This window comes from Bidens hawaiensis, unplaced genomic scaffold, assembly GCF_021521415.1.
Source record: "Bidens hawaiensis isolate Kalapana, Puna unplaced genomic scaffold, B.hawaiensis_p1.1 tig00009540_1, whole genome shotgun sequence".
Lineage (NCBI taxonomy): Eukaryota > Viridiplantae > Streptophyta > Magnoliopsida > Asterales > Asteraceae > Bidens > Bidens hawaiensis.
Genome location: NW_027491708.1, coordinates 55,618 through 182,043, shown reverse-complemented (window position 1 = coordinate 182,043; position 126,426 = coordinate 55,618). Strand labels below are relative to the sequence as shown.

Sequence of the window (126,426 nt, the reverse complement as noted above, 5' to 3'; positions counted from 1 at the left end):
ACGTCTGCGCAAAGGCTAAACTCGCAACTCACCTTGAAGAGAGACGTCTGCGCAGAAACCAACTGGATCCGCAGGACCCACCATGCTCAGAGACGTGACGTCCTTACGCGCAGTACGCAAGTTGTTCCCGCAGGAAAAGCCTCCCAATGGTCGACGTACTCCGCCTGTTCCCGCAGCAACGGATACTAGCCATCAGGGAAGGCTACCCGCGCAGCAAGGCTACACGCACAAGGCACTTAACTCTTAAATAATTCAGTAATGTCACCTGAAGAAGGAGTGAGCAAGCCGGGAATACTCCCGCCCAAAGCCGGGAATACTCCCGCCCAAAGCCGGGAATACTCCCGCCCAAATGAGCCAGTCCGTACGCTACTGGAGGATCTTTTGTACTGTACCTGACGAGGTATGGACAAAAGATCTGACCAAAGCTGCGACAGCTCACTGACAACAGTACAACGAGCAGCATGCTCTATTACTTAATGTCACTATAAGCCGCTGCCTACTCACCAACCTGTCGTAGCACGTGCATAGCCTGCAGTTGGTGGAAAAAGAATAGTACACAGCCGGCCTGGTCACTATCAGCCGCTGCCTACCCACCAACCATCAGCATGGCACGTGCGTAGCCCACAGTTGGTAGAACAGGAATACTATTCAGCCGGCTGTACCTGCTTGGAAACCTACCTTCGGCTACAAATACTCCAACACCTTGGAATGGTATGGACACATTATCTTATATCTCCATATATTATCTGATATCTGCTCTAGTCATTCTCTTAATATACACATATTCAGAGCAATCTAGTCTGATTCTCACGCCGGAGGGTGGTCACAAGGAGGTACCCCCCCTTCTCAGTGACGAGCTCACGGTGTCTGTTTTGCAGGTCATCAGAAGAACAACCATCTTTGCCGGACCTAACCCTCGTGGGAAACATCTATTTAACCCCCAGATTATCCGTAATCTACCCGGGGTCGATTAGTGTTTCTTCATTGGCGCCATCCCTGCATAAAAGCTAGAACTTGAATCTTTTTCAGTTTTTTTCAAAACTTCTGGAAAGATGGTTAACGTTACTCCGGTCCCAAGGCCAGCGAGTGACCAAGACACCCCGGTAATCACAACCCCAGCTACTGGGAGGAACACCGGCGAGTACACAAATTTTACGAACACTACCCCGGTTACTCAAGCCGGGGCAAGTGCAGTAAATTTTACGAACACTACCCCGGTTACCCAAGCCAGGGCAAGTGCAGTAAACAATCATCCCCTGGGATTCATTGATACCCAGGTGGAAAGACAACAGACGAGGCTCCCCCGCCAAACACTTGAACAAGTTAAAGCGTGGGCGAAAGCACGTCAGAAGGAATTCCAAGCTGAGTTGGACGAACGCTTACGTTCCATCCAACAGGCTGACGAATTTGGAAGCACTCAACAGCTCAACATGAGTAGTGAGTGCGAGTACTCGTAGGAATCCGACACCGACGCAAACCCTCGCCATAGGGCGAAAGGGAAGCGTAAGGAAACGGACTTCCAACCGAGAAGGAATTTCGGAGTCACCTTCAAACCAAGGAACGCGGGGGGAAACCCACACGACTTCTCCATAACCTTTAGACCAACTGCTGTAAATGCGGGAACATCCAAGTTTGCAAGGGACATTGCGGAAGCAATCGCTCCGAGAAGTGCCAAACAGATGTCCAACATCGGCACCTATGATGGTATATCTGACCCAGATGATCATTTGAACAGATTCATAGCGGGGGCAACCGTCTGCAACTGGACGGAACCCACGTGGTGTTATATGTTCCAGATGACGCTGGTTGGAGCAGCCAGAGCGTGGTTTGACCGTCTACCGGTCCGCCACATCTACGATTGGGCAGACTTCCAACAGAAGTTCAGCCAACACTTCAGTCAACAAAGAAAGTACACTGAAGAACAATGGACGATCCTCAACTGCATCCGAGAGGAAGATGAATCTTTGCTAGACTTCATCACTCGCTTCAACTCAAAGAAGCTGAGTCTGGGCGCTATTAGCGAAGATCTTGTTCGCGCTGCTTTCATACAGGGCGCGAAAGATCCAGAGCTCATCCGCACCTTAACGGGTAAAGACGGCATGCCATCCACATGGGGGTGCCATCATGACAGCAGCTAAACGCTTCGCGGAAACGGAAAAGCAACTAGGTAGAGATCTTCCCCAAAGCACAAACCTCTACACCCAGAAAACAAGAGAAAACAACGTCCTTACCGCCCGACTAAACAAAAAGAGGAAGCTGGGAATTTGGCAGTCAAGGGTAAACTTTGACACCTCATCCGGCTCGCACCCTCGGTTAGGCGGAAAGGACAACATGCAGTCGTCGAACCGGAACTCCAGATGGACGCCACTCACCAAAAGCGTCACCGAGATATTCGCCACTGAGAGGCTTCCATGGCCAGAGGCTCCAATTATCCGACAGCGTCCAAACGCTGATCAAAGCAAATTCTGTGACTTCCACAGGACAAGAGGCCACAACACTGAGAGGCTCCTAGGGCTAGAGGCTCCATTTGTCAGAGATGGGACGCTCACGCACCTCGTGGCGTAATGAACGCTGAGCAGGCTAATTCGTGTTGAACCCCAGTTGGGAAAAACGAATGAAGCTGCAGCTTCAATGTTGGAGACTATATATTGCGTAAACAACGAGATTCCGAACCAAGTGCATATCGGCTCGAAAGGCTCGATGGACACTCCATCCCAAGAACATGGAAGGGAGCTCAATTACACAGGCTGCATGTAGATCAATTCCAAACTTGTAAAGAAAAGGCCCAGAGCCACTTCTAATGGAAATGATTCTCCTTGTCACATTGACGCTGATGATCTTACATTTATACTTGTAAACTTTCCACACTGATATGCCGGTATTCACCGCATAAATAAGTGGAGAAGTAAGTCGTTGCGTGTGGGACGGCGGCAAAACCCGCATAAACACAAAAAACCGGCAAGCCTTCACGCAGGTCAGTTATAGGTAAAGTTTGGTCATCCCACTAAATGAAAGTGCCGGTCTTATACGCACAATCATGATAGAGGAAACTGAACACTAACCTATTGACAAACCGCGCGTCGAACGGTTAACTTATTCAAAACACTGATATGCTGGTATTCACCGCATAAGTGGAGACGTCGTTACGTGTGGACGGCGGCAAAACCGCATAAACACAAAAAACGGCAAACCTTCACGCATGTCAGTTATAGGTAAGTTTGGTCATCCCACTAAATGAAAGTGACGGTCCTACCCGCACAATCATGATAGAGGAAACTGAACACTAACCTATTGACAACCGCGCGTCGAACGGTTAACTTATTCAAAACACTGATATCCTGGTATTCACCGCATAAGTGGAGACGTCGTTGCGTGTGGACGGCGGCAAAACCCGCATAAACACAAAAAACGGCAAACCTTCACGCAGGTCAGTTATAGGTAAAGTTTGGTCATCCCACTAAATGAAAGTGACGGTCCTACCCGCACAATCATGATAGAGGAAACTGAACGTTAACCTATTAACAACCGCGCGTCGAACGGTTAACCTATACAAAACACTTGGAAAATTGCTAAGTTAAACTATAGTATGCACGAGCGAATCATATATTGTTTATGCGGCAAAACAAGTGCCAAATTAAGCTATAATATGCATGAGCAATTCATAACGTTTATAAAGCAAGTCATCCAGTGAAATTGGCGGTTCTACCCGCACAAACATTTATATTTCATAAAAAATTCAAGCATTACAAGAATGGCCGGGTATCTACCCGCCTACAGAAATATAAATCTATCCTAACGGTGGGAAGGGATCTCAAGGTTCAAACTTCAGGACCACTACCTCCAAACCCACTTGTACCCGCACCATCAGTTGGCTGTGGCGGTTCAAGGAAAGTCTTGAGGATAGTTAGCCCATCATCAGCAGCAGCAATCTCGTTCACCTTCTCTACCACCGGATGCGGGAAGGCAGCATACTGGTTCACTGCTTGGTCATAAGCAGCTTCAGTATCCACATCGTATAGAGGGAAGTTGGAAGGCGGGATGCCCTTCTCAACAAACCCTAGACCAAGCAGGAAGCCAGCCTTTTCCCCATCCTCATGAAAAGCGTTGAGGGCTGCGCTCATGGCATCGTCATAAGATGTATTCGTGAAGACTCGATGCACAACCTACAACAAGAAAAAATACAAGTATCAAAACCTTTTCTAAGTACAAAGAAAAGCGTAAAGACGTTATGAAGCTAAGCTTACCTGCGACAACGCTTCTCGTAGAAGTCATTCCTTGGTAAACAGAGCCTCCTGGAGGGCAGCTTAAGCTTGGTTACGGGCGCGTTCGGCTTCACTTTTGTTAAGGTTGGCAAGCAACACTTCCTTAGCAGCAGCCTCTTCAACGCCCTTTAGCTTACGCTCAGTATGGTCAAGCATACCCCTCTGGTTCAAGATCTCTTGAAGCTTCTTGGCGTCTTCCATGGCCAAGGCGTCATGAGCCTGCTGGAGCCTCTCTAGTTTGGCTTTGAGCTCCTCATTCTCGGCGCACAGAGGCTCTTCAACATCTTCAGCCTTGGTGGCCCTCTCGGTTGCGTTCCGCGCAGTTTCCTTAGCCAACCGAAGCTGTTCGTTAACAGCTTGGGTAGCCCTGGAACGGGCCTCGAGACGGGCCTGAACTTCAACCTCAAGGGCCTTGAAGGCCTTCTCCTTCTCCGCAGCAACGGCGGAGAGTCTCCTGTTCTCCTCCTGGATAGCCCGCGCCTGAGCTACTTCTTGGATACGAGCCGCCTTTAACTTGTCATTTTCACGACAAAGCAGCTCGACGCGCGGGCTGCATCCGGGCAAGGAGAATTCGAAGCTCGTTTGTCAGCCTACCCTCCTGGTAGCCTGACATAGCTTCTCCCAGTGCACCACTGGGGGCCGCGTGACGCGCCCACTCGACGCAGTCCACAGCCGTCCGAAGGGTTGTTCCCCGGCGGATGTTCCACCGCGGAACATACACCTCATTCGAATCCGACACTGCAAAAACAAAAAGCAGTTAGGAAAAGATGATATAAAAAAAATTAGGCCAAAATAACCCTACGCACCTGTAGGGTCGACAACAGGCCGGTAGCCGCCAAACCCATCACCCGAACCTAAGGGATATCCATCCAAGAGGTCAGGCAGATGGGAAGGAGGCAGGGATTGGCTAGAAGCCCCAACGCTGAACATACCTGCTGAACCGGCCGGGGACGAGGTAGTCGTCGGTGCCGGAGGCACGGTTGAAGCCGCCGCGGGTAGAAACCATCGGTGGTGAACTCACTGGAGGTGAACTCACAACCGTGGCCGCCGCTGCGGAGGAACCCGCAGAAAAACTCACCGCCGGCTCAGTGAAGGACTCAGTGAATATGGCACTGACAGTCGGCGGAGACGACGTCACAGTTGGAACAGTTGCCTCAACGGGATGAGCAACTGAACCAACACTTGAAACAGGCGCAGCCGCCTGGGTCGTCGCCTCGGGTAGGTTGACAAACCTACCGTCATGGGTCCAGAAACGCTCCTCCCCGCTCCACTCTGGAATGCGGTAGCATCCACGCCTGCACGAAGACAAGATATATAAGTATAATGGCGGAAAGATATACAGTTAAAGCAAATGAAGTTTATACTTACGAGTCCTCTTGAGCTTGAAGGTGCGAACAGGCGGGGACGAACCCGATGGAGCCGGCCTCTTCGCGCCGGTCACCGTCGTTGTACTGGGCTGCCCGGAGGTGACAGCTGTCTCAACCTCCGGAACAGTGGTCTCACCACCACCAGGGTTCCCCGCCGCCTCCTCGCTCTCGGTCTCTGAGTCAGACCGGTCCCCTGATCGGCGGTGGAGGCAACCTTCGCCTTCCCCTTCGCGCCAGCCGCCTTCTTCTTCCTCACGAAGAAAGGACCATCTGCGGATTCCTCATCAGAAGATGACAAAATTAGAGGAATTCCAGCAGAGGTTTGAGCATTGAGAGGGCGAGGGTTAAATAATCTTTTACCTGGCCGCGTGGCGCTCAGTATCTCGTGGCCTGGCGGGTAGGCCTCCACAAACCGATCCGCCGTCTGCTCAAGGATGGGCAACTCGTTCTCATCAAGAGCACGAGTACCCAGCCGAGCGGGACCACCAGCCTCCCGCGGATGCAGGAGCGATTGTAAGTCATTCCCCTCTGAAACAAAAAGAGAAACAGTTAGAAGAAAAACCCTAAATCAGCAAAAGGATGTGAATCATACCGTAAGGGATAGAGTTCAAACCGTATTCGAGGACGATGGGAATCTGTGGCGCCTCCGCCCCAGCATCCTTCCACACCCGGCTCATCCCGAGCATCACCATCCCGGACTCCGCAAAGCGGTAAACCGGAGACTGGACCCGGGAAATCTTGGAGAACCATTCCGCCTCCTGGTAGTTGGAGGCGTGAAGGTTCGGGAGAGCTCTCCCGTTCTTGAACGTCATCGCTATGGGGACGACGCGAGCGGAGATATAGAAGAACTCCCGCTTCCAAGACCGAAGACTGCGCTCGGTAGCGCAGATCTTCAAACCTTTGATCCGAGTGACCAAGGTATACCACCCCTGGATGCACCTCCAGGAATAGAAGGTCATCAGGCGGTCGACATGGGGCTCCACGCCCAGAATAAGGCACACCCATTCAAAATGGCGAATCTTGGCGATCGCCATTGGGTGTACCTCCGTCAGATGTACACCGTGTCTCTCCAAAACACGGTACACAAACTTCGTCAATGGGAACCTGAGATTCCCATAGACGAAGAATGCGGCATACACCCCTATCTTGCCCTTGGGGGCATCGTACACCGTCTGATGAGGCTTAGGAAACTCAGGCTCGAAAGGCTCGAGCATGAACTTCCTAACAATGTACTGGTACAGGTCGACGGTAAGAGCACACTGGCACTCACCAGCAGTACTCTTATCGTCCTTATCAGAAGTAGACGACGGATTCTCGGCATACACGTCAGACTCCTCGGCGGTAGCCTCAAGATCATGAACGGGAGACATGTTTTGGATGTGAAGAACGATTTCAGGAGAATGCTCGACGGAAAGGTTAGAGTATTCGCCGGAAATCGTTTAGAAGAAGAGTGAAGTGAAGGTGTGGATTAAGATGCACCCTCTCCCCCTTTTTATACTCATCGCAATGAATGCGATGAATTTAATGCGGAAGAGAGAGGAAAACGCTGGTGCAATGAAACTATGACACGTGGAAAAAGCAAGCTGGCAACAGTTGTTGACAGGACGCGCGTCGTAAACTTCGCGGTCATGCGCCCGAAAACTCGCGCCCACGCACCTGAAAAAGCGTCTGGATTGACCATATACTGTCACGTCGCCATAACTTCCTGCACGTCCCGAAACTGTCAGAAGAAACCGTCGGACTACGCAACCGTCCCTTCAACAGTTTTGACCGTTCTTATCTTTTCACCAACTCTTAGAATTTCAAAAAGATTCAAAAATATTCAAAAAAGATTCAAAAGTAAGCGAGACTATACCCCTTACCTTGGCAACCAACTAACTATAAGACAGGTGCGAGTACAGTGTTAAGGCAAAACCCTTCACATACTTAGCACCTGCAGGGAATTGAAGCCAAGAATACCTCGGCAACCAAATTACTATAAGACGGGTGCGGGTACAGTGTCAAGGCAAAACCCTTCACATACTTAGCACTCGCAGGGAATTGAAGCCAGGAATACCTTGGAAGTAAAGTAACTATAAGACGAGTGCGGGTACAGTGTCAAGGCGAAACCCTTCACATACTTAGCACTCCGCAGGGAATTGAAACCAAGAAGGATCTTTTGGGCCGTGCTTGCGGAAACGGGAATAACATCCCCGCATAGCGGGAACGTCGAGAATTAGATTGTTTGAAGCTCCAAGATGGAATTGGTTGTTTTAACATAATTGATCACTATGTTCAAAACTACCAAAACCTCATGGAGAATCTACACAAGTGGAACTCAACGCTCCTGACTTGTGAGGAGGTTACAGACCTACCCGCATCATACCCAAAGATCAAGCAGAAAAGTCGGGAATTTCTGCACGTGACATTAGGACTTCCGCGGGAATAATCCCCATGGAAAACCTTAAAACTAAACCCTTTTAAAAACCCTTTGCTTAAGTCCAAAAGTTCACCTCACTTAACAATTCATGAGAAGAACATTGGACTGGGGGGACTTGAAGAGGTAGGTCCCAGCAGAGCCCAGTTAGACCCGCAAGACTCACCTCAAAGAGGGACGTCTGCGCAGTTGAACCCGCAAGACTCACCTTCAACAGGGACGTCTGCGCAAAGGCTAAACTCGCAACTCACCTTGAAGAGACGTCTGCGCAGAAACCAACTGGATCCGCAGGACCCACCATGCTCAGAGACGTGACGTCCTTACGCGCAGTACGCAAGCTGTTCCCGCAGGAAAAGCCTCCCAATGGTCGACGTACTCCGCCTGTTCCCGCAGCAACGGATACTAGCCATCAGGGAAGGCTACCCGCGCAGCAAGGCTACACGCACAAGGCACTTAACTCTTAAATAATTCAGTAATGTCACCTGAAGAAGGAGTGAGCAAGCCGGGAATACTCCCGCCCAAAGCCGGGAAAACTCCCGCCCAAATGAGCCAGTCCGTACGCTACTGGAGGATCTTTTGTACTGTACCTGACGAGGTATGGACAAAAGATCTGACCAAAGCTGCGACAGCTCACTGACAATAGTACAACGAGCAGCATGCTCTATTACTTAATGTCACTATCAGCCGCTGCCTACTCACCAACCTGTCGTAGCACGTGCATAGCCTGCAGTTGGTGGAAAAGGAATAGTACACAGCCGGCCTGGTCACTATCAGCCGCTGCCTACCCACCAACCATCAGCATGGCACGTGCGTAGCCCACAGTTGGTAGAACAGGAATACTATTCAGCCGGCTGTACCTGCTTGGAAACCTACCTTCGGCTATAAATACTCCAACACCTTGGAATGGTATGGACACATTATCTTATATCTCCATATATTATCTGATATCTGCTCTAGTCATTCTCTTAATATACACATATTCAGAGCAATCTAGTCTGATTCTCACGCCGGAGGGTGGTCACAAGGAGGTACCACCCCCCCCCCCCCCCCCTTCTCAGTGACGATTTGCAGGTCATCAGAAGAACAACCATCTTTGCCGGACCTAACCCTCGTGGGAAACATCTATTTAACCCCCAGATTATCCGTAATCTACCCGGGGTCGATTAGTGTTTCTTCACCTAACCAACCCGTTTTGGGCCGTCAGCCGCCTGACCGTTTTGTCCTCTTAGTTATGGATCCTCATGGACTGTTGGAGTTAACTGTTTATACAAGTTTTAGCGTTGTTCGTGTAATGAGATAATAGTTATATTTAGTACAGGGGTTGTATATGTCCAAACCAAAGTGGTAAACTGTAATACGTATGTTTGTGATGTTTTGTGAAGCGTCACGTCTATAACATTGATCGGTATATATATATAACTGATGGTCGTGTAACATTTACGGGCAACAACCCTAATAGAAAATTTCTTTGTTTTATTCTTGTTCTAATTTTGATTCTTGATTTAATGAAGATTGATATCAATGATCCATGAAAATAAAGTGTTCATGGTCGACCCGACTCTAAACGTTTTAACTGCAATCAAACAGTTACCTGACACGCATCACCTATTTTGCCACCACAAGCTGGAAAGTATAGAATTTACCTTATGGTCATTTGGAGGGGTGCTTTTTGATGGACCTGATGAACTACTCGGTTAAAGGGGTCACATATCGTAGTTGCAGATTTATTAAAAAAAATGTATTTTGAAAGGGTGCATGCTGGTTATAGAGTTGATACCAAAAACAAGTATATATTACTTTTTCTTATCACTCTTGCAGCGTATATACCTCTGATGAACCAATTTTACACTTCTGATGAACTACTCGGTTAGATGTAACGGTATCCATATGTGGACAATGAAGCAGGAGAAATGGGTGTTACATTAATTGTTGGATTAATTATCCACTATTTCATCCAGACCCGTGGCTTAATATTGTAATGGTGTCGGTTGTTGGAACAATGCCGGGTAGTACATATATTGCTAATGGAGGGAAACGGTTGTTTGTTTACACCCTGAAAGAACTTGATTGGGATGATCCATGTGAAGCTGAAGCAGGTACACGAATGCACCGAAACAGCATGCTTTCGATCCGTGGTATCAACCCAAGTGCTTATTAATAGTCGATTAATACTAACAAAAAAAATTTTGGGTTTTCTGTTTCTTAGCATCTGCAATCATCAGTTATTCTACAACATATAATTACACTGAATTTTGTTTTCAGTCAACCCTTGGAGAAATGTGTGGGCGGATTAACTGCCTACAAATTCGTATTCGTTTACTGTTTATTGTTAAAACTGATCTAAATTAGCCGTATCTTTTTATTCCCAGCTTTTAATTCTTTTGATGCAAATCAATGGTTTTAAAAATAAAAATAAAAATAAATGATTCAAACTGGCTAAATAAAACAATTTTAGACTGATAAACATGCCCATCCTAGCCAATGTAATCTAAAGCAAATTTACAGGAAAATATGAAAGCATAGTCACGACCCAAATCAAAATCATCATAAGGTACATAACAAACAGAAAACTATAGTCACGACCCAAATGCCTCACAAATAATCATCTCCGATATAAAACACTCTTCGTCCAAACATAACAAAACAATAATGAAGACGTCTTATGATATCACATGAAATGCCAAACAAACATAACACCATATCAACGTCTTTGATTGTGTGTTATGACAGGATCATCCTGCAATTCATTCAAGCATGTTCAATATCTACACCTTGTTTACATAACATAAAATTTAAAAACACAATAATAATAACAACAACAACAATAACAAGAACAATAATAATAACAATAATAATTTTTAATAATAATAATGAGGATGAGGATGATGATGAAGCTATATACCTTATTTTCCTTGTTTACACCATGAAATTGTCTTCCAGCTTCAATTGCCTCCCTGTTAGATGACAGAAAACATATTTATTCCATCATTAAGAAACCCAATATTGTTTTGTGACTATTTTAAGTAATTCTAGTGTAGGTAAATAGATACAAACTTCTTATATTAGGCTAAGATGATTTGTACATTGATTTATGCCCTAACACAACCAAACACGAATCCATCCTCAAAATTAAGACCGGGAAAAAGATCATACATGCTAACATGCTTAATCAGTTCAGTCTTCCGTAACCCGTTAATTTGTTCAGTCTTCATGATTTGAAATGACGAGTCAAGGGCAGTCACTGTCCATGGTTTGTTTGATATTTAAACCAGTTTTTACACATGAAGACTTAAATATTAATTTTTGATAAAGTTGTTAAACTTACAAGCAAAACATCAAATGTTGTATACAAAGTACTCAACGGAGTATTAGAAGTTTCATGAATTATTACTATAACTTTTCATGTAATACGTAATTTCGGTATAACTAAGTATTTAAAGATTGATAAATCATATTGTTTTCACTATTCAACGTACCGTGTTACATGGATTTCTATCCTAGTTATATAAATGTTTTTTTCATAAAACCTAAAATTTTTGAAATAGGAAGAACTCTTAGGATAAAATGGAGTTTAGGAGAGAGAAAAGTTGTATTAGAAAAATAGGAGATTCGTCATTTGAAATGGCGGATGTCAACAAACAAGTAGGCCCTGTCAGATCTTGCTGTCAGATCTTGTCTGGTGAGGTGGACGACAACCAGGTGTTCCGCCATTTCAAACGGCGGATCACGAATAAAATATTCGTGATCCGTCATTTGAAATGGCGGATGTCAACTTTGGTGATCCGCCAGTTTGACTGGCAGTTCACAATTTCCAAAGTAGGCTACCCCTATATGTAAAAGTGAATTTTGATGGGCATTCGCCATTTGAAATTGAAGATGTCATCTTGACATCCACCATTTCAATTGACGGATGTGAATAGTGATGTCTGACTAATTTAAACACACTAGTCACTTTTTTCTTTATATTATTAACTTTTTTCTTTTTATTATTTACTTATTTTCTAATATATAATAACCTTTTTAACCTTATTTAACAAATAAAAATTGTATATAACAAATAACATTTTTAAAACACATTTTGTCTTTTTATTATTTATTAGTTTTCTAAATATTATTATTTTTTAAAAAATTACAAAATTTAATATTATAAAGATTTTTTAATAAAAACACCATGTTATGAACATCTGTCATTTGAAATGAAAGATGTCATCTTGACATCTGTCATTTCAAATGGCGGATGTGAATAGTGTACTTTCAGACTGATTTGACAACACACTATCTTTTTCTTTTTATACTTATTTTCCTAAATTAACAAATAAAAAGTTAATATTAACAAATATTTTTTTCTTAAAATCACTTAGTATAAATAATTTAAACATACAAAGACAAGATGTTATCTTTTAATATTAAATTTAGATGTCAAGATGACGTTCTTAAAAATCACCTAGTATTTTTTTCTTAATCTTTTTAATATTAAATTTTGTAATTTTTTAAATAATGATATTTAGAAAGCTAATAAATAATAAAAAGACAAAACGTATTTTAAAAATATTAATTGTTAAATACATTTTTTATTTGTTAAGGTTATTTAGAAAAGTTTATTATATATTAGAGAATAAGTAAATAATAAAAAGAGAAAAGTTAATAATATAAAGAAAAAAGTGACTAGTGTGGTCAAATCAGTCAGACATTACTATTCACAACCGCCAATTGAAATGGCGGATGCCAAGATGACATCTTCCATTTCAAATGACGAATGTCCATCAAAATTCACTTTTACACGTAGGGGTAGCCTACTTTGGAAATTGTGAACTGTCTGTTAAACTAGCGGATCACCAAAGTTGACATCCGCCATTTCAAATGACGAATCGCGAATATTTTATTCATGATCCGCCATTTGAAATGACGGAACACCTGGTTGTCGTCCACCTCACTAGACATCTGGCAGGGCCTACTTGTTTGTTGACATCCGCCATTTCATTCAAATGGCGGATCTCCTACTTTTCTAATACAAATTTTATCTCTCCTAAAATCTATTTTATCCTATGAGTTCTTCCTATTTCAAAAAATTTTTCAAAACCTACATAATGATTTCGTATTAATTGTCGGAAATTTTGTAACCAGTAACCAAAACCAAAATAAAGTGGTATTAAAGGGTCTGTAGCCTAATGATAACAATGTGGAAGTTGACGGTTCGGGTCCTATAGCGGATGATTGTGTAGATTTTGTAAGTAAAATCAATGAGTGTGTGTTAGACGTTTTTAAAAAATTGCATCAATAATTATAAGATTCTGGTTTGTTACGTTATTTTGTCATTACAAGAATCAACCAAGTTTAAATAGAATACAAAAGTATGGAGCGTAACACAATCAAAGGTAATGGGAAAGAAATATGAGTTAATAATTGGTAAAATACTTTCCCACAATATAATCATAGAGATAAATCTAGAATTTGGTTAATTAAGCTAGGTAGTTATTAGGCTTGCGGACTAAGTTTCTCATAATTTGGTAACTTTGTCGCTTGCTTGAACCCTACGTCAATGGATATATCCATTAATATCGTCACCATCAATCATTAAACTCTACCTTTCATTCAACCTTCAAAAATATATAGTGGCTGGTATTCAGTTTCCTCCAGACGTTATATACGAAATCTTGTCAAGATTGCCGATCAAATCTTTAGCTCGTTTCCGGTGTGTATGCAAGTCATGGCTCAAATACATCAACCATCCTTACCTCCAAACCATTCATGTCACCGAAGAGCCCACACCTTTCCTAGGCATTTCATCTCGTGATACGAAGAATCTAAGCAAAATCAGTCTTTTGCGAGTAGACCAAGGTTCTATGACTGTGAAAAAGGACCCCGATTACGATTTCTGTTGTCCATGACTTTAGGCTCATGCAACGGGCTAATCCTGGTCTGTTTTAACAAAGGACCCGGTGATCCTGACACCTTTGTTCTTCAACTTATCAACCCGCTTACTAAACAACGTGACAGTTTGCCACCCATCGAGAATAGGACTACTCGTGCGCACGGGTTCCATTCAGGAGCAACAGCAGGGATCGCTTTTGATGATTCCACCAACACTTTAACTACGGTGTGTGTTATTCTTAAACAACCAGATTGGCCACACGATTCCTTTGATGTGCGTCAAGGAAAACTATGCACCATGGTTCATCGCTCGGGGATGACCTCATGGCGAAAGGTGGCCCAAAACCCTGCTTGTCCCATAGGCGGTGAAGGTGTATTTGCTCATGGACGTTTGCATTGGCTGGCTAGTCGTAAATTCTTCCGGCCGCCAAGAAAAATAGCATGGTTTGATGTCAAGGTCGAGGAATTCGGTCTAATAGATTTCCCAGATCTCTCCGAAATGTCGCCTGAGTTTCACTTTTATGTGCTGTTGGTTGACCTAAACGGTGAGCTTGGATTTGCATGTGATAGGCATAACGGTTTCCATCTGTGGATATTAAAGCAGGAAAAATGGGTGTTTCATTGTTTCATTAATTATCAGTTAGCTTTGACAGACCTAGGCCTATGGTATGAAGATGTAATGGTGTCGGGTTGTTGGAACAATGCCGGGGACATATTGCTGATCGTGGACGATTGCCATGAAGGGAAACACTTGTTTGTTTACACCCTGAAAACTGGTGATTTGAAAGGGTTTGTATGGGATGATCCGTCTGAAGCTAAAGCAGATGTCCAAACAGATGTCCGAATGTCCCGAAGCAGCATGTTTTCCATCCGTGGTATCAACACAAGTGCTTATTAACATTTGATTAATAACTATTATATAAATAAAACTTTTGTCTTCTGTTTCTGTTTCTTAGCATCTGAAATCATCAGTTTTTCTGCAAACATTGAATTTTTAGCTGTACCTTCTTATTTCCAGCTCTAATTCTTTTTATGCAAATCAATAGTTATGAGATAAAAAAATCATTAAAACCAGTTAAATGAAACCTTTTTAGACTGTTAATAACCTACCGGTTTAATCTAAAAACAAATCAACAGAAAAAACTGGAAAGAGCATGGTACACAAATCAAAACCATTATAATGTACATAACAAACACAAAACTAAAGTCACGACCCAAACGCCTCACAAATAATCATCTCCGACATAAAACGCTCTTCATCCAAACATAACAGAACAAACATGAAGACGTCTTATGATTGTCTATGCGTGTGTTATGACTGGATCTTCCTGAAAAACATCCAAACATGTTCAATATCTAAACCTCATTTACGTAACTTAAAATTTAGAAAATAAGAACATTATAATAGTAATGAAGCTAAATACCTTATTTTCCTTGTTTACACCATGAAATTGTCTTCCAGCTTCAACTGCTTCCCTGTTAGATAACAAAAAACAATTTTATTCTCTCACGACGTAAAGAAACCCGAAATAGTTTTGCAACTTGTTATAGCAATTCTAGTGTGTCGTGTAAGAGGTGATTAGAGCATTGCCTGAAAGCATGTACGAGTTCCATATTTTCCGGGTCAAGCTTAACTCCCTCATAAAATGCATTTGCTGCTTCATCAAATTTCTGCAACAAACGCAAAGCTGAACCCTCTCGATACCAAGCTTTTTGCCAGTTGGGTCTCAATTCCCTACACGCTTGTGCATCAGTTAATGCGCGATCAGCTTGCCCGAGTCGCATCCAACAGAGACTCCGGTTTGAAAACAATGTAGCCTCACTCGGGTCAAAATCAATTGCCTGTTTCATGGCCAGCATTAAAATATTATATTTTAAAATCAATTTAACTTGCTTTTAATTGTCATGGAAAACTAGAATTAAATCGACACACAAGAAACAAAATGCACAAGAATGCAGACCTGAGTATAAGCATCAATAGCCGCCATGTATTCCTTCCGCTTGAAAGCATCATCTGCTCTTGATTTTGCTTCAGCAGCTTTTTTCTTTGCCTCCGCTGTCACCTGAAAAACATGATGAACGCGTTACTGTCAAAACGAAACAAGCTTCTTAATGTTGCAAGCTTAGATTTATTTACATTAAACTAGCCTGTAAACTAACCGAGCAAACACAAACATGGTATGTTCGTTCATTTAACTTTATCCAAATTGAACACTAATAATTAAACAAACGAAGTTTTCTTGTTTGTGTTCGCTTGTTAAAAAGATGTGCTATAGTGTTCGTTTATGTTCGTTTGTTAATTAATAGTGCAAACGAACAGTTCACGAACGTAAACGAACACAAACTAGCAAGCATAATTGAACCTATATAGATAAACAAAACCGAGTGAAGTGTGGACACCAATTATTAATAAAACTATAATAAATTGTAACAGGCCTACAAATTTTAAATGAATATATGAAAAAACTAAACCTAATGAAAATAATTGAACGAAACAAATGTTCATAAATTAGCATAAATGAACAAACGAGATATGTGTTCATGTTCATTTGTTTTAACTAAATGAAAAAAAATTGTTCATAATAAATTCAATTCTACACTAGTCTGCCCAACTTCCAATTGAAACTTAAAATCTAAAAAGTAACTAATTTCATATAGAAACACAAGCATAAAACAATCTTTTTCGCTAAATAAAAAAGTCAAAATGGTACCTTAGGCGTTTCTTTGGTTGAAATGGTAGCATCACTTAGCGAGTTGGTTACAATATCTCTTGTATTTCTTTCTGCTTCCTGAAAAAATTACCTCAAAATATGATCAAAGCCCACCACATAAATACATAATGCCACTTGATACATGCTAAAAACATAAATAGATTCGAGTGTGTACCTGTTCTTTGGCACCTTCAGATTGCATATGGTTGATTATACCATCAACTGTCCAATCTTTAACAGATTCCACTTGATATGATAACGATAAAAGCATCTCGACAGCACCCCGGTTACCTCTAGCAGCTGCAACTTGTACGGGCTTGAAACCATCCTAAAATAACAAAATACGTAAGTGAGATGAGTTTTTTTAATAAATGGGAGCCACAAATATCATGACAAACAAATTTTAACCTCATCAGCCATATTGGGATCAGCACCAGCTTTTAGCAAGCACGCGATCAATTCTGAGTTACCAATATCAGCAGCAATATGCAGTGGTGTTGCTCCACCGGCAATAATATTCACTTTAGCGCCTGCCTGTGATTTAGTACACATAAGTATTAATATTCAACAGACACCGCATCTTGAGATATGAATATATGATACATGATTATAATTCTAAAATTCAAATGCTTAGAAAGAAGCACTCGTCTATATAGATTGAGTAATAGACACATATATATTCCAAAAAAGATAAATAAATAATTAGTTTACCTGAATTAACAGATCTAAACATTGGAGTGAGCCAGCAGCTACAGCTGACAGCAAAGGAGTAATGTCATCATCAGTTTCAATATTAGGCTGCAAAACAATTACCACAGTTTAATAACATATAATTACACATGTACATACATATATGCAATACATGCAACAAGATATTCAATTAACATATACATCTATTAAAACACATCAAAATTTCAAAAGAATATAATATCAAGAAACATAAAAAACAGTCGATAATAAAGTCTTACATCAGCCTTGTGTTTTAGTAGAAGCTTTAAAGTTTCTTGCTGCCCGTGACCAGCAGCCCAAATCAACGGGGTGCCAGACTCACTTTGAGAATTAACATCAACACCACACGAGATCAATAACTCCATCAACTCAATATGTCCTGCTCACATAAACTCATTTAGATTAACAATTATATACAAAAAGATGATAATAAACTAAAGGTCTAAAGCAGCTCACCGATTCCAGCAACATGATGCAAAGCTGTAGCTCCTAATTCACTTGATAACGAAGGATTAGCACCATGTTCAATGAGGTATTTAGCAGTGGATGTATGCCCTTGTCTTGCAGCATGAATAAGAGGTGTCTCACCTAAAACAACTCAAATATTTCAATAACTATAATACTTTACTACATTGTGTCACATTTAATTAACAAAAATACAAAATTAGTGAATTACTATCCTCATCTTTGGTATTAACATCAAGCTTCAATTCCTCAAGCAAATACTTGCAGACCTCAATCTGGCCTTCTCGTGCAGCAAAATGCAAAGCTCCACGTTTATTTGCATCCTTAATATTCGCCACAGTTTGTGATAGTCCTTTTCCATCATCCAACTGTGCAGCTACACCTATCAATTTCACAATAACCGTACAATTAAATTGAAAACAAAAACTGGATCAAATTCATTACTTTTGGCCAAAATAAGCAAAACCGAAACCGAACCGCCCTAGCAACTACACATATCAAGTTGTTCAGCATGACCAAACAAGCATAAATAAATCACAACTAATTGATTCAATTTGATAAGACAGTTGATTGTAGAATTGAAATCATACTCTTTAAGAAGTCAAGGTTTCCGGTAACTGCAGCGTTGAGGAACTGTTGAACTTTCTCTCTTACTGAAATTGAAATTGGAAGATCATCGATTAGCTGTATGTATAAAATAAAAACATAAAGATAGAATTAGAATGAACCTGCAAGAGCCTCAGAAGCATCTGGAGCCATGTCGTATATTATATGTATGATTATGATAGATACAACAACTAAACTACAAGTGTTTTTGCGATTTGGGTTGGTGGTTTCCTTAAACCCTAATCACACGGGCCTTTCGTGGGTTTTATATTTATTTATATCTTGTCAACCTTAATAAGACCCACCCAAAACACGGATTATTATTACAAAAAAAATTATGAACTAATAATGTTTATTAACATTTTAACACAAACCAAGCTACATCTGGATAATGGGTAAGCGAGCAACAAGTTATGTCGTTGATCCCTTTTGAATCACAAAGCCTATTCTACTAAATATCAATCCTTGATTTCTCGGACTCTGCAAGTCACTGTGGATCACCTTCAGCACCCGCTTCAAAAAGCGACCGCCTCGGGAGCTAGGGATCCAAATGTGTCAAAGGCAAATGGAAGGAATTAACACGTGCTGATTCTCCAAACACGCTACTCCATGCTTAGCAAATTTATAAAATCATCATTTTTTTTTATTTTAAAACTAAAGATAAGTGTTTTACATGATTTCTTATATTCCATATATTTTTATATAAAAGGTAAATATAAGTTGGTTTCAAGTGAAAATTGTTTCCTAGTTAATAATATCAATAACAATGTCCTCAACAAAGATCTCAGATTTTAAGGTGATACGAGAATATGAGATCGTTGGATTTTCTTTGAATTGGAAATAGGTCTAAGTTTAAAGCTTTGGGTTGGGAAGATTCATGTAATTTTTATTTTTTTAGTTTTTCTCTCTTGTATCTTTTTTTAGCATCCCATTCATGGCTAGTTCAGTCGTGTTTAATGAAATTTACCTTTAAAAAAATATATTTAATTTTAATACTCTAATTTAATAATCTATTCATCTCATAAATTCTTAACCCATAATCATACAGTTTGTTATCAAATCCAATAAATTATCTTACTTTTAATTTTGTAAAGCTAGAAAACTCATCTAAATATCTAATCATCTTGGGCTTGGGGCCGACTTTTAGGTCTGGGCTTATATTGACCATTTGGGCAAACTTGAAATCATCTTGAATTCTTGATAGACTTGGGCCGTAAGCTTGCAAAATCATAAAGAAAGCAGATTCAGAGACACTAGACATCTTCTTGAAAGTGTGAGTTTTACTATTTAAATAAATGGGAATTTTACAAAGTGTTCGGAATATTCGTTAGTTATAGAGCTTCTCTGAATACATATCTTGTCGCAACTTACACCCAACTGATATAGATTGTTGATTATGTGTAACTACTTTTAAATAAGTCATCTTGTGTACTTATCTTATTTGGACCTGGCTTTGTAACTTGATTGTTAGGTATCAAATAATAGTAGATCGGGTTAGTTCAAATATGTACTAAACAAACTGATGAATGAGAGAGGTATCAATGATTTGAGTACTTCTTCTCCTCTGGGTTCTGGTTCTTCTCCTAATCTTCGATCACTCTAATTTGATACGTAACATTGATGCATACGTGTTAACAACAATATCATGAAGACAATGTGTTGAAAACTATAGTAAGCTAGTGTTGTAAACACATGGTACTTGTATAGCATGAAGTAATTATTGCCGTGGGAAGAGGAGAAAATATATAGTATGCATTTGTGGTAGTCTGAGTACAAGGATGCCATGTAGACACATCAATATTAGTGTGTTGTCACTTGTACTTACATTTTACAATTCTTATATGATAGGCTTATAGGACATATATACTTGTGACCAAGATGGTTGTCTTCTACCATGACTAGTAAACATTGATATACATATGCCCATAAAAATTAACTTTATACAAAATAAATAATAATAAAATTAAAAAGAGAAAAATCTATATCCCTAAAACATACATGTACTTACAATGACATGTAACGCCTGAATTATTCTACTTGATCGACTTACAAAATGAAGTTTTACGGGTTGGGTGACCCTAATCTTTTGTAATTATTTGTTCATGTTCCTGTTGGAATTTGGAGTAACAGAACGTCGCCGCCTGAGGGGTGCGTTCTGTGACTTGTCGTCAGTGGTCAAATGGTATGAACCGTTGCAACTCCTTCCTCAACGGTATCTGCAAAGGAAATGCATACAGTATGTTATATATTTGTGTAAAACGATGAAAGTAGAATAATATGAAGTACCTTTTTAGGTTCAAACTTTGGTGGCGGTCCTTCACGGTAAAAACTTGGAACAGGATGTGCTTTAACAACCATACTCTTTCTGAGCTCCCTTATAGCTGCTTCTTCCTCTTCCTACCATAATAACATTTTCATGAAAAATAATATTATTTATTCAAGTTAAAACAAGTATAGCAGACTGTAAGTATTTAAATACATTTTAATACGAAGTATTTTAACCCGTTAGATATATATTTTACAAAATAGTCATTTGGCCCGTCAAAGTCAAATCTAATCAGAATCGAACTGTTTGAAGTCAAATCTGACCAAAGTTGACTTACCTTGGTTCTCAATTCAGATTCCAACTTTTCTGCCTCCAAAGCTTGGTGTTTTTGCTCTAACTTCATTTGGAACTAGGAAACAAGGTGTAAGCATATAACGTAGTTATTTATATGATCCATATCCACGCGAAGCGTGGGTTACTAAAATGTTGTGTAATCTTTTTTGCTATCATTTATTTCGAAATTTAAAATTAATATTATTGTATTTATTGTACTTTTATGAAGTCTACTAATGATAAATGTATTATTTTGACCTTTTAAAAGTGCAGTTGATATGAGTTTACAAGATAGTTTCTAGGGGAATTTGTAACATTATGCAGACTCAGATAGGAAACCACCTCCTTACGTTTCTCGGCCCGTTCTGCACTTCTAAACGAGGGAGCTACGCCAACCGTTACTCCCGGTAGATTTCTTGATGTCTGCACAAAATATATTAGAAGACAATACAAACAAGCTTAACATTAATAATCTTTTTAATAATGACATTAACTGTCACTTTGTTATTAGAAGCTAGCACATTTTTGAATATTTCATAACTGGTAGAATGAATAGATTTATTTACAACTATTAATTACCATCACGGGTTTACCTGTGACGTCTTATCCTCGTCCGAGTCATTTCCCATTATCTGCAGTAAAAAAAAAGTAGAATCAAAATAATCTTCTAGATTAATTTGTAATGTTTTACTGTTGTTTTAACCTTGTTAAAAAGATTTGAAAACCTATACTTAAAAACAAATTCTAGATTACTAGTAAACTATAACAATCTTTTACTAACATTTGTGATATGACCCTGAAGAAACGTGGATCGACTCACTGGTAGACGATCAACCTTCCTCGGGTATGAGTATGCTATTTCACCGATGGTTCTCCGGAGTATGAATTCTTCCGCCTACAAAACGAGCAACACCGTGAACTTACCCCTCAGAAAGGGACAGAGGGGTCCTCTTTGGGGTAACCCTCCAGTGTGAGAATAAGAGATTGTAGGAGAAGATAATAATCTGAGAGTGAGTAAGGAATTGGAATGTATTTTCTTGCTTACCTCCCCTTGTGGAGGTGGTGTGGTATTTATAGTGTTAGGGTTTCCAATGATTGGGCTCAGATCCCATTAGGGCCTTTTTGGCCTTCTCCTATTGCTTTGCGCCACGTGTCCTTAGGACACCTGGTGCTTTTTCATTGATTATTCTCTGACCCAGGTATTTCACCTGACCCATGTGCAATCACGTGGTAGCACATGGGTTTTGCTGAGTTGTCCACCTTTCATTGGCAGCTGTTAACATCAGCATATTCTTATTCCTTAAAGGATACCTTCTGGAAGGTTGTCTGACGAGCACAATCAAGGTTGTCCTTATCCTGATTTGGATAAGGACGATGTTGATTATGTGCATGTGTGATATGCGCCTATCCTGAGGATGCGCGAGGTCTTCTCTTTATTCTCACGCGCAGATGTTTCATGCGCAGATGTGATATGCGCAAGAATATGTAATATGCGCCACGCGCAGATGCGCCATGCGCAGATGTGATATGCGTGAGCATATATGATGCGTGAGCATGTGATATGCGCCACGCGCAGATGTGATATGCGTGAGCATATATGGTGCGTGAGCATGTGATACGCGTGAGCATATGTGATGCGTGAGCATATGTGATATGCGTGAGCATATGTGATGTGCGCCATGCGCATAGGTTTTGGCTTTGTGCCTTCATGATATCTTGATTTCAAGCCTCTTGTCTATATCTTGTGGGTTGACCCGCCCCGCTCGATGTTAAGGCGGGTACATACCTCTTCAAGCCCCCCCAGTCTAATGTGTGTCTTGTCTCGCGCGAGCGAGGTAAGATAGATATTAGACTTAATAGTTCTCTTTTAATAGGGTTTGTCTTTTCCTTTTTTATTTCTCATCGTTGCGCGAAATTCTATCCTTTTGGTTGAAATGAATCGTCCATGTACGTGGTTGGTTGGTGCTGACATGCGTCAGAGATGGAGACACGTGTCAGACTTTTCGTGTGCTCGAGGTGCTACAGTTGCCTTTCATGTCCCCTCACACAGTGTCAGGAACACGTGTCGCGCTCGTGTTGGCCTGCACCTGCGAGTGGGGGCGCGTGAACTCTGATCAGTACCTGTTTCGTTCCCTTTCATGTCCCCTCACACAGTGTCAGGAACACGTGTCGCGCTCGCGTTGGCCTGCACCTGCGAGTGGGGGCGCGTGAACTCTGATCAGTACCTGTTTCTCTCTCTCCTGGGCCTATAAAAGCAAGCATTTTGAGTTATTATTCTTCATCTTCATTGTTATTTCAGAGTTTTTTCTTTCCTTCCATTTTTATTCCGATTAAGGGCCTGTCTTTTGCTTCCAGATTTCCGTTCTTGAAGTAACCTCTGTTTGATTCACAGTTGTATGTCTGATAACCCAGACACCACAATCTCCCCCAGCAAACGCCGTGTAAAATCATTAGTCATGTCCACTTTGAAGAAGACCGGCAAGGGAAAACGGGCTGCCGAGGCCTCGTCGGAGGAGGTGGGGAAGGGCAAGACAGTGAAGAGGTGGGATGAGATTCCCTGCAAATTGAGACAGTCTGATTTCGACAGTCTCATCGCCTCTCAGGGTTTTCTCCCTGAGTACGGCTGTCTGCTCCCGGCGGCCGGGCAAACGGCGGCAGATCCGCCCACCGGCTATATCTCCTTATACTGCCATTTTTTCACTCACTGCAACCTTCGTCTCCCGATGACAAGGTTTATGGGTGCGCTGCTTCAATTTCATGGGATTCACATATCCTAAGTCCATCCTTTTGGACTTGTGCGCATGACTCATTTTGAGTTCATGTGCAAAGCTCAGCGCGAGGAGCCCACCCCTCGGCGCTTTCAATATTTTTATAAGCCAAAAATCCAAGATTCTTGGTTCTCATTTGTTCCTCGCAGTCAGAAGGTCAAGTGCTGCACTGTTTCCTTCAAAAGCCTTCATGACTGGTCTGAGAAATTTTTTTATATTAAGGCTGGTGTGATTTCCATCCGCATGACCATGCGCGCGATCACTTCTGCGCCCGCGGATGTGAATGTTCTTAAGAACCCAACTGGCGCATGGGTTAATAAGTTGACTGCTGAACCATCCCCCGCCAAGAATATTTGCGAGGAGGCGCTGGTGGGGGTTGGTATGAGCAGGAGGTGGACCGACAGCGCGACTGAGCCTGTTATCCAAGTTGATGGCTTATGTGAGTTATTAGCTCATTGCATTATTTCTGCGCGAATATAATTCGTTTTGCTGATATCATTTGTCTTGTTTTATGCAGTAAGCAAGGAGTACGTCCACGCCGCCTGTGATGAGCATATGGAGGGTGGCTCTGTCGCGCTGGGCGCTGGGGAAGTTGGCTTCCCCGATCGCTTCGATGATATGTTCATCCCTGTTGATTTGGGATTTTGCTTTGACAGCGATGCGCCTGGTAGGCCTTTGTACTTATGCTTATGCCTTTAGAATACCAAATTTGGTTAACATTTCTGTTGCGCGTATTGTAGATGCGCTCGAGAACTATGAGCTGGAGGTCGCGGAAGAAGAGGTGGAGGAGGAAGTTGAGGTGCCACAACTCAAGCGTAAAGCTAAAGGGAAAACTGGCGCAGGGGCCAGTAAAAAACAGAAGAAAAATGATGCCCCTGTTGCTCAGGATCCTCCTACTCAAGCGAAGGGACTTGAGAAAACCAAGGGGTTTACCTCCAAGTTTTCCTTGTCTTCTTTGCCTCAAGGTGTGGGCAGTCCTCCTGTCCACACGAGGTATGGTGCCGCCACCTCCTCTCTTCGCGCGGCGGAAAAGGGAAGCGGCGCTGCGCCTGCTGTTTCCTCTTCTCCAACAGGTATACTTTGTTTATACTTTATGGTTTTATGAGCGTGATTCCGATAGAGTTATTAATGAATCTTTGCTCACTCAAATGTTTGTAGAGCCGGCGACCTTGGTGGATCAACCTCGGGCGCAACAAGGTACCGAGGCTGCGCCGAAGGTTGCTTTGAAGTCCCGTGTTTTACCCTCGAAAAGGGGGAAAATGGACTTCATGGCGATGTTTAACTCGCGAACGGCGGTGCGCCAAGGTATATATTGCGCTTTTATTTTCTGACTTTTTTCTTTTAGATCAAGTCATGAATCATTTCTCTTTGTTGGTTTTTTCATAGGAATTATAGCTGGCACACAAGCTGCTGGCGCCGGCGCCAGCGCCGTTGGTTCTGCTCCTGCAAGCACTGAATCTCCCCTCATTGGGATTACTAAGGAGCAGGAGACAGTTTTACGCGCTGATCTAGCGGCGTCGAGACCTCCCTCACCTCCTCCTGCGCGCAGCCCTCCTCGCGAGACTGGTTTTGATTTTTCCAAGTCGCAGGAGAAAAGACCTGTTACAGAGGATGATGAGGAGGTCAATTTTGAAGACTCCGATGGTGGCCGCGCAAGCCCTGTAGCGCCACGAGATTTCGTGGCGCAGCCTTCTCGTGGGGCTGGCGCTGACTTTTCTGCTTGCTCTCCGCAGGTATAAGTTCGTTTTGCTCCGCTGCGCGGACTTCCATATTAGTGTTTAGATGACTAGAACGTTGCTTTGTGTTTGCAGGAAGTCGATCACATATACCGCCCGAGATGGAATATTACTGAGGATAGCTCATTTCAGTCCATGGGTGTGTGTGAAGACTTCTGGGCTCACTCTGTGCCTCCAGCTGAAAGGAGGTTTCAGGAGGACCGCGCTCGCGTGGACTTGCTCAATGACCATCTTTTTGCTGGGTCTGCGTTCTTTGCTGCCTCCCAAGAGCTTCGCTATGATTATGTAAAGGTGCGTGATGCTCTTGCGGAGGCCAAGAAAGAGGCTAAGGTATCTGCTTGAAATCTTTCTGACGCTCGAGAGAGAGCTGAGAAACTCCAAGCAGAACTCAGCGAGAACCGAGCAAGTGCCAACGCTGCCTTCGTGAAGCGCGGGCATGAGCTGCAGGCTGCGCGGGAGAAGCTGCAGGCAGCAGAGGCGGATGCGGCCAAGTACGCGCGGCGAGTGCGCGATTTGGAGCTAGATGCAGAGGCGCGTGATCAAACTCTTGTGCAGCCTATCACTGACAAATCTTTATTAGAGAGTGAGGTTGCGCGCCTGAAGAAAGAGCTTGAGGCCGCGCGGGCAGAGAAGGATGAAGCCCTGGCGACGGCAGCGTCTGGCCAAGAAGAGCTCGATGCTGCGCGAGCGGAAAGGAATGAGGCCTTGGCGGCAGCAGCGTTCGACAGAGAAGAGCTAAAACAGACCAAGGAAACTGTTGAGTTGTTAAACTCTCAGATTCCTGCTCTTGAGACGTCTGTTTCTTCCCTCGCGCAGGATCGCCAATGGCTAGTCTCACAGGGTATGACTCGTTGCGCTTATGCGATGAAATACTCAGACGAGTTTCAGACCCTTGTGATGGATTGCAACGCTGCCTCGCGCTTGGTGGGTCGAGCTGAAGGGTTTAAGGATGGCTGTGAATATAGCATGCTGAAGAAGAACCCATCCGACTACTCTTATCAGCTCGACATCGTCTGCGCTGACATGGCCGAGGTGGGGGAGAAGTATTTGAATACTCTCATTCCCATCCTTGAGCAGGTATTTTAACCTTAATGAGTTTACCTTGACTTATTTTCCTAGTCTTTTTGTACTCATACTTTTCCTTATGATTTGCAGATAGCCTCGCTTGCTGATCAGCCCGATCTCGGCGCTCTAAAGAAATTACTTGACGAGTGTGAAGGGGCTGGTGGCGGCGATGATGGCGCGGGCAATGCTGCCTCTGCTAGCGGCTCTGGCGTGGCCAAAGGACCCGCTCCTGACACTATTGTGATAGAAGACGACTCCATTCAAGACGAACAGCTTGACTATGGCAAGTTTGGAGATGACGAGGAGCGGGCTGCGCCAGATGCTGAGGGAGGTAATGATGAGGGCGATGAAGAGGCTGACGTTGATATAGAGACTTGAGAAGCCCTTCATGTTTTTTTTTTTTAATTTGTAGTTTGTATCTCATCATTTTGTAAATTTGTAAACTTCTATGTTTTGGAATGAAATTTTGTTTTTCCCTTATTCGCATCTTGCGCATTCCCCATTCATCTCTTTATATTGCATGTTTGCTTGTTGAATATAAGATATGCTTGCACGTTGAAATTTGAACATGGTTGTAAGGAAATTATTTTACTTAATCCTTGTCATATTTTAAGTGATTTTGCAATATTCTGACTATGCTGACACGTGCCTTGGCGTTTCATTATTCCTCTTTTGCGCGACGTTATCGCGCATTTATTATAGGGAATTATGAGTTTTTTTAGCCTTTACGTGTCAGTATGTATTACTCTGATATCCATTACAATTCCATGCGCGATCTCGACCTGAGACCTTAACAACTATGTTTTGGCATGTGCTTTGCCTTAGTTGTGCTTAGGTATTTTTATGGTCTAGCTGCGCAGCATGTAGGATGGATGTTGTGAGTGATTTGAGCTAAGGCTCGTATTATTGGGCTAAGGCCCTGAGCTAAGGCTCATATTATTGGGCTAAGGCCCTAACGTTTTAGAGTTAAAACTCGTTAACGCGTTTGAGCTTGAAGCTCGCGCATGTATGTTTTACTTCGTTTTATTTTTAGTTTTGATGTCAATACAATGTTGTCATATTGCTCAAAATTAATAAAGGGAAGTGTGAAACATGTATGCAAAAGGTAATAGAACACACATTAAGAGAAAATAGCGCTTATCATTATTCATAATGGCTTAAAAAGCCTTGATTACAAACTTGACAATTTTTACATGAAACATTTTCTAAGCTGTGCTGCGTTCCATGCGCGCGGGATCTTCTTTCCATTCAAATCTTTTAAAGTGTATGCGCCTTTTCCCAATTCTTCCGAGACTTGATAAGGTCCCTCCCAGTTGGGGGACATTTTTCCCGGAGGTATTGCGCGGCTAGCTTCATTGTTCCGAAGGACAAAATCGTTCTTCTTGAAGTGGCATTCTTTCACGCGTTGATTGTAATATTTTTCTAGTTTTTTCTTGTATTTGGCTTCACTGATGATAGCCGCCTCTCTGCGCCCTTCAAGTAAGTTGAAATCCAACCTCCTTTCGCGCTCGTTATCAATCTTACTCATCATGAGCACTCTATGGGATGGGCATCCAATTTCTGCTGGAATCATAGCCTCCGTTTCATAGGTTAGGCTGAATGGGGATTCGCCATTGCTGGTTTTGCTTAATGTCCTGTGCGCCCACAGGACATTAGGTAGCTCCTCGACCCATGAATGGGATTCTCCCTCCAACCTTTTCTTCAGCCCATTCAGCAAGCTTTGGTTCGCGCGCTCCACTTGGCCATTCCCCTGAGGGTGGTATACTGAAGTGAAGATTTGGTTGATGCGCAATTCCTTGAGCCAACTGGATATCTTCCTGTCGGTGAATTGTTTGCCATTGTCGCTCACAATTTCCATGGGCAGGCCAAAACGGCATATGATGTGGCTCCAAATAAATTGCTTCATCGCATCGGCTGTGATTTTTGCTAGTGGCTTGGCTTCAACCCATTTTGTGAAATAGTCTACTGCCACTACCAAAAATTTTACTCGCCCTTGCGCTTGCGGTAAGGGACCCACAATATCGATTGCCCATTTGTGGAAAGGCCATGCGGAGGTCACCGGAATCAAGTTGTTCTTTGGCCGCATGGTGTTTGGCGCATAGCTCTGACACGCTTTGCATTTTTGGATCTCTTTTAACGCGTCCAAGTACATGCCTGGCCAATAGTAACCTGCGCTCATTGCCTTGGTAACCACCATGCGCGGGCCAGCATGTATTCCACAGATTCCTTCGTGTATCTCTCTGATCACATAGCTTGCTTCCTCAACATCTAGGCATTTCATGAGCGGTCCAAGATAAGAGCGTCGATATAGCGTACCATCAAGCAGTTCGCAGTTCTGCGACTTGTGTCTTATCTTCCTCGCCTGTGCGCGATCGTCCGGTATCTTTCCCTCCTTCAAGAATTCCATTAATGGAGTTATCCATGATGAAGGTGTTGTATGAATTACAAGGACAGACTTCGCTCCCACCGACGGGTTGCTCATTACTTCCACCCTGACATCTTTGCCAAAGTGATCGAAGCTGGTTGATGCCATCTTACTCAGCGCGTCGGCAGACTTGTTTTCACTACGCGGAATATGTATGATTCTGAAGAAGTCAAATTGCTCGATGAGTTTTCTCGCCTGCTCTAGATACAGAGGCATGGTGTTCTCCTTGGCATCATAAAGGCCATTGACCTGTGCTGCTACCAAGTATGAATCAACATGGGCCTCTAGCTTTTTAACTCCGAACTTGTGCGCGATGCGCAGGCCAGCCAGCAGGGCTTCATACTCAGCTTCATTATTGGTGCTCTAGAAATCCAACCTGATTGCGTAAGTATATTCATGACTTTCTGGATCCACCAGCTTGAGGCCTGCGCCGGACCCTTCATTGTTTGAAGCTCCATCAGTGAATAATCTCCAAACATTTTTTTCATTATTGGCTTGCGGAGGGTCAACCTCGCGCTGAGCCTCTTCAATTTTTCCTTCAGGGATTTCTGCGATGAAATCAGCTAAGACTTGTCCCTTTATTGCTGGACGGGGCTTATAGGCAATCGTGTGCTCTCTTAATTCCAGCGCCCATTTTGTCAGCCTTCCTGAGAGCGCGGGACGCCGCAAGACTTGCTGGATGTTGTAACCAGTCAGGACTTCAATAGGATGACCATTGAAATATCTATGAAGCTTGCGCGACGCGTGTGTTAGTGACAAAACTAACTTTTCCATGATGGAGTAGCGCGTCTCAGGATCTGTCAGCACCCGACTCACATAATAGATTGGTGTTTGGATTCCCTTGCGATCCACCAACAACACTGCGCCGATGGCGCGCTCTCCTGCTGACAGGTACAATGTTAGAGTTTCGCCAGGAAGTGGAGCTGTGAGCGCAGGCAGATTTATCAGACATTCTTTTATCTCACTGAAAGCTTGCTCGGCCTCAGGCGTCCACTTGAATTGGCTTTTCTTTAGGCAATTTCTCAATGTGTTAACAAATGGGGTAGATTTGCTTGCATGGTTCGCTAGGAACCTGTTAATTGATACCAATCTACCATTCAACTTTTGAACTTCCTTCATGGTGGATGGTGAGGGCATGTCAAGGATAGCCTCCACCTTCTCTGGGTTCACCTTGAAACCATCCTTGGTGACCATTACACCTAGAAATTTCCCTTCTTCTACGCCGAATGTGCATTTGCTCGGGTTGAGCTTCATGTTTACTTCCTTTAGGCGCCAAAGGGTTTCTTCGATGTCTTTGAGCATTTGTTTTTCCTCCCTGCTTTTAATCACCAAATCATCCACGTAGACTTCTAGGTTTCTTCCAATTTGCTCGTTGAAAACCGCATCCATGAGTCTTTGGTAGGTGGCTCCTGCATTCTTCAAACCAAAGGGCATTTTTGTGTAACAAAAAACACCCTTGTCAGTTCTGAAGGCAGTCTTGTCCTCGTCTTGTGGTGCCATTTGAATTTGGTGATAGCCCTTGTAGGCGTCCAGGAAACATTTGAGCTTAAATGGCGCCACAGAGTCCACTTTCGCGTCAATGTTTGGGAGGGGGTAACAATCTTTTGGACATGCTTTGTTGAGGTCCTTGAAATCAATGCACATCCTCCATGACCCGTTGCTCTTCTTTACCACCACAGGATTGGCTACCCATGTTTGGTATCGTATTGGGCGGATGATATTTGCGCGCAGTAGATCTTCTACTTGCTCATTCATGGCCTTTGCCTTCTCATCCCCCATGACTCTCTTCTTTTGAGCAATTGGCTCTACAGACTTGAAGGTGTTGAGAGAATGTTGCGCCAGGTCTCGCGGAACCCCAGTCATATCAGAATGTTGCCACGCGAAGACCGACATATACGTTGTGAGCAATCTTTTCATTCTCAACCTTGTGTCGTCTGATATCGTAGCTCCAATTGTGATTGTTTGCTCTGGGAATTTTGGGTTGAGAATCCATTCCTCTGGCGCGTTGTTTGCCATTGGAAGTTTCATTCTCCCTTCCCTCGGTATACTTGTCACTGCGCACAAATGATCTCGGTATACAAATGTTACACCTGTTGGTGTTGGGAACCCCAGCGCGCCGTGCGCTGGTGACGGTATGGCGTTGAATTGAGCAATCGTTCCTCTACCCAAGATCATATTGTGGCATGAAGTGGTGGGCAAGACCAAGAAGTTGACAATTTCGGCTCGCTTGTGTTTCTCATCCCCCATAGTTAGTTCAAATTGTATCTAACCTAGGGGGTGAATGATTTCATTTGAAACACCCGAGATTGGTGCATTCACAATTTCGAGCCTTGCTTGGTATGCTGGATCCAACTTCCTGAAACATTGCTCATACATGATGTCTGATTCACTGCCAGTGTCCACCAGGACTTTTGACACTTCATAATGAGCAATGTGTGTAGTGATGACTAGAGGACTGCTGATAGACGGGCCTCCCCTGATTCTTGGGAAGATTACTTGTTGCTCGCGCCAATCTCCTTGGACTTGCGCGCTTCTCTTTCTCGATCTTTGCCCTTGCCTTCCTCCCTCGGCTACACAGATTCTTTTGAACTTTTTGCTGGCTGAGGCTCCATCTGGTTGTTCATTCTCTGGTCTTGGGTTTTTCACCAGTTGAGCCAACTTGCCTGATTTCACATCTCTTTCAATCGCATCCTTCAAATGGTGGCATGCATCGGTGTTGTGCCCTGTGGACTTGTGAAACTCACAATACTTGCCACTGTTTGATGGTCCCTTGTGGAGTAATGGCTTGGGGCTTTTAAAATGGACATTCTCTGTGCTTAACACTTGTGAAGGCGTTTTAGTGAGGGGAGTCCATATTCTTGGTAGGGGTCTGTTAGGCTCTCTGCCGCCTTCCCTCTTGTCACTTTCTCCGCGATTACGAATGTCTTTTTGGGGCTGGGGTGAGCTTGGTTGCGCCTGCTTTTCTGCGGGAGAAAAACTGGTTTGTTGCAACCTGGACCATACGGAGTTCTGTTTGCCCCTCCTTTCATTGTTGCGCGGTGCTTCTGTTTGATGCCCTCTATCTCTTGCTCTATCTTGGGCAATTTGTTTTTCATTTCGCGCGAAGACTCGCGATGCTTCCATTAGCTTGGCCCAAGTGGTTGGCATGCCATCTCTGCTCACGAGAGCTCTGCGGAGTTGATCACTGCGCGCACCTTGTATAAAGGCCACGCGCAAGAGTTGCTCAGTGATACCTCCAATTGCAAGAGATTTCTGATTGAAACGGGTTATATAGTCTTTAATGGTTTCATCATTCCTGCGCACGCAGTGCATGATGTCATCGGGGTCGCGCGTGTGTCTGCGCTGCTGTACGAAGTGAGCCTGGAACTTCTCCAATAGCTCTTCGAACCCATCGATTTGTCCAGTCGGCAAGCTTTTGAACCAGACACGCGCTGCGCCCGTGAGGCAGCGAGCAAACATGTGACACCATGTTGGCATCGTCCAGCTTTCTAGGTTTCCAGTGTTGTAAAAACCTTGTAAGAAATCGTCTGGATCAGTTGTGCCGTCGTACTTGCCCAAACCACTTGGCATCTTGGTTTTGTGCTGAATGGGAGCCTTCGCGATGCGCTCAGTGAATTTTGAATGCTTCACCAAGATGGTTGGCCTGTATGGTGTGGTTACGTCCACTTGCCCTCTCGCTGGTGGGTTGTATGGTGTGTACAGATCCATATCGGCTTTGGCTCCAGGCGCTATGTTCATGTGCGCGCGGAGCTGTGAGCCTCCTGCATGAGTATCTCGCGTCTTCCTCATGCTGTGCACTTCTTCATCACTAAAATCAGCGTGTTCAGTGTGAACAGAGTGACCATCTTCCGGCGCGCGCGCCCTTTTTGTTGTTCCTTGAATGGTTTGCTTATCAAACGCGAGCCTTTGTGTTAAGTCGGCTAACTTTTTGTGTTTAACCAGCTCATTGTATTTGTCCATTAAACGTCGTTGTTCGTTTATGAGCCATTCTTTAGGGTCATTGGTTTCAACTTCCGGACCCATTGGTCCTTTTTGTTTCGCGCCAGTCAGATTTTGGAACGTGAGATCGTCTGGTGGAGTTTCAGTCTGGCTATGAGGAGTTGTGATGAAGGGATGGTTACTGGTGGTGCGCGCAGAATCACGCGGCACCCTCAGAAACTGCTGTCCCTCATTAACATCCTCAAGCTCAATATCCTCCAGAACTTTATCGCTGTTTCGAACACCAGAAACCATGGTGAAGTTTTTCAGAGAGAACTGATGAGATGGTGATTTTGTTGCCGTTGTAACAGGTGATGGCGCCAATGAAGAAACGTGGATCGACTCACTGGTAGACGATCAACCTTCCTCGGGTATGAGTATGCTATTTCACCGATGGTTCTCCGGAGTATGAATTCTTCCGCCTACAAAACGAGCAACACCGTGAACTTACCCCTCAGAAAGGGACAGAGGGGTCCTCTTTGGGGTAACCCTCCAGTGTGAGAATAAGAGATTGTAGGAGAAGATAATAATCTGAGAGTGAGTAAGGAATTGGAATGTATTTTCTTGCTTACCTCCCCTTGTGGAGGTGGTGTGGTATTTATAGTGTTAGGGTTTCCAATGATTGGGCTCAGATCCCATTAGGGCCTTTTTGGCCTTCTCCTATTGCTTTGCGCCACGTGTCCTTAGGACACCTGGTGCTTTTTCATTGATTATTCTCTGACCTAGGTATTTCACCTGACCCAGGTATTTCACCTGACCCATGTGCAATCACGTGGTAGCACATGGGTTTTGCTGAGTTGTCTACCTTTCATTGGCAGCTGTCAACATCAGCATATTCTTATTCCTTAAAGGATACCTTCTGGAAGGTTGTCTGACGAGCACAATCAAGGTTGTCCTTATCCTGATTTGGATAAGGACGAGGTTGATTATGTGCATGTGTGATATGCGCCTATCCTGAGGATGCGCGAGGTCTTCTCTTTATTCTCACGCGCAGATGTTTCATGCGCAGATGTGATATGCGCAAGAATATGTAATATGCGCCACGCGCAGATGTGATATGCGTGAGCATATATGATGCGTGAGTATGTGATATGCGCCACGCGCAGATGCGCCACGCGCAGATGTGATATGCGTGAGCATATATGGTGCGTGAGCATGTGATACGCGTGAGCATATGTGATGCGTGATCATATGTGATATGCGTGAGCATATGTGATGTGCGCCATGCGCATAGGTTTTTGCTTTGTGCCTTCATGATATCTTGATTTCAAGCCTCTTGTCTATATCTTATGGGTTAACCTGCCCCGCTCGATGTTAAGGCGGGTACATACCTCTTCAGACCCCACACAAATAGAACATAGTGCATGCACAAAATCAAATGCTATTCACCTACTTTTGATGCATACATGAATTTTCTTTAAATGAGATAAGCAAACTCTTTAGTACCTGTAGACTGTAGTTCCTTTTATACCCTTCAATTATTTAGATTTTTCTACTTGTGTACTTTGTATCTTTTCTTCTAAAGCTATCCAAATTAATTTGTCACATTGTAAATTATGATCTAATGTTAGATTAAACTCTCATTCAATCTAGAATGTCATTAACTAATAAACTACCTATGGTTTGTGTTGTAACTACAGTTATGCTATGCTACCTGTAGATGAAATGGGAAAGAAGTAACAAAACAAAAACCAGCAATCAACTTTTGTCTTTTCAGACACTAACTAGAGTTTCCATATGGTTGCACAGTGTCTGATTTGAAATAACTGTCAGCCTGTCAATGTACCTTAATAGACACCAAGGACCCTAAAAACAGTATGAGTCTATTAAGCTTAATATAAACAACAAACTTCAAAAGTTATAAAAATAGATGAAGACAGCAACCCATAAAAGGAAAAATACTGAAATACAACACCATACATGATACATGCATATTGTTTCATTTATGTGAGCTAGTGTTAAAACCACGGTCATAACTTGCACACCCGACTCATCGATTATAACAAAAGTGTTCTTTTCGCACACATCAGATCTTAGACCGTGACATTAATGGACGTGACGGTGGCAGTGGCGGATCCAGGAATTTTTTTTAGGTGGTTCCCTCTTAATTTATAAGGTGGTTCCTCTAGTATCTTCTATATATCCGTACACTATTATTTCGAAACTCGGGTGGTTCCGAGGAACCACCCTTTTCTTCATTAGATCCGCCAATGGACGGTGGACCCGTGTGACCTGATCAAACACGAGACATGAGAATTGAGACGTCATCCCATATTTGATGAACCCTATCAAATATGATTCTCCACTAGCTATGGGACATTGAAGATATTATATATTTCAAATATCTAAACAATATGCAGTGCGTCAATATGATACAATAACACGATGCATATTAACATAATAATTACACAAATAAGGAAGAAATCAACAATTTGGTGCAATATTGATGGGGATGAAAATGTTACTTACAAACAAAGTTGATTTGGTGCGATCTGTGATGGGCGGTGACGAATTAAATTGTTGGTTTGAGTTGTTCCAAAAATTAACGAAGAAACATTAATAACCGAAACGCTTAATTCTGCTCTATGTTTCTGAATCAGGATCCAAATTCAATGGCAAATCGCGCATCGATCTCTATTCTCGGGCTGTTGTTCATTTGCATGGCTAGCTTCTTCCATTTGGTCATCCCTGAAAATGTGTCGTGTTGTAAATCATACGTACAACTTATGTCTATTTACTTAACCCCATCCTCCTATATATATTACCTAATTTTTATAATGTACTCGTATTCTTTTTCTAGTTTCTACACGTATGTAATACTACTCTATATATACACATGTATATATATCATCTACCATGGGTAAACCTAACAACGTTATTCAAATTCGATATCCTAACTAGTGGTAATTTATGATATATGTAACTAAGTTATGCCTCAAGTTGATACCATGTTTTGGCAAAGTCTTTATTTTGTTTCATATTTGTTTTAGAAACAAACACGTTATTCTGTAAATCACTAAAAACTAGTGTTTTTTTTTAATACGTAAAAGTTAGATAATAATATTCGCATACGTAAGAAATCATAAGTTATGTACTTGGTCATGGTTAAATTGGATTTCATCTCCAACTTAATTATTGTGTAACTTTTACAAGATATCTAGCGTCTTGTTGATCTTTGTTTTGTAAAATCACCGTCATTCTATAAGGTACTTGAAATTAAAGTGTCTAAAAAGCTTCTATTCCACCGGTATCAACTATCAAGATAAGCATACAGTGGTGTTTTCCTTTTTAAGTGGTCATGTCTCCGATAATAAATAAATATATATGTAAACTTAGTGTTTTGTGAGTTATTGGTTTAAAAAAGTTGCTTAATATCTCGCTAATTAAAACCCCAAGGTACAAACTTTTGCGGCTATACCGAAGTTATTAACGTCTTTGGGGAAAAAAGAAAGAAGAAGAATTATTAATTTAGTAAGTGCTGGAAAAATTATGAAAAACTTAGTTTTTTTCCACCAAGTATGAAAATATTTTGCATATTTTTGAACATAGTTAATATATGTCATTTTGGTTAATATAAATGGTAACTATTTTGTTTGATGCTTGAAGGTGATGTTTGGAATGTTAAAGTTGTCAAATAGATTAACAAAATTAAGTAAGAAGTAGAAACTTGTCCAACATTAAGCTTAAAAGGCTTATAAAGATGAGCACTCTTCATTTAGAGCTCCCCTTAAAGTAATCACACCCAAGTGAAACCTTTACTCGCACTTGCACACGTGAGTTGTTGCTAATTCGGTTGGCATGATTGCACTAGACATGAATGGCAGAGAGAAGGGATCTAAATTGATTAAACCAATAAATAACGTTGAAGAAATTCAATAAAAAATTATTTCGGTTTTAAGTGACATGTGTTGAACATGAATTCTAAGCCACGATATTCTGCTTTACTTGTTATTTTGCAATTTTATTTCATATAGTTCTACCTCTTTCATTTAAAAAGAATTATAATTTTCCTTTTTTTATTACAATTTGAAATAATGTAATTCATGTGTTTTATTATTATTTCTCTTACAATAACTTAAAAATAAAAATAGACCTAATATTTTAATAAATTTAATTTGCTACTTTTTTTTTTAAAATACTTAATAGTTAATACTTATTTAGTTGTTTGCTTACGACTGAAATTATAAATTTGAGAACATATACGATTTCCCAACAGATGTCAAGCTATGCATCACCAATCAAATTACTTTGGAAATATGTCTTTGCAAGCTGTCTTATATGTATTATTTTGTTTTTCTTGTTTGTTTTGTTAACTTTTATATTGTTTAGTAGGCGCGTGTATCTGAAGTTCTTTTTATGGTAAAAGAACAATGTTATAAGGGTAATTAAAATCATTTTTAGATAAAAGTAAATGCTCCAATGGAAGAAGCTAGTAATCATAATAACAACCCGAGAACAGAGATCGTTTGAAATATTATTAGGTTATTTGGTGTAGTATATATCTTTATGCATTTTGTAAGAATATAGACGTGAATTGCATCACTGATTCAATGAAAAGGCAATACTAATAATATGAAAGTAACAGTATTGGTTATTTCGACACCTAATATTTTCATCAAAAAGTATATTTTTTTTCTTTTCTAAACAGCAGATGTTAAACCTTTATTTATCTCTAATCTCATCCTCACTTCTAAATTACACCAAATTTACTTCTTGTTTGGAGTAAATTACCTCCATCTAAAAAGCTACATCTTTACAATCTTGTGATCTATTTTCACAATTTCACGAAAGTAGTTTTTGGATATTTTTTGTATATTAGAAACAATCAAAATTCTATGTAAAATATCTTGCGTACTTCCAATACTGAGAAAGAGTTAATCAGAATAAATTGGTGCATACGTTTTGTTAATTTGTTATTTCTTTTTAAAGAACTTTTGTCCCTATTAACCAAACCTTAAATAGGTTTTATCCTAATCACTTAATGCATGTCGGGTAACAAGTCGATTATTATAACATAACAAAAATATAAAAATACTATTGTAAATATTACTTTTTATGTACTATAAAACAATCTATATGATACTTTTTATGTGCAAACGAGCCAAGCTGAGCCCGAGCTTGACTAGGCTCAAGCTCGGCTCGTTTAACTTACACGGAGCTCGAGCTCGAGCTCGGCTCGTTTTGAGCTCTATTTTCATAGCTCGAGCTCGGCTCGTGAATAAATTTTGAAGCTCGAGCTCGGCTCGTTTACTATTTATCAATTATTTTTTTATATAATTATAATTATTTTATATATTTTTATATTATAATTTTATTTATTAAAGAATATATATTATTTAGTTATTTTTATTTATTTTTTCATAACATTATATTTATTAATTAAGAATTATTAAATATATATTTAAAAAAAAATATATAAATGGCGTGCTCGTTTAGGCTCGCGAGCCGGCTCGAGCTCGATAAGCAAAGCTCGGGCTCGGGCTCATTTATTAAACGAGCTTATTTTTAGGCTCGATTAAGCTCGGCTCGGTCGAGCTTTTTAACGAGTCGATCTCGAGTAGCTCGGCTCATTTGCACCCCTAAATTTAAGAATAACACCATCTATAAAAACTGACTATATAATGATAGTGATCTGCTTTCTAATTACAATCGTATAGTCAGTCGTATATTTTCGACAACACAAATAGTATCATAATAAATAAAGCCAATAAGGTGACATAGTTACAAACCCAAAAACTCATTCATGACTAGTCATGACCCTACAATAATAAAGATTGGGAAAATTTTAAAAGAGTTTATAAAGTTGTACGTAACCAACCGGGGCACCCTTCCTCTAAATGTAACACAAACACACGGTAATAATAGCAGCAGCAGTAGTACGGTACAAACAACCATTGGGGTCTCTCTTTCTATTGTCCCTTGTGTTTAACGTTTTAAGAGCATTAATAACAACAAACTTCAACAAACCGCCACATCAGATTTCAAACTTTTCTCAAAAACTCACTTTCTTTCACAACAATAAACCTACACATCATTACCTACTACTTTATATTTAATTAAGAGTGAAGTGCTAAAATCGTTCTTAAGGTTTGCTCAAATATACGTTAAAAAAGGTTTATTTTAGTCTTTTTTATATTTTATTTAATTAATCATTTAATTCAAAATGAATAATATTAATGCACACAACAATAACTGTAGATTACTTTGACCATTTAATTCACATCAGATAAATTCAAGCAACACCACAAACACTACATCTACATCAGCAAACTCAACTACCCTCTTCATCTCCTCAACTCCACTTTTAATCCACCCCTAATTTTTTCATAAACCCTAAATTCACCGTCAATTTCAATTTCTATATTCCAAAAATCTTATACTCACTGTACATGATCGGGGATTTGTAAACAAGATCGGAATCGAGGCGTCAAGCGGCGGCGGACGGTGATCTGTAGCAGTGATTAAGGTATAAATTGTTTCAGGACAGTTCCGTTTATCTATTGCTAAAATCAGCAATGTTTAAAACTGTCGACGTCTTCTCGTCCGTCAGACGTTTGCAGATCCAACCTTATTCGCCGGACTTTGGCACTACAACGGTGACTGTCCGCTTGATCCTCGTCCGCCCCTTGCCACATGTATCCGGACCTCGGAGAACCCACCCCGTTGTGGATGCTCTAACTATAACTACACTCTCCTCACCTAACACTTTAGCCTTATCCCATGCTTTCCTGCTAACCTGCGCTCTTTCTTTCTTTCTTTTACCTTATCCTTCATCTCCATGGCTGATCATATTAATAATAAATAACAACTCTTACTCAAAATATCTCATCCTAATGTGACACGTCATCGTCAGCTTAGGGTTTCAGTTTTACGTTATACGGTTAGAGCTCGTTCGGAGTTAGTTACTTATGGCGGGAAGCGAGCAAATCAGCGCATGTGAATCAAAGGTATAATTATGTATATGCTGTTCGTCGTGTTTTTGTGGATATGGTTTACGGTTTTTGGTGAATGGTGATTAGTTGTGTTGATCGGACTCTGTTTTGTGAGTTTAGATCTGTGAGTTAGGATTCACGCTACGTATTGACGTGTGTTTGATGGATTGAAGTTGATTGACCTGGTTTTGGTTATGAGTTAGGTGATTGAAGTTGTTTATTCATTCGATTCGATTATATGCATGTGTTTGATGTATTGAAGTTAGTTGAACTGATTTAGGTGATTGAGGTTGTTATTCGTTCAGTTTTATTTGTTTCATGTATTGAAGTTGATTGAAATGGTTTAGGTTATGGATGTTAGGTGTTTGAAGTTGATATGCATTCGATTTTACGTGTTTCGCTGTTTGATGTATTGAAGTTAATTGAACTGGTTTAGGTTTTGAATATTAAGTGTTATTCGATTTTCGGTGTTAGATGTATTGAAGTTAATTGAACTGGTTTAGGTGTTTGAAATTGTTATTTCTTCGACTTTATGTGTTTGATGAATTGAAGCTGTTTGATGAGGTTTAGGTTATGATTTAAGTGACTGATCGAAGTTGTTTATTTGTTAGATTTTATTTGTTTGATGTATTGATGTTATTTGAACTGGCTTAGGTTATGAATTAGGTTTATTGAAGTTATTTGAACTGGTTTAGGTTATAAATTAGGTGATTTAAGTTGTTATTTGTTGGATTTTGAAAGAAACAATCGTGTTTAGGGTTTATTTTCTGAAAAGTATCATTTGTTCATGTAGAGAGTTGTTCCGTTGAACACATGGATCCTCATGTCAAACTTCAAGCTGGCTTACAATCTACTCCGAAGACCGGATGGCACGTTTAATCGCCACCTGGCGGAATTCCTGGACCGGAAAGTCCCAGCCAATGTGAACCCTGTGGATGGAGTTTTCTCCTCTGATATTGTGATTGACCGGCCAATTAACCTTCTGTCTAGAATCTATAGACCGGCTGCACCAGATACTGAAGGCGGGGTACCATTATCTAAAAGCTTCACTCGGCTTGAAGAACCTGTATCCAAATCTGAGGTTGTTCCTGTTATTATTTTCTTCCATGGTGGTAGCTTTGCACATTTATCTGCAAACAGTGCAATCTATGACATCCTTTGTCGCCGTCTTGCTGGCCTTTGCAAGGCGGTGGTGGTGTCTCTGAACTACCGCCGCGCCCCTGAACACCCGTACCCCACTGCCTATGATGATGGCTGGACCGCCCTTGAATGGGTGAACTCTAGACCATGGCTCCAGAGTAAAGACTCAAAGGTGCACATATTCTTGGCTGGAGATAGCTCTGGTGGTAACATAGTGCATCAAGTAGCATTACGCGCAGTCGAATCTAAAATCAATATTTTGGGGAACATACTTTTGAACCCAATGTTTGGTGGACAAACAAGAACCGAATCCGAGACGCGTTTGGATGCTAAGTATTTTGTGACAATTCAAGATAGAGATTGGTATTGGAAGGCTTTTCTTCCAGAAGGTGAAGATAGGGACCATCCCGCTTGTAACCCTTTTGGGCCAAGGGGTATAACCCTTGAAGGGGTTAAGTTTCCCAAGAGCCTTGTGGTGGTCGCGGGTCTGGACCTAATTCAAGACTGGCAGTTGGCTTATGCGGATGGGCTTAAACGGGCTGGTCAAGATGTCAAACTTTTGTATCTCGAGAAAGCCATCATCGGGTTCTACTTGTTGCCAAATAATGACCACTTTCATGTTGTGATGGATGAGATAAGTAACTTTGTGAGACCGATTCCCGACTGTGAATAAGTGTTCTATTTCTATTAGTTCGTTAGATTAACTTGAGGTTTCGGTTTGCAGCTTGTAAGATCGTGTGCCACTACCATTACTACTTCTAATTGTTGCTGTTTTGGATCTATGAGTATGTGGATTGCAAGAAGTTGAAGTTGGTGTTTTATAATTTGGATCCAAAGCAGAGGAATATATAATTCCTCATGGTTTTTACTTTTTAGCAATATATTGTGACTGTAACTTTGTTTTTTTACTTTTTAACATATGTGTTGTTGAGAACTCTATATTATTATGTGTATACATATTTTAAGACCCGCATTGTATGTATGTATATGTTGTATCTATTTTAATTTGATGATGTGTTGGAAGCTATTTTATATAAGACATTTTGGGTTTTATTTATATAAATATTCTTTATGATTGTACATATTTAGTATCAAGCTAGTTGTTCCACTACTGGCCGTACCAGATGATGGAACGTTGCATGTCTTCCCACTTGCAATGAGTCCAATAATAATGTTCCATTAATGAATGTTGTTAAGATGGGGCGATGGAGACTTGATGTGGAGTAGGTCTAGTCTATGAAAGCATACAAAATCATTAAAACATGAGACAACTCATCGAGCTCTTTAAGTTCAGTATGGGTTCAATTTGGGAAAATTAAAAACCCTAGTTTAATTTATCTTTTTACATGTTCTCCGTTGTTGGTCTATCATCTCCATCGTTAATTAACTTCCGATACTACCCACCATCGTCAACTACATCAACGTCCTCTTTTTCATTAGACAAATATTTGTGTTCATGTTTGTTCATTTAAAAAATCAACATGCTCGTGTTCGTTTATGTTTGTTCGTTAAAAATCTAAAAGACCTACGCATCTCAATTGAAAAAACTCAAACACAAAAAAAATATAATAACAAACTAGTATATATGTATTAAATTAAAACAAAACTACGTTAAAAATATAATAAATCATCATAAAATAGCAAAACGATTAAAAATAAAAACTTAAATAAACCCCCGTAACACGGGAGGATCAAACTAGTATATATATCTACATATCTACCTATACTAATAAAAGAAAATAATTCTGACACATGGCATTATGAGAATAACTCTCACTATTAAATTCCCTCCAAAATCACTTCTCTTCTATTGATAGAAAAGAAAAAAAATCTTGGTTCTAAATATAGTATTAATTGATTATTTTCCATTGATTAAATTATTAATGTTATAAATTATATTCTAAACATACTTAATATAAAAAAATTATTAATATGATAATTACGTGTCTAAATATATTTTCTATAAAATTGAAATGTATATATAAAAGAGTTTATGTTTAAAGAGTACATTAACATTTAAATTTTTGATACATCTTCATATTAAAGAAAACTATAATAATTTTTTTACAAATATTTAGTCTTAAAAATCATAGACAAATTTTTTATTATTTATATTTATTATAAGACTATTGTGATAGTTGAACAATAGTGTGTTTATAAGGACAATATGAAAGCTGTTCAAAAAAATCTGTTGTCTTTTTTGTCTATGGTTAGGTATGTAATGTATAACTTTTTTGTGAAAAACTTTAGCTATATCTTTCACATCGAAATGTCTTATTATTTTAAATGTTGCTTCTAGTGACATTGCTTCATTATTGTAGAACAACATATTTCGATTTAAAATTCAAATATATTTGATGATATAAAACACTATATTTGTAATACATTTTTTTACATAATGTAAAGAGACTTAATTATCTTTTTTTTATTTGTATTAAATTATTCATTTTAATTTATACATTAATTTATCCTGTGTAATACACGGGTTTCTAAAGCTAGTATCTATAATATATATAAACGAAAACATAAAAATCCTATGTGTCGCGATGTGGTCGCGCCCCCTTTTTTTAAAGTCATCAGATTTTCTTGATTTTTAAATGGAGGATTCTCATGCATTTGACCCGAATTCACGGGTATGGGTCTTACCAAGCCCATATATTCCTTAAACGGGTTATAACAACTCATTAAATTAAAAATTATTCTCACCAAATTATGAAGTGAAAATCCTATAAAATAGGATTTACTAAAAAATATTATATGATTATCTTTTACTAGAAACAATTTTATAGTAAAAAAAAAAATAAGCGGGTCATGGGTCCTACCAAACCCAAATAACTTTTAAACCGGGTTATAACATCTTAGTTATTTGTTAAACCTTTTTATCATCAAACTCTAAGTATATTATAAATTTCATTACAATAAATAAAATTAAACCCAAAAAAGAATATAAATATTCAAAACGAGTAATTTAAAACAGTCCCCGTAATACGGGGGATAAAAACTAGTGTGTGTATATATATATATATAAATTAGCAATAGAGCATACAAAATTGTTGAGCTAAAATTTCAAATAATTAAATATATTTTATAAATAAATAAATATAATCAAGCAATTTGAACGTTCAAGACATAATTTTATAATTTTAGAACATTATCTCTTAATCAAAGTTTGCTTCAATTTCAAATGATCTAACTCGAAATGAGAAAAAAATCCTATTTCAACTTCAAACAATAAACATTTAATTTCTACTAAACTTATTATTATTATTATTGTTATTGCAACTAAGTACAAAAAATTGCAAATAAAATATGTAAACATAGGTCATATATATATATATATATATATATATATATATATATATATATATATAAATGCATAAAGCATGTAACAGTGGTATTTAGTGTTTGATGAAACGGTTTAACAAATTTAAACTCGGTTTTAATATATTCGTTTAATATATATTAATTATATTAATAAATAAATGACTAAAACGCAGCGGAAGATAAAACTAATAACCATCAAAATGAAACCCAACAGTGGTATCAGAGACGTGATTACAACGTATGAGTCGATTCCGGTCTTTTTACCGGATCTATATCATAAACTTTAGTCGGTTAAAGTTTTTGATCTAGATATTATTTTTGGGTAATTTTGGATTTGGTCAAAGTTTGTTTATTTTATTTGACCAAAATATTACCCGGTATTTTATTACGAATACTATAATAAACCACACATAAAGCATAAAGAGATAAGTAAAGGAAATTCCATCCCACATTGGTGGAGAAAAGAAATGAAGAATGAACCACCATAATATAAATAGGTTTGTAAGTTCTTGTCCCACATCGCTAGATTAACAAACTAATGAGCTCTTTATAAGAAAGAAAATTTCTATGCTAATGTTCTTATAAGACATATCACACCCAGTGGTCCTAGCGGAGGGTACGAAGCACCCGAACGCGCACGGGCACGGTCACGGGCGAAGTGCGATGGGCGCAATGTGGCGCTTTGGTGGCGCACTTTGCACTTCGCACGCTCGCATCGCATCGCGACGGATTTCTATTTATGGCCATCGCGTACCGCGATGGGATCCGAAACTTGCTATAAATAGAAAGGCAACAAGACATTCATTCCTTGCTCAAAACTTTCATATTCTCTCTGAAATTTCATACGCATACATAATATTAAGATAAAGGTATAATACCCGAGTGTTGTAACGATATCCGATCGAAAGAAATATATACGAATCCGAAGCTCTGCCAGTTAAGGTATGACATTGTGCCATCGTGTAAAGTTTCTACTCTCGTGATTATCGTTATGATTATTGGTTTTATACTAATCTAGTGATACTACATTGTGTTTATCCTAGGTGCTTAATACCAAGAGGTGTTTTCTTTAATTGTAAACCTGCAAGGTGAGACATTCAAGTTTTTATACCACTCACATTTGTGTGAGAACTATTTTTCCGACAATGTCATGGTGATTTCAAAACCTACAAAACCCATGATAGATTGTCTAAATATTTTCAAATGTATTTATAAAATATTTTAAATACATTACAGTGATTAAGTCTCTGTAGACTTACGAAATGGTTACTACTGGTATTGTGGGGTTTTGTATACAAGGTTTGCCTACTGGGCTATTACACGTTACTTATTGGACAAGTGTTAGCCAATAAGTAATATGACCACACTCATAGATACGGTCGAGTGACAAGTACTTTTCGGTAATTTCTAAGCAGGCAGATGTAAAAACATCTTAATGCTGTAACTGTAAAATGTGTCATTTACAAATTAATGTACTCACCAGTATTTCTTGCTGATCAAATATTTTAAACATGTTTTAGGTGACTTGTTAGAGACAAAGGAATGATACATGCGGGCTTCCAGCTTAAATAAGTGGCTTGTGACCGGAATAAAGAAACGTGTTTTGTAAATTAGGGTTTAACCATATAAAACTTATGTTTGTATAAAAAGGGATTAAATTCCCGGTTTATCATAATAATAATCATGGTGTTTTTATAACTCTGATCATTTTTCCTAACTACGGTTCTGACGAAATTTTCCGCTGCAAAATAATTTAATAAACACCGATACCACCAATCAATGTTCACGGCTCCCCTCCCGGGTATAGGGATCGGGGGCTTTGACAAATATGTAAATCTGGCCCCGAACTTTGTGTGTTTGGTTGTTTGAGGTTGGTTTTTGGCCATATGGATGGTTCAAAGTTGTATTTTAATTTTATGGTTTTCTTTTGGCCATGTGGATGGTTCAAAATTGTAATAGGAAAATTTGTTAGTATTATATATTTTGTAATAAAGAAGACCCGAAGATAACCGAGGAAGAGCTCACGGAGTCGTTGGAGTTAGTGGGAGTTTGAACAAGATGACGGGATGCATCAAGAGTTCATCCTTGTGGTTGTTTTGTGTTGTGACCCCTTAACCCAATCGGTCTTGCTAATTGGCTCTAGCAAGATCGATCACCGCGCTTGGCCATTATGGATTTACATATTTTATTTGCTATTGTGGTTTTTTGGTTGTTTATAATAGGTTATAATATCACCAACTCAATACCAAATAAATTTAAAATAAATATTTTAATTAACCAGTTATGTTTTTTGCAATTAAAAACTATTTAATTTCCAAAACTTATAATTACATTTCTGCCTTTTCTGTTTACAATGAGTTTGGTTTGATTTCAATTTTTCAATATTGCTATTGGGTTTGAAAACTTTGGGGCCATAAAGAAAATGGCCAATACTAATTTAATTTAGGCATAATATTTTTGTTGTTAACTAATAAAGAATTTATTATTAAGTATTTGAACCTAATAAATGTTTTTTGTTAATTTCTTATAAATCACTTCACATTTATGCAGTTGATATCGCTGATATATTAATGATATATTGATTATCGGTACCTTGGCGAAATAGCAGTCTGAAATATCGGTCAGAATATCGGTGCCGATAATATCAACGATATTGACCGATATTGAACTGATATATCACTGGCATTCCCGATATAGGTGTTTTAAGTCTTAATTATCAACTTTTAGTGTTCAATGTTAGATTTTGAAGTCTTAATTAATTCTTACTTGCTATGATTGTTAGTGTTGTAATTTGCAAAAGATTAATTTGTTAATGATAGGAGACTATACTAAATAATTAGTGTTAAATTGCTATATATATGAATTATACATGATATTAAAATTACCGATATCTCACTACGATAACCGATATATCAGATATCAGACCTTGACCGATATCCGATATTTTTCGCATTAACTACTTAGCTCTAAATTAAATAGTTCATTGAGCTCAAGCTCGAGATGGTTCACACTTGATCCATCCATGGGCAGTGAGTTTACATAATAAACTTTAATTTAGTTTACAAAATTTGTTAAAAAAACACACCATATTTTACGTCATGAGCAACGATTTAGTTTCAAGTTTGTCTCGACCTTTCATCGAGCTGATCTCAACCTCGTATAAACATTTCAACTCGTTTACATAGGTTCGCCCACGGTAGGGCGACTGTCGAAGGCCCGATTTTCCATGGGCACAGTGTGTTTAAAAATCATATATTATCTGTATTATTATTATTTTTTTCATATATGCATTTCAAGAACAAATGTTTTAGACACATTTGAGAATTTAAACCCACTTTAAGTACTCTTGATTAAATTAAGCTCATTGAATGATTTACGCGTAATACCCATTAACATTTAATAAAATAAAAAAGTTTCAGTTGTATCTAGCTAGTTTCTTGCTAGTCGGGGTTTCGTTTTGATAAAAGTTTAGCTGCTAAAAAAACAGCACTTTACTACTTATGTACGTTGTACGCTAGCAGAACCACCGGACTAGGGACGCTCGCAGAAGCCAGAACGGCGCCAGCTGATTATCTGACTCAGATGCTCCGAGTTATCAAGGTTGTATTTTTGGGCCCGATTTTTACATATCCTAGGTCTTGAATTTTATCTGGTATTCTCGGGGATGGCTCTGCGTTTATTGGCTCTAACTTTAAATAAATAACATATTTAAAAAACAAAAATTATTTCACATGGAATTGCAAAAGGACATTTTATTTGAAGAAGGCAGCAAGGACTAGTACGTAATAATAATGGTTTAATTTGTTGTGAGTTGGTGTGGGGGCAAGGAACCAAAGTTAAATGAAGGGGTAGTGATCGATCAGATACAATGCAGCGTGCTGAAGAGCTACATGGAGACGTGTCAAATGATTGGTGTTGGATCTAAATGGTCAACACAAACGAGTTTGACTTTGATGGGAGATCGAAACGTGGTACAGGTAATACTTATGTCTCCGTGAATTCGGCTGGGTCCAGTTACGTTTATTAAGGTACAAAAACTAAAAAAAAAAACTCGTATAGCTTATGTTACAAATATGTTTGAAATGACGTCTATACGGTCAGTAAAATCCGAATGTTGCGGTGGCGACTCAAAACAAATTTGGTTGGTCTCGGTTACGACACATTTCAAACGATATTTATTCGGTCGGTAAAACCTTGACGTTGCGGCACGGTGGCGACTCGACACGAATTCAGTCGATCTCGGTTACAACACATTTCAAACTACGTTTATTCGGTTGGTAATAATACATGGGCGCTGCAAGGATGCTTGACGTGTTTTGTTTACGTTCGTTATGGTACTAAAACTAAAAAAAATACATATTCAAAAATATTTATTGTGTACGGCCTAATCATCTAATGGAACCACCCAAAAGAAACAAATAAAAAAGAAACATATCATCATTTGGAATTCGAACATGCACAAAAAGGAAAATAATATACAACATGAGCCATCAGGCCACTTACATGGATTTTATTTAAGAATCAACTGAATTACCTAAATATTTAAATTAATTATGGCTTTTAAAATTTTGTAACAAGCAATATTTATCTTATCTTACTATATAATAAAGGAAAAACAATTTGGATATTTGTCCCCCCACATTCAAAATGCTGATGTGTCACTCATACAAACAACCATGCTGATGTGTCAACCTTACAATGCACCTTAAAAAAACCGGTTCATTGGAGAAACTCTCAAAACATATCATCACATACATCCGTCTCTTTCTTTCACTCTGCCTCTTTTCTTCTTCTTTTCTCTCTTTTTCTCCAAATCATTCTCTTCTTATTATTCTCAAATATGGATTTCTCTTAATCTAATAATCTGGATTCTTCTCAAAGATTTATATTTGCTTTCTCTTAATCTTCTGATCCGGTTGATGGTTCTCCTACTCACAATAATCAGATTGTGAGTCAAATCAACCAAAGATCTGTCTGTCAATCTTCAAGTATGAATATATTTTCCTTTGAATTTACTTCATTTGGTGTTATTTCATGACGATTTTTATTTTTTTAGGTTAATGTGCATTCGAAGCAAGTAAAGATCTAACTAGGTTCAACAGATCTATAGTTTCTTCTTCAGGTTTGGATCTTTATGTGTTTTAATTCAACGTCTTTGAAATTATTAGATTATGTTATTTTGTTTACTTTTAGGTTTTAATTTGGACAATTTTCATTTGTGGATTTGAAGCAATTACAGATATGACTATGATCCAAAAGTCTTACGTTTATTCTTCAGGTTTGGATCTTTAACTGTATATTCTTAGTTTGAAATAAACAGGTAGTTCGAAAATCAACACTATGACCAATTTATAAGCTAAATATTAACAGATTCTTCCATTTATACCCAGAATACTCTCAACAGGTAGTTCGAAATCAACACTATGACCAATTTACCCCTTACAAGCCAAATACCAAATACTTATATTTATTAACAGATATGTTTGTGGTTAATTCATTCAAATCTGTTTTTATTTCCGTTTATTCTTAGTCTCTTTCCCCTTCAGGTTTGGTCAATAAGCTTTATTTGGAAGAAAACAAAGAATCAAAAAATTTAATCAACTCTGCAATGTCTGCTATACGTGTACGATGCAAATTCTATAATTATTTTGAATCATTATAATTGCATCTCTCATATTAAAACATGTTAATGTTTATGTTTGCAGAACGTTGGCCATGATGTATTTTAAAGGTATAACATCTTTTAATTATGTTTTTTACATATCAAAATCTCAAATACTAATATAATCAAATTTATATTTTATTACCAGATATGTTTTGTCAAGAGTCTTTCAAATACTCACCCTTAAGGAAAGCGGTAAGGTTATTAATTTCCTTTTAACTGATTACACTATTTTTATCAAAATGTATCATTTTTAATAATTTAATATCTTTTCTTCAAATGCAAACGACGAACTGCATGGTCAACAAGCTTGGTATAGAAGAAAATAAAGTACAAATAGTGTAACCAAATATACAACAATCACGAAACAACGAGGGCTGCTATACTAGTATGATGGTAATCCTATAACTGGTTTGAATTATTATAATTGCAAATCTCATATTAAACATCTAAATATTTATGTTTGTAGGCACTTGGACATGATGTATACTCAAGGTATCAAATCTTCTATGTACCACTTCCAAATTAAAAAATTTAAATGAAACTTTTTAAAACACACATACACACACACACACACACATATATATATATATATATCAACTATGCATCAAATACTTTTTAAACTCTTTATACATGATACTTTTAAAAACATTTAAATGCATGTTAGAAATGCTTGTGGTCAAATAGTTTATTGAGACATGTACATAGTCAAATAGTAGATTAAGACTTTACACCAAAATAGTTAAAAAGTTTATTCTCTAAACATGACACTTTCTTTGATGTCTTCAAATACCTTAGAATAGGTTTATTATCCATGTTATAAAAAGGGTTGACATATACCTGATAACACCTATTCATGTTTTCAAACACTTTTTCTAAAATCACACATCAACACGAATTCCAACAAAGACATAAGTTCATGGGATTGGATACATACCTAAAATAGTTAGATTTGGTAACACATAACAAAATTCAAAACAATTTATAAGACTTGATTATTTAAATAATAAAGACTTGATTTACAACAAAATAGTTAAAAACTTTATTCTCTAAACATAACACTTACTTTGATGTCTTCAAACACTTTAGAATAAGTATATTATCCATGTTATAAAAGGCTTTACACATAGTTGATTTAGTCTATTACGTGTTTTCATTCACTTTTACTAAAAACACATACATTAGTTCATGGGATTTGATACATAGCTAAAATAGTTACATATGGTAACACATAACAAAAGTCAAACAATTTATAAGAATTTAGTATCGGTATATTTACAAGACAAATCTTTTTTTCACCCTCATTTAGTGTTCTCTAGCAAGACAAAACAATAATTTTTTGAATATGTATTACAAAACTCGGATTCCAACTACTTTTTAAAACTAGAAAATAACATTTATGTTTTCATATTTCATATGGTTAACTATTTATTTTTGAGATTGATTCATTGATTTAAATAATGGATATTTTAAAAGTATTTAGATTATAATTTTAACTTTATACAAGATATGCATGTTTCATTTAAGCAACTATTTACTTTATTTATTTTTATAATATTTTTAAGACTTTACACCAAAATAGTTCATTCTCTACACATCACACTTTGATGTCTTCAAACATCATAAAACATGTTTATTATCCATGTTATAAAAGCCTTTACAAATAGTTGATTTAGACATATGCATGTTTTCAAACCTTTTTACCAAAAACACACATCGACACAATTACCTACATTGATTTTACTTTATGTTTTTTGATACATACCTAAAATACTTGCAAACTGGCTTTTGGATATAGGGGAGGGTAATATTAGTGGTCACAATACAGGTGAAGCAATTATAAATATACCGGAAGACCTTCTCATCAAGGATTCAGACGATCCCATATCGGATCTAATAGACTTCGTATATCCATGTATTCTCGATAATTTCAACAAGCAAAATTTCTTTTATGAAAGAGCAATACTGGCTTCGAAAAATGATGTTGTTCAAGAAATTAATGATAGGTTGTTATCAATATTTCCTGGTGATCAAAGAGAATATCTAAGTTCAGATAGTATATGTCCAACAGAGATGATCAATCAGAATTTAGATGAAAGTTTGTGCTCACCCGATATTCTTAATTGAATCAAAGCTTCAGGATTGCAAACCATAAATTAATATTAAAAGTGGGAGTTCCTATAATACTTCTAAGAAATATTGACCAAAAAAGTGGCATGTGTAACGGAACTAGATTAAAAGTGGTGTCATTGGGCAATCGTGTTATACAGGTAGAATTTATATCCGGAAGTCACATTGGAGACGTCATTATGTTCCAAGAATTACTTTGATACCTACTGACAAAAAATTGCACATTAAACTACAAAGAAGACAATTCCCTCTTGTCGTATGTTTTGCAATGACCATAAACAAAAGTCAATGATAGTCACTATCAAGAGTTGGTTTGTTTTTGAAAAAACCAGTTTTTACTCATGGCCAATTGTATGTTACATTATCAAGAGTTACAAGACGAGATAGCATCAAAGTTGTTGTTTTAGATAATGATGGTAATCTTTCAAATACAACATCAAATGTTGTATACAAAGAAGTGTTTATAAATTTGTAATAATTTTTTTTAATATTATTGTCATATATCATTAACTATACTACAATTTCAAAATTGATGTATTCACATCTATTTTTATCGGGCCCGTGTGTCACACGGGCATATAGCCTAGTGTATATAATATATATGCACCCCAGTCCACAACAATCCCTCCATTTCAACATTTCTATCCAGATGCCTTCACTGCGCAGCTGAACAATCTTCAGCAGCCTTATATACCAAAACGATTCGCATCACCGTCGTCATCTTCATCAGCAACACCCCTTGAATAATGGATACGTGAAATTGCATTATTTTGGGGAATGCATAAAAAATTATTTATTAAATAAAAAGCAATACATTGGACCACACATTCTTTTCTATGAGGGCATATTTTTGTATGACGTCTTATTTGGTTACTCATTATGAATTTTACTTAAAAGTATTTCTTATTTCTCTTATGGAGACAATACATTGTTTTCTAAGATGGCATCTATATTCGAATTGATGAAACTGTAAAGTATCTTATAAAGTGTATAAAATACACTGGTTGAAACATTTATCAAACACAAACAATTAATGTTAGCAATTAACCATACTTTTTCATTGTAACTTACTTGGATTTCCCAAAGTTTACCACCAACTATATCCTCCATCTTCCTTTCAAACGATATCAAATAAGTCTACATTATTATTATTATTATTATTATTATTATTATTATTATTATTATTATTATTATAACAAGTAAAGGGTGAAAGTTCGAGTTTAAGTTTAATTATGAAATATTCAAATAATTCCCCTAATCGACCTCTCTTGTAGCAAATTTCCAAATTTTGACCTGAATCTATGTAAGTTGATAACTACTTATATTTTTTTCATTTGGACATTTCCTCAAACTATAAACTGAAAAAAGAAAATTGTTTTAGAGCTAACCAGTCCGTGTTGTTGATCACTAAAACAAACTGGATTTGAAGAAAGATTGACCATAACATGTTATACAAATTAATAATTCAATGAAAATTCATTAATGTTTAATCGAGTCAGAAGCTAACATGTTATAGAATAAGGATATAAAGAAAAAAAGTCATCGTCATGTGTGGATTATTCAATCTGATAGGTAATTATAATATTTTTCCGTCTTTTCTTTTTTTTTTTCTTTTCTTCCTCCAATCAATTTCTTATGATCAATTGAATGTAACCAAGGAAATACAAGAGAATAAGAGAACAAATTGTCTTTTCATTATTTCTAATTTGGTACTTAATTTATGGATCTTATTATTATTATTATTATTATTATTATTATTATTATTATTATATTTTGTAAAATCAGAATTATTTAACGGTGTTCATGGGTTGGTTTTAAACCAATGAACGGGTTTCGTCGTCAATTTTTGTAAAAGTTTTTTGTTGGTCAATTGGTTTCATGATTTTCAAACCATGCTTAACGGTTTGGTTTATGGTTTATACCAAAAACCGATCGTCTAAAACTGTAGCATAAGAACAATAAAATATCTTATTCAATTCCATGTCCATCCTCTAATAACCAATCCTGTAACATATATATAAAATAAAGTCAACTAAATGAATATTTGGTGAATTCACACAAGTTTGATATAGTATATAAAAACAATAAAATTCCATGAAACTTGTGAAATAATATCGCAAGTAAGGGTCATTTCTAGTTGATAACCAACGTATCGGATCGGGGTCCATTTTCCACTCATAAAAAATGGTCTTGAGTTAGGGGGGGGGGGACGTATGATCATACTTATTGAGGAAACCACTTGCAAGTAATTTTGAGCAAGTAAGAGGTAACACACAAGTTCATGATGCGAATTGTAGTTTGATAATAATAGTAAGCAATGGGTTTGGAATAAGATATATATATTGTTAGGGCATGAATTTTATGCCGAGGATCCATTATCCTTGACTATCTTGTGGATAGATTATCCTTAAGATATGTTTACGGTTATGAAGGATCTATGATCCTCGGTATTATTTGTTTACTAATGATTGCATTTTGAATGGTGATGTGTTAGCCAGGAATAACAACTTTGTGATCCAGTCTACCATATATTTTGCTACAAGTCATCTACACACATGCTCGAGACTAAAGACTAAGCTAATGGGAGAAGTGGCAGAATAAGGGGACTTATTGCTGAGTCACCAATTGATGAGTACTAAGGACAGTTAATGTTATTCTTGAAGACATGCTTAGATCAAGAATTCTATGGCTAAGTCTGGATCCAGGATCCTTACTCAACATTGCTATTAAAGGATGATTTTCGTATGAAGATTGATGTTTAAATAACATCAACGGCTCCAAGACTTCGTCTACCACTTATTTCGTCATTGACCTTCTATAAGCACGTGGTCAAATAACACGATGGAGAAGAGTGGAAGACTAGCGAGTTTATAGGACCTATTTGTTAGTTAGTTATTTTTTTCTTTTCTTTATATACTGAGTTGTGATCAACATTAGACACACATTCACACATACTCTAGCTGCTAAGTTATCTGTAAACACACGCACATATCATTCATTGTATTCGTTGATCAACAACTCCACCTTTGTAACCTATTTTTGATATTAATAAACCGGTGATCGACGAGTTGTCATCACCCGGGGTTTTTTTCTTTTGATCTGAACAAGGTCAAAAGGTTTTTCCTCGCAACAAATCATTGTGTTCATTCCATTTTTGTTCATATAATTGTCATTGTTATCATAGCACTAGACCTCATATTGACAGATTTGGATACATTATCCTTAGCTGATTTTTATCCAAAACAATTTGGCGCCCACCGTGGGGCAATTGGTGCTATAATCCATATAATTCCTATCATTTTTCAATCTTTTCATACCCATATCACTATCAATGGCCTCTCAATCAGCCTCTGCTTCATCAACTGTGCCGTCTACGGTTCCTCTCTCATCAAGGACGTTGTCGCCGATGCCTCCGACAATCACGGGAGCACCACAGACTACTGCTGCTGGAAGCAGGACACAGCTGCCAGTCTTCCAGAGCTCGAGAACCGCTAATGCCGCCCCGGTGGTTAATACTAACAGTGATGTTTCATCTATGTTTTCGCAGGTTAAAGCATACATGGAGCAGCAGAATAAGACCAACCAGAGGATCCTTCATGAGATAGAAGATCTCAAGAAGACTAAGAGGCCAGCGGAGGATCACACTCCCCTGATGCCCAGGATGCTAGATTTCACCAGTCCAGGATCCATGGCTCATTTCACACAGGGATCGTCTATCCTCCAACAAGGGTCCATGGTTCAGCAAACTCAAGGATCCTCACATTTCCAACAAGGATCATCTATCCTTCAACCGGGGTCCATGGGTCAACTAGCTCAAGGATCCTCACATTTCCAACAAGGATCATCTATTCTTCAACCGGGGTCCATGGGTCAACTAGCTCAAGGATCCTCAACTTTTCCACAAGGGTCATCTATCCTTCAACCGGGGTTCATGGGTCAACTAGCTCAAGGATCCTCAACTTTCCTACAAGGATCGTCCATCCTTCAACCAGGATCCTCTGGGTTATATCACCAAGGATCCTACAATTCCCAACCTCAAGGATCCTTCTTTCAGAGTCAAGGATCCTCGGGAGTCCAAAAACAACGATCCTCCGAAGTCCATGAAGGAGATATAATCCTCATGCATACCATAGCTTCTGGAGGACCAACTCCAATAGCAGACTCCTCCTATCCCAATTACTCATCCGGGATGGTAACTTGTATGATCCTATATCCTTAGATACTAACCGTGGTTCTATGCAGGATACATGTATCAACCAGGCTATGGCCAAGGAGTTACAAGCTCAAGGATATGATATCTAGTGTTCCCGGGGTGATACGTCCAATTCCTGAGATACCGGAAGGAAACCACAAGTTATCCAGATTTTCTCTACCTATCTGTGATGCTGAAATCCCGAAGCGATTCCAAACCCCCAACATGAAGACTTATGACAGAACCACTGATCTTGAAGTGCATGTGGCACAATACAGAGAAAGAATTGTAAGAACTCGGGAGTTATATTTTATATCCAATACCCGACCCGTTTTCATTTTCGAGTATTTTAATCAACAAATCTTCGCAAATATCGAATTAATAATATTTTGTTATTTATTGTGTACTATAATAATTTATTATATATAAATAACTTTCATTTATATGCAATTTACACCCTACACTACACTTTAAACTCATTTTGTATCCACATTGAAACTATAGGGACTTTTTAGCAAATCTAATTTAAATATTTTATTTTACCAAAACCCAGGACCCCTAACCCGTACCCAAGACCCGAATCCGCGACCCGTTTTGTTTCTTGAACCTTAATTATCGTGTTATAATTGGAATTGATTAGGGTGTTTAATTATCATACCAAAAACGTCTTTACCGACAATCGAAATTAGGAAACTTGATCTGTTATAACGCGTACTGACTAATTTATTTACCGTCCTAAACTCGTTTATCAATATACTGTTTATCCACCGCCAAAACTCAATTAAACTTGCAGTCAACAGCCTCTCCCCGTCGCCTATCGAAACCCCATAATTAATTGGATTATAACAGCTTCTACATATCTATTCGTGGTCTTGTTTTGGGCGTCGAGTTGTTTGCAGTGCACCATCAATCATCAACGTGATCGGTAATTGTTTATATGTTTAGATTCTCCTAGATCTCCTCTTCAATAACCCTAACAATAATTAATTAAACATTAACGAGATTAAACGAATTGAGTTGTTAGGGTTCTTATTTGAATATGTTGCCCGGACTGTCTGTTTATATTTTCTTTAGTTCCTGAGTAGTTTACAAACTGGTAGCCTATTACAGTTGGCTTAGGCTGGGGTGTTTGTTTCTTGGGAACGGCTGCCGGCGCAGGTTCGAATCCCGGCAGCCCGTTTTTGTAGGGGTTTATTTTATATATTTGATTTTAATCATTTTTTATCATAATTTTTAACATAAGTAATATAATAATGATAGTTAATTATTATTTTTAGTAATAGACACCTTATATTGACGTTTTCTCGACACTACTCGTCTTGTATTTTTTAACTATTATATATATATACGCGTTTTTGTTATTAAATAAATGGTATAATAATAATAGTCCATGATTTTCATTAAGGATTCGAAATACTTATTCATTTAAATTATTACATACTACATTCATATATTTAGCTAAACATTATTATTACATATTTTAGTTAAGTACTTAAACATTTTTTTCTTTTTAAACGTGTATCTAGATTTGTATTTTATCTATTCGAATAATTATAATTATATATCAAGTTATATTTAATCGAACTATCTTATTTAATTTGTATAATTAGTTAATTAATTATTCATTTATTTAAGTATTATCATTATAAGAATGTCTTATATCTTATATTGTTTAAATTATTTAAATATTTAATTATATATATATATATATACATTATTCAGAGTAATTAATTTAAATTTTATAATCAATAAAGCTAATGATCATAACAAATAATCCTTAAAGATCAATCGTTCAATCAATAATGTATTAAATCACAACATAACTCAAATCACATCGAAAGCCTAAACTCACTATACGTTTTATCTCAATATTAATCAATTTAATATTATATTATTTAACTAGGAATCGTTGACGGTATATCCCAAATGATTCATCTCTCTCATATCATCACTTGTTTTTCATTCATCCGATCAGGTGAGTAATCACTCCCCTTTTTACTTAGTTTTAATCTTTTTGGGGACATATGCGTATCGTATCATATTTATCTATTATCTAGTATTCAAAATCGCAACTGTTTATTCCTTGTGTGTATTTCAGTTTATGCCTAACTTGCTATTTGCTTACTTACTTTATTTGAACCGCATTCGGAGAGGTCCAACATATTCTCAGTCTAGTATGATCATACGACCGTCGTAGTGGCCGGCGTCCGACGCATTGACAATGTTTTCACCGACACCTCATTTTTGGTAACCAATGCCCATTCGTATGGCAACGGTTTAGCCCTTTCTTTATGTTTAATTGTTGTGTATGTGCTATGGTTTAACTGTTTATCTCACAGGAACAGTTTGCATCTTTCTTTATATATTATATATACTATTACTGTTGTGTCTTTAACTGATGTTTTACTCACTCAACATGTGTTGTTGACAAAAATATATTTTATACGCATTTGCAGGTTATCAGCTTGGTTGTTTAGCAATATGAAGATCACGTAGATATGTTTTTTAGGATACAAACTTAACTAATCATTGTTGTAATTTCGTTATACTTGATGTACTTAACTGTAATTGTTTTATTTGAAATAATTAAATAGATATTGAAACTTATGATGTTGCATGATAGTAACCTTGAGAGCTGTGACAATCTGCTCACGCCCCGGCATTTCCGCCGTAGGTTGGGGTGTGACAAGAATGGAGATCAATCCCATTCCTGAGAGACTCAAGGAAGCTTGTTTGTGCAAAGGCTTCGGATCCACACTAAAAGGATCGGCATTAAAATGGCTGCTAAGTCTTCCTCCATTCTCAGTTACTTCTTTTTCACATTTAGTTAACTTATTCAACAGTCAATTTTCTTGTAGCAGAAAATTTTAGAAGTTAACTAGTGATTTATACCGAGTTATCCAACCGAGTGATGAATCCCTTACGGGATTTTGTTACGAGGTTCAGTAGGGAAGCGCTAGAAATCCCTATTCTTGACATGGCTACTGCTGTTGAAGTCTTCAAGATGGGACTTCAGAGGGGCTCCCCCTTTTATGATGATCTTGTGATGACTCCTTGCAGGTCTCAAGATGAAGTAAGGAAAAGAGCACTAAGGTTTATACGGATGGAAGATGACAAAAGGATCCAAGAAAGATTGGGGGCTCAGACAAAACAAGAATCCACTGACAAGAATAAAGGATCCTCATATAGGAATAACAACTCAAAGCCGTACAACAAGTTCAACAATCAAAATGTGCGAGAAGTTGAAGAAGGGGATGATGATGAAGACTATCCCTGCATCTCTGAGTATTGTTTCTCCGTAGATACCCATGGCTTGATATGTGCCATGAAGGATCTAGGGGAGAAATCAAGGTGGCCCCGAAAGAACGAGAAAACAACCACCTTTAAAGACAAGTCTAAGTGGTGTGCCTTGCACAAAGATTTTGGCCACATGAAAGACGAATGCATTGGCTTAAGGAGGGAAATTGGATACCTCCTGAGCAAGGGTCACTTCAAAGAGCTCTTGGGAAGGAAGAAATCCAAGATCCTGAAGATCTTCCATAAAAAAGCAACACCACCACCACCATATGCTCACGTGATCAACTTCGTCTCCAGAGACTACAATATATTTCAAACTTCTTGTTCTGCAGAAGAACAACCCGCAGAAGAGTTCAAGCTGGACGATAAAAGAAGACCACTCATCCCCACTACTCGAATAATTGATAAGAGGATCTTCTTCGATTCGAGTATCCAGGATCCTCACCAGGATGAACTAGATGTGCGAATGGTCAATTTCATCTCTGGAGGATCCGACATATGTGGAACTTCCTTCTCCGCAGCAAAAAGGCTCGCCAAAGAGATCAAGTTGGATAACGGAGACCGACCAATAGTATCCGCTACTTTAACGACAGACAAAAGGATCTTCTTCGATGAGGAAGACAAACTAAACATCCAGGATCCTCACCATGACGGTTTAATTATTACTTTATTTATCACTAACCATTATGTAGGCAGGATCCTAGTGGACGGTGGGAGCTCGGTCAACATCATCCAACATGATTTCTTTTAGAAGATGAACATTCCAGATTCCGAGATCGTCCCTAGAACATCAGTGCTAGTCGGTTTCAGCGGAGAAACCAAGAAGACATTGGGGGACGTCAACCTCCCAATTTATATTGAAGGGTTAAATTCATATTAAAAATTCTGTGTTATTGATAACCTTTCTTGTTGCAATGTTATTTTAGGTAGGCTCTGGCTGCATGGAATGAAAGAGGTGGCCTCAACTTACCACCAATGCATCAAACTACATACCCCATGGGGAGTTGTGAAGATAGTTAGTGATCAGGCAGAGGCCAGGAACTATTATTCCTCGTCAATGAAGCCAACAGCCAAGCAAACTACAGCATAGAAACCACAGCAACATCCTAGGGACGTGTTGGAATCCCGGGAGAAAGACTTAATGGAAGTATCCTTGGACCTCGAGGATCCAGATTTAAAGGTGTTCCTAGGATCCAGTATTCCCAACAAGATCGAGGAGGATTTGGTATCCTTGTTATGGCGAAGAAAATCTACCTTTTCCTTTAAACATTCAGACATGACAGGTATTTCAAAGGAGGTAATCACTCATAAATTAGGTCTTGATTTATCTATTAAACTCGTCCATCAGAAGCGAGGGAAATTCGCTCATGAGAGGAACAAGATCATACAAGAAGAAGTTGAAAAACTTCTTAAGGTCGGTATGATCAAAGAGGTTCATTATCCTCGATGGTTGGCTAATGTGGTTGTAGTTTCAAAAAAGAATGGAAAGTGGAGGGTATGCGTTGATTTTACAGATTTAAACAAGGCATGTCCCAAGGATCCTTTCCCGTTACCACATATAGACTCCATGGTGGATGCAACGACAGGACATGAAATGCTTACCTTCATGGATGCTTCCTCTGGATTTCAACAAATTCAGATGGAACCATCTGATCAATAGGATACTGCATTCATGACTCCTACCGGCATATATTGTTATATTGCTATGCCATTTGGACTAAGAAATGCAGGGGAAACATATCAAAGACTAGTCAACATGATGTTCAAGGATCAGTTAGGAAAAACCATGGAAGTCTATATAGACGACATGGTGGTGAAGTCAAAGAAGGCTGAGGATCACCTCAGGGATCTTGAAGAAGCTTTCAATATCCTTGACCAGTATAACATGAAACTGAATCCGTCAAAATGCCACTTTGGTGTTAAGGCTGGAAAGTTTCCGGGATATATGGTGACTAAAAGAGGAATTGAAGCAAGCCTAGAGCAGATTGAATCCATCATCAACCTAAAGTCGCCTGCAAATTCCAAGGATGCCCAAAGACTCACAGGAAGAATAGCTGCTCTCAACAGATTCATCTCAAGATCCTTCGAGAAATGCAAAGACTTCTACGACATTCTTAGAAAGAATAAGAGGTTTGAATGGACGGAAAAGCATGGGGCTGCGCTCAAAGCCTTGAAGGATTACTTATCCTCAGCTCCAGCTCTGATGAAGCCTGTGGATGGAGAATCCTTATATCTATATCTAGCAGTTCAGGTAATGCGGTAAGTGCCGTCCTGGTCAAGGATCATGAAGGTGAACAACACCCTGTGTATTATGTAAGTAAGAGTCTTTTAGACGCAGAAGCCAGGTATTCTCATTTAGAAAAGTTAATCCTTGCTTTAATTATGGCTTCTACTAAATTAAGACATTATTTTGAGACTCATACTATTATTTTGAGGACTAACTATCATGTTAAGAATGTTCTTAAAAAGCTAGAATTGTCAGGTAGGATGGCTAAGTGGGCTGTAAAGCTGAGTGCATACGACATTTAGTATGAGCCTAGAACAACTATCAAATCACAGGCGCTAGCAGACTTTGTGGATGATTTCAGTAATGACATGCAGAAAGAAGCCGACTTGGAGGTTCAGCAACTAGATGTAACCAAGGATCCTTGGATCCTCTTCACAGATGGAGCATCCAACGTAAGAGGAACGAGATTGGGCATACTACTGAAATCGCCACAGGGGGGCATAATACCCCAGTCCATCGCATGTGCGTTTCAAGCTACCAACAATAAGGCAGAGTACGAAGCACTCATTGCAGGTTTACTTTTAGCCAAAAGAATGAGGATCAAGTATCTTCAAGTTTATATGGATTCTTTACTTATAACTAACCACTTTAACGGTTCTTATACCGTAAAAGGTGAGAATATGATCAAATATTTAGAAATTGTGAAGGAATTAGCAGAATCCTTCGAATTGTTTAGTATAGTACAGGTACCAAGGGAAGATAATGCTGGGGCAGATGCCTTAGGGAATTTAGCCTCATCCTTGAAAATTCCAGAAGATACAAATATCCCAATTATCCATATACTCTCGCTAGCAATAGGAGAGCAAGAAGTTGGGGAGATAACAAGTGATAAGCAGATTGTACTTCGGGATCCATTATCCTCAGCCAGCCAAGGATCCTGGATCCTCCCAATCAAGAAGTACATTCAAACTGGAGAGATCCCAGCTACGGAGAATCCGAAATCCTTCAAACTCAAGGTATCACAATATATTTTAATAGATGATATGCTATACATAAAATCTCTTGCAGGTCCATACTTGAGGTGCATAGAAGATCCTGAAATCCAAGAAGTGCTCAAAGATTTTCACGAAGGTGATTGCGGCAACCACACAGGGGGGAGAGCATTGTTCCCCAGAATACTTAGGACTGGGTACTTCTGGCCGACGATGAAGAAGGATGCAGTGGAATATTCGAAAAAATGTTATGCTTGCCAAAGGCATGCAAATATCCTTCATCAGCCAGCAGAACCGATGTATCCTATATCCTCTTCATGGCCTTTCATGAAGTGGGGAATGGACATTGTTGGTAAACTACCAAAGGCACCAGGTGGAAAGGTCTTTATGCTTGCCATGACAGATTACTTATATAAATGGATAGAGGCAGAAGCATTCGTACAAGTCCGAGAAAGGGAAGTTATATCTTTAATTAAAAGGAATATTATAACTAGATTCGGTATTCCTTCTGAAATTATTTGTGATAATGGTTCCCAACTTATTGGGAAAAGAACAACTAACTTTTGTGACAGCTGGGGCATAAAGATGATTACTTCAACTCAGTGAATCCTCAAGGTAATGGTAAAGCGGAGTCCAACAACAAAATCATCATCAACAATTTAAAGAATAAGTTAGGAACCAAAACGGGTAAATGGGCTGAAGAGCTACCATATGTTCTTTGGGCGGACAGGACAACACCCAAGAATGCAACAGGCCAAACACATTTCTCATTGGTATTTGGATCAGATCAGTTATCCATATAGAAATGGTGGTTCCTACAGCCAGAACGAGCATCCGTGATCCTGAGATCAATAAAGGAATCCTCCTTGAAGACTTAGATATTGTTGAAGAACTCAGAGACCTAGCCAATATCAGAATGGCAGCATACCAAAAAAAGGTAGCTGGGGCGTACAACAAGAATATCAGGATCAGAAAATTTCAAGAAGGAGATTTAATTTTGGAAAAGCCTTCCAAAGCACAACCAATCCGGCTGATGGGAAGTTAGCACCCAAAAGGGAAGGTCCTTATCTGATCGAGTCGGAGGCAGTAAATGGTGCATATCATTTTCTCACTATGAAAGGCAATAGGTTACCCAGAGCATGGAATGCTATCCACCTCAAGAAATACTTTTTCTGATCAGGATCAAGTATCCTCTAAGGATCAAGTATCCTTAAAGGACCAAGGATCCCCAAAAAATTGGTAATATCTATCTAATCACTTATCCTTTTAAATTTCTTATTACTTATTTAAGGATAACGTAATCTTAACAATTTTTGTTCCTTTCAAGTTTTAAGTATCAATGCAGGATATTAATAAGATGTGTAATAGTCAAGAGGTTGGCCACCTCTCCTTTATACTTAAGGTACTTTACTATTTTCCTTGGCCTAGCCCACGATTGGATATGACCCCCGATGGTCATATCCCCTAAGGTTTAAAGGTTTTCACATTTCTTATAAATTAGAGTTTCTACACTCTTGCCTGGAGCGCACGCTATCCAACGTATAGTCCGGGGCAGCGGGACCAGTACACGATTAGTGGCTGACAATTTCGTTGCTTTCGGATACATGGAGGATCCTACGATTTATGGTAGACGTACCATACCACCGGTTTATAACGTTTTCACGTTATCTTACATTTGGGCTAAATCCCGGTTCGGGCGAGTCCCTAGTTAACATCCGCATTTGGGCTTGTCCCCAGTTTTGGGCTTGTCCCCAATATTGGGCTTGTCCCCAGTACATGGGCTTGTCCCCAGTATTTTATTTGGGCTTGTCCCCAGCTTAATGGGTTTGATCCCAGTTAACATTATGAGATATTTGCAACAGATTTTGTAAGTTCATCACGAAGGCAAAGTCCTATGGATTCAAAATCCTTATATGACTTCTCCAAGGATCACCGAAGGTTCTATACTTATAACAACTTAGGTCAATTTAGACCTTGTGGTATGACTTCTACTTGCAAAGCTATATTGGTTTAGATAGGATTCTCATAGATCTTTTTGTTTAAGGATTTGACAATTTTGAATCTTTTCTTAAGGATATTCTATCCTAAAATTTTTTTATTTTTCTAAGGATATTATATCCAAAAATTTCTATAATCGCTTTTCTTAAGGATATCCTATCCTAAAACTTTTACTTAGGATTACTTCTTCAGATTCTCAATAAGACTAAGATTACATCCGATAAGCTTTCAAAATAATAATTAACAAACAAATAGTCAAAAGTTTAATATTATTAAAGCATAAGTCACCTTGATTTAACAAAAGTTTTAACCCGGATTTCACCATTTGAAAAGATGGACCATCCACCCGGGTTAAGTAGGTGGTACTAATTATTTATAAGTGCAGGAAAATAAAAACAGGGGCATCAAAGGCTTCATCCCTACAAACAAATGATCCATCCACCTTTGCTACCCCTGCAAATTGTCTTGAGGATCAAGGATCCTTTACCCTAGTTACTACTTTTTATTACATACCATTAAGGGTGGCAAACCCAACCCAAATGGATTGTTTTGGGTCAAGATGGATTAACTTTAAAAGTAAAATGGGTTAGGATGGATCATAAAAATTCTTCAAGGGGTCAGGATGGGTTGGAAATATATAAGTGAGTTTCATTTATAGGTTAAAATAGGTCAAAACAAAATATCCAAGTTATCCAAAATTTATCTAATTCAAAATACCCAAACTATCACGTGCGAAACAAAACTCATCCGAAACCCAAAAAATGATCAAAACGAAACAAAAACCCTGAACCGATTAAAACGAAACAAAAATGAAACTGAACCGAAATAGAAAAACGACCAAAACGAAACAAAGAAAACGGGAATGAAACCGAAAAACTAACAAAAACAAAACAAAAAAAGCGAAATGCAACCGAAAAGCTAACCAAAACTAAACAAAAACACCGAATTGATCAAACCGAAGCAAAACTGAATCGAAATAGAAAAACAACCAAAACGAAACCAAAAAACCGATATGAAACCGAAAAGCTGAACAAAATGAAACAAAAAAAAGCGAAATGCAACTGAAAACCTGAAATCAATACAAAACAAAAACACCGAATCGACCGAAACAAAACAAAAAAAAACAAAACAAAACTGAACCGAAATAGAAAAACGACCAAAACGAAACAAAAAAAGCGAAATGCAACTGAAAAGTTGACCAAAACAAAACAAAAACACTGAACCGACCAAAGCGAACCAAAAAAACCGAAACGAAACATAACCGAAATAGAAAAACGACCGAAACGAAACAAAAAAAACCGAATTAAAACTGAAAAACTGACCAAAAGGAAACATATAAAAACTAAATGCAATTTAAAAACCGGACCAAAACTAATCAAAAACACCAAACCGACCAAATGAAACAAAAAAAACTGAAACGAAACTATACCGAAATAGAAAAACGACCAAAACGATACAAAAAAACCGATATGAAACTGAAAAACTAACCAAAACGAATCAGAAAAAAAAAAGTGAAATGCAATCAAAAAGCGACCAAAATATAACAAATGAATCGAAACGAAATGAAACCGAAAAACTGACTAAAACAAAACAACACTGAAACCTAAAAAACCGGGAAATCGAAACCGAGATCATTGAAACCGAGCAGATACCGAAACTGACCGAAATGAAAAAAAAAACAAAACCGAACCGAAAAAAACTCCCGAAAAACTCAAACCTGAACAGGTACAAAATGGTTTTTTTTAAATGAACGAAGATGATGGGGGGAACATTTTAGTTATTTTACATTTTGCGTTTTTTATTTATATTTTGAGTTATTATTTTTTTAATAGTTTTTTTGAATATTTTTTGAAGGTTTTTAAAACCCTTTGTATGTCAACATTCACTTGGGTCAAGATGGGTTAGTTTTACCCATCTTGACTCATATCCATCCTAACCCTCTATTTTAAAAATTCATCCTGACCCCATATCCATCCTGACCCATCACCCAAATCCAACCCAACCCACTCTCATTGCCACCTCTACATACCATAATCATTGTTCATAAAAACATCATAAAGAAAAATAAAGAAAACGGGCTCGGGCCTTGTCTTCTGTATCTTTCATCGCCCGTTTATGCAGCTGCTTCAACCTCCACCGCTGCTTCCTTTCCTCCATCAGCTTCACCCGCATCCTTTGCTCCGCTCGTACCTGCTCCAGCTGCATCAGCCATCTCACCTTCTTCTTCGTCCTCACCTCCACCCAAGTCAGCTAAAGCTTGCTTCCACTGCGTGATGTCCCATAAGGATCTGTCAAAGGCTGAGTCATTAGCTTTAGTCACCAGCTTGATTCTGGCCTGAAGAACTGATTTTGCTGCCCAGATCTTTGCCTCATCGGTAGCCCGGTTGATCTCATCCTGCATTTGGACCACAAGTGTGGATGCATGATCCTATGCCTGCTTCTTCTCCTTGGTCATTTTGGAGAGGGCCTTGTCTTTAGCAGCAGCCAAGGACCTCATCGCTACAAGGGTTTCTTCGTATTCTCCAACGATCTTCTCATGATGGCTTCGAGCAGAGTTGATGGCCTATAAAAGAAAACAGGATAAATTTAGAAGACTGCTTGGGCAATAAAAATTGAAAGAATAAAGGATCCTTACAGTCGAAAGCATTTTCAAAAGCTGTTTCTCGCCTTCAAAGGGGTTCTCTGGATCTGAACTTTTCTTCCTTTTAGCTCCTGATTTGGCTCGGGTTGTGATTGGACGAGGTTCGGACACTGGTGTTGGTTTCGGGGTCTCCTTATTGGTAAACATGCAATCAATATCTTCAAGGGAGAACTTGGAAGCGGATTTTCCTGACTTTTGAGCACCTGTAAACTATAATTCACAGATAAGTTTTCAATTATTTCTCTTTTTGATAATAAAATTTATTATTCTTAGTTGACATGTTTGACTCTGAGTTTGTCTCCTGAAAAGCTTCGATAAACTTGGCTTGAAAGTTTCTGGTTGTAGAATCCAGTGATAGGAATTTTTCAACTTTCTCTTCAACTCCAGGAAGCTCAGACAGTAAAGCAAAGTTTTCAACTGCATAAGAAAAGAAAAGTATTAATAGAAGAATAAAGTATCCTATTATTACAACCTAAGGATCCTAGATCCTACCCTTCTGGATTCGCCTTTTGGGAAGATTGCTGGTTCCTTCAGAGAGTACCATTCAGAGTAACCTTAGAGATAGGGATCACTTGTCCAGGTTTTGATTTAAATACAAAGAGTTTAGATCCGTGGGTAGCCAGGTTGTACAGATATGATAACTCTGCCAAGCCGAACTCGATAGCCTCCTGTTCGATTATCCTCTCTATGGTATGAAGGACTCTCCACAGCATCGGCATGGTTTGGATGTAGCTGATTCCCATCAGGGTAAAGAATCTTTGGGTAAAATCGGGAAAGGGATACTTGAAGCCTATGAGAAACGGTTGGGCTGGAAAGCAAACCAAGTTTTTTGATATACTATCACTGCGGGCTAGAGAATCGAAGGGTCGAAAAACCGTATTGGTCAGAAATTGTGGTCGGATTGCGTCAATCTCCGGATCTGTGAACTTACAGATCTCGAAAGAAGGGTCTTGAAGGATACTTTGCGAGTAGAGATCATCGGGCTCGATACGATTGAAAGAAGAAGAAGAAGAGGATACATAAACAGTTGACATATTGAAAGAAAAATAAAAATGAGAAAGAAGGATACTCGGAAGACGGCCAAATATGTGGTTATAAGAGGCTCATGTTCATCGCATATATAGGCGGCGTATAATTATGTTTATCAATAATGACCGCCTGACACACGTCTAATCATCTTCTTTTTTGCAGGGATTTGAAATTCAAAATGACAGCTGTGTTACACAATCACCCGTCATTTTGGGGGCAATTGTTAGGGCATGAATTTTATGCTGAGGATCCATTATCCTTGACTATCTTGTGGATAGATTATCTTAAGATATGTTTAAGGTTATGAAGGATCAATGATCCTCGGTATTATTTGTTTACTAATGATTGCATTATGAATGGTGATGTGTTAGCCAGGTATAACAACTTTGTGATCCAGTCTACCATATATTTTGCTACAAGTCACCTACACATATGCTTAAGACTAAAGACTAAGCTAATGGGAGAAGTGGCTGAATAAGGGGACTTATTGGTGAGTCACCAATTGATGAGTACTAAGGACAGGATATGTTATTCTTGAAGACATGCTTAGATCAAGAATTCTATGGCTAAGTCTGGATCCAGGATCCTTACTCAACATTGCTATTAAAGGATGATTTTCGGATGAATATTGATGTTTAAATAACAGCAACGGCTCCTAGACTTCGTCTACCACTTATTTCGTCATTAACCTTCTATAAGCACGTGGTCAAAGAACACGATGGAGAAGAGTGGAAGACTAGCGAGTTTATAGGACCTATTTGTTAGTTAGTTATTTTTTTCTTTTCTTTATATACTGAGTTGTGATCAACATTAAACACACATTCGCATGTACTCTAGCTGCTAAGTTATCTGTAATCACACGCACATAGCATTCATTGTATTCGTTGATCAACAACTCCACCTTTGTAACCTATTTTTGATATTAATAAACCGGTGATCGATGAGTTGTCATCACCCGGGGTTTTTTTCTTTTGATCTGAACAAGCTCAAAAGGTTTTTCCTCGCAAAAAATCATTGTGTTCATTCTATTTTTGTTCATATAATTGTCATTGTCACCATAGCACTAGACCTCACATTGACAGATTTGGATACATTATCCTTAGATGATTTTTATCCAAAACATATATGTTACCCCTAAAGTGTAAAAGCGTTAAAAATGGAGTGTGAGAAACTCACCTTTGAAATTGATGAACCTAGAAATAAAAACCGAAAGTGCTTTAAAGGAACCTAAGCGGTCGAACCTCACGAACTATAATTGAAAAGACAAAATTCAAAGACTAGCTACCGGGGTTATAAAATTTAATTAACTTGGTTTTCGGGTATATATAATTTATTATAACATATATTTTATTATTTTATGGCGTTATAATATTTAAGGTTTAACGGAATTTTAACGGTTTAGTAATATTTTAATATAATTTAATTACTAGATCAACACTAAATTGAGAATTATATTATTCATTGAACATGGATTTTAATGTATAATCTTATTATAGTGTATTAGAGCATTCTCATCACATTTCTCATCCACATCTCTATAATTACACTAAAAAACACTATATTTCTCTCTCCTGTTCAATTAAATAATATTTTTTATACATTTATCATTACAGTTTTCTCTCTCCTCTACTCATAACCAATCCAACAAATATTAAAAAATAAATAGGGGCAAACAATGTTCTCCAAAATTTACAAAAAATCACTACATTTCTCTCTCCACCCTATAATTTACACTCACAATCACTCACAACCCCACCCCATAATTTACAAACTCCCCACACATAATTATAGGGAATGGGATGTGAATGCTCTTAGAGCATTCTCATTCGATTCCCTATAATTATGCAAGGGAAGTTTGCAAATTATAGGGTGAGGTTATGAGTGATTGTGAGTGTAAATTATAGGTGAAGAGAAAAATGTAGTGATTATTTGTAAATTTAGAGAAACATTGTTTTTTAATATTTGTTGGATTGATTGTGAGTAGAGGAGAGAGAAAACTGTAATGATAAAGGTATAAAAAATATTACTTAATTGAACAGGAGAGGGAAATGTAGTGTTTTTTAGTGTAATTATAGAGATAGTGATGGAGAACGGGTTGAGAATGCTCTTATAAAGTTAACGAAATGTTAAGTATAATATAATATTTATCGGGTTTTCAAGAAACTTTAACGGAAACAAAAGTTGGTTTTTAGGTGAAAAAATGATAAATATTGATTTATAATCAATTTTATTTAAAATAAAATACTCTCTCCGTCCCATTTTAAATGTCATGGGACCCACATCACACAATTTAAGAAATATTTGAGTTTTTTATTTTCTAAGGTGTAATATGACAATAATCTTCTCAACTTATTTGGCTAAAATCCATTTTGTATTACATGACACCAACCATTTGCTGCCTACTTTTTGCCACCACATTTTCATAGAACCAACAATTATACTTTTACTTGTATTCTTCAAAATGTTTGAATCCTTTACATTTTCACTAAATTTAAATTGCCGCCTACTTTTTGCCTTATGTTTGAAACACCCACAATAAAGTGTTTGAATCCTTTCATTTTCACTAATTTTCTTTATTCCATTAAACTATGGAACACTCAATAACCCACGTAAAAAAACAAACTTGACCAATGAGCAACGACAATCAATTTACCAAATGTTATTACAACAAAGTGTCAATAGAGGATTGAAAAGTGAATTCATAAGGGATGTGGCGACACTCTTCTCTGTATCTACCCGGACTATAAGTCGCATTTGGCATGACGCTAAACTTCAACTTCAACATGGATCAGTTGTTGATGTATCTTCGAAAAGGGCTAATGTAATTAGAGGAAAAAGGATACAAATCGATTTTACTCATGTCTCACAAATCCCACTACGTTGTCGAACAAATATTCGGTCTCTAGCAAAAGCATTAAACGTTTCAAAATCAACAATGCATAGAAGAATTAAAGAAGGAGCTTTAAGACCACACACAAATGCGATCAAGCCGGATTTAACGGATCAGAATAAGAAAGCAAGGTTAGAGTTTTGTTTATCAATGGTTACTCGATCTTTGTCAAGTGCTATTTTATGATAGTTTAATGTGATTCACATAGATGAAAAATGGTTTTATATGTCAAAACCATCCAAACGTTACTACCTTGTTCCCAACGAGGATAAGCCGTTAAGAACATGTAAATCAAAAAAGTTTATCACAAAAGTAATGTTTCTAGCCGCAGTTGCACGGCCAAAATACGATGCATCGGGTAATGAAGTGTTTTCGGGAAAGATCAGTATATTAACTTGCAAAACGGTCGAGTAAGAATCATGTTACGGGAACGTTAGTAACAAAACCTATCTTATCGGTGACTAAAGAAGTAACAAGGTCTTGGTTAATCGAGAAAGTACTACCGGTTATTAGATCTACATGGCCAAGAGATCACACGGGTCCAATTTTCATTCAACAAGACAATGCAAAGCCCCATATTGATGTCAATGATACAGAGTTCATGCAAGAGTCATCTAAAGATGGGTTTGATATCCGACTATATTTTCAACCTCCAAACAGTCCAGATTTAAATGAGTTAGACCTGGGCTTTTTTCGGGCGATTCAATCTCTTCAGGAACAAGAGGTTTTAGGATCAATCGATGAATTGGTTAGTGCTGTTAAAACGTCTTTTGAAAGAATGCCATCACATGAGCTTAACAAAGTGTTTTTAACATTACAAACATGCATAAAAGAGATCATGAAAGTTCGAGGTGGCAATAATTATAAAACACCGCATATCGGCAAAGGTAAGTTAGAACGACAAGGGAATTTACCACTACAAATCGAGTGTGACGAAAACTTGATATATGAAGTCCTTTCGTATTTGGGTCAGTAAAGAAATCCTATTTAGAGCTTCATGTCTTTTTTGTTTGTTGGTGGCAATGAAGAAAAACAGAGCTTCATATTTACTCTAGCTTCATGTTCTTAAGGAAAAAGAAAGAAAAGAAGTTTTTGTCTTTTCTTAGTTTTGCTCGTACTACTCTTGTATGGATGTAAAAAATGTGTGTAATATGCTCAAGTTTTGGACAGTAGTAAAATAAAGGCTCTGTTAATTAATTTGTCTTTGACTTTTATATACCACTTAGATTAAATATTTGTATGTAATATTAAGGGCAAAATTGGAAATTGCATTTCTATTTTTGGAAATGGACATTTAAATTAGGACAACAAAAAATGGAAAGATGGACATTTAAAATGAGACGTAGGGAGCATAATTATTAAATTTATAATGATCTGTAATAAATTTATTTGATTTATATAATAAATAAAATTAAAGAATAAAAGTTTAATAAAAAATTAATTAAGAGTGTTCTAACGTCCTCACGTAGACGCCCGCCAGAACTAACCACTGAACCAGAAACGGAAATATAAATACTAAGATACAAGTTCATCTTCTTCAACATAAACCCTAGTTTTCAGTTTTCTATGATTGTTAGGGGTTTTATTAGACGGCTTAAAATGATCATAATTCATATAAAAGTTATCTGGAATGAAGCCGGATCGATGGTGAACGGAGAACGATCTTAGAAGAAAATTGAGAGTGTATTAGATTAAAGTGATGGTTGCGTTGATGGATATCGGCCTATTTATAGATTCAATTGGAGTGTATGACGACGTTAAATGACCATTATTGTATTGTTAAAATAAATCATGTGTTTTTATGCGTTTTGAACGATGATTATGGGTCATTGTCAAGGTCTAAGGTCGTTACAGCTCGCGTTTAATGGGTTAATAGGGGTTGCCGGAGCTTCACCGGAAATTCGTGAAGGGAAGGGCTGGTGGGTTGAGGCTTAATAAAATAATATATTTTAAATCCATTTTTTCTCATCTTGCAGATTGTTAATCAACATGTATTGTATTTATAAAGAGTTGAGTTTTTTTGAAGATTTTCTAAATTTGGTAGATGGCATCTACTTTACATTTTTGATAGAACCAATAGAATATAATAATAATTTAAATAATAAATAATCACCTGATTATGGTTATTCAAAACTGATTATATAAGTTTCCAAACACACTTCAAGACACCCTAAATCCCATTTTTGTTGCTGTCTTTCTAATTCTAAGTCATCAATATATTTTGAAAGTTAATTGCATATTACTTACTATGCAGACGAATATTGGGAATTATTAGATTTATAAAGTATGTGAAAGTTTGTTTTGAAAATGACCGACAGTAACCAACTGCAGATCACGAAAACATTGGCATTTGTCGGTTGATATACTAAATGAAGAAATGTGGCTAGCTCCAATTCATAGCCAATACAACTGGAAAAAGGCAGTCTTGTGTTAAATTCCAAATTATGCCAGTCATACTACAATTTGTGCTAACTGCTACTTATAACAGTGTGTATATATTGTTGATAAGGTTGCAGTGTCGGATACGGCTAGGTCACTCCAAAAGAATCTCAATCAGATAGCGGAGTCGGTTGATACCACCTCTACCCCAAAGGGCATCGGTTATATGTTACAAGGTAAAATATTAGCCGTTTCGTCACGAAGTTATCTTTTGGTTTGGAATATTCCAAGACTCATTTGTTAATAGTTCCATAGCAATTGACACTGATTTATGTTTGGTTATAGAGACAACACTATCCATGCTTAAACATCTTGATTACGGCATTTCCGGTTATTCTTCTGTAAGTTTCTATTTGTTACATAACCAAAGATCATTAGACCCTTTTACCTGCCACGTGAAACCTTATATATCCGAATCTATGTTTAATGACATTTTGCAGGTGGAAGTGAATAGGGGAGCAGACGAATGCGAGAAACGATTTAATAAACTTTCTATCGAAGAAAGGCTTAAATTTAACAAGGAGAATCTAGTGAACTTCAACAACATCAGAAAGCAAAGTGCACCAAGTCATACGGATTATGTGGTCTGTAACAAATATATTGTGGTGAGTACAATATATATATTATTATAGCTAATTATCTGATTCTAATTATTCAGTAACACGTACATAACTTTCTCGAAACACAAAGATTTCAAATCATTCCTGACTAAAAAGTATGTTTTGTGGTTAAAAGGTTACGATTGTTGTGGCTGCTAGCGGCTTTCATGAACTGCCGTCGGTCAAAAGCAGGGAACTTTTGAAGATAGCTTTGGAAAAGCTTGCATCTATCCCTTCAAACGATATTAAGGTGAGAACTATTGTGTTCTCTGCTAGCTCATATAATATGAGTGTTTAGTGTTTGTTTGCTAAGTTTTTGTTTATTTTACAGGCAGCTGATGTGTTATGGACCCCACAAAAGGAAGATGATTCTCTTACTGAAAAAGAAGTGCTTAAAGATTTTCCGTTGTTGCTTCCGTTGTAGACGATGACGAACAGATGCAGAAACACAGTATTATTCCAAAGTAACAAACTGTTGATGTAGGATGTGGGTTTTATATTATGCTACATATCTATCTAAATAGTTTACTTCTTAGTGTATGCTTACTTTTATTGCACCCTGTATGCTTACTATCTAAAACTAGTTAACAAAATTAAATTTCTTATTTTCTGCTATTAAACAGCGAATTACTACATTTATAAAAATAAATTTATAGAAGTTAGTAGATTGTAGGACTTTACCCTCAAGAGGGAGTCCTTCCAAAAATTCTCGATGGCTAAGGGAGACCCAAAGCCAAGGAGGGGGTTTGGAAATAGTTTTCAACCAGCAATTGACGCGCCTCGGTTATTACCTCATTAGCTGCGTCATTGCCCCAAGCGCAAAGATACCTGTATGCCTCACACTGACCCCTCTTTTGTACACCCAGGTCTCGCCTCCATTTTATCATCCAACCGATGTGGGATGAATCACAAAGTCCACCTATCAGTTGAAGAACTTAGGATTGTTTGGTTGAGACCGAAACAAAAGTGTTTGAAGATTTGTACTGTTTTAGAATGACTAATTCACAAACCCGCTAATCCTACTTCTAAATCTACACACTTGTCTTCGATAGAACGCTCAACCACTTAAAGTGGAACACCGTCATACACACACATTGATACCGCTATGCTAAAAGCCCTTTCATTTAGAAAACTTCCTTAGTTACTAATAAAACTTTGTTACTAACTAATAATAAAAGTATTATGGATTTTAAACATGTTATAGTGACCAAGTATGAGCCCTTCGTTTTTACTCCCAAACAAACATGTTCCAAAGTGAATTGATGAGATCATGTTTGGCCCAAAAAACCAAGAATATATTCCCCAAAAACGACTTTTTAGCGTGGTGGACTAACAAGATTGCACATCAGCACATGAGGCACGATATGTGACCCTTGGCTTCCGTTGTTGTGGCCAAAGCCATAGAACCAACCAACACTTGTGGGTTAAAGTGGGTATTCTTTTGTGCTCTTTGTAGCCTCCACATGGGACTTGCACTTCTTGGAGGCAATATATATATAAGCCATTGCATGTTCCTCCACTATTAATCCATAGCAACTAAGTGATACTTGTGGAGTTGTGGTCGATTCATGTACTTTTATTGTTAACATTCGTTTTTTTGTTTATTAATGTATGGTTTGTTAGATATGTCAAATATAGGTCATAATCAGTCAATAATGCATGAAGAAGAGAAGGGTTTTCAGTACTTGATCAACATTTTGTTTGAAGGACGTTGAAATAATGGTGTACTCATAGAAAATGAGTCAACTTCGAGATTAACTTCATTTTCATTCGTAATTTATGTGTAAGTGGTTGTTAGTGTCACTTTCATTGTGTTAAAGTAAGGTAAGGTGTTTTGAGTCTAAAGTTAACTAAGTATATATTCTAAGTCTATTACAAGAGATTAAAAGGACGATGTGACAAAAAAAAGTATATTTAAAACAAGTTGATTTTGTATTTTAATTACCTTTTAACTAAATAAGTATTTTTCACGAAACTAATCTCGATTGCAAACCTTGAAATTTAAACTAATAACCCGCTCCAATTGCTAGTGTCTTATGAATCGGAATAAATAACATAACATGATTAAGAAACGTCATTTGAATGCTCGAGTTTAAGAAAAATAGATGTTTTAAACGATAAGAGCCAAAAAAAACTCAAATTGTTGTGTATTCTCACCCCAAAAAAAGTTACATCAATTTTGGTATTAACCACTCCAATGGGACATGTGAAGACTAGTGTAACGAACTAATGACATGAATTGTGACAAGAAACAACTCATGTATTTCATACATAAGATAACGAACTACTCGAACCTCATGAACAAACTAGGAACATTTAGGGTAAGTAGATACGGATTTTGTATGCTAAAAGCTTTAGAGATTTTATGGCTACGAGACAAGCATGTTACTAGGTAATATCTAACCCAGTTATTCAAAATACGCGTATCCGACAAAGTAGCATTTTAACAAACTATGAAACAAATAATATACATTATATTAGACGAGTAATGAGCAATCAACACATATTAGGCTATGTGTTATGGGTCACTCTTCAATCTTCATCATTCGTCATATCAGTTTTTCCTCCATTCAATACCCTTCGATTTATTATATAATTGAAGGGTCCAGAGAGTGACCAGCGTGATCATAATCATAATTATACACCGTCACTAGTGACCAAGGAAGAGACGACACGGTACTTCAGGGGTATCACAAGCACCATTTAACTATAACCCATGACCTTATAAAGGGAAAATCCTCAAATAGCCATTTTAGAGTTTCCAAATCCATCCAAATACCAAGCAAAATAGCCAAACTAGCCAAAAAATTATGCTAGATCCGACAAAAGGCAATTCTGATCTGACTAAAACCATTTATGATCCGACTGAATTTTTAGACCTTTAAAATCGCACCACGTGTCAACGTTTTAATGGATCCGACTGAATTTTAGTGGGTCCGACTGAATAAACTGAATTTTAGTGGGCCCGACTGAATTTTCATATTTTACATCTCAAACACTAAACCTCCATAACCAACCTCCATCTCTATCTTTCTTATTTCTTCACTAAATCAAGCAAATCAATAATGCAAATCGCCTAGTTTTTCGAGGAGAACATAACCAGTGTGTTCAATTTCACTATAGAACTCAAATCAAAAACCCGCAAATTGAGAAATCTAGGGTTCGTCGGACAAATTACATAGTCGGACAAACCTGTCATGTGTCTAAATCAATTAACAAACTTAGCAGTTATCATTATGTTTATTTAAATAAACAAACTCGAACAAACTTATCAGTTATCATTCGTTAACGTTTAGCGTAGTTATATGGCAAGTGTAGTGTTCTTTTATGGGATAATTACCTGAAATCTCATACGTTTATTAAATCAGGTATTTATTTATACAATAATAGATAATAATCTTGCTAATTTGTATATTTACAATTTAAGGGGAATTAGACAGCTATGTATTGTACATTAAGTTGTTTCAATTGTACATTTGGAGTTGGTTTTGTCTGCCTTGGTTATTTGCTCCCCTTTTATTTTGCTATTGTGAGACACGTGTGTCGCAGTCCTGATGGTTTCTGCCAGCTCAGGTTTTTGTTTGGAAACGTGTCTTGCTCTCCGTTGCTCCAAGTCTTCATTAATATTTCAGCTAGCAGGATGTTCACGACTGGTTGTGGATGACTCCTCTCAATCCTATTATGCCAACCACAGTAAGTGCCATTACCTAACTCTGGTCGCCCTCGTCGTCAGCTTTCTTCTTCAATCGAGCAAGACCATCATGTAATCCAAGTTTCAATGGCTGGAATCGATCAAAACTATCTGTTATAGCAATTACCACATTATCATCTTCTATTTCTATGTTCCTATCTCCAATCACATCTGCGACCTTTAACCCGATCTTTGTCTCCTCATCTTCAAGAATCGAATAACCGGATCTACGGTTTATTAAGATGATGACTGTACATGGTGGTTGGCCACCGACAAATACCTTCAAACCTGGTTGCTAAACAGAGGCGTCAGTGGAGGTGGTGGTGGTGGTGGCGGTTTGATATTTGTATTGTGGTGTTGCCGGCCATGGCTGTTTGGTGGTAGAGGAGTTGTGTCAGGGAAGAGTACTTGAAGGTGGGAGAGTTGGTGGTAGATGCTTTAATAAATGTGCTCATTAATACACGTTTAAGTATGTATACAATAAGCATTCGTATTTCACAACATGTAGGAAAGGCCACTCCTAATTAAACATTAGCTACAATTTACACTACTTACGGGATCATGTTACAAAACAATTGATCAATCAAGAATATATATATGAATTATAATATAGTTTGGTGTCCGTATAATGTAAAAAGTATAAAAGCAAGTGTGATTCAACCCTACTTAAACAGGAGACATGATGGTTTGTTTAGACTTAGAGGGTGTTTGGTCGTATCTGTGTGAATTTGAATTTATTCAGTGCCGCGACACAGGAACATACGGGTTAATAAGTGACTGGATTAACATGTTTTTCTAAGTACTATATTATCTATCAAAACCCGTTTAAGCAGTAACTTGCTTCTGTTGGTTTCACTTTACAAAAAATTACAAGTTCACGATGGGTTTCACTTTACAATAACAACATGAGTTCGCAACAGGTTACACTTTATAATAACAATACGAGTTCACTATGGGTTTCTTTTTACTCTTTTAATACTTGCATGTTGCGGGTCCAAAAACTAGTTACTAATAAAACAGAAGCATATAACTAAAAGAAAATTAAACTAAGTTGATTTAAACCTATTGAGTTTGAAAAAAATAACAAAATAACTAAAACAAGATATTATAATATATTTAAATAAAGAATTTCAAACAATATTATGCTACTTTTTCCATGTTTCATTTATTTATTAATTGAATAGAGGAACAAACATTATTTACGTATTTTCTTGATAAACAAACACAAACAAATATGCATTCGTTCAGTTAAACTTAAAACAAACTAATAGAACAAGCCATACTCGTTCTCGTTCAGTTCTCTTACAACCCTAATTGAGAACAATAAACACAACACTACAAAATAATCCAAATTCAGGTGATATTATTATGACATACCTGCTGGATCACATTGCCACTATGATACATCAGATGCAAATGCAATTTACTCAAACTCTATTTTACAAAATTAAACCCTTGTGTTTCATTTTCAGAAAATTAACTCTTTACTTATTTGTACCTCAGCAGTAGCAAACTGTCACAATTGACTTGTTCTGAATTTGACATAAAGAACTTATACTGAAAACTAATCGCCCTCGGATCCTACAAAATTCATAACCATCCGAGTACCAAACCATATAACCTTATACCCACTAACATAGTCTATTTATTTACACTTTCTATAACTAAGTAGTCTTATAAGTTTTATCCATTTCCTTTTGCTCACATAAAACTAAATTTGATTCTCGAATTCATGAAATAAGTAATATTTCACAAGTTTTTGCATACTTCAAGTACCGTCGCGTTGCAAAAGAAGCACCTTTCGCAATTGATGAGGTGGCGATTTATGCAACCAAAACACGAAACATGTGTGCATGGTAAGAATTTGGCATCGGCTTCACACCTATAGCATATGCAACACACATTATCATCAGTTTCGGTTTCTTCTTTGTGGGCCACCCTCTTCAACAATGTTCTTGAAATAAGATGGCTAGAAAAATCTTCTAACTGCCTGAGTTTTGTGAGATGAACATCTCCCTTAAAGCTGCTAGCCTGGCAACGTAATGCACGAATGTGAGAGAATATTATATTATTCAACAATAAGTTACAGGCACTAACCCAATTGAACTCTAATAGGTACTGGAATCCAGAAATAAGAGTATCTGCGCACTCCATGCTGGCGAACATGCTGACAATATCATTTTGCTCGCTGGCGTCGGTTACAACACTCGCATCCAACAAATTTAAAATGATACCAGCTAATGGTGCCAACATCATTCCTCGGTTGACTTTTTCTGGAGTTTGACTAGGCCTTCTAAGTATCCTGTTAGAAGAAACCAAAATGAAACTACTTCATATATTTAAAGAAACTTACAAGTCAACAACAAAAAGAAGAAACTTACAAGTCAAAGAACTCCGGGTCATCAACTGAAGTCAAATGATTGAGAACAAAAACAACCACCTCAACTAATCTTTGCAAGTTCGTATCTGCCCCCGACAAAAAAGCCTGGGGAATCTCACATGTGCAAAACTCTAGTACCCTTGCTAGATTGCTTGAAAGATCAAATATAACATTGCATTTTCTTTGTTGAAATTCTATCATCTGCAAAAGAGTGTTTTTTTTCCTTTAGAAAATTATCACTTGATAAAACACATCTGTTTGATAAAGATGATTGTAATATGTACCTGGCCTTTTTCTTGCATATCTCGTACGGAAACCGAGAACTCAGTCATTGCCCAACTTAGGGTATTAAAAAGACGATTGAGAAATGCTGAAAACAATTCTTCATCTTTCAAACAGGCCTCACGTAGTAATTTCTGTTGGTAAAAAATGTGGATGTTAGTCAAGATCAAGAATTGTTTAACAAGTAGGAGGGTATATGAACCGAACATTGAGTGAACCGTTCGATGGGAAGTTCGTTTTTTTGATAAACAAACGAACATGAACTGAAGTTCTTGCCCGTTTAGTTAAATGAACTAACATAAGCACATGTCTCGTTCTTTCATGCATGCTATTTACTTTACGTTTGCTTAAGTTCATTCATTTACGTTCATTATTATTTTCATATAAAATTTTTAGGCCCGTTATAATCTAGTCTAATTTTAATTACTTTTTAGGCCCAACACATTGTTGTTCACATTTAACTTCCATTGGTTTTAGCTCAGTTATGTCTAATTTTAATTACTCTGGAAGCCACCTCTTTATCCCTGTGGATAGAGGTACAGTGTGCCTACATCCCATCCTCCCCAGACCCTACTTATAGCTTCGCTGTTGGTGGGACTACACTGGGTATGATTGATTGATTGATTGAAATTGTTTGTTTATACTGTTAACGAATGAAAATAAACACATTCGTTTTCTTAACGAACATAACCTCGTTTGTTTAGTTGTTAGTCTTCGATCGTCCATTTGATTAAAGTTAAATGAACGGACACAAGCATGCTCCGTTTGTGTTCATTTTTGCCCCCTCTACTAAAAGCAATGTGGTAAAAGTCACCTGAAACGCACTAGAAACCGATGAAGACTCTCCATGCTTTGAAAATCCAAACCCGCAACCTCTGCATAATCTTACAAGTATATTTGTAACCGGAATCCATGATCGGTTATCAAATGCTGATAAAAGTGATGTTGGCAAGCTACGAGTCGCTGCTTCGTTGTTCTCAAAAGCAGCTAAAAACTCCTTGTACTGAATTAACACAGAAATTGATTGCAGAAGTAAATCTCTTAAATCTGCACTTGATATTCTTGGGTCACTGAAATGAGTAACAACAAAAGTAACCTGAAGAAATAAGATACAAAAACTTAGCTTATATTATTATATATAAAGAATTTATATTACTGATCATAATAGATGGAAACTTAGAGAAACATACAAATGAACCAAGTCCTTGTTTTATAAACATTCCTGCTGGGACAAAAGGAGGATCACTCTTTCGCAAAACATGAAAACAATCAACCTGCAAAGAAAGATCAAACGGTTAATTTACTGCATTGAATCAAGAGGGTTTTATATATTTCAAAATATTATGGAAGGGTTAATAGCGTACCAGAGTTTCTATATAAAATTCAGGTACATAACTGAAAACTGAATCCATTTTGCTAAGAACCAGAAGCAGCTGGACAATCCAAATGCATGTTGCATACATTCCCCTTTGTTTCCAGCTGGAAAAAAGAGAGATGCGGTACCTACAATATAAACATGGATATGAATTCAATAAATACAGTACAATACTTTTTAATAGAAGTTTTCAAACAATTAGAGAAAAAAAACAAAAATAACTACCAAGCACAATGGCGCACACAATCTATAACCTCTTCACGGTAGATACTTCGGGCTTCTTTCAACCGCCTTAACTGTTCACCGCCACCCCGTTCTCTTATTTGTCTATCTGTTTCTTCCAGCTGGGATATTGAATGTGACTGATGAGTCATGTAGCCTGATGCCTGCACTCAAAACAACTCATGTTAGACATATAATGTATCTGCATACATATATGTATGTATACATATAAAGGATAATACGTATATATAACCTGCTTAAATATTGGTGCAAGGCCTAAATGGTACAACAAAAGCATGGCATCCAAAAGCTCCTCTTCTTTTAATGTTGAGGAAGATGAAGTGCTCTCTAATGCTACAACCCTCATTTGCTGCACCAGGCAATAACCAAACTCAGAATCTGACCGGTCACTTGTACTAGGTTTATCCGCTATGTCATCATTCACATTGCCAGCACTGCACTCAGCTGCCACCTGAGCAGATCTCTCTGGAATAGACCTGCAATGGCTCTGAGAAGCTTTAGCTGTATATCTAAATGGATTCTTAGATATCCTTGAAAAATTAACATCCAAACTTAAACAACAGCACGGCTTCTTAATCCCCACATGTGTTATTCTGGTTTCTGGGTGCACATCATCAACACATCCTTCTTCCCACCGAATCACTTCAGCTTCGGGTTCCACATTTACAGGGTGGACATTAGCTACATGACTGTAGGACCCACCAAGCCTTGGAATCTCAACTCGGTGAGGATCGTTTTTAAGAATAAGTGGAAGTGGAAAACTTTGTTGACCACCTCTGTGTAGAAACCCGACAGTGGGTCCATCACTAGTTCCATAACCAAACATCCAACCACACCCTCTCACTGCAAATCCTTCTGATAAGAAATGAAGTAGAACAGTAAACAAAGAAACAAGAACAGAATTGCTTGATATGCCATGTGGCAGGATGTTGCGATCTGCTCCCCTATTTCTTAATATAATATTCTGTAAAAATGTTCTGAAAACCGAGCCGGGTAACTGAGGTGGCGTTACAGGTGGAATGAATTGCATGACTAGACAACACAGGTCCCGATGTTTCTCCTCAATCTGCAAAAGGAAGAATAAGTAAAATAAGTACTATGTTGTCAGAGTATAGGTCTAGATCATATGGATCAGAGGAAACATACCTTATTAACTGCTTCGGACAAAGTTTTAGTAGTCAACATCATGCTACTTTCATTAGAAATATCTTCACATGAACCAGGCCACCATACAGCAGGTATCATATGCTGAAGATCTTGTTTATTTGGACATCTTTGAGATAAAAACCCTTCAAATATAAATTCAAAATCCGGCATCTTCCACCAGACCACCATCAAATCTTCACGCCTTAACATGTGACATGCCAATGCAAGATATGGATACGAACCCGAATATGGACTCTCTCTTAAAACAATAGATGCAGTCTTACATTTGTAAGAAAGTGCAGATATGAGATGTTCAAACATCAACATGGACCCAGGGAAATCGAGTAAAACATCAAGTACTCTATCCAGACTTTCATAATCATGAGGTGCTTGATCCCGGAAAACATCCATGAGAAAAGACAAAAGTGGGCCCCAACTTATATATTCCACACTTTCTGCATTTGCATCAAGAGTTGAGAATAACTCCATGCAAATTCCACGAGAAACGGGATTATACAACTCGTTAACAGGCATAAACCGTTTTAAACTTCTTAGCTTTTCCATAGAGTTATAACTACTATTCTCCCCTCGCCACATATTCAACAAGTTTGAAAAACAATGAAGCAAACCGACAGTTAACGAGTCTGTTAATGGCGGGATTTGAATCGGTTGGAATCCTTGAATTGGATATCTAAACGGGCGGGCCCCAAAATTCAAATGGCAGCGTTCACCTTGTGAAAGAGATATTGCTGGATAATAACCTAGCCCAGGAACCATCTTCCTTATTCCATTAAACGCTACACCAAGTGAAACACCGTTTCTAGAATATGAGATTTCATCAGCATCTAAATCTATGCAGCATCCAATGACATCACCAACAACCCATGTTTGACCATACGGTTCAGCATTCAGATTCCATTTGAGGACACGTTTTCCATCATATGCATATGAATCATCTGCATCACCTACACCTGTGTCTTCTGTAAAAGGGCAAGTAACAGTCGCCCATCCAAGCTGTTGTAAACCAGCAGTTTCTAGGGTTACTTCATACATCCATTTACCTTTCCATACACATGCATTTGCTCGTGCACTACTGAATACCGCATGGCTTTCAACTAACAAAGGCGGTTTTATAAGTTGAAACTCACCACACACGCTCGATTCTTCAAATTTAACGGTGTAAGGTCTAGAATCATCAACAGAGGCAGACACTCCGTCTCGTGAGGTTTGAACAGTCAATAAGGATTTATGATATTTTAAGTAATCATTTCTTATAACGGAATGGATTACATCAGCATCAACTTGAGATGTCAACAGATTAATTGTTTTATACGAGAGGTCAAACACGTGTTCAAGCGTCCGTTCAAGTGACTGTTCACCAAAATCATCACAATATGAAACGAGACGATTTTTCTGACTACTTTCCTTCTTATCTTCACCATCCAATATTAGAGCTAAACCAGAAGCAAGCCAGTTTGTATGTTGACTATCTTCAGCCATTGGTGGAATTATAAAAGTCACCCACGGTGACTCCAAAACCACTACCAGTGCAGTTATAAGTTATAACAAGAGCATTTTAAAGCTTAGGATCAAATCTCACCCTGAAAATTAAAGAACATAAATTAGGGTTGTAAACAAACCGATCCGAACGAGACCTTGTTTGTGTTCATTAAGAATCTACCGGACAAACGAACGCTCCTTGAACACGTACCAAACGAAATTTCTTGTTCGTGTTCGTTCATTAACTTCATATACGAAGAAACAAATACAAACCAGCATAGATATATAAATAAACACAATAAAAATCTGAAAATAAAATAAAATATAATAATAATTTAATAATCTTAATCCCAAACATAATATAAAACCCGCCATAAATCAAGTTAAGCAGCCAAAAGCATTTATCCGAGCTAACATAAAAAATGAGCAATCGTTCATGAACACAATTGAATGCACGATACCTCTGTCCATGTTCGTTCATTTTATTAATTGAACGGAATTCTTTGTTCCTGTTCAAACGAACGAACTTCCCACCAAACGGTTTGCTGAACGTTTGGCTCGTTAACCGCCCTAACAATAACCAACAAATGAAATCCAATTCGCCATAGCACATAACGTCTTCCATAGATAAAAAGAAAAAAAAAATAATCAAATTCATAGACCTTATGTCTGTTAAAACTAAGTGAGATTGAAAACATGATCACATATAGATTAGAAATTGGAACTGCTGTGTTTGCTTCAATTTAAAAAGAAAAACAACTGAAATGAAATGAAGCTTCGATGAGCTGGAATTCATCAAACTTATAAACAAAAACAAAAACAAAAAAACTAACAAATAGGCATAATAGATTACAAACTAATAACTAGTCAATCCTAATCATCATCTTATTATTACAATAATAAAGTCAAAATAAAATTACTTACGAATCATGAAGCCATGGACATGGTGTCCGTTTAATCGTACAGAGGTCAGCAATTTAGTAATAATAATAATAAGTTAAACGCCGTTATTATTGAAAGAAGAAGAAGAAGAAGAAGAAGAGAGAAATTAGGGTTTTCAGATTAAGAATTGACTTGTGCCTGCCAGAATTTGGGAAATTGGAAGATGGAGAAGTCACGGAGGAAAGTAAAAGAATCAGGTGAAAGTGGCTGACTGCAACCAAATAATAACCCTATTTGATCCTTCACCGACACGTGGCGGCTCTATTTGCTACATCAAGCGGCGGCTTCCTTTCCTTCATCCACAGTAATAACTATTTAGTATTTACGTCCCACCATTATTGGATTTTAACTCTGTAATTTGAATTTCTTGCTTTCAAAGCTCTTTTGATTATGGTGAATTCAACTTTTTACCTTTCACCTCTATTTTTTTTTATTAACTTTTTTTTTGGTTAATAGGAGACTTTGATTGATAAGGTCATGGGGTATGGTTAAGTGGTGCGTGTGATACCCATGGGTCGCTTCCTTGGGCACTAGCGACCGTGTATAAAACTATAAATTACTACGATTATGATCACGTGGGTCGCTCTCCGAACCCTTCAATCATGTGTGTTTTTCTTTTTTTTTCTTTTTAATTTCTTTTTGTTTTTAAATAATATAATAAATTGAATGGTGGATAATGAAGTATAACATGAGTTGAGTGGTCGTTGTTAAATGACGAAAAACTTTTGTGGTGAATGATGGAGAGTGAATCATAACGCATAGCATAATATGTGTATCATTGCACAGTACTCGTCTGATATCAGGTATATATATTACTAGTTTATTAAAATACTACTCTGTCGGATACGTGTATTTTGAATAATTAGGTTAGATATCACCTGGTATCATACTTGTTTCGTAGCCATAAAATCTTTAAAAGCTTTTAGCATACATAGTCCGTATCTCCATACCCTAAATGTTCTTAGTTTGTTCATGAGGTTCGAGTTGTTCGTTATCCTGTATATGAAAGACATGAGTCATTTTTTTGGACACAATTCATGGCATTAGTTCATTACACATTTACACTAGTCTTTGCGTGTCCCATTGGAGAGTGGTTAATACCAAATTGATGTCAATAACTTTTTTGGGGTGAGAATACACAATAATTTGAGGTCTTATTTGCTCTTATCATTTAAAACATCCATTTTTCGTAAACTCGAGCATTCACATGTCGTTTCTTAAACATGTTATGTTATGTATTTCATTTCATAAGACATTGGCAATTAGAGCGGGATTATTAGTTTGTATTTCAAAGTTTTCAATCGAGATTAGTTTCGAGAAAAACAAACCAAAAAAATGTTCGGTGTTGGCATTGATTTCGTCAAGCATTATTGAATGATTATGACCGATATTTGACATATCTAACAAAGTACACATTAATAAACAAAATCAAATATTAACAATAAAGTATATGAGTCGACCATAAGTATCACCGAGTTACTATGGATTAATAGTGGAGGCACATGCAATTGCTTGTATTGCCTCCAAGAAGTGCAAGTCAAATGTGGAGGCTACAAAAAGCACAAAAGAACACCCACTGTAACCCACAAGTGTTGGTTCTATGGCTTTGGCCAAAACATCGGAAGCCAAGGGTCACTTAAAGTGCTTCATGTGCAATCTTGTTAGTCCCCACTAGTCCACCACACAAAAAAGTAGATTTGGGGAATGTATTCTAGGTTATTCGGGCCAAACATGATCTTATCACTTCGCTTAGGAACATGTTTGTTTGGGAGAAAAAACAAAGGGCTCATACTTAGTCATTATAACTTGTTTTAAGTCCATAAGACTCTTTGATTAGTTAGTGTCTAGTAAATGAGCTAAATTAAACTGTGTAAAAGGGTTTTATAAGTGATTAACAAAGTTTTTTCTGAATTAAAGAGCTTGTAGCCTGACACATTAATGTGTGTATATAATGGTGTTCCACTTCAAGTGATAGAGATTAGAGAATTCTAGTAACATGGTAAAAATGTTGATTTAGAAGTATGATTAGCTAGTGTGTGTAATAGTTATTATAAAACATTACAAATCTTGAAAACTAGATAAAATCATAGAACATTACAGTTTTGAATTCCCGATATATATTGTTTAAACAATCTAGTTTCAGTCTCAACTAAACAATCTTAAATTCATCATGTAACAGGTTAATCAAGCTTAATAACCAGAGGTTAATAAGCTTAAAAAGAGATTTCTCTCAACAACCTGAGATTCACTATTATACCAATCTCATGATTTAAAACCCGTATATCTTATATTTTGTTCAAATGTCTAGCGTAAAACTCAACTCGACTAATACTAACATACTAAGTAGGGTATAAATAGTTATGCCGTTCGTGAGTTACTTGAGATTCGTTCACTAAACACTTTAATCGTTTGGGCCTACAGTGTAATAGCGTGGTACATTTAATAAATGAGCTTAAGACTAAACTTCACATATCCAGCCCAAACTCACGAACCTATTATTTATATAATTTTTATTAATATATTACATATATACATAGTAATTATTATTGTTTATTTAAATTACAACAAATGTTGTATATGACAATATATGTGTGCGCGCATATAGTATTACATGTATATAGATATGTGGAAAGTTAACGTATAAATTAAATTAGCGTGCTAACTGTGGGATACAAATAGTGTAATTATGAAATTACATTGTAGCGTAATTACACTATGATGTAATTACTCTACACTATAATTACATTATGTTGTATATATAATTGCACTACGATTCTCACATTTAACACATTAGTTTAATTTGTATCTTATCCAAACAACAACTAAGTTATAAATAATAAGCGAGCGAGCAGAACTTGAGCTTGAAGACTACTTATGAATCGAGATTTACTTTTGAGTTAAACAAGTCGAGTTCGACTCGACTCTTTATATCCGTTAATTGTTTAAACTTATGTAAAGATTACACTTTGTTTCTACTTTTTAAAGAGAAGAATGAAGAAGAATATGATAACACAGTTAACACTCATTGTGCATATTTTATTACAATGATCATTTAATGTGTGAAATATAAAATTAGGGATGGGCAAGAACAATTATTTACTAGATACTATTGGAAAATTAAAAAGAGAAATCTTTGGTTAGCCTACTAACATCTGGAAGGAAATTCGTATTTTTTTTAAAGCGAAATTTTTTGTTTTGTTAACTGTATACATAACAGGAAAAAAAAAAGAAAAGAAATTAGAACCAAATAGAAATAAAAAATGAAAAGAAGTAAACCCCATAATCAATTAATCACGTATTAAATACCAAACCTTAAAATTTAAAAGTTTTCGGTTCTTTGGGGTCAAAACGAAATCATATCCATATCATAACATTTTCTTTGCTTATAAAAAACATGTTTTTGGTATGATACATTGATATAAGCGGAACTGAACTATTGATAGGTTCTATGGAGTTCCCTGACTCAACTACATACTAATAATTATGGAAACTGGTTATTCAATAACACACAATCTTATATATTCATATACTGTTTAAAGCTGTATTCTTTTTTTTTTCAAACTATAAAGCTGTATTCTTAATCTATGTAATAATTATCTTTAGTATAATAGAAATAAATACTTTTATTAAAAAACTTAGGTAGCGTTTGATATGCAGGAATGCCATTGGGAATAGAATGATTAATTACGTAGGAATGAAGAAAATGATGTTTGGTTACTCAATATAATGAAATCATCCATTACACATGGAATCTTATTCTATCAAAATCATTCATTCTCACCCTTTTTTTTTCATTTCATTCCCCCCTCACCCTACTTTCTCAACACCACCACCTAACAACAACCACCACAACTACCATTTCCGCCACCACCACCTGACCGTCACCGTCGCCACCACCACCACCACCTTACCACCAGCGCTACCACCGCCACCTGACCATAACCGCCACCACTACCATCGCCACCACCCTACCCATCGCCATCACTAACAATGCTACTACCGCCACCCCCACCACCACAACCACCCCGCCTAACCGCCACCACCACCGTTTTTGTCGTCGGAGCTACCACCACCACCATCGTTATTTCATTTTTTTTATGTAAAAAAATATATTTTGGAATAGAAATATTTTTATTATTTTTATTTCATTCATACAATTTTCTTTTGGATATCAAATAACATAAAGTAATTATTCATTTCATTCTCATAGGTTAACCAAACAAGACAAACGAATGGTAATGATCAATTTTATTTCCTTGTTCATTCCATTCCCTTCCATTCTATTACTTTCAATCAAACATACCCTTATCATTTTCATCAATATATTTTATGACTGTGTTGTTGTGATACTAAGAAGAGTTGTTAAATAAAATGTATAAATAATAAGACGATTCCTGCGAGTATCTGGTATTGAAAAGGCAATGTGTTAACTTCACGCCACCAAATTTGGAAGAGTATCATATTTATTCTTTCGTTGATGTGATTCGATTATTCTAGAAATTTCACTTTGTATCAAGATATTAAATTATATTATTCTTACTTTCAAGATCTTTTTAACTAAGCATCTGAAACTTTAGAATAAAGTGTCAAAATTGTTCATGAGGTTTAGTCTGTTATGCGATTTTAGTGTAAAAAATTATTTTTTTGCAATTGGGCCATCGAGGTTTTACAATTGTTGCCAATATCGTCCAAGTCATTAACTCCGTTTGTATTTTTAACGTTAAGTGAAGGATAAAACCATCTTTTTAATTTATTTTGTAATTTAATTGAATGGAGGCCATCATCATCATCATCATCATCATCATCATATGCCATTATCATCGACCGGTCATCACCATCCTCTCTTCCATCCACCACACCCTAATCTAACAAACAAACACTCACCTTCATCTTGTTATGAAACCTTGAGGTTCTTAACACCACTTATTCACTCACTAATACAAGATTACTGCGGAATTTCAAGTTAATTTCAAAACCCACATTTACAATCATCTTCATCTTCGTCAATATGCAGTCTCCGACACCCACCGCAACCACAGCCTGCCCACTCGTCTTCTTCTTCACAATCTTTCTTCTTACTCTAATTAAAAAACCCCAATTTCAAAATCCAAAAATAGATTCAAGCAGCCGGCGATACATGAAGAGACGATGATGATGGTGGTGATAGTGTTTGTGTGTGCTGCGGAGATGATGACGGCGATGCATTAACCGTAAAAGCGAAGAGAAACACGGGTCAATCGGAGATAGTGGGTACGACGGTGACCTCAGATCTGGTAGCGACGGTGGTGACGGATTCTTTTGTGGTGGTATTGGTCTTCGATGGCGGTTGTCAATGGTGGCCTGTGAAGTGTGAATGGTCGAGGTCTCGGGGATGGTGGCAGGATAGTTTTGTTGTTGAATATTTGTATACAATAGATATAAAGGATATTTTAGCCTTTTTAGACAAAGTTAACGGAATTTTTGGAAGAAGTTAGCGATTTGGACGTAATTGGCAAGAAAGTGAAAACCTCGATGGTCTAGATGCGAAAAATAAAATTTTTGGACGAAAGCCGTAATATTAACCAAACCTCAGAGACGATTTTGGCACTTTACTCGAAACTTTATATCAACTTTTTAACATCTTTTAAAAATTATGGTAAATTATGTCAAAGATGCATGCTTTGTTATCGTGTATTGATGACGAACACGTTTACCTTTTTACATAACTTTATTTTTAGTCATTTTTACTACTAGAAATCGGCCCTACCCTTTCTACTCTTCTCAAACAATTGTAACACCAAGCACTATAACCAACTCCAACAACCTAAGACACTAACCACGGATCATCGGATCACATGTTGACCATCGTCACCGTTAACACCATCGATGTTAACCACCACAACTTTCGTTAAGCGTCACTATCTATGGTTGCCAATTGCCATCACTCTCGTCTACCGATTATGGATCACTTGTTACCGTCCCAAACCATCCCCCAAGCAAATACATAGTAACCTACAATCTAAAGTTGATATCGTAATCAAAAGAATGATCATAATTAATATCTAAAATGAAATTAAAACCCAATGTAGGGGAAAAAGGCTTTTCATTTTGTTTCAATGATAAATTAACATTGATACATCAAAATTTAAATATGGTAGTTCAATACAAACAATAATAAAATGCTTATAATTAAATTGCACATGTTTACAAAAAATGTTATAGAATCTATTATAAATTAAATTGCACATGTTTCATTTCTATTATAGTATCAAACGCTGTTCGGTTACAAGGTGTGCAACTATTGCTTAACTTACTTTCAAAAACAAAAAATGAATTGCAATACGTGTAACTTAGGCTTATTCGTTGACATTTGACATTTTTTGTTTATTTGTTAATAATTTTTGTAAAATATAAATAACCTTATGATTTCTGTTAACAATAATGAAAGTTTGATAGCTACTATTGGCTTTTAAAATTAAACTAAAACTAGTATCAAGCCCCAGCCTCCCCCTCCCCCCCCCCCCCCCCCCCCGTGTTGTGGTGGGGGCGTAGAACCATGAAAAGTAATGTTAAATCGTTTTATTCAAGCTGTGTTTTGAAAGGAGTATACATCCGTTTTGCATCGAGACTGTTAAACCTAAAGAAAATTAAATGTAACACGTTCAATCACGCACGGCCGTTGTAGCGTGTTTACGCGCAAATATTAAACTGAAATGTAAATAATAGAAAATAAAGCTAAAAGGTTTGTGTTTTATATATGTGAAGTAAAGAGTACAACTCCTTAAGCTAATAGTATAACCCTTAGAAAGTTGAAAATTAATATTTATATAATAATAAAAGTGATAGTTTTGTGCTTCAAAATTTGTTCTCACCTTATGATGTTGTACTCTCTTATTTATTGTGATACACGTGTAACTTCTTATGTACTCAGTTGAGCCGGTGCCCTTTTCTTACCTCTGGTTGACGAGACGCAAACCTAACGGTGCCTTCATCGGAGCAGATGAAAAACTAACGGTACCTTCAATTTCCTCATTTTTTCTTCCGAGTAAGTTTATTGCAGATTATTGTTGGACCAAATGCATGTTGTTGTTCATCTTTGTTTTTGCCTTTGAACAATTTCTGTAGTTGTTTGTAGTGGTTATATGCTTTTGGTTTTTGTTGTTTGTTACTGCGTGCCAGGTGTATGATGAAATGTCTATCGTCATTCTACATGTTCATTGGTTATCTGTTGCATGTCAGGTGTTCGGTTAATTGTTTGTCTTATATAGGGATGACAATGAGTCGGGTATGGGTAATCCCTAACTCATACCCGACTACCCAAAACTATCCAGTTTTTCCGGTTTCCTATAGGGTTTTGACAATAGTATATCAAATACAATATGTTCTCTGAGAGGCAGGGCATACGAAGCTATGGAAAATCGTGCTCAGGCTAAACAGTGGTTAGTTGCAACATATTATGCAATTTAGATTCATGTTTAGTGCTTACAAATTACAATACCACAATTGTATTTTGATATGGATTTAATGATAATAAATTATTTAACCCTTCTTATTACAATATTAAAGCAGTTTAGGTACATGCCTGCTATTAAAGCTGATCTTTTATGCTATGAGGTAAGCATAACAACATGTAATTATTTTCATCAGCCTATTATCATTTTTGTATATAACCACCCCATGGATGTAGGTTGTCGACGCCTGGCATGTCTATGGAGTGATAGAACGATGTCTTCCATCGCCGCAGCCGTCTTCGTCCTGTTGGTATGAGCCCTGATTTTTGTTGTTTAATTCTTGTTTTAATTGACTTACATTCAGTCTTTTAGATTACGTTTTAGGTTTTGTTTTTGAGAATTCATTTTTCTCTTTGAATTGTTTCATATATTGTTGATGAAAAACTTTGGCCTTTTGACATGCATTTGATGAAATGCTTGGGAGAGATCTGTTTTCTTACTTATGTTGCATGTTGATAATGTGCAATAATGATGGCTGCTTTTTTTCTTTTTGATATCAGAGAAGTTGGTTGTTAGTTCTGTTTGGGTGGTGTTCGGTCATTTGCTACGTCAATTGATACGAGTGATTTGCTGTTTTGTTAATATTTAGCATGTAATACAAATTATGTGTTCTGCGCGTTATCCTTTCTTTTTAGCACAACAATATACCTCGTACGAGTAGGAGTGTCAAACTATCACCTGAAAATTTTGTTACATGTGCCATGTCTTTTGTGTTTAGAATATGCTTTATTTTAACACTATTTTTTTCTTTGAACAAATTACTTCTTGGATTGATTTTCATGGGTCGGTACTCGGTAACATTTCAAAATAATATGCAAGCGCGGTTTCTTCATCTACCAAAGAAATAAGCCAAAATTCTATTTTATATTCTTCTTTGCGTTGTCCTTTACCAAATAATACGCGGATCAAAACTTGGAAAAGTAAAGCACCACTAACTGATTTTTTAGATATTTTACTTTGGATTTTACAATTATGTAATCACGCATTTGTTAGTGAAAATTAAGACTTAAAATATCCACTAACACAATGAAGTGTATGTTTCTGTTTGCATTTTATTTGTGTACAGGTCAAGTGAAAATTAGGATGTATTTTGTTTTGTAGTTTACTCTAATGATGTGTGTGAACTTTGTTGAGCTTTTAATCGTTGATGGTGTCGTATGCTGTTAGTTCTGCTAGAAGGTGCTTGGCATCCAAGTCGTCTAAGGTATATCCTATGCAGTTTCTTTTATAGTTTTATTAGTTGTGCACGTTATTATATTAGAGCCTTTTCGTTAGTGTAGGTTCAGTTTTCTTTGGCCTTCATAATTAAGCAAACATTGTTGTTTTTAAGCTTCTGTTGTTAGTGGAGTAGTGTGTTTCTGTTATACTATGAATATAAAGTAGTTATGCAAAATGTATTTTATATTTAACTAGCGTTAACATGAACTATAAATATTAAAAGTAATTATCTGATTTTCTTTATGTTTTTTTGGTCGGAAGACGTTACAAATAATAATGTGTGCGTGTCCGAAAGCAAAATTAGAGAACCAGAAGTATTGACCAAAAGTTGATATACACTTTTGCTATTTTTATAATCGGAAATGTTGTACCTTCGACTTTGTGTGGTGTGGTTTTGGGCATGCGGGGGCTATGTCGATGACACTGTTTGAGACGGTTTAAGATGTCTTCAAAGAAGTAACCTGATTACGTCACTCGGAGCCCGAAGTAGTATTGTTGCCAAAACGTGTGGTTTCTTTATATTTCTTCTGATTTTTGTTTTCTTTTTTCGTTTAGTGTGAACAATGCCAGCTACAAATGAAATGCAGTTGCTTGAGCATTTACCGAAAATGGAGGAAGTCATCACGTATAATCAAGGCAACAACAAGAAAATTGTGAAGTTGACTGAGAAGGTACTTGGTATTCTCCGTGCCCAACTGGAGCTACATGCCTACAAGTAGCAAATGACGAGCTCTACGAACGTGATGAAGCAAAACAAGAACTCGAGAAACAAATTAGGTCTGCCTATGTGAGATAAACTTATCATGTAGGATATAATAGAATTTGGTTGTAAAGTTTGTTTGACGTTGTCATACAATTTATACTACTTAATGCGGCCTTATGCCACATTTGGAAACTTTGGTTCAGTTAACTACTTTTGTTAATGAGTTAATTGTCACGTAGACACCGCCGCAATTCTACCTACTAGTATATAATAATTTCAACTGCTTATATATTAAAGTTATTAATACTCACATTTTCTTTTGTAAACTGCTTTCATGAACTAAAAAACTAGACATGAGAATGAGAAATGAGTAAAGTTAAAATATAAAGTGAGACAAAAATGAGAAGTTTGAGAATGATTTTTGACAACACAAAAAACCCTTTAAAAATAAATTCAAAAAAGATGATAAAAAATTATAACTCAAGATATAAATAAAATATGAACAAATTTAAAAAACTAAAATGTTTCCGCCATCATTCCCGTTCCTTTTTTTTTAAATACATAAAATAAAAAAAATTGACGAAAAGACAATGACAAAAATGAACAAAAGACGCAATTATAACTAAAAAAAGAAAAAATAGATCACAAAATATAACACAATGCCGAACAAAATGTATCACAATGTTGAGTAATATAACACAATATAAAGAAAAAAAATACACAATGTTAAGGAAAAAAAACACAATCAATGACGAAAATAAACCTAAAACACAATGATAAACAAAAAGACACGACTTTATTCACTCACCACTGTGTTTTCGTTTTTTTAACGAGAAAGACGAAGAAAACATTTTTGTGTTTTTACTTTTTTCGTTTTTTAATTAAATTTTGAGTTATGATTTTTTTTATTGATTTTTTTTAATTCATTTAGAGGTTTTTTTTTGTGTGACTATAAATCATTCTCATCATTATCATTTTTGTTCTCCTTTATAGAATATCTTAACTTATGAGAGATATATTAGAAGTATTTTAAAAGATTGAATTATATTTTGGGTGTAGATAATTGAAAGTTTAAGAAAAAAATTAATGGAAAATATCATTTAGACGTGAGAATGATTTTGAATTTTCATGATCTATTACCAAATTTCTAATATGTTGTTGGGCTTTCTCTAAGATGGCTGTTGCTTAACTGCTTAAGTAGCTTGCCATTTGACATTGTGGCCCAACCAAGAAATGGCCCAACGACCCTAAGAGTAAGAGATCAATCAAAGATGAGACAGAAGAAGAGATATGTTTAATGACTATAGAAGAAAATGATGCATCATTTAACTCCTTCACATGAAAAAAGTTAACAAGTTGTGCGATTCAGAAAATAGATGATCATGCTTAAAGATTTTACTTGTTTATTAATTACTCCGTATTAAAGTAAAGATTTTTGAAATATGAAGCGAAGAAACAAACTAAATGTTCTTCAAAATGAAAAGCGGAAATTGTTATTGTTAAGATTATTCTAAAACAAATGGAATATTTAGTGTACCACACCTTGCATTTGAAATGTAACACAAATATTAAGTCCTGAATCGATATGAACACCAAAGGAAAAGCAAACAAGTTACTGGATAACGTACTCTTAGTATTATTATCAAGGAAATATAATTCAAAAATCTTGATTACAGCTCTCTACAAAACCCTAGACTCAATCATGTATTAATAATGTTGACACAACTAAGCTAACAAGTAATCTCATCATCCTAACAGCTTAGTCATTAAAGAATAACCTTAAAGACCCTTTAAGCCCACAACCAACTCCATTTGGGTTGACATTCCCCTCCTCACTCATGGGTTGGACCCCTAGTTTGGGTCAGACCGCAATTGAGCCAATAAAATATGTGCGACAACCGAAATTTAAAGTCATGAATGATTATTCGATGTTAAAAAAATACATGATCACAAATTAAGAACTTTTCCTTTCATATCTTGAATATGGTGGTGGATATACGGAATCTGAAAGCTTTTATTTGACAAAGAGTCAATTTGTTGTTGTTATTATTATTATTATTATTATTATTATTATTATTATTATTTGTGTTGTGTAAATGTTCATGTCATCACTATAAAGGAGATTTATGTTATCATTACACATAAAAATATTGTATGTGTGATGCATCATTATCTTATTAAAAAGATACACCTAGTCGTTGATGACCTATTATTAAATGATAAGAGGTTTATTTATATGAATAATAAGCTTAACTAAAAATAATAATATAGTTTTTGAGTTTAGTTGTTGACACTTTGAGGGGGCAAGAAGTTTGGGAGGCATTTGAAGAAAATTATATAATGGGAAGCGGCTGGTTACTTGCAGCATATGCCAAATGGCTACATTTGAATACATCAACAACAATATTATAATTTAAATAAAGACTTGGTAGTTATTAGCTTTGAGTTAATAATATTATTATGGTTCGAGAGAAAATAACAGTATCTACTCAGACACTACAGTGGAAGTGTGTTGAATCAGCAGCAGACAGTAAGCTAGTCATACAACACATCTACATGTATATACAAAAATATACATATACACGGAAGTGTGCCTAAACACATACATCAATATAGACACACCTAACCTTTTTATAAAGTAACCATTACAAACGTGTTTATACTTTTCTTTGTCATCGGCTGCAAAATGTTTTTTATGCTAGCTTAATCGAAAGTAAGATTTTGTCAATACACTTGACAATCATCATCGGTGTAATAATAAGTTAATTGGTAACTAAGCGGAATAGATATATGGTTAGTGACTTAGTGTAGTGTATCCATCATAATGTAATCATAATTTGGTAACTATGCAATTTTTTGAACGTCTTGTGGCTCTTCAATTGTATTCTGATTATTTTATTGACGATACTTCATTTTAAAAAAAAAAAAAATACTCATGTTCTGTTATTCTTCTATATATTTGGAAATATAAAATGTCGTAAAGGATGCGAGAACTGTAAAAAGCGTTTGTACATAGCGCATTCATGATTTATCATGGGAGAAAAAGATGGTGTGGTAGGCAATTATGTAAACACCTTGTGTATCATACTTAATGTATTATGTATAAGTGCTTTATGCGTTTCTGATAGTTTTTAAAATAATATTGTTTATGAAAAGAATGTTTGTACATAAATGAAAGAAAAAGATGTACAAGAATGGAACACCTTATGAATACAAAATTAACTTTTAATTAAATTAGTGCGTAGATTAGATATTTGTATTATTATTGACGATAACTGAAAGAAAAAGATAGTATGTTTTTCACCCGTTCAAGATGTGTGCTTATTTGTTTTATTATTGACGATAAATTTACTTTTAAGCTTTTAATCAGTATAGTATATATGTTAGAGAACTATTAATTACCGGTATGATAGAATTATTAATAAAAGAGCTATTGTTCTTGAGTTTTTTAACCAAGGAAAGAAAAGGAAAGGTGAGGGAAGGATAAGAAAGGGAAGGGAAGAGAACGAAAATTTTTTAATTAGGTGTGTTCTTGAGTTGGAAGGAAATTGGAGGAAAGGAAAGGATAACTTATTGGAAAAAACTTATCCTTAGTAATCATCTCATTTTTGGGAGGATAACTTATTGGAAAAATACATCAATTTAATCTCTCCTAACTCCTCATACTTCTTTCCTTTCCATCCTAAAAAAAACTCAAGAACACTCATCTTTTAACTATCCTTAGTTTTCCTTTCCTTTCTCTCATTTAAAAGTTTATTATTTAGAATATACTAAAGCAGAATGATATCTTATAAATCCTAACTCCTAATGATATTTTACACGTACAATACTATGAAGATCTATTGTACTGATTCACTTTGACACTTGTTTCTATTTGTCATGACGTGAACATGTAAAGTTAGCTTTACGTTTTATTTTATAATAGTTATCTTTGTTATTCGACTGTTAGTACTGAGATTGTAAACATGTAGTAAAAAATGTAAAGTGATGATTCAATAACAATAGATTTCATGGTTCAATAACGCTAATACAAAAAAAGAGTTATTATTATATTTTATTGTAGCTAATCTAATATATATACATAAAAACTTTAAAAAGCCACATATTTCCAGCAACAATTTTGTCATCTAATAGTAATAGTCTGATACGATATATAATGTTCCGTAGGAAGCATATTTGATGAATACTGTGGGCTGATATTGCAACAATAATATGGATCGAGTAATTAAATAACTTTTGTTTTTTGTAATGTAGTGGTATAATAACGTCAAACATTTTACTAAATTAAATACTTCTACTCTACTTACAATATGAAAGAATCTACATGCTTCAACTTTTCCACATTAAATTTTTAATATGAATGTTATAAAATAGTAATCGTAATTTTAAAAGGCAAAACATGATATTTAATTTTGTAAATTGTACAACTTTGAATATATTTAGTAACTAAATTGCATATGAACTTTCAGTAATGATTTAAACTATTTATTTGTCGTAATATTAATTTGTTTTAGATGATTCATAAATATTTCTAATATCAACATTCAACATATATACATTGGATTCTTACCTAAGAAACAAAAATGTACAACTCTGCACTTAATCTTTATACGTCAACTTCACAATCAATCAAATATCATGATATATATTATTTTTAGATGCACTCTTATTGCTTAAAGTTACAATTAAGATTGCCTCTATCGCAATAGCCCTTAGTCCGATGCTAAAAGAAAGTTAAACAAGTCTGACGTGAAGAGAAGAGAGGACTTGAGAGGAGAGAGCGGTAGTCAATGTTAAATCTCTTACAACTAGCTATGCGGGCGGTCTGATAATCATTATTTAGTTGGTTAAGGGTTTAATAATTTCAGGTTATAACTAGTACAAAACTAATTGATCTAGTAACTCATAATAATATTATATAAAGGCTAGAATAAGCATATTTAATATATAATAATATTATGAATAAATTAAAATATAATAATGCAAAACAGTCGGCTCCAAAATATACCAACGCTTCTTCTCATAAAATTTATTTATATAATTTTTGTCTAAATCAAACCGTCTTTGCACTTTTTTTAGAATGTTTGTTAGCTAACTCTTTGCACCATAAAAGCCCATAATCTATCACCCTCATGACTCCAAAACAAACACCATGACCGGAAAAAGAATCCCAATGAGTCCGGCAGGTAGCCCGTCCTCCGAAAGCTCGTCTAAAGACCAAGACCGGCTTCTCCCGATAGCCAACGTTGGGTGCATCATGAAAAAGTCACTCCCGGCGAATGCCAAAATATAAAAAGAAGCAAAAGAGACCATCCAAGAGTGTGTGTCCGAGTTCATTAGTATTATAACCGGTGAAGCCTCGGATAAATGCCAAAGAGAGAAGCGAAAGACGATCAATGGTGAGGATCTCTTGTGGGCATGACAACCTTAGGCTTTCAGAACTACGTTGGTAGTTTGAAAAGTTACTTGAACCAATATGTTGGTACTTCCGACACACCCAATGATGCTACTATCACTGGTGTTACTGAGATGGGTTGTGAGGTGTCTAACTGGACACTAAAACAACCGGTCTCTGAAGTAGTTTCTGATGAGGTGTCTAACTGGACACTAAAACAACCGGTCTCTGAAGTAGTTTCTGATGATATGTATCGTGAACGTGTTGTGGGGTATCACGCTGAGTTGATTAATATGGTTAAGATGCGTGATGCTGACACAGTCGTGGCGACCCATGCTCAACAATTTATGTAGTAACTACATAAACCGGAATGAGTTTTGTGATATTCGTATTTGTAATAATTGTATACTTGGAACTGATCATTTAAATTAACATTAAGGTATGTCTAAGTGTGTTATTTTAGGTGATTCTCAATGGTTTATTTGGTTTACGATACAGTTATAATTGCATCTTTACAATTTGAAGAAAAAAAAGAAATTTAGACTAAAGATAAGATGAAAACAACAAATAATACCAAAAAAAAAATATATATATATCAAATTTTAACAAGTTTTTTTATTCATATAAGTATGTTTCAAACTTCATACATATAAATAAAGTTATTTATGTCACAAGTCACAACAATAAACATATGAGAACCAACAGAGTAAAACAAACAGATCAGAGATTACAAAGACAAGACAAAACACTCATTAAAACACATCTAATAATAAATTAACAGCTGGTCTATTCTGACCTCAATAACCAGAAACATACAAACACAAAATTACAAAAACCAACTGCAAAACATAAAATGAACATTCATTCGGATACACGACCAACTACCAGTGACGCAAAATGTTCAAGCCACTCGCCAAATCCAGCAAACGGGATCAACCCGCATAGCAACGGGAGGTACACCAACACGGCGGCGTAAAACACCACCCGCCTGAACCAGTACGGGAACACTATCCGCTTCGTTGACTGGTCAACCACTGTAACAGGCCCATGAAGAATAAGGAACAACGCTGAGGTACAAATGTTTGCAAACAAATGTAGCAAGCAAATAATTTCCCAGAAAAATAGCCAATGGGCCCCGCTTCCTCCCAACGTGTCTATGCAAAATTTCCGTGCAAAACCGCAGCCGACACCGAGTAGTAAAACTAAGAATGTAACTGGCATTGTTTGAGTTGTAGTTCCCGAGCGTTGAATGAGTAGAAATGCGATTGCAATAATCATTAATATTCCGAAAAGCATTCGGCATATAACTTGAGCTTGACACCGAAGGACTTGGAACCCTGAACTAAAAGTTGCCATCGGTTTTGGGATCCACCATGAACTTGATTCCTGGAAAACAAAGAGGACGATTAGTTAGTATTAGACATAGTTTAATATTATGTTATATTAGAGGGATTAGAGTGTAATATTGTATTCTATATATACCCATGTATATTCAGCAAATATAATCACAATTCAATAACAATAACTTCTTTACCAAGTTTAATTTGCTATCACAGCTAGGGATCAAACCCTAATTCTACCATCATCCCTTCTTATTTTTTTTCCAATCACAGCCCTACCACAGCTCTGCTGTCCTCTTTTTTCGATCACCCAATCACCATGACTACCCTTGTCGCCTTCTCCCAATCAGAAAAGACTATCCACAACTCTCACAAGTTTGGATTTACCCTGTCCCCCACCAATTATGGTCATTGGAAGACTATGATTCATCCGTTTTTGGTCACAAACAACCTGTTCGGTTATATAGATGGCACAATTCCATCTCCAACACCTACTATTCCTGTTTCATCTTCATCTTCTGCTGGTAAAGACAAGGAAGATGCTCTCCCACAACAAACCCAAACGAATCCTCAGCATGCAATATGGGTCTCTAATGATGCCCATATTCGCATGTTCCTGCTGTCCACAATCTCTGAAAGCTCTTTTCAGCATGTGCAGGGCTCTACTTCTAGGGAGCTTTGGCTGTCTTTGGAACATGCCTATGCTCCTCATACGGCTTCTAGAGAATACACTTTGAAGACTCAACTGCTACGGATTGAGATGAAGCCTGATGAATCCTCTTCAGCCTATCTGACTCGGGCTCAAGAGTATGCGACTGCTCTGGCAAATATCTGTGAACCAATGAAGGAAAAAGATATCGTGATGCTAGTGATTTTTGGTCTTCGTGAAGAATACCACGGCGTGAAGACAACAACCCTTACTCGTCAATTGGTATTCAACGAGCTTCATGCTCTGTTTGCAAATCATGATTACATGTTAAAGAAAACAGCAGCTGCTGTGCCTCCCACACAAGCCTTTACTGCAGCCCGTGAACCCGCTGCCTCGACCACTGCTGCCCCGACCAGTTCACTGTCCCATTCTGATACAGTTAAGGCTGTCCAACAGTTGGCTGCCCAGCTAGGGTTACAACTACAATTGCCTTCTTCTCCGTCCCCACAGGCCAACTATACAACCCGCAACACAAACCGCAACCCAAACAATAGACAAGGAAGCAACCGTGGAGGACGTGGCAATTATAACAGCTCCAACAATCGTTCCAACACAGGAGGTAATCGAAATCAATTCAGTTGGGCTTCTAATCAAAATACCGTGATTGGTACTTGTAACAGGTGTAGCATCGGTCATATACCGTCTCAATGCCCTAACCGTGATCCTTCAACCATACGCTCAGGACAGCAACCATCTGCCAACTTTGCTGATTACCGCTCACAACAGGCATTCACCAACTGGCTCACCGACACCGGATCCAGCCACCACGTAGCACCGAATCTCTCCAGCCTCGATAACTCAGAAGCGTATTATGGGGGTGACAACCTTCATGTTGGCAACGGTAAGGGACTTCCCATTTTACACATTGGTTCCACTCGTTTTTCCTCACCCATAAAAACCTTTAATCTTAAAAACATACTTCATGTTCAAGAAATTAAACAAAATCTCCTTTCTGTCCAACGTTTTTGCCTTGATTATAACGTTTATTTTGAATTTCACGCTACTCATTTTATTGTGAAGGACAAGTCTACACACACTATCCTCCTCACGGGTCCAAGTAATGGTGGTCTGTATTCCATCAAGCTTCTGCAGTTACAACATGTTCCCAAAGTTTCCTTTTCTGTTGTTCGTGCTTCCGCTTCCACTTGGCATCAAAGACCGGGACATCCTCATCCACAGCTTTTGAAGTCAATGCTTTTTGCTTATCATTTGCCTTTACAAAATAATGTTTCCAGTACTGTTTGTGATTCTTGTTTTGTTGGAAAATCTTCCAAGTTACATTTATTACCTTCTACTTTTAAAAGTTCAAGTGTTTTGGATCTTATTTTTTGTGATGTATGGGACCCGCTCCCGTTACGTCCTTTGAGGGTCACAATTATTTTCTCGTGTGTAGACCATTATTCTAAATTTATGTGGATCTTTCCCTTTAATCGAAAGTCTGATGTTCTGGATATTTTCAAACAATTTATCATTATGGCTGAGAGACAATTTAACACCAAACTCAAATCAGTGCAAAGTGACTGGGGTGGAGAATTTCGTAGCCTATCTACTTATCTCACCACTTTAGGCATCACCCATCGTCTTTCTTGCCCACATACCAGTGAATAAAACGGTATCGTGGAACGCCGTCATCGTCACGTTGTCGAAACAGGTCTTACCTTATTAGCCCAATCCCACGTTCCATTACGTTTTTGGAATTTTGCCTTCGACACGGCGGTTTACCTAATAAATCGTATGCCTTCTCGTACAAATTCATCAATTTCACCATTTGAACACATCTTTCATCGTCGACGTGACTTCTCTTTCTTACGAGTCTTTGGCTCTCAATGCTTCCCTCATCTCCGTCCATACAACAAACACAAAATGGATTTTCGGTCCACACCGTGTGTCTTTTTAGGCTACAGACCTACCCACTATGGCTATCGCTGCTTTGATCCAAACACCGAACGGATCTATATTGCCCGACATGTTCGATTTCATGAACACTTTCCTTTTCACAAACAATCCATCCCACACTCTCCCTCTCATGAATCTGACACGTATGTCTCGCCCTATCCTACTCACCCACCCACACCACCCAACCCACCCCCACCACCTCCACACCCTCCTCTTGTCCACACCTATGCCCGCCGGCCTAAACCCAACACGACAAATTCCACAGAATCTGCTGATGCAGCCCCTTCAGAACCTTCTACGGCTGCTGCAACCCCTCAGGCTGCAACTCAGCAGTCTCTCTTGACCTGCCTGACTCCCCTGCTGCATCGGAGCCCACTCCAGCCCCTATAACCCAACCACCTACCCGTTCTCGGCCGCCTAATCTTCGCCAAAACCCCAAAACTACAAAACCTTACAATGCCGCCTCCTTTCACTCTACCACACATAATCCCGACACTGAACCTGCCTCCTTTACTGTTGCTAACACAGACCCAAAATGGCGTCAGGCCATGGCTGATGAGTATTCGACACTGCTGCGAAATGGCACGTGGTCCTTGGTACCACGTGCTCCGGGTTCTAATGTGGTTGATTGTAAACGGGTTTACAAACTCAAACGAGATCAAACAGGGGCTATCACTCGCCATAAAGCACGTTTAGTCGCCAAAGGTTTTCGACAACAACCGGGCATTGATTACCAGGAGACATTTAGCCCGGTTGTCAAGTCTACCACTATTCGTGTCGTACTTTCTTTAGCAGTTGCTCAACAATGGCAACTGAGACAACTTGATGTTCAGAATGCGTTTCTACACGGCGACTTAAACGAAACTGTCTATTTACAGCAGCCACCAGGTTTTGTTAACCCCCTGAAACCGGATCATGTGTGTCTTTTACATAAGTCCCTTTATGGTTTGAAGCAAGTCCCTAGAGCCTGGTTTCACAAGTTGTCTATGGCTCTTCAGGGGCTTGGTTTTCGGGGCTCTAAGACAGATTCTTCTCTTTTTGTTTACTCATCAGGGGGCACGTTATTGTATCTACTTGTCTACGTTGATATTATTCTCACAGGTAACAATTCACGGGCTATCGATCAGGTGGTTCGCAATCTCAGCATGTCATTTGCTGTCCAGGACATGGGCAGACTCTCCTATTTTTTGGGCATTGAGATTCTTTACAGTGGCAAGGACATACTATTGTCCCAACAGAAGTATATTAACGAGCTCTTACAACGTGCCAGTTTGTCCAATGCTCACCCGGTTGACTCGCCTATTACACCGAGTGCGAAGTTGGCCTTGGGTGACAGCTCCCTATTTGAGAACCCGGTTAAATATAGGCAGGTTGTGGGTGCCCTTCAATATGTCACGCTTTCTCGCCTGGACATTACCTATGCAGTCAATAAGGTCTGTCAATTTATGCACTCGCCAACAGAGAATCAATGGTGAGCTGTTAAGCTCATTCTACGGTACTTGAAGGGTACTGCCACACATGGTCTTCTAATTAAACAACAATCTCCTTCGGTTCTTCATGCCTACACGGATGCTTCTTTCAACAACTTGAGTGCCTTTTCTGATGCTGATTGGGCTGGGTACCCAGATGACCGTCGATCCACAGGGGGGTATGCTATCTATCTTGGGTCTAATCTTGTGTCTTGGTCAGCCCGTAAACAAAAGACTGTCTCTAGGTCATTTACGGAATCAGAGTATAAAGCCCTTGCAGACACGGTTGCTGAATTAACTTGGTTACGGGCACTCTTGCATGAACTGCATGTTCCAGCACGATCAGCCCCAACATTATGGTGCGACAATCGTGGTGCAACATACCTGGCAGCAAATCCTGTCTTTCATGCACGTACGAAGCACGTTGAGGTAGACTTTCATTTTGTTCGAGAACAAGTTGCTCAACGAAAACTCTCGGTGCAGTTTATCTCCACAGAAGATCAAATTGCAGATGTGTTTACCAAGGCTCTACCCTCTCCAAGATTCTTGTTCTTACGGTCCAAGCTAAGAGTTGCTTCCCGGCCTTAGCTTGCGGGGGGATATTAGACATAGTTTAATATTATGTTATATTAGAGGGATTAGAGTGTAATATTGTATTCTATATATACCCATGTATATTCAGCAAATTTCAAATCATTAGAATTGGGTCACATTACATGAACTGATTACAAAAAGAAGGTTATCAATGACCCGTTACACGGATTTCCTCCCGGGGAGGTGATTATGAGTTGTAGAGGCCTTTCTAGGGAACACATAGCTAGTTGTCACAAAATATCAGGGGATGGCTCCACACGTGTTGCCCCTTTGTTTCCCCCTTGGCAAGGGTTTTAAGCGTAGTATTTCCTCGGTTGCATTGTGTTCCATATACGGGGCACTTCTTCCCTTGTATGGTACGCCAACTTATAGGCTCCATTGTCTCTCGCCCAGATGACTTGATAAGGGCCTTCCCATCGGGGCCCCAGTTTTCCTTGGCTTTCTTGCCTACCTGCTTCATTCTCCCGCAGTACCAGGTCTCCAACCTTGAAATTGACCTCCCTTACCCTTAAGTTGTAATATTTCTCCATCTTTTTCTTATACTCAACTTCTCATCGGGTTGTTGCTTCCCTTCTCTCCTCGGCGAAATTCAGATTCAACCTGAGGTCATCTTCATTTTCCATCTCAGTTAACCGCATCCTGTTGGTGGGAACGTTTATCTCCGCGGGTATCATCGCTTTGATGCCGTAGGTTAGGCTAAAAAGTGTCTCCCCGTGGCTAACCTTGGGCATGGTACGGTGAGCCCACAAGACATGTGGCAATTCTTCGACCCATGAACTCCGTCCTCTTCCTAGGCGACCGGTAATGCCTTCAACTATGCTTCGGTTCGCTCTTTCCACTTGCCCATTCGCCTGGGGTGTGCTACTGACGTAAAAACCTGCTTGATTTGTAACTTCTTACACCATTCCCGAAAGACTCCCCCGGTAAACTGCTTCCCGTTATCACTTACAATGGTGTGAGGAAGCTCAAAGCGACATACAATGTTTTCCCATGCAAACCTCTTAAGTTGTTGCCCCGTAATCGTGATGAGAGGTTTGGCTTTCACCCACTTGGTGAAGTAATCGATGGCCATTACTAGGAACTTAGCTTTCCCTGACCCCTCCGGAAACGGACCCACTAGATCAATGCCCCACTTTTGGAAGGGCCAGGAAGAGCTGACCGGTACGAGGTTTAAGTTTGGGCTTTCTGGTCACCGGGGCGTAAATTTGACAACTATCACACTTCCGTATTTCATGAAGGGCGCTCAAGAACATGGCTGGCCAATAATATCCGACTCTCATGGCCCGGGCTGCAACCATCTTAGCTCCCATATGCATCCCACATATACCCTCGTGAATCTCCAGAAGGACCCAGATAGGATCTCCTGTAAAGAGTTCCATCGATAACCTCATACTGGAGTGCTCTAATTCTTAGCATGAGGGCTTCCTGTTTGTCTTTAGGCACTATCCCCTCTTGTAAGTATCGGAGAATGGGAGTTATCCAGTAGGGACCAGGTGCTTCTATACCCGCGACCACCTCTTCTAGTATCGATGGTTGTTTGATAGTCTCTACTTTGACGTCCTTTGCCAAATGGTCGAAGGCACTGACGCCAGTTTACTCAAAGTGTTTGCCTTCTTGTTTTGCCCCCCAGGAAATGTGTATAACTTTTGCTTCTTTGAAACTCTGCAACAACTCTTTTGTCTTTTTCAAATATTCTATCATTTTGTGATCTTTTGCCTCATAATCCCCGCTGACCTGATTGGCAACTAGCAATGAATCACGTGAGCTCTGATGCGTCGCACCGGGATCTTTTTTGCCATCCTTAGCCCGGCTAACAGAGCTTCGTATTCAGCTTCGTTGTTAGTGCTAGGGAAGTTTAATCGCACGGCATATGTCAATTCTATCCCCTCGGGGCTAATGAGAATAAGGCTTGCCCCACTTCCGTCTTCATTGGAGGCTCCATTGGTGTAGAGGTTCCAGATGGGCTCTGTCACACCCGGGCCAAAGGCGGTGGAACATGCCGGGGTGCAACGATTGCCCATAAGCGCATGACACTATTTAAAGCGCAATATTTAACAAAATTTCAATTTCACAACATCGAAAATATCACATAACAATATTCATAAGTCAAATACAACAGCATATAACAAAATATAGCAAATCAAATATTGTTCGTTTTTGCTAATATGCTAGAGGTATTTGTGACGTTTTCTTCTCCAAACTCCATAATCAACCTAGATGCAAACCTGTAACATTTCATATAATAAAGTTTATCAACATAAAGGTTGGTGAGCAATTCATAAGTTTGAACATATAAGTATATAATAAGAAAAGCCACAAAACTTGTATACAAAACAATAAATAAAGCAATAACTTGGATAAATAGATTAAATCGCTAATAGAATTACGTTAGCGACACCTTGCTATGAGGGGATGCCAAATAGTCTAGGATTTTATAGTTATAGTTAATTGCATTACGTTAACAACACCTTGCTATAAGGGGATGCCAAATAGTCTAGGATTTATAGTTCCACCAACTGAAAGCGATAAACACATAGGTATATAATCATAGAACACCAAATCGAGCATTTATTTAAGTAAGGTATACAATAACGTTTGTGGTTTAAGACACAAGTATAAAAAATTTAGTTTAGATAAGATGAAATGTTACCCACAAAACAAAAGATAGAAAACGGGGTATGAAGTTACTCACGTTCAAGTAATAAACTTGAAAGATGATAATTTGGAGATTTGCCTGAACGACGGGCTTAACGTATGAAGCCTAAAATAAAACTAAGTCTTGGATTTAGAAGAGTTGTCTTGAAGATCTTTAAATAAAATAATTGTTGAAAGTAAACAATTAAAGTTCAAGGTTTAAAATCTAACTATTTAAGAATTTATAATAATCCTTTAAAACGTAAGTTTGCTTGAAACCGAGTTAAAGTATCTAACCTTAATATTTACTTAACCTATGATAAGTAATAAGGTGGGAAAAATGCTAAAATGTAAGTTCATTTGGGATAAAGATACTAAAACGGGTCTTTAACGAGTGTTCGGGTAGTTGGTTCGGGTCTTGGTAATTGGTCAAACCCGAAATCAACTTTCCCAATAATGAATGTTATGAGAATAACCCAATAAAACTTGTTAAGACTTAAACAAGTATGTAGTTCTATTGTTTTAGAACTAACAACGCGCGTTAAGCGTGTGTTCGGTTTTGTCGGTCCAAACTATGTTATGAGATCAAGTTGGATCCAACAATTCCAAGTACTTAAGAAAATAATTAAAATCAGTTTTTAAATTATTTTTAAAGAAATATACAAGTCTTGATAGCTAAAAACACACTTGTGTGTCTTAAGCGAGTAAAAATCGGATTGGTTCGGTTTTCATCTCACAATACGTTCCTTGATGGTCTCCATATGCCCCAATATCATAGATCTTGTATAAAAATGATTTTAGAAACTCAAATCTAACATTAAACATGTTTAAACAACTATTTTAACAAAACTAGTAACAAGTTCGGTTTATGGTTTGGACTATTTACGGTTAAATCGAGGTTAGTCTCTACTAACCCACACCATGGAACTTCATAAATATGACAAACAAACTAAAAAGAGCAGAAGTTAAACAAGATTAATATGTGCAAACAAGTTATATAAGTGTATATATATCAAGGACCACGAAAGTCCTACATGAAGTCTTGCCTTACGAAGTCCGAAGCTTAACCAACCGGAGTCAGAGAAGCAACTACCAAAGGTAACAAGGGGTGTGTATTATATATATATGTTGTGCCACCATAAACAAGTATTATTAAGACTACATAAGCTAATTAGAAAGAAAGATTTAACTCAGTTTGACTTTTGGAAGTCAAACCTTCAAGAACACTAAGAAAACAACCTTAAGATCTTTGAATTTGAGAGAGTTTTTGGAGTTGTAGCAGGGAATAATGGATGGAAATGGTGGTGTATATATAGGGTAAGTTGAAATGGTCAAGTATAAAGTGTTTTGCATGAAAATAGGATGGTTTAAGTCACATGTTTGCTTAAAAACTAAAAAAATACGAATTCTGTGCAGACCTCCTAAGCGCGGCGCTAAGGTCTCTACCACTTGATCTTAGCGCGGTGCTAAGGTCACAAAGGGAAAATTCTGAACATTCAAAATTGGCAGTTTTGACTCCCGGAGTTGTTTTTAAGCGTTTTAAGACCATTTTAGGGACCAAAATGGTGTTTTGAGACCCGACAAGTATACTACAATAATGTAACATAAAATCCATCATTTTAATTATATCGAAGGTTTCGGTTTACAAAACGGGTTGGTTTACATAATAAGACAAATACAAAAGTGACCCGAAATTGACGAATGTCACAGGCTCTTCCTGGTCCTCTGGAATTTTGACTTTCGCGTTCTCGTGATGCTCTATCTGGGGTATGGGTCCCTCGCTTTCGGGTAGCGAGGCCTCGGTGAGGAAATCGGCTATCACCTGCCCCTTGAAGGCTGCTCGTGGCTTGTATTCAATGGTATAATCCCCTAGTTCTATTGCTCATTTGGCTAACCTCCCCGATATCTCGGGTTTCATCAATATCCGCTGGAGAGGCTTATCGGTTAGAACTCGGACTACGTGGGCTTGGAAGTACCGCCTCAACTTTCTTGCTGTGTAGATCAAGGACAATACCAACTTTTCGATTAGAGAATACCTTTCCTCTGGACCCATTCAGTGTCTGGCTGACGATGTATATGGGTATTTGGGCCTCCTTTCTCTCGACCATGAGCACGGAACTGATTGTTTTGTTCGTACATGAAAGGTAAAGAATCAACAGCTCCCCCGGCCGTGGTGACGTGATCATGGGAAGCTCGCAAAGATGGGACTTTAATTCTCGGAAAGCTTTGGCAGCCTTCGTGTCCCAGCATAATTTGTTCTTCTTCATGCATCTTCTCAAGACAGCCATGAACGGGAGTGTTCTGTCTGCTTTCTTTGAAAGGAATCGATTGAGAGGGACCAACCTCCCGTTTAGTCTCTGTATCTCCTTGACACTCCTTGGTGGTTCCATCTGGATTATGGCTTCTATCTTTTCCGGACTCGCCCGGAAACCTTCTTTGGTGATTAAAACTCCTAGAAATTTTCCCTCCTCGACCTCGAATGAACACTTGCCGGGGTTGAGTTTCATGTTAGCCCGCCGGAGGGTGTTGAAAGTTTCTCTGATATCATCGAGCATCCTCTCTTCACCCGTACTCTTGATGACCAGGTCGTCTACATAGATCTCCACGTTTCTCTCTTTTTGTTGATCAAACAAACGGTCCATGAACCATTGGTACGTGGCCCCGACATTCTTCAAACCAAAAGGCATCTTGGTGTAGTAGAAGGTCCCCTCGTTGGTGTATAATGCCGTTTTTTCTTCGTCCTTAGGATTCATTTGAATTTGGTGACACCCTTTGTATGCGTCTAGGAAACATCGAAGCGGGTACTGGGCAAGAGACTCTATCTTCTTCTCGATCTCCGGGATAGGATATGAGTCCTTCGGACAAGCCTTGTTCAGATCTTTAAAGTCGATACACATGCGCCAACTGTTGTCCGACTTGGTGATCATTACTGGGTTTGATATCCACTGGGGATACTTGACTGCTCGTACAATCCCCGCCTGCACAAGTTTTGCCGTCTCTTCTTGCACCGCCCGGATTTTTTACAGACCTAGACTTCTTCTTTTCTGTTTGACGGGTTCCATCCAGTGGAACTCGTCGAGGGTATGATGTACTAGGTTTCTTGGGAACCCGGTCATATCGTCGTGCTTCCAAGCAAAGACATCAACGTTACGCAATAGTACTTCTTTCAGACCTACTTTCCCCTTATTGGAGAGTTGCGACCCGATCCTCACTGTCTAATCCGGGTGTTCCCCATTGAGAACCCACTCTTCTACTCCTTTCTTCCCTTTGGTTCCCTTGCCGATGCTGGCTACTATTTCAATGGACGATCGGATAGTGGCTATTCCTTTGGGAGTAGGGAATTTCATGTACCCGTGTACTGTAGATGGGACTGCCCTGAGCGCTTTCATACGTGGTCTACCTAAGATGATGTTGTACTTTGATGGTGCCCGAAACACGAAAAAACGAAGGCACACTGTCCGAGCCTTTTCCCCGTCCCGGAGAGTGAATGGGAGGGTAAGAGATCCCAATGGCTCCACCACCTCCCCCGAGAATCCCATCAATGGGCATATATCTTCTTTTAGTTTTCTTTGGATTTCCCTTTGTAGCCTCAGGAAACAGTGTTTGTACATCACTTCTACTCCGCTATCTCCATCAGCGTGCACCCGGGCGACCTGGTGTCCCGCCACGCTGGCCGATATGTTCAGGGGCATCTCCCTGGCTTCTTCTTTGGTTATACCAGGGAAATGCACCTCTGCTTTCATCCATGCTGTGCTGGCAGTGAGGAATTCCATTCTTCCGATCTTTAAAGCTCTCCCGGGGTCTATATCCTCATAATCTATTCTTCTTATCATATCCGCGAAGTGTCTGTCTTCGTCTTCCTCCTTTACCTTGGAGGAAGATCCTCTGGTTGGGAGGGGTGACTGCCCAGACTTCAAGGTTGCTTCCCATAATTTTTTCAGTTGAACACAGTTTTCAGTAGCATGGCCAGCACTCTTGTGATAGTTGCATGGACCTCGTATCCTTTCCCCTAACAAAAGCTCATACTCGATCCATAATCTGGTCGAAGGTGGTTGGGAAATCCTCCCCCAACTTTTCCGTTAGTTGGGAGAACCTCACCCCATTTATGAACCCGCTGGTTTTCATGACTTCCGGGATACCATTGATGTTCATACTTTCCGCCACGTACCGGTCCATGAATTGTTCCACCTTTTCCTCATCTTTCCTTCGGATGTGTAAGATCTCGTTGGGATTCTTCATGGCCTTTCTCTGCTGACTGAAATTCCGCAAGAACTTTCCCCTCAGCTCCTCGCAGTTGTCTATGCTTCTCGGTTCTAAACTGTCGAACCACACTCGTGCTCCTCCTATCAGGGTCTAAGGGAACATTAGACACCAAACAGGCATGGACCACCCTCTAATCATACCGGCTCCTCGAAAAGCGTAAAGGTGATCTTCTAGGTCTTGTGTTCCGTCATATTAGTCCTTTGTGGAGGGGTAACGCAACTTGGGAGGCAGGGTGGCTTCAGCTATCTGCCTGGTAAACTTTGACACGTCCGAGGTGTCAGATGGACGGTAGGGAGTGTCCAAAGTGTCAGGCGCAAACTTTTACTTCTCTTTGCTTTTGACCGAAGAGAGGAGGGTGACTAGAGATTCTAGAAGAATGCTGGGATCTTTATTTGTAACCCTTTCTGGTTCTTCTTCTTCCCTGGATTTTGGTGTTTCAAACGATAGGAGCGTCTTGACCGCCATAAGCTTCTCTTGCTTCTCATGTTCGTCTAAGCAGGCTTTAAGCGCGTCCCTGTGAGTCCATATGAACTCCGGGGTTATCTCCCATCTTCCGTCAGGAGCCTGGTCTTTTTCTGATTCTTTTCTTTGGTCCTCCTTTTCCGTCTCGTCTTTGATTATCACCGGTCCGTCAGTCTCCCGTGTATTTTGCAGGTTGGTTTCTTCGTTAGCCACTGACACGACTGATCTACTCCCGTTTCCGGTAACGGACTGGAGCACTAACGACGTTTCTTCTGGATTTTGGTCGGTCATCTCCTCTAAAACCGTAGTGTGAGACCTCTTAGTTACAGCGGTCCCACGTATGGCGCCAATGTAGAAACCTCAGTTGAAGCTACAATGGGATCGATTAAGTTAAGGTGTTTTCGTGTGTGTGCGTGAGGCTTCCTGAAAATATTCTAGTATGAAATGACCGAGAGAATGATAGTAAGAATGTATGTTCTTTTTGTATATTTCAACATGCCTTTTGTTACAATCAAGTGTTTACATTTATAGGATCGTGGTGGAATCTTTTCTCTAGGCCGTTAGTCCTAAGGTTCTCCCTATTGTCCACCGGTTTTTCCATCTCCTTCTGACTTCTACAGGGTCCTCTCTATTGTCCGCTGGACATTTCATTTTCTTCAGGAGTGCGTCATCCTCAGTCTTCTGCAACGTCCAGGCTAATAGGACCATTCAATCGTTGACCCCAGCGCTTGTCTTGGAGTGCTCTGAGCCTTCTTGGGCTGGGCTCTGCTTCTTTGGGCTTTACTTGGGCCAAATCCGGTGTAGTCTCTTCACTAGATAATAATAATTTGAATAAAAGATATATTTTACTTTTGAATTTTAGCGTGTGTGGTAGGTTTGGACGACTGGGTGATATAAGTTTTAGGGGAGGGAAAAGAAAGATAGTTCATGTGGGTGGATGGGTTCCTATATGAGGAGTCGGGTTGTGTGAGAGGAGAGGAGATATAAAGTTTAATCGTTTATAAAGAATGGAGTATGTGCAAACAGCACATGAGACATCTAAGGTCTATGAGTCGCTCATTGCTAATGATCTTAATATTAGTTAAATTTGATTTATTTTAAAAGATATATATGGTTTAAGATTTATTAACTTTGGTTTTAAGGGAGGTGTTTGGGATTCCTTATTTTACCTCCTTAGGACTTATACACTCGCAAAACATAAGTCATGGAAATTAAGTTATAGATAGTAATAATATTGTGTGATAAATGAATGTTTAAACACATAATAACAATAATAATAATAATACAAATAAAATTTTACATGTATCGTACTAGCTTGAAAAATAGCTTTAGTTTCACACGTTTGCAAGCTAGAACTGCTTACTGATTTTACAAGTTGAATCCAAGAAATTTGACTAAGTTGAATCCAAGAAATTTGACTTTAGAAAACAATTAAAAAGGTTTTATTACTTGTAATGGAGATGCAAAATAAACATGACAAAATAGAGAACTACAAGAACTATATAAACACTTGTATGTGTTATAAGGAAAATAATCACATACAACAAGATGAAGAAAGAAAATTTCAAAAGACATACAATTAAAACGATATGTATAGGTATAACTGTATAAGTATAGCGATACACAAAGTTCTTTAACCAAATTTGTGTAAGTATATAAAGTAAAATTGAAAACAAGACAAATTTGTATTAGTAACCGAAGGATGGTAACAAAAAAGAAATGTTGTTAGTTAGTTAACCAGAATAAATATATGATTCACAATACATGTCTATAATAAAATATAAGGCCATGCTCAAGAATAAAGTGACATATTAGCCCTTAACATAGATTCATGTTTATCGTAAGTTGTTTGTATTAAAATTTATATAACTGATAATATACATTTGTAGGAAATGAGATGTCGTTATGGGCACTTGTATGTCGTTCTTCAGTTTTCACTATGAGTATTTTGGTAAAACAAGATGCCATTCAGCTAAACCATTAACGTCAAAGGACGAGCATTGGCCAACTGAGTTCAGTGATGGATTAAAACTAAATCAATAACCGATGTTTGATTTATAGATTCTCACACATGATTTATTTTTGTTATGAGCGATTTGGTTAATTCGATTAGTGAAAAGGTGGCTTGGTTGATTTAGTTAACCGCCAGTTAATTGTCTGCTTTGAATGTAGGTGAATTCAAGCTAATTTCAACGAATAAAGTCAAATATATTTTGGGTTAAACAAAATATTTACTATTCATTAAACTTATAAAAGATAGCATACTTGTGGTGGCGTAAGGTAGTGATGATAAACGACTGCGGGTAGGCGATGTGTGGGTGGTGATTTTGCCATTGTGGTGTGGAGGGTCGGATGGTGGTGGTGGTTCAAGACTTCACAAATACCATTTTTGATAAAGTAAAATAGCACATGGTTCCTAACTAACAACTGGCTTGGATAAAAAAATTATCTACAATAAAGTAATGTGAGATAACTATCCTTTGCTAATTAGTGTGTGTATATATATATAGGATCTGGATCTGTAACATTCCAAAATTTCGAATAATAACAATAATGAATATTGACTCGTTATGACGGAAAAGTTTACTTGAGTTAATAAATAAATAGTAAAATGGTAAAAAGGAAAGACAAGTAGGCTAATTAAATGGAATTAATCATGGACCAAAAAGGAAAGATGGGCCTTAAGTCCATGGACTTAAGGGAGTATAAATACCCCCTTAAACCCTAATCCTTTCCATTTCCATCCATTCTACACATTTGCCTACACCTTAAAACACACACTTAAGTCAAATACACCTCCATAGCCGTCGGCCACCATCCGAACCCAAGACCAAGCATCAAAACCTAGGATCTTTGATCATACAAGTGAGCTAACAAGTCTTCGATCACGTACCAAGCTAGCCATGACCTTAGAAGCACCTAAAGGTATGTTCTTTAACCATAAAGGTTAAGTTTTTATGAACGGTTTGCTATGAAACTTAACCCTAGAGTAGGACGGGTCTAAATGCTTCATAAAAATGCAAACTTGATGATTAGAATGAACTTAATAGACCTATGGAAATATACGACTTGTAGATAAACCCTAGATCTAGCTTATAACGTTTTAACCCTATAAAGGTTTAAGCTTTATGTCTAAAACGGGTTAGATCTTGTAGTCATGGTGATAATGGGTGTATAACGGCTGAAATGATGGTGAAAAGTAGTTAAGTTCATGGTATAAACCATAAAATGGTTAACTGACCTAAGGAAAGAAATGTTAAGGTAGAAAAATGAGCTGAAAGCATATGACCTGAAGGTTATCGGCCAGGACTGAGGGTTTCTGGCCAAAATGGGTTCTCGGCGACTCGGGGTTCTCGGTCACCAAAGGTTTTCGGTCAGATACGGGTTCTCGGCCAAACATGTGTTTTCGGTCAAACATTGTTCTCGGTCATGAGTTCTCTGCCAAAGGGTTCTTGGCCATGTTTTCGGCCACCCCATTCTGTTGGGTTTTGGGCCTAAATCCAGTTGGGCCCAGATACCATAATGAACAGTTGGGCTAAGCCCATATCTAATATAAGGTAAACTGGCCTATTATCTTAGGCTTAGCAAACAAGCCCAACTTTGAAAATAATTTAAAATGTTAATGAAAAATGCCTTAAGGTAGTTAATGAAACCATAAAATGGTTAACTGACCTAAGGAAAGAAATGTTAAGGTAGAAAAATGAGCTGAAAGCATATGACCTGAAGGTTCTCGGCCAGGACTGAGGGTTTTCGGCCAAAATGGGTTCTCGGTCAACGAGGGTTCTCGTTGACTCGGGGTTCTCGGTCACCAAAGGTTTTCGGTCAGATACGGGTTCTCGGCCAAACATGTGTTTTCGGTTAAGCATGGTTCTCGGTCATGAGTTCTCTGCCAAAGGGTTCTTGGCCATGTTTTCGGCCACCCCATTCTGTTGGGTTTTGGGCCTAAATCCAGTTGGGCCCATATACCATAATGAACAGTTGGGCTAAGCCCATATCTAATATAAGGCAAACTGGCATATTATCTTAGGCTTAGCAAACAAGCCCAACTTTGAAAATAATTTAAAATGTTAATGAAAAATGCTTTAAGGCAGTTAATGAAAATAAAATTTTTCCAAGCTGACCTGGCAGCTTAACCTCAGCCAGGGGCTCTGCCCCTTGGACCCCGCTAGGGGCTGCCGCCCATAGAACCCCGTTGCCAGGGGCGCTGCCCCCGGACCCTCGTTCGTTGTGGGATATGTAAAGATAGAAATACGTTATGAGTAGCAATAGTTAATTGATACATGTAAATATTATACAGTTAGCCGTGCACAGCTCAAGAAGGGAATAACTATTAACGGTGAACGTAACCGTATTCAGGTGAGTTTCTAGCCCCATTTCCTTGTTATGTTTCGGGGCTGTGTGCATACTCGATGTGAATGTTAATACACTTACCTTAAATGGTAAGTGTATGTCTTAATGACGAATGTGATAGTTATGAATGTATGCATGACAGTACGTGAACGACCTTCGGGTATTGCACGTATTGTTAAGGCAAGTATAGTGTAGTATGTATGATATGATATGTATGACATTAAATGTATGGATGTGATAATGGAGACGTTAATGAAAGGTAAGGGAAGGTTAAAGGGTTGCATACCCTAATAATATATGCGAAGGTTAAAAGGGTTGCATACCCTAATAATATATGTGAAGGTTAAAGGGGTTGCATACCTTAATAATATATGCGAAGGTTAAAAGAGTTGCATACCCTAATAATATATGCGAAGGTTAAAGGGTTGCATACCCTAATAATATATGCGAAGGTTATAGGGCGTAATGCTCTTTAAAACGTAAGGTATAGTTATGCAAGTATGAAAGTATGAAGTATGTACGAAAGTATGTAGTTATGAATATGTTGTATGTGGTATGATTAACTAGAACTCACTCAGCGTAGCTGACTTTTAGTATGCACGCAGGTGAGTAGGATGCGACAGTTGGCGTGAGCGAGACACATAGCAGAAGAATAAAATCCTGACATCTGAAGATCTGGTATGTTTTATAAGTTATGTTTTGATTTTGAAAGACAAGAAGAATGCTTTAAGACATGTTTATGATTTGATATGTAATGTTTTATGAAAGTTTTTATATTCCGCGTATGTTTTAATTAACTCTGATTAGTAGAACTGTGTTTATAAGTAAATCCAACGTTAAAGTAGGGATACCGGGAACGGGGCCTTACAAGATCATGAGAGAATGTTTTTGAAATTGAGAACTATGAGAACCATTTTGGACCACAAAAAACCCAAAAATAAAAAAAATCATAAAATAAAAAAAAAACACAAAAATGAAAAAGGTAAAAAAACCAAACTTCTTATTTTAACATCCCGGTTTCATAAAAAAACTCGGTTTAGCTAAATTTTATACACATATGTATAATTTAAGATAAATGATACTGTACATATGTGTATATTACGTAACTAAAGATTAAATAAAATTATACATGTGTGTATAATACGACGTTTTTTTTTAAATTTGTTTATGAAACCGGAATGAAATATAAGAATTTTGGTTTTTTTACTTTTTTAAAATTTTTGTTATTTTTTGTTTTATGATTTTTTAAAATATTTTTTAGTGGTCCAAAATGGATCTCAAAGTTCTCAATTTGCAAAGGGTTCTGTTAGGATCCTTTACCCTATATATATATATACTAGTTGGGTGCCCGCGTGATGCTGCGACGTCAACAATTTGTAACGCTATACTCGTTTATATTGATTTATCAATCATCTCATGATATATTATATAGTACTTTTGTTATTCTATAATATGTTACAACAGTTCATAATATTATTTGTTTTTATTAGTTATTAAAGTTTTTAAGTTAATAGCATGAATGTGGTATATCTATTTAATAAGTATTGCATAGCTGTCATATAAAAAAGTTTTAAGTGGTCCACCACTCCTTCATTATATATAGTATAGATATGTAAATTTACAAATACTTAAAAAAAGCTGTCCTATTTGAAAAATCAAAGATCATCGGGCGCAAATATTTCAAATTAAATAAGTCATTCCCACTTTGATTGAGTGGTAAGGTGTTTAATATGTGAAATATAAGGTAAATTATTTAAACCTTGTATAATGCAATATTTTCGAACAAATTAAAAAACAACTTAAATAAAGATGAAATTATTCTGATAATTTTAGTTTTGGTGGTAAAGGAATGACATATCTGTATTGGGATAACGCATTTATTATAAGCTTTTTTGGTGATTTAAGTATTTAACAAAATTTTAACTTTTCCTCATTCATCATTCAATTTTTATCTCTCTTTATTTATATAGTAACCTATTAACATTACAACATAATCCATAACAAATCATAGATAGTTTGGGTTCATAGTAGTCAACTAAGTTAAAATGCATTTGTAGTTCAAAAAGAAAAAAAATTACAATGAATTTAAAACTAAAAAAAAAAAAACACTTAGAACTTCAATTTGGCTATGATATAATTCGAGCTAGCTAAAGTGGATTTGATATGCTACCTTTTTAAAACAGATTTAAGTGAGTCACTTCACTCTTTTATATTATATGACTTAGTATAGCTAGTAACTCTACATGAATTGCACATTACGTTATGGCTACTTAATTCACCAATGTTTCTTATTTCCCTTGTGACCATTACATACGAGAATATGATGTAGTTTAACGTAAATTTATGTAACATGTGATTTTATAGTGGTCCTACATTACGTTATGCCAGTTTATAAAATTTTCATAATTTTGTTCGAAGTTAACACGTGAACTTATACGTGTTATAAGTTGTTATATGACTTTTACGTGTTAATTTTTCAACGTTGTTTTTAGATATTTTTTTTAACTCATTTTGTCAACATAACTTCTCATTTTATGTTTGTTAAAAATCAGCATACTAATATAAGTGGCATGCTTTTATAACATCTTTTTAAGTAACCATAATAAAGTGGCAAGTTATATATTTTGAGCTCGATTTTCTTAATATCTCGAAGTTTGAGCTTATATTTTTTTATGTCCAAAAGTGAGTTAAGACTCGTCTCAGACAAACTTGAGCCATTTTCGAGTTCAGTTTAGTTCCTTGATAGAATCTTAACATGTTTACAATAGTTACAAACTTATATAATATTAATGATAATATTTCTTGATATAATCTAATGAAAATAGGTTTCACTTGATGTTAAAACATATGATAGGTTCAAGGGATGTATGTAATTACGAAAAAAAGATTTTATGTAAATAATTTTGTTCATGCAATAATAAAGTCAATAATTTGTTTCAAACTTATGTTTAAACATATTATAATAATTGCATTAAATGTCATGTTAAAAATGAAAGATAAACAAAACCAATTCACATTTATTATGCGGTTTATATATTATAAGGGTTAATGACATATAATTATTAAGTTAAGGCACTAAATTTTGTAACTTGAATAGTGGTATAATTAGAAGGACTGGGTTTGTAATTATATATTTGAGGTATAGTAAAAGGAGAACATGGGTTGTATGTGTAACATGTTATAGGTTCATAATTGCATCATTTGCTTGTACATTAATGCTCTAATAACTTGTACAATATAGACTACACATAGATGTTGAATTTTTTTTATATCAAAACGTTGACAAAAATAAGCGTGTCACAACGGTAAATTCGGTTTTTTTCTAAATATAATATAGGAAAATTGGTTATAAATAATCCAAACTATGGCATATTGGTAAATATCCATCCCAACTTTACACTTGCCTGCTGGCAGTACCAACTACTTATGCATTTGTTTTTTACGGACCACGACTAACAGATGTTAACTCCGTTAGTCTTTTTCTGACGTGGCCATCCGAGCTGTCAAAAATTAGATTACGTGGACGTCTACGTGGCCGGTTGACTGTGTATAACGTCTATGTGGAACATTACGTGGCGTCTCTCACTTTATATAACGAGTTTTGAACCCTAAAACACTAATTTTGTTCAATTGAAGAACCCTAAAATACGAAATAATTAATTGAACAACAATCGATAGATGGAAATGAGCTCATCCACCGTGTCTTCATCTCGTGCCAAGAAAAACCCTAAAAGGTTTAAGCTTGATTTCGATGGAAACATTTACTGCAATCATGATATCCTTGCCATTCCAAGGATTGCTGGGCGTAGAAGTATTCGAATTGGGGATGAGTTTTATGGTTGCCCTTTATGGCCGTACGTACACTTAGATAAGTGGCCGTACGTACACTTATCTAAGTTTCATGCTTTTATTTACAAATCTAATTAGGTTAATTGATTTTATGAGTAGAATGAAGATTGTAAGTTCTTCATGTGGAAAAAAGAAATTGATGAATTCTTGAAGCAACGTGGACTATGCAACTGCAATGCAAGAAAAGATCAAGAATTTGAAGATATAAAAATAGAGAATTTGAAGTTGCAGAATATTAGCTTGCAAGAAGAGAACAAAAACCTGAAACAACAGTTGTCAATGAAGTCCAATTGGAAGAATAAATGTGTTTTAGGTTTAGTAGTCTTTCTCATAGCAACGTGGTGGATATTACATGTGTAATGTTAATTATGTTAATGGCAATCAATTGAATCTGTGTTGGTAATGTCATGTATGGAACCTTGTTATGTAATGTTAGTTGTTAATTAACTAATGGAATGTTTGGTTGTTAATCTTTGTTTTGGAAATTTGATTGTTAGTCTTTGATACATATTGACCATTTTGACCATTTTTGTGACCAAGCAACTGCTGCACATATTGACCATTTTTACCATTTTTGATGTTGCAACCATTTTGACCAAGCATATGTTGCAAATGAGCATTTGATACATGCTGCAACATATTGACCATTTTTACCATTTTGACCATTTTTGATGCTGCAACCATTTTGACCAAGCATATGTTGCAAATGAGCATTTGATACATGCTGCAAAAAATGACAATTTTGCATCTTATTTTGCATCTTAACAGGCTGCTGCACATGTTGTCAACTGGTGCTGCTGCACATCTTAACAGGCTGCTGCAACCATTTTGACCAAGCATATGTTGCAAATGAGCAATGACAATTTTACACATGATGCTTTGACCAATGACAATTTTACCCCTAATGACCATTTGTGACCATTTTGCCCCTAATGACAATTTTACCCCTAATGACATTTTGCCCCTAATCACAGGCTGCTGCACATGTTGTGACCAATCACAACTGCAACATTTTAACTTTAATGACCATTTTGCCCCTATTGACCATTTTACCCTAATGACCATCTGTGACCTCTAAACAGGCTGCTGCACATGTTGCCCTTAATAACAATTTTACCCCTAATGACCATTATGCCATATTAACCATTTTACCTCCCAAATGACCATTTTGCCCCTAATGACAATTTTACCCCCAATGACATTTTGCCCCTAATCACAGGCTGCTGCACATGTTGTGACCAATCACAACTGCAACATTTTAACTTTAATGACCATTTTGCCCCTATTGACCATTTTACCCTAATGACCATTTTACCTTACAGGCTGCTGCACATGCTAACAAACAGGCTACTGTCTAAACAAACTAACAAACAATCATGAATAAGAGACTGCAAAATACACACACACAATTACAAAAGTTTCAAACATCAAACACACAAACAAGTTTACCATCATACATATTGTTCAAAAGCTAAGTTTAGCATCATTCAAAGGTTCAAAAAACATAAGTTTCAAACATCAATCAGTGAAAAAAACATTCAAAGGTTCAAGCATCATTCCCTTTGACCTTCCCCTTTGTGCTTCCCCTTGACCTTTGTGAAGCTTGAGTTGACTGGGAAGCTTGAGTTGACTTCTGTGAAGCGTGAGTTAACTTTTGCTTTGCTTGATAGAACCTTCATTTTGGCAATTCCCTTGCTCTCTTAGAACCTGATAACTTTTTGGAAGCTTGAGTTGACTGTTGTGCAGCTTGAGTTGACTGTTGGGAAACTTGAGTTGACTTATCAGAATCTTTGTTTGACCTCCCCTTTGGCCTTCCCCTTGACCTTTTAACACCATCACCATCATCAATGGCTTTGCCCTTGGCCTTATAAGGGCATTTTCTTATGTTGTGCAATGTTGACTTGCAACAGCTACACTTCATCTGAACTCCATGTTTTGTCAACTTTCCTGGCCTCTTTGGATCTTCATGTGGATCTCTTTTTCTGTTTTTCTTTGGTCGTCCAGGCATAACTTTGACTGGAGGTGGGTCAAGGGGGTAATCTACAATTGGCCAATACTTTTCACTAGGCAAAGGTGGAATTGTGAATTGGTAAGACTTCAAGTATTTTTTCTTAAGAAAACTTTCATGAACAAACTCCTTATAATTCCTTTTCATAAAACCAGCCACTACACATACATGCTTACATGGTATACCAGATAATTCCCACCTTTTGCAAGTACAAGTTTTGTTACCTATATCCACTAAAACATCATCCCAATCATTAACTTGAAACACAGTAGGGGATGATGGGAATACTTTACATTTATGGGCCCAACTTTTCTCTTTGTCAAGCTTCTTTTGCACCCTTGGACACACAAAAACATCTTTTTGTAACATTTCAGTCTACCTTGTAGTTAGCCTAGTCATTACTGACACTCTTATATCCTCTAACATGTGAATGATATGTTTGGATCTTGCCTGAACTATGGTTCCATTGAAGGTTTCAGCCATGTTGTTGACTATCACATCACACTTTATATTAGTGTCAAGAAAACACCTTGAAAAACATTTAGGGTTCTGATTGACATAAGCTTCAACTGCATCTGGTGACAACTCTAACATATCCTTCATAGCAACATTGTAATCAGCTTCATTATAAGCCCTGCAAGCCCTCCAGTAAACCTCCTTATAATCTTCACCCTTATACTCTTTTTTCCAATTTGCATAAATATGCCTTGCACAATTTCTGTGCTCAGTATTCTTCCACACCAAATTTACAGCATTAATCAGTCCCTGTCACATTAATATTGTTAGAAAATATATGTAATTGAGACACAATTAAGAGAATATATACTTACCTTTTGTTGGTCTGATATAAGTGTCCAACCTCTTCCACCATCTGTGACCTCTAAACATTTACTCCGCTGATTCATAAACCACTCGCAACTGTCATTATTTTCACCTTCAACAACAGCCCATGCTACAGGATACATTTGGTTGTTTGCATCCCTACCTATAGCATCTAGTAAAATACCTCCTAGAAAGGTTTTCAGGAAACACCCATCTAGGCATAACACCTTCCTACAACCTGCTAGGAATCCCTTCTTCAAACCATCAAAACACACAAACAACCTGAAAATAAACTCTAATGATCAAGATGAACTCCCTAAGGAACTTAATAAACTCTAATGAAAATGAGATTGTACCTGAAAAAAGTCTCCAATGATGAAGATGCATCTGAATCCTCCCTAAGGAATCCTGGTGGGGTAGTTATGAGTTCAAATGTTGAACTTGGGTTTGCATTCTTTAAAGCTGCTATATATGATCCAAGTTTACTATAATGGTCCCTCATTGACCCATGAAGCTTCTTTTAAGCACTCCATTTAGCATTATAAGCCATCCATTTATTAATGATCACCTTATACTTTCTCTAACAGCTGTTTGAATGTCTGCAGCAGGCCAATTAGGTTTTGCCTTGAACATTGGCATAAACTCATTAGCAATTAAGGTAGATGTCAATTGCATATTCCTTATCATGTTCCTTTGGCAGTTGTGCTTGCCTTTTACTCCTTTACCAATATAGCAACTTTTGCCCTTATGAAATGAACAATACAAATTAAAAGGACACCTTGCCACACACTTGATACGTAATCTCCCACCTCTATTCTTGTTACTGTCACTAATGAATAATATCTACCGTTTGTCACAACATATTTCCTAATAGCATCTTTAAAAGCATACCTAGTAGGGAACCTTATACCAACAACCCACTTGAAATTTTCCCACTCAGTTTGGTGACCTACAACTGGAACATCTTGTTTGTACTTGTTCCTTCTGAATCCTCATAGCTGCTGTAAGTTTCTACATATTAGGGCCCTACATCACCATATTCTTTCAAACCTTCCTCAACCAATTTACCAGTTTCTTTCAAGCATTCCTTAAGCACCTTATTTTAGGTTGCAACAACCTCTTCACGTACTTGTTTTCTTGCAACAATTGAATCTCTCAGCTCTTCATTATCAGAT

General features: G+C 37.5%; 5 protein-coding genes, 1 non-coding gene and 1 pseudogene across 6 annotated transcripts; 4 read left to right on the top strand and 3 right to left on the bottom strand.

Moving 5' to 3' along the window:
- The first annotated feature begins 13,929 nt into the window (after positions 1 to 13,929).
- On the top strand, positions 13,930 to 14,814 carry LOC143532653 (uncharacterized). Its single transcript, XM_077027644.1, has one exon. It carries the CDS (start codon positions 13,930 to 13,932, stop codon positions 14,812 to 14,814), a length of 885 nt encoding a protein of 294 aa, XP_076883759.1.
- A 215-nt stretch (positions 14,815 to 15,029) lies between these two features.
- On the bottom strand, positions 15,030 to 18,670 carry LOC143532676 (uncharacterized). Its single transcript, XM_077027660.1, has 13 exons — positions 18,550 to 18,670; positions 18,412 to 18,474; positions 18,033 to 18,203; positions 17,813 to 17,944; positions 17,596 to 17,735; positions 17,339 to 17,425; positions 17,036 to 17,161; positions 16,803 to 16,955; positions 16,628 to 16,705; positions 15,878 to 15,979; positions 15,508 to 15,758; positions 15,341 to 15,392; positions 15,030 to 15,244 (listed from the first exon to the last, which is right to left on the bottom strand). The coding sequence occupies exons 1-13, from the start codon at positions 18,578 to 18,580 to the stop codon at positions 15,218 to 15,220; spliced, it is 1,413 nt and encodes a 470-aa protein (XP_076883775.1). The 5' UTR covers positions 18,581 to 18,670; the 3' UTR covers positions 15,030 to 15,217.
- A 22,037-nt stretch (positions 18,671 to 40,707) lies between these two features.
- LOC143532675 (gibberellin receptor GID1C-like) lies at positions 40,708 to 42,048 on the top strand. The gene is made up of 2 exons (XM_077027659.1): positions 40,708 to 41,716; positions 41,795 to 42,048. The coding sequence occupies exons 1-2, from the start codon at positions 40,754 to 40,756 to the stop codon at positions 41,876 to 41,878; spliced, it is 1,047 nt and encodes a 348-aa protein (XP_076883774.1). The 5' UTR covers positions 40,708 to 40,753; the 3' UTR covers positions 41,879 to 42,048.
- A 32,133-nt stretch (positions 42,049 to 74,181) lies between these two features.
- Positions 74,182 to 74,960, top strand: LOC143532666 (FLUCTUATING-LIGHT-ACCLIMATION protein 1, chloroplastic-like). The gene is made up of 4 exons (XM_077027651.1): positions 74,182 to 74,232; positions 74,332 to 74,496; positions 74,627 to 74,740; positions 74,822 to 74,960. The coding sequence occupies exons 1-4, from the start codon at positions 74,191 to 74,193 to the stop codon at positions 74,912 to 74,914; spliced, it is 414 nt and encodes a 137-aa protein (XP_076883766.1). The 5' UTR covers positions 74,182 to 74,190; the 3' UTR covers positions 74,915 to 74,960.
- A 203-nt stretch (positions 74,961 to 75,163) lies between these two features.
- On the bottom strand, positions 75,164 to 75,316 carry LOC143532687 (U4 spliceosomal RNA). Its single transcript, XR_013135225.1, has one exon. It is a non-coding gene; the product is annotated as a U4 spliceosomal RNA (small nuclear RNA).
- A 4,238-nt stretch (positions 75,317 to 79,554) lies between these two features.
- LOC143532674 (E3 ubiquitin-protein ligase RKP-like) lies at positions 79,555 to 85,147 on the bottom strand. Its single transcript, XM_077027658.1, has 10 exons — positions 83,608 to 85,147; positions 82,694 to 83,527; positions 82,444 to 82,604; positions 82,208 to 82,346; positions 82,034 to 82,117; positions 81,658 to 81,939; positions 80,846 to 80,977; positions 80,563 to 80,762; positions 80,279 to 80,483; positions 79,555 to 80,212 (listed from the first exon to the last, which is right to left on the bottom strand). Exons 1-10 carry the CDS (start codon positions 85,105 to 85,107, stop codon positions 79,931 to 79,933), a joined length of 3,819 nt encoding a protein of 1,272 aa, XP_076883773.1. The 5' UTR covers positions 85,108 to 85,147; the 3' UTR covers positions 79,555 to 79,930.
- Positions 85,148 to 100,612: 15,465 nt separating this feature from the next.
- On the top strand, positions 100,613 to 101,208 carry LOC143532665 (nuclear transcription factor Y subunit B-1-like; annotated as a pseudogene).
- Positions 101,209 to 126,426: the final 25,218 nt, after the last annotated feature.

Coding starts and splice junctions, on each gene's coding strand:
- LOC143532666 (XM_077027651.1), top strand. CDS start 74,191: ATGCTTAAACATCTTGATTACGGCATTTCCGGTTATTCTTCT. Junction 74,497..74,626: donor TCTGTAACAAATATATTGTG/GTGAGTACAATA, acceptor TGTGGTTAAAAG/GTTACGATTGTTGTGGCTGC. Junction 74,741..74,821: donor TCCCTTCAAACGATATTAAG/GTGAGAACTATT, acceptor TTTATTTTACAG/GCAGCTGATGTGTTATGGAC.
- LOC143532653 (XM_077027644.1), top strand. CDS start 13,930: ATGACTTTAGGCTCATGCAACGGGCTAATCCTGGTCTGTTTTAACAAA.
- LOC143532676 (XM_077027660.1), bottom strand. CDS start 18,580: ATGGCTCCAGATGCTTCTGAGGCTCTTGCAG. Junction 18,204..18,411: donor AAACCTTGACTTCTTAAAGA/GTATGATTTCAA, acceptor TGAAATTGATAG/GTGTAGCTGCACAGTTGGAT. Junction 17,162..17,338: donor GTTTAGATCTGTTAATTCAG/GTAAACTAATTA, acceptor ACTAAATCACAG/GCAGGCGCTAAAGTGAATAT.
- LOC143532675 (XM_077027659.1), top strand. CDS start 40,754: ATGTCAAACTTCAAGCTGGCTTACAATCTACTCCGAAGACCGGATGGC. Junction 41,717..41,794: donor TGGATGAGATAAGTAACTTT/GTGAGACCGATT, acceptor TTCGGTTTGCAG/CTTGTAAGATCGTGTGCCAC.
- LOC143532674 (XM_077027658.1), bottom strand. CDS start 85,107: ATGGCTGAAGATAGTCAACATACAAACTGGCTTGCTTCTGGTTTAGCT. Junction 82,347..82,443: donor TGTGTGCGCCATTGTGCTTG/GTAGTTATTTTT, acceptor TTTATATTGTAG/GTACCGCATCTCTCTTTTTT. Junction 81,940..82,033: donor AACAAGGACTTGGTTCATTT/GTATGTTTCTCT, acceptor TTATTTCTTCAG/GTTACTTTTGTTGTTACTCA.